Source organism: Stenella coeruleoalba, assembly GCF_951394435.1.
Source record: "Stenella coeruleoalba genome assembly, chromosome: 3".
Taxonomy (NCBI): Eukaryota; Metazoa; Chordata; class Mammalia; order Artiodactyla; family Delphinidae; genus Stenella; species Stenella coeruleoalba.
In genome coordinates, this window is record NC_137148.1 from 122,244,443 (window position 1) to 122,388,621 (window position 144,179).

The window sequence follows — 144,179 nt, forward strand, 5'->3', positions numbered from 1 at the left end:
ATGGCCTATTTCATGCCAAGAGGGCAGAGTTGAGTAGTTGCCAGAGACCTCATGGCCCACAAAACCAAAAATATTTGCTGTCTAGCCCTTTACAGAAAAAGTTTGCCTACACCTGCTCCATATATATATAGCATGCCTGCTTATTTTGGGTTGACCCATCTCTTTTACATGAGGTGTGTGCTCATCAGGTATTTTTCATAGTGTTATGATTATAATGCATTATCCCATATACTGTTCAGCTTTCTAAGAGGAGGGACTCTGTTTTGCTCACCATTGGAATCCTAGCGCCTTACACAGTGCTGGTATATAGCAGGTGCTCAGTATTTGTTGTTAAATAAACATTCTAACACCAGTGCCAAGCCAGTCATTTCAAAACTCCAAAAGGGATTTTTCATCTAGTACAGACTAAACTGTCTATTTCAGTGATTTCAATTTTTTTTTAATTATTTTTAAAAACTTTTTTTCTGACGAAAATCCTCCCTGCACTAAACTCCCACTGAATTTTAGATAGGCAATGAAGAGAGAATTTTTGTAAAAATTGGAATCCTTTTTCTTCCTAAATAAAAAATATATTTAAAATACTGGTAAAATTGAAATGGCCTCAGCTTTTTACAACCGTTGCGCCACGTTTTAAAAATGACGATTATTGGAGTCCAAGGCATGGTTGCCATAGCATTTTGCATAATTTAAGCACAGCAGCAAAAGATACCGGTATGTGTGCCGAGCAAAATGAGTGTACGAGGAAAAAAAGTAAAATTTTGCGTTCTGTACGATATGTCGAACGTGAACGTATTTCACGTTGTGTTGCAGATTTACTACAGCTGAGTCATTTCGGGACACGAGTGTGTGCTTCCAGGAAAAAACGAGACGAAGGAGCCAGTCTGAGGGTCTCGCCGGGTTCCCCCACGCACTTCCAGCAGCAGACAGCGGTATTCCGCGGCGGTCGGCGGCGTGGTCAAAAAAAAAAAAAAAAAGGCGCCGCGGCCCCTTTAAGAGCCACAGCACCTTCTCCAAGATACCATCTTGCACCAGGAGTTCACTTAAGCTCTCTACCTACCTTGCTAAATCCCTCCTCCTCCACTGGGTACGACAGGCGGGCGGGGCGAACGAGCCTTTTCATTGGCTTTGCGCGCACGGCCCCTCTGTCTCCTATTGGTTCCCGCGCCCGCCACTCGACGCTATCTCCCGCCCTTTCGTGCCGTCGTGCTACGTTGAGTGAGGGCTCTTGGGTTAGTTCCTGTTAGGCCCCGGCCGGGGGAGTAGGTTGAAGTCTCCTAAGATGCCCGGTGGGCTGGGGCACTGAGAGCTCTGAGGAAGGCGTCAGGAGGCGGCGAGGGGCGACCCGCGGCAGGCCCGAACAGGAGCGGCGGCGGAGCCCGCCTTCCCTGCACCATGCTCATAGAGGATGTGGATGCCCTCAAGTCCTGGCTGGCCAAGTTATTGGAGCCGATGTGAGTGAGGCAGGCTGGGCCGGGGCTGGCGAACGTGGGCGTTGGGGGCCCGTGGGGGTGTGGGGGGAGGGGAAACGGCGTGGGGGAGGGCGGAGCGGAGGGGCCGCGGTCGGGAGGTCCCGGCGACGTCTTCTCTGTAGTACTATCACCATTGTGAGGGTGGGGGGGAGGGAGAGCCAGGGGCGTAGAGGCGGTGTGGCTGGGGGGGCCGGGGTGGGGAGGAGTGCGGGGAGGACTGCGAGGGTTTTTTAAATGTAAATATTGGGGTGCTCAAAGGGGCTGAAGGAAGTGAGGGAATTTAAAACATTGCTCTTTGAGAACTGAGGGAGAAAGCGGGGCTGTCGAGGGATTTTAAAATTTGAATATCGGGATCTTGAAGGGAGTATCAGGATATCAAGGGCTTTACAAATAATATTATTACGGGACTAAAAGATCTAGAAGCAGAATATCGAGGACCTTTTGAAAACATGAGAAAGGGAGAGTAGGGACATTGAGAGATGTATAGCAAGTACTGAGTTCTAAAGGTTCAAGAGTATTGAATTAAGATAGGGTAGTTGAAAGGGATTTGTGGGCATCGAAATGTTTTAGGAATTATTGGGAACCTGATAAGCCTATTGAGGGATGTTATTATTGAGGAGTTGATAGTGCTAGGAGAGCTGATGATTTTTAAATACCATTAGGGATTGGGAAAATTGAGATTTTTGTAAGTTTGATTGGGGGTTGAAAGGACTACCCTGGTATCTAATTTTATTGGAGGACGAGCTGGGAGGGGTATACCGGCAGCTTCTAGGGATTTTGGGATACAGGTATTGGAGTGATAAAAGGGGGGGGTAGTAGGAAGAATGAGTTTTGTAAGTCCTGAGAGGGCAACTGAAGATATTGGGGTGTAGGATTATCGGTGCGGGGCTTGTTTTTTAAAAAATATTTTGGGTAGTGTTGTGGAAATATTGCTGGGACCCTTGAAAGGAATAGCGGCAGTATCAACTTTCGGTTGGTTTTATAATCATTTTCAAGGGGCAGGGTTGTGAAGTTCTTATTTGGGACACTGGGGCACAGGTAGTCTCAGAAGCATATCTCCATGAGCAAAGAGGGAAAGCTGGAGTGAGAGTTGGAGAGAGGTGCTATCTCACTCTCTCGGGAAGGAAGACATGGGAAGGGATCATTTGCTGCCCCCTTGTCACTTCTTCTTACTTATCCTCCTAGTGGAGGGGAGGGCTTTCTGGCTGAAAGAAAAGGGGTAGATGAAGAGAAGGGTAGGCTTTGATTCATTAGATCAGATCACTTTAGTGGAAAAATTGAGTTTTTGCAGAGGCAGAAAGAAGGGGTAGTTGGGGAGGTGTGGAGGTATGGTGAAGTTGGGGCTGTTGGGAGACAGCTACTTTCCTGTTGGTATGTTTCCTTGTCCTCCTGAGAAACCCTGTTAACTAACTTTTGTTGTTTTGCCGTTTTGGTTTCTTGGGTTGGGATGGTAACACTTAGGAAGACTCATCTGTAGTCCAGTGTGTCAGCCTTGTGAAGGAAGTAGAATGGGAAAGGGAGACAGCATTAGGAGCATTTTGATGTCTGAAATGATATTTATTTGCTTTCTGAGGACGAGGAGTGTGTGAGTAGAGCACAGGTATGAATAAATGTACACTAAGAGCCTCTGAGTTTTACATTAGTGATGGTCTGATTAAAGTGAAAGGGACTTCTGGACACCCTTGAAAGTTTTATAGAAGAATATGGGCCTCTTGAGTGTTCATCATACTTTCCCTACACACAGTAACAAGCTTGGAGCACAAAGATGGAAATGCAGGTGGGAAATCATGAAGTAGATTTAGTGAAATTGACCATATATGGAAGAGGCTAGAAATAGAAAAAGGTCTATTGGAATATTGTTTACCTTTGTGTTTTTAGTTTTCTGGTAGAGATCCTTTTGAAAGTATTAAATGTGTACTTTATGTTTTGGGTAGAAGGTGACAAGTTTTAACATTATAGTTAATTGCTATCTTTTTTTAAAGTTCCCTGAAATGTTTTGGTCTGGGTAATGTTTTTTGGTTTCTTTCTTAATGTCAGAATTTAGTTTGGGTGGGAACTTAAACCTCCTAAGCGTGTTTTCACTAGGGTTTTTTTTGACTATTTACACTGATTTTTTCATAGATATTCTGTAATTTTCATGGGTAAAAATTATCTTTCGAAATGATTATTTCTGTTTAGTTTCCCCATTTGTTTTGAGTTATATGTTCAACTTAAAGTTCACATCATGCATCTTTTCTTTTAATAAAAATTTTGTTACTTTTTTAGGGTTAAAAAAGATCTAAAGTCACTGCTTAGACTTTAATAATACAAATGATTTTCCTAGAACTACAAAATTAAAATACTTATTTTTAACTCATATAAGTAATGATTTTGGATGAAGGTGTTAATAAGAAATAGTAAATGCAAATGCCGAGGTCACGTATATTTTCATTCTTAGTATGTTGTCATGGGAGATTATTTTTCGTTTAGACATCCTAAAATGTAATAAATGATATGCTAAAGTGGGTTGTATTTGTAAATTTACTTTTTGCATATTCCAGATTAAAGAAAATTTTCATAGGAGATTGGCATGTTGCTACAACATAGCATTTCAGAGCAGTTGTTAGGCTTTCATATAATGTAGTTGCAGTGGATATGTTGGAATCATACTGTAGCTGTGTACATCATTTCCTATTGCACTTTCTTATTTAGCTTAATTTGAAGTTAACTCAATTTAGGGAGTTCCCTGGCGGTCCAGTGGTTAGGATTCTGAGCTTTCGCTGTCATGGGCCCAGCTTCAATCCCTGGTCTGGGAACTAAGATCCTGCAAGCCACACGGGTGACAAAAAAAAGAAAAAAAAGTTAACTAAATTTATAAAAGTTTTTGATTTTTAGGGATTTTTAAGCATGGTCCACCTCGTCATAGTGAAACGAAGGCACGTAACAGGATATTACTAAGCCAGTCCAGTTTGTATGTGATTATTCCCTGTAGACAAATAAGAAATCTCATGCTGTTAGAGCTTATCTGTTTCGTTCCACTCCTTTTGTAGGTGTGGGACATATCTATTACTTTACTAGAGGAAAATCAGAAGGAGGAAGGCTAGAAGAAATGACTCCTTAGCTGGCTATGAGAAACCCAGTACCATTTTTGTTGGCAGTGTAGTAAAGGGGAGAGAAACCATCTTAGTCAAGGAGTTTGTCTCTTCCTACCACTGCATGAACAGACTGAACTCACAGATCTTCTTTGGGGTCCTCATCTTTCTTCACTTTCAAAACCTCCTAGGTATCCTAGTTATAGAGACTGTGTAGGGATTATGCTTAAGTAGGACATGTTGGGTTTCTTTATATTAGAAATAATTGCTCATTTTAAGTATTTGGACTCCTTAAAGGTAAGGGTCTAAGTAAACCTTGGGGATAAATCAATCACTAGAGAAATTTCTACAAGTTTAGGAAATGTTCAGGCAAGCAGTTTTCAACAACAAACATGCGTTTCTACCAAAAATGCTGTCTTTAATGAGGAATGTTTTAAGTTATTTATATTACATACGTTAAATACGTACAAATACATCTAATTTACTGCTGCTTGTTAGGCTTATTGTAAAAATTTGTCTTGTGATGGTCATTTTGTAATGTATAGAAATATTGAATCACTATGTTGTGCACCAGGAACTAACATAAGTGTTGTAGGTCAATTTTACTTCAAAAACAAACAGACAAACTCATACAAAAAGAGATCAGATTTGTGGTTACCAGAGGTGGGGGGTGGCAGGAGGGGAATTGAAGATAGTCAAAAGGCACAAACTTCCAGGTATAAGATGTATAAGTACTAGGGAAGTGAAGCATGACTAGTATAATTAATACTGCTGCGTTACATATGAAAGTTGAGAGTAAATCCTGACTTCTCATCTCAAGGAAAAAATGTGTATTTTTTCTTTTATTTTGTGTCTATATGAGATGATGTTCACTAAATTTATTGTGGTAATCATTTCATGTATGTAAATCAAATCATTAATGCTGTACACTTCAGATGTATATAGTTCTGTATGTCAATTATATCTCAATAAAACTGGAAGAAAAAAAAGCTATGAATAACAAAAAATTGTCCTGATAATATGTTTTAAAAAGAGTGATGGGGTTTGTAATATTTTTAGACAGTTGTATCCATCTATTTATCTATCATGTATCTATTTTAGTAGAGCATCATTATGTGACTTAGGGCATTTAGCTTCTAGTTCTATATGTGATTCACTGTTTGACTTTGGAGAGATTGTCTAACCTTCCTGTATTAAACAGTTAATATGAGTATTATGATGCAGGCTATAAAAAGTGCTTTGTGTACCTCAGAATCATTAAATATAAATGAAATTTTATGGTTTTTGAAATGTGAAAATATGTTGAACTCTTTTTGCAAAAATATTTTACTTACTAATGTTAAGCGCTGCTACCTCTTACAAAGTAATCAGTCTAGTGCATGACAGGGTTAGATTCTCCTTACAGGCCCTATAGGTAGGGACAAGCATTGCTAGTGAAAGGACTTGGTGTGCAGTTTCTGTGAGTTCAGGTCTTTGTAAAAAAAATGCACCAGGAGATTGACTGTTTCATTTCTGAGTATGATGGAAAAGGCAGCAATAAGGTTCATTTAGGTCATTTTATGACTCCGTGGTCAGCGGGTGTATACTTGGGTTGAACTCTAAAGTTTACATGCTGCTTATAGGTTTGCAGTCCTTATCAAGTTAACTCTGACTAGTAATCTCTGCAGTTGCTCAGATGGGAAGAAAAATCACCATGTAGCAGCTGTTAGATCACATCTCCCTGATAAATAAACTACAAGGGTAAAATGAGTATTTTGTAAATATGTTCTTAAGATCAAAAAGTAGTGATAATTTTCTGAAATATATGTAGTGGCTTTATAGAAATAGTGTGCCTCTAAAGTCCTGTGGGACTTGTTTAAGGAGGCCGTTCACTATTTCACAGAAAGAGACTTATTTTGACCGGAAGACTTCTTGGCAAGTTATAGTATACTAAGTTAGGAAGGTATTTGTTCTTATGTCCTTTGGTCCGCCTCCTAAATATTTCTGACTTCATTCTCCCTGGCCCAATTGTTGTAGGCTAGAAGCCATATATTGCTTTTATAGCCTTATGTTTCCTACCACTGTCTTGTCTCATCCTCTCACAGTGTTGTTACTTCATTATTAATATCTTTTTTTTAAAGCATTTGATATTTTGTACTATAATTATTTGTTTTCATTTCCATCTCTTAGCCTGTGACTGCAGGGCAAGGTCTGTCTTGCTCAAAGTAATTCCATTACCCAGCAAGATGCTTGGCATTTTGTTAAGACAGTAAATGTTTAAATGAATCAATGTCCTTATATGTATATTTAGGTTGGTCACAATTAGAAAAGTAAGATTTTGTTTTAGTAGTCTAATATTCTGGGTGTGCTTAGCTGGGGGCTACTGCACTAGGAGCCATAGTCCAAGTATCACAATGAGATACAACTGAGAGTCATATATTTTCCCCTCCAGATAAATCTAGGGATATTTTCTTTTACATCATATTCATTTATGAAAGCCCCTAATTAATGAAGGGGAGTATGAAAGCTTTCATTTGAAAAGAAGTAGAAGTACCAATATTTGTGTTTCTTAATATGAGTTAACAGGTTCTTAGAAATTAATAGTTATTTATTCACTTATACTCTGATAAAATCAACTCAGATTTTACTTATTTTTCCAGTACTTTCTTATCAAAGGAATATTCTGAACATAGATCTCAGTGTCAGACTTCCTGTTTTTTTACTTTTTTATAAGTAGAAATAAAAGCATTACGTTACAGAAAATGTAGAAGGGACAGAAGAGGATAAAATTATTTGTATATATTTATTTCTAGTTTCTCTTCTGTGTATGAACTTTCATGGAGCTGTAATTAGACTCAAATGTAAAATTTTTTTCTTTCTTTCTTTCTTTTTTTTTTTTTTTTTGCAGTACGCGGGCCTCTCACTGTTGTGGCCTCTCCCGTTGCGGAGCACAGGCTCCGGATGCGCGGGCTCAGCGGCCATGGCTCACGGGCCCAGCCGCTCCGCGGCACGCGGGATCCCTCCAGACCGGGGCACGAGCCCGCGTCCTCTGCATCGACAGGCGGACTCTCAACCACTGCGCCACCAGGGAAGCCCTAAAATTTTTTTATTTTTGGCTGCATCAGGTCTTTGCTGTGGCACGTGGGCTCTTCTTTGTGGCACGCGGGCTTGTCTCTGGTTGTAGTGCGCGGGCTCCAGGGCACATGGGCTCTCTAGTTGAGGTGCACGAGCTCAGTAGTTGTGGTGAGCGGGCTTAGTTGCCCTGTGGCATGTGGGATCTTAGTTCCCTGACCAGGGGTTGAACTCGCATCCTCTGCATTGGGAGGCGGATTCTTTACCACTGGACCACCAGGGAAGTCCCTCAAATGTAAAATTTTTTATCTTGATTTCTCCAGTTGACGTTAGCATTTTAATATTTGTGTATTGTTTCTATAACCACTTTGGATGCCTAATGTTTCATAAACATTCAACAATAAGAGTGGTTACTTTGACTTTACTTTTTCTGTTAAAAATAATGCTGTTTTTATGTAATACATGTATATGTATTTAGTGTCTCTTAGGTACCCATAAAATTTTCTACGTTTGGCTTTATTTCCTGAGGTTTGTTTCCCATAAGTACAACTACTAGTCAAAAGAGTATGGACATTTTTTAAAAATTAATTAATTAATTTCTTTATTTTTGGCTGCGTTGGGTCTTCGTTGCTGCGCGTGGGCTTTCTCTGGTTGCAGCGAGCGGGCACTTCTCTTGTTGCGGAGCACAGGCTCTAGGCGTGCAGGCTTCAGTAGTTGTGGCACGTGGGCTTAGTTGCTCCGCGGCATGTGGCATCTTCCCAGACCAGAGCTCGAACCCATGTTCCCTGCATTGGCAGGCGGGTTCTTAACCACTGCACCACCAGGGAAGTCCTAAGTATGAACATTTTTAATGGCTTTTGATACACGTTAGGATCAGGTTTTTTTCCTGTGGTCCAGTAGCGTAGTCATTAGTTGTCTCACCTCTGAAACAAAAATCACACTGAGGTAGAACGTAAAACAGCACACATTCAGAAACATGTAGTAGATTTTTCTGAAAATGGACGAGGTTTAGGTAGCCTTGGCTTTTTCCTAAAGTGGTTAGTGGTGTTTCTTGGCTTGGGGCTTCAGGTAAGGGAGAACCTTTACTCTTTGTCCTTGGGATTGGGTATATGTCTAAATCTGTAAAGCTGAGGTGCTAGCTCAGTAGATGTGTCAGAACCTGCAATGGAGATTTAGAAGGAAAAAGACAAATTTGAGGTTTTTACAGATAAGAGATTTTTAGGACAATATTTCTGTTCACTTCCCCTAATAAAAATTAATTCTAGTCAATTTTTATTTTTTAAATTAAAAGATAATTGAAACGTTCTTAGGACATTATTATGCAAGATGTGAATTTTAAGGAATCCTCATTTGTAACTTCCATTAAACTTAGGAAATTTCTTTTGTTGGTTCTTTATTTTAACTGAAAGGTGATTATTGGTTGAGACTTATAACACATTAATTTGTTGTGCAGATAAACATTAGTAAAATGTATATGCTGTGATAGATTTTACTTGCATGGAATTGCAGCTGAGTTTTAGTTCCACAGGTAAGCTGTCTGCCTGCTCTTGAATGGATCACATGATTTGTCTTTACAGATTTACAGATTTAGGTATCTATAAAATGAATAATAATTGATTGATTATGCTGTTAGGGTCTTTTAAAGACTATAGTAGAATAGTAATTTTAGGTGGATATTATTACCTTTTCTAATCTCTTTGTTATAATGGAAGCCCCTTTTTGTCTAGAAACGTGTGTATTTAACATAGCCATGGCTCCAGAATTTTAAAATGTCTTTCTTTCCAAAATGTACTTGTCCCTGTAGTTAAACAGAAATGAATTTCCATAAGTTTTGGTTACAAATGAAGAGCTAAAAGGTTTTAAATACTCTTCTTGGGTAGTGCTTTTTGTGTAAGAGAAGTAGGAAGTGGCCCTGCATTTGATCCTATCAAGGATCTTAACCATGCTCAGATTTTTGTGACACACTTCTGGAAGTCTTGTTGGGCTACTATTAGTATTGGTACCATAGCTGCTACTGTATTGTAATTGTCAGTTTTTAAAGATTATATGGTAAGTGGTGATGAAAGAATAAATAAGAGCAATCATAGAGGTATAGAAAATTACAGCAAAAAACTCCCTAATGTATTTAAGTTTCAACATGACTCATTATTTCAGACTGGCAATTTCCTTCACAGTGCATTTATGGATACATATTAGGAGCTGTTAAATTTAAATGGTCCCATTCCTTTGTCTGTAAACATGCTTTTGTATTTGGTGCAGAATTCTAACTATCAGTTATTAACAGTCAGTTGTTCACTCACATTAAACAAATATTTAGAATCTGTGATCACTCTTTTTTCTTGGTGTCTAGTCTTTTTCTACTTTTTTACCTTCTTGTAACTATTCATCTTGAGGTTTTTTGGCTACGCCCAGGCCTTCTCTAGTTGTGGTGCACGGGCTTCCTTCCCATTGTGGTGGCTTCTCTTGGTGCAGAGCGCGGGCTCTAGAGCGCAGGCTCAGTAGTTGTGGTGCACGGGCTCATTTGCTCCGCGGCATGTGGGATCCTCCCGGACCAGGGCTCGAACCCGTGTCCCGTTCATTGGCAGGTGGACTCTTAATGATTACGCCACCAGGGAAGTCCCCCATCTTGAGTTTTAACACTGTCACATCAAGAAGTATTTCATCAGAAGCAACCTAACTCTGCATTTGTTTTTCAGAGTCTGAATACTAAATATATGTATAAGATATCTGGGTTTGTTTAACTCACCTCATATATCCAGTAATCTGAGTTTTGCCTGTTTCTCACTAGATACTTTATATCCTTACCCAGTGTTAATACCTGTTAGGTCGTGAGACTCCTTGAAGGTCCCTATAACATTGGGGAAAATAACATTGCTTCTTTTCTTCCATTCTTACTTATTTAAAAAAATCCTTTCTCTCTGTGTTTAGAATATCTTCCTTATCCAGGATCTGAACTTTCTAAGTAAAGGTAGAGATGTAATTTCTTTTTCCTCTCCTCCATTTGAATGCTGATTAGAACTATACTGATCAAAGGTCTTACTGTCCTCAGGAGTGAAATGAAGTCTATCTACACATCTCTATTTTAAGGTGTTTATGGAGGTGCCAAGGTTGGCATGGCATGGGCAACATTTTTTTTTTTTTTTTTTGTGGTACACGGGCCTCTCACCGTTGTGGCCTCTCCCGTTGCGGAGCACAGGCTCCGGACGCGCAGGCTCAGTGGCCATGGCTCACTGGCCTAACTGCTCCGCAGCATGTGGGATCTTCCAGGACCGGGGCACGAACCCGTGTCCCCTGCATCGGCAGGTGGACTCTCAACCACTGTGCCACCAGGGAAGCCCGGGTAACATTTTTTGAAAGTGGAAATGCTATATATCCATTTTAGAATTTAGCAGTTGGATTTATTAAGGTAATCTGTTCATAATTCTCCAAAATGTAATAGTTTTTACTTAAAAATTCCAGCTTTCTTTTAATTAACATGTAGCTCATCATCTGTGTACTTATACTCCTAGTGCACTTTGACCTTTGCCCATCTTTTTTTTTTTATAGTTTTGAGTTTTGTAAAATTGACAAAATTGCAATTTGCTCTCTTAGAATTTGGTACATAAATGAGCATGGATATTTAAAGAACCAGCCTTGCCTGAAACAGTGTTAATATTGACAATGAAAAAGTCTGCTATTTTATTGGAATTATTAATTTTAAAAGTATACATTACACTAGAAAGGAAGTAAGGGTGCTGGTGCTTGTTTTTTATTTAGTAATCTCATAAAGTTATTGGAAATGTGATTGATACCCTGAACTGAAACTTTTTAACTTTCTGATTGATGGTAGAGGCCCAAGGATTATAGAATAAGATTAGTTAGATTTGAATAGTGTATTATAGGGATATGATCACTTTGCTTGCATAATGATTTTATTTACTGTCATTCTGAATTTTTTCATTTTACCTTCACAACAGTGCTGTGAAGCCACAAAGGATATGTTACTTAAGTGTACATTTATGGGGAAAATAGAATATAAATATATAAGTGTGTGTATAATTTTTTTTTTTTTTTTTTTTTTTTTGCGGTACGCGGGCCCCTCACTGTTGTGGCCTCTCCCATTGCGGAGCGCAGGCTCAGCGGCCACGGCTTACGGGCCCAGCCGCTCTGCGGCATGTGGGGTCTTCCCGGACTGGGGCACGAACCCGTGTCCCCTGCATCGGCAGGCGGACTCTCAACCACTGCGCCACCAGGGAAGCCCTAAATATTTTTTATAAAATGGAAACTTTCTATTTCATGTAATATATGTAAAATGTTAAGTCTGGCAAATTGCTACTCAAGGATCATGTGCTGCCCTGGCATGGAGATAATTTTGAATGTCAAAGTCAGGTTACTACTACTGACTAGAAAAAAAAGAAAAAGTGATGTAGACAAAGGTTATCTATGCTGCCCTTTCACCACTTCTCTTGTCCTTTCTGTTCTCCCAGATCTTTTCTTTCTTGCTTATAGCTGCTGAAGTGTTTGCCAATAAAATTTAAGGTGACATCCTTCTTGTGTTCTCACTTTTTATCTTAAAAAGATCCTTAAGATACTCACTGAGAAGATTAGTAGTGGAAATTGATTGCCATTTTTAGATGTTGGTGCTTGGGGTTATAGGGAATGGGGAAAGCTGTCGCATCACACTTTCCCTGCTTCTTCCTCATTGATCATGTGGAACCAATAGTTCCTGAGGATACTGATAGTGCTTCTGCAGGCTGGGAGTCAAGCTGCAACTTAAGGGTCCGTTGCCACTCTTTCCCTATTACCACTGAGAGCAAATAAATGTAGATTTGGTCCAAAATTCTGAGTATGATTAGAACATTGAAAATAGGAGACAAATTATTTTATAAGAATAAGCAGAAAAAGAAAAACTTACTTGTACTATATATATGCTCTTTGTTAAAATAGTCGCCTTTGTTTGCAGTCACTTTTTAAAATAAAGTTTTTGGCTTGAAGCTTTCTAAGATAGGGGTGACTTCATTAATGACATCAGTGTTTGAAAAAAATGTTTAAAAATTTTTGTTTTCTCTTTGTTTAACTAGATGTGATGCTGACCCATCAGCCTTAGCCAACTATGTTGTAGCACTGGTCAAGAAGGACAAACCTGAGAAAGAATTGAAAGCCTTTTGTGCCGATCAACTTGACGTATTTTTACAAAAAGGTAATTATTATAGGCCTTCAACCAAGTATTTAAGTAAAGATTTTAAATTTAAAACTTCCTGATAAAATCTTGAAGATAAAGCTTGAAAGGAAGGAAATTGGTCAGGGTCCTTTAAATACTTGAATATACCTATTCATGCTTAATTATTTATTGTGTATTTTGGCAAAACTTTTTTTCCCTTTCCTTCTCTGCTTCTCCTATATTGAGGCAGTGGTAACTCAAGTGCTTTTTAGGTGAATGAATCCCTTGCAGCTTGTGGTAGAGCCTGGTTGATGGTTGAGGGGTAGCAATTTAAGGATAATGAAGTTGCTTCTTCTTACTGTTTATTAGGACAATGAAGGTATCTGTTTTTCTTCTTCCTGGCCGGGGCTTCTTGATATCCAAGAAGAAATGGGCATGATCCTCTTCTCTTTGTGTCTTTAACTTCATCATCTTATCAAAGTCTTGTCCGTAGTCTGCGGAGCTTGCTAGGGGCCTCCCTGCTGCTTCTCTGACCTCATCTCCTACCATTCCCCCTCACTTTTTCTATTCTAGCCACATTGACTACCTTGCTGTTTTTTCAGCATGGCAGACATGTTCCCAGCTCAGGGCTTTTGAACACTGTTTACCCTTGCTTGAAACATGGTTTCTTATGGTTTCTGGTCTCTTCTCAAATGTCATCTTCTCGAGTGGTTTCCCCTGAGCATCCTGTATACAATATAGTATACCCCATACCCCTAATCACTCTCTCTTCTTCCCAGCCTTGCTTTATTTATTTTTTTTTCATGGCACTTGTTACTCCTTGTCATGTTATATGTTTATTTGTCTGTTTATCTATGTGTATCTCTTTCCCCACCTCCCCTTTGTCTTTCCATTTGTTGAGATTGGTGACTCAGAACCTACAGGCTTGGCATGTAGAAGATACTCAGTAAATATTGTTGAATGGACAAACAGGAATGTGGATAATTCATACTTACTAGTTGATCTAGCTGTTGGTGATGAGACGATACCCTTTAACTCAAATATTTACTGAGAAAGAAAAGATAGTAAATATGGCTTCTCAATCTAAAACACAGGATTACATATTTTGGGGGGCATTTTTAAGGCTTTTTATACATAATAAATCTAACACAGGATTCTTCCAGTACCGATGAGTATTTTCTTTTCTAAATGTATTAATTTATATTACTTAGTTTTAATTAAAGATAGTAATGATATATGTCTTTTAAATTACAAAAGTAGTACATGTTTTAAAAAATGCTTTAGAAATACAGAAGCATATGAAGAAGGTCTTCTGAACATGAAGACTTTTGAACGGTCTGATTAATTTGTCTTAAAGTTATGTGTAACAAGAGCTCACAATTTTATAATCATGGAAAATGCTTACTGCACAAATTAATAGCATAAAAAAGTTTATGAAAAGATGCTTTTCTGAAGAAAAATTAATTTGACATTTAGAAATAGCTATTTATGTAAAATGTGTAATAGTTGCAGTGTAAGCAGAGTCTGTGTTGTACTTCTGATATGCTCTTTAGCTGTTCCTGAGGGGTAGGACCAATGAAAGTGATTTAACTTTGGTTTGAATAACATAATATAAATATTTTGACATTTAATTTGTAATAAATTCATCTGTTCCTCCCCATTCAATTAGTCTGAAGAGTTATAAAATAGAGCATCCCTTAAGTAAAACACAAAATGATATTTTCATATCACTTCTCATATCAAAGTTTATTTTTCAACTGAGTTAAAAATATTTTTAATTAAATTTTTGAGTAGGCAGTACATTTAATCTAACAATATAATGATATGCCATGAACAGTCTCTCTCACCTCATCTGCTCCCTTCCCACCTCCAGTGCACAACTTGTCATTTTTATGTCCTTTCAGGGTTTTTTTAATGCAAATATAAATAGATAAAATATTTAATCTTATATCTTTGAGAGTTGATATTATCAGTACGCATTCTTTTTATAGCCACTCTGTTCTGTTCAGTTGTCATATAATTTATTAAATAGTCTCTTATTCATGGACATTTGGGTTGTATCCAATCTTTTACATACTCAAACAAGCAATCTTGCATATAAAACATTCTGTACATGTGCAAGTATGTTCAAAGGGTTTTAAAACCCAGAAGAGGGGTTCTCCCCCATAAGGGTTAGGCTCATTTTTAGTTCCACCAGCAGCGTATGAGGTGTCCCACTTTCCTCAGCTTTGCCAATAGTGTTGTCAAACTTTTGGTGTTTGTTTGTGTAACACATATTATTTCTTCTCCTAGAGACTTCAGGTTTTGTGGATAAACTATTTGAAAGTCTCTATACTAAGAACTACCTTCCACCTTTGGAACCAGTTAAGCCTGAGCCAAAACCACCAGTCCAAGAAAAAGAAGAAGTTAAAGAAGAGGTAATGCAGAGTTTTCTTTTGCCTGTGGGCGCTTCTTAGATCTTATTACCAGTATCATTCTTAGCTGGTAGTTGGCCTCTTTAGAGCTCTCTTGATGGAAGTTTCTGGGTTTTGGGCATAGTGCAGATTCTTTATCAGGGCTTCTTAGTTCCTTGGACTTGAGGAGTTGGAAGAATTTCAGATAGCTTGTTTAGTGTTACAAGAAATATTTTAGTAATATTGAGGAGTTCAGGGAAATCTTTTCCAGTGACTTTTAGAAAAAGAAAACTTGGTTAAAAATAGGCTTGACTACCTCAATGAGAAACACCGCAACGAAGAGTAGCCCCCGCTCACTGCAAGTAGAGAGAGCCTGCGTAGCAACAAAGACCCAACGCAGCCAAAAAAAATAATAAAATTAAAAAAAAAAAATAGGCTTGACTGAAAGTAAAGTATTAATGAAACCTCAAGAGAAATCATTACATCATTTTCATGTGAAGAGAAACCATTTCTTCTTTTTTAACCATATAGTTTTTTTTAGTTAATGGAATTATAAACATCACTTTCAACATAGGAAAGAAAAGGAAAATAAATGTTTTTACAGTGTTGAAGTATAAAAACATGATTTAGATGGTAGTCTAATTGTTTGAACCAAGGAGGAAATTTTACGGAGTTCATTTGTAATTCTTTTTATATATAGATGTCATAGTATTTAGTATTACATGATGAGAATATGGGCTCCAAAATTAGGCTGTATGAATTAAAATAGTAGCTTTAAAATAAGTTATTCTTTGTTTCATTTTCACATCAGCAAAATGATGATCATAGTAGTACTTATCTCATTGAGGATTAAATGAGATTTATACACCACCCCCCACCCCACACCCTAGTCCAGTGCCTGGCACATAAATGTTGGTTATTATATAGAGGTATTTCCCAACTTTTGTTTTTGTTATAACTATTTAATAAACTTTTTATTTGGGAATAATTTTAAACCGAAAAATTAAAAGAATACTACCCAAAACACCTGTTTGTCATCTACCTGGATTCATCTATTGAAGATTTGCCCTGTTTGCTCTCTTTATATATCCTCACCCAGAACTATTTTTTCTGAATCATTTGGGGGTAAGTCAGATACATCATGACCCTTGATCCCCAAATACTCTGTGTATTTCATAAGAATAAGGATATTCTCTTAGATGGCTTTAGTACCGTTATCAGTTTCAGTAAGTTTAACACCTATAAAACACTTCTAAAAAAATATTTATTTATTTATTTGGCTGCACTGGGTCTTAATTGCGGCATGCAGGATCTTCATTGTGACTTGTGGGATCTTTTTGTTGCGGCATGCGAACTCTTAGTTGTGGCATCCAGGATCTAGTTCCCTGACCAGGGATTGAACCCAGGCCCCCTGCATTGGGAGCATGGAGTCTTAGCTACTGGACCACCAGGGAAGTCCCCTAACATCAATAAAACACTTTAATCTACTGTCTTCTTCTACTGTTTTCCAGTTTTGTCAATCGACCCAACAGAGTCTCTTTTTTATAGCATGTTTTTTTTTCTCTCCAGTACAAGATTCATTCTGAAGATCACATGTTGCATTTAGTTGTCATCTCTGATACATTTTTATCCTCATTTTTTTTTTTTTTTTTTTATGGCTACACCATGCAACACGCGGGATCTTAGTTTCCCAGACCAGGGATTGGACCCGTGCCCCCTGCAGTGGAAGCGCAGAGGCTTATCCACTGGACCACCAGGGAAGTCTCTTTGATACAGTTTTAAATGCTAGCTTGATTGAACTGATCCAACATTAAAAGAAAACAAAATGTAGCTATACTTAATTAAGATCACTTGGGCTTCCCTGGTGGTGCAGTGGTTGAGAGTCCGCCTGCCGATGCAGGGGACACGGGTTCGTGACCTGGTCCGGGAGGATCCCACATGCTGCGGAGCGGCTGGGCCCGTGAGCCATGGCCGCTGATCCTGCGCGTCCGGAGCCTGTGCTCTGCAGCGGGAGAGGCCACAACAGCGAGAGGCCCTCATACCGCAAAAAAATTAAAAAAAAAAAAAAGATCACTTGAGATTACTGTCACTTTTTTGTTTTTGGCTCATGCGCTCTAGTTGTCTCGTAAAGTCTTTTTAAAATAGAAGGGGCATGCAGCTAGAGATTATCATACTAAGTGAAGTAAGTCAGAAAGAGAGACAAGTACCGTATGATATCACTTATATGTGGAATCTAAAATATGGCACAAATGAACCTATCTATGAAACAGCAACAGCATCATGGACATGAGAACAGACTGGTGGTTGCAAAGGAGAAGGGGGCTGGGGGGGTGGATTGGGAGGTTGGGGGTAGCAGATGTAAGCTTGTATATATAGAATGGATAAACAACAAGGCCCTACCGTATAGCACAGGGAATTATACTCAATATCCTATTATAAACCATAATGGAAAAGAATATTAAAAAAAGAATATATATATATATGTATAACTGAGTCACTTTGCTATACAGCACTAATTAACACAACATTATGAATCAACTATACATCAATTAAAAAAGAAAAAAAAAAGAAGGGGCTCCCAGTATGTTTCTTCAAGTAATGGAAATAGGAAGAAACTTTACTTCCATACTTGATAGTGTATAATTTTTGGTTTAAGGTATAGGTTAGGGAATTCCTGGCTCCCCAGTGGTTAGGACTCCGTGCTTTCACTGCCGAGGGTGTGGGTTCAATCCCTGGTCAGGGAACTTAAAAAAAGGTATATGTTAAATCTTTTTATAATAAGTTAAAATTTTTGCAGTGTATGTCCTTTTTTACAGTCATTGAAGGTCAGTGGATTGGAAGTGTCTGTTTGAAAGACAGCTCATTTGAATATGAGGAAAATTGCATTATTTTGAGTTTTGAAAGAACAGTTTAAAAAACCCAAATTGTTGCACTATTTCATTTTGTATCTTTGTAGTAAATTCTAATTTTGAAAATTATGAAAAATGGATTTCAGCTTCTGTATATGTATAACTACCCCAAATGATGCTGTCTGGCATTTTCCCCATTTTCTAAGCTTTTATACGTAACTTAATTGTCATTACTAACAAATAATAGCTTGTAGAATAGTGTGTAAATATAATAGTTTACAGTAATTGTTAGATAACATTGAAGGAAGGGGATTTGAGGTAGCACTGTCTTTGGCTAATTATCTCTTTTTCTGGTCTGTGCTCAGTTGATGCAGTTGCTCTGAGCACGGGAGCAAATCTGAGGACTAGCTGTTGTAACTTTCTCCCTTGGTCCCCAGCTACACGGTACCATCAGTTTTACAATAAAACTATTGGTCACACAGGGAACCGGGTGAGAGAAGTTGGATCATTGGCACAACTCATCCTGGGGCTGGAAAAACACTTGGTATATATGTGCCATAATTTATGAAGCACAGTGTGTTCTATCTGCATTTGGAAAATCACTTCTGAATTTGCTGTGGTTATAATTAGCTGTCATCAAACCCTTTACCCTGTCTGTCTGACTTCATGAACATACAAAAGAATAATCATGGAAACAGTGGATCTTTGATATTATAATTCCTTATTCACAGTATATCACAATCATCTGAAACGTTAGAAGGCAGTTTTTCTTAGACCCACTGCATAGATTTATGACTGGAAATATGAGAGCCTCTGGCACAGTTTTTCCCCTGTTTGGTTTTTCTGAAAGTACCTTTATTTCACTTAATTAAAAAAAACAACAACCCTGTTTTAGAGACTTTTCGGTACACATCAAAAGGAGACAGAATAATTTAATGAATTCCCAGTATTCATCACCCCAGCAGCTCATCAATCCAGGGCCAATCCTGCCTCATCCACATACCTGCTTAGTATACTTTTATATCTAAAATGGTCCAGTGGAATGGAGGCTTTCAGACTTGTATAGCCCTGATAGACGAAGATAATAAATAATTAAAAAGTCTTAAATATGTGTGTAATGATCAGACTTCTAAAAGAAGATGTGAGGTAGAAGAATTTAAGTCAGGTGGACAACATAGAAGAAAAACTTTTAAAATTAGCATGTCTGGTCATAATCTCATTCCACAAAGAAATTTACTTTTCATATTCTTAGAATACTAGGCTCAAAGTAGGTAAGAGGTTTTGGAGTATGAAGTCTTTACATATACTTCATATTAGTTCAAGAAAAATATGACAGTTTAGTGCCGTGTAACTCATTTCAGAGTAAAAGTTTTACATAATTGTGGAAAAACATATCCTTACCTCAGGAAGTTCTGGAAATTTTATTTAAAATAGAAAAGAATACAGATTATTTTTGTTTAACTTATATAAAAAGTTTTTATTATGAAAATGCTTGAAAGAAGGCAAAATGTAATGAGTCCCCATGAAGCCCTCATTTCCTCTTCAATAATTATAGATCCGTGGGCAGTCTTTTTCTGTACCTTCAACTACTTTCGATCCTCTTAAATTATTTTTAAACAAATTCCTGACATCGTATTATTTCATCTGTAAATACTTAGCAGGTATCTCTAAAAGGTTATATCTTTAAAGCCCTCAAGTATTCTTTCTTTTTTTAAAAAAAATTTATTTATTTTTATTTTATTTATTTTTGGCTGGGTTGGGTCTTTGTTGCTGCTCACGGGCTTTCTCTAGTTGTGTCGCACGGCAGCTACTCTTCGTAGCAGTGCGCGGGCTTCTCATTGTGGTGGCTTCTCTTGTTGCGGAGCATGGGCTCTAGGCATGCAAGCTTCAGTAGTTGTGGCACACAGGCTCAGTAGTTGTGGCACGTGGGCTCAGTAGTTGTAGCTCTTGGGCTCTAGAGTGCAGGCTCAGTAGTTGTGGTGCACGAGCCCTTAGTTGCTCCGCGGCATGTGGGATCTTCCTGGACCAGGGCTCGAACCCATGTCCCCTACATTGGCAGGCGGATTCTTAACGACTGCTCCACCAGGGAAGCCCAAGTATTCTTATCGTGTATAAAAATAACTGTAACTTCTTAATGTCATCAGATACTTAGTGTTTAAATTTCTATTTGTTCATAAATGTCCATTTTTTCCCCATTTGTTTGAATCAAGATCTAAATCAAGTTCGTTGAACTGCCTTTTTTTTTTTTTTTTAAATTCCCTCTTTCTCATTCTCTCTCCCTTCCCTCTCCCCAGGGTTACTACTACTCTTATTTCTAATACCATGTACTCCTGTTTTTTTCATTTTATGTTACAAGAATCACATAGACTTTTTTTTTTATCTGTACAAATCAAGCATTTTATTTAGTTATATAGCAAGGGAGCGCTCCTTTATTCTCCACTTAAATACCATGCTTGAGATTTAAAATCATGTTTGGTAGTGTACTGCAGGATGCTAAATCAGACTTCACCCATATTGCTTTGGATTTCTTGATATCTTTTTATGTTTTCCATCACCCATTAGAACGATTAGTTTAGCTTCTGTAATCTAAACTTGACACTTCCTGGATGTAGAAGTCGTACAGTCCTTTGTCTAGCTTCCTTGTTAGCTCATTATTTTATGAGATTCATCCATATTGTGCATGCCCTTTGACTTTTTTTAAACAGCTTATTGAGGTGTAATTCACCAACTTTACAAGTCACCTATTTAAAATGTACAAATGTGATGATTTTTATTGTAGTCAGAGTTGTGCAGCCGTCTCCACAATCCATTTTAGAACATTTTCATCCTCCAAAAAAGAAACCCCATACTCATTGTCATCACCTTCCAAGTGCTTCCCTCCCTAGCCCCCACCCCAGGCAACCTCTAATCTATTTTCAGTCTCTATGGATTTGCTTATTCTGGACATTTCATATAAATGGAATTATACAGTATGTAGTCATTTATAACTGGCTTCTTCCACTTAGCATAATGCTTTCAAGGTTCCTCCAGGTTGTAGCACGTATCAGTACTTCTCTTTTTTTTCATGGATGAATAGTACCCCATTTTATGAATATATCATATTTTCTTTATCCAGTCATCAGTTGATGGATATTTGGATTAATAGGCAAATGGTTAATACTTTTTGCCTATCATAAATAACGCTGCGGTGAATATTCTTGCACAGGTTTTTGTTTTGTTTTATGTTTTTATTCCTCTTGGCTCCTTTAACTTTTTAAGAATAGTTTTTCCTATTAGAAAAACTAATTAGAAAGTAGTTTAGAAAATTAGTTTCCGGGACTTCCCTTGTGGCGCAGTGGTTAAGAATCCACGTGCCAATGCAGGGGATACGGGTTCGATCCCTGGTCTGGGAAGATTCCACATGCTGCGGAGCAACTAAGCCCGTGTGCCACAACTACTGAAGCCGGCACGCCTAGAGCCTGTGCTCTGCAACAAGAGAAGCCACCGCAGTGAGAAGCCTGCGCACCATGACGAAGAGTAGCTCCCGCTCGCCACAACTAGAGCTGGGTGCAGCAACGAAGACCCAACGCAGCCAAAAAATTAAAAATTTAAAAAAACAAAACGAAAACTAGTTGCCTAAAATTAGAAAAATTCAGAGTGAATTAATACATGTCCATCAAAAAAACCTTAGAAAATACAGAACAGCGAAAAGAAGGAAAAAGTTCTCCAAGTTGATGTCTTTTAAGTCTCTTTATATCTTTAAATTCCCCTTTCATACTTACCTATATATCTACCTCTCTTCTTCCTTTCTTCACCCTCTTTTTTTCCTTAAATTTTGTTTTGTTGAAGAAACTCAGTCATTTGTCTTACGGAGTTTTGACTCTGGATTTTGCTGGTTGCATCCTCTGTATTTCCTGTAAATTGGTAGAAAGAATGATTTTTAAATATAGTCTAATAATTGTAGAGTGTTTTTGTCAGCACCATATGGTTGCCATACTGTGGCTGCCATTTTATGTTGCCTGAGTTTTACTAAATTGTTATCTTCTGTTCCATTCATTCACTTGCTTATTTGTGTATTTTTAAATGAGCTTATCCATTAGATGGGCATTTGTTTACCTCTTCCAAATGTCTTTATTTCATTTCTCTCTGATAAAGGCCATATATTTGTTTTGAGATTAACTTCTGTTTAAAAACTATAATAGAATCACTAGTTCTCTATTTCTGGTCAATCTTGACTGTTAAGTTTTAAAAGAAGCCTTAACATTTCCAGTAATTCCAATACCATTTTTCCATAATCACATGAAATACTTAGTTTTATAGCAGTGGTTAACTTAACCATTTGTTCCCAAAACCTTTTCTGTGAAATAAATCTGAAGTTCTCCTCAAATGAATTAATGTGTGAATATATTCTGTAATTAGGAAAACACACACCATTTTACTATATGATACTTAGAGATTTGCTATTTTTACTGTTTCGGTTTAAAGAATGAGTTGCTGTTTTCCTCCTATTCTCTACCTTAAGTTAGCATTTAAAAATTAACATATTGCTGTTAAAGTAATTTCAGCATCTTTTTTACTTCTTCCTGTTGACCAGCTTTTGGGGATGTGATTTGACTTCAGTATTTCAGTATATTTGTGCCCTCTCGTGTGCCGGAAAGATTATCAGGTGGATGTGGTTTATAATTTATAGAAGGACTCTTTTTGTTTCTAATGAATATTTTCATGTAGGTATTTCAGGAACCAGCAGAGGAAGAACGAGATGGCAGAAAAAAGAAATACCCTAGTCCCCAGAAGACTCGTTCAGAATCTAGTGAACGAAGGTTTGTGTTTATTTTTAATTAGGAAGACATGTATAACTCACTTTTCAGTTACCGTAGAAGGGCATTAAAGGGATTTTTAACATATGCTCTACTCCTCTCTCTACGCTGATTAAAGAAAGAAAATGTTTTTCCTTCCATTCCCTCTGTTTTTTGTCTTTGTCATACTTTCTCTTCCTTTTATAAACAGTCTTCATTATGTGCTTTCCCCAAGAGCTCAGGGGTGGGAGCAGTCTCCTTAGAGAATATTAATGAAATGTTCCATTTTGTTAGGGGTGCTCAGTATTAAAATCATCTGTAGCATTTTCTTACAAGTAGTGCAGTTTATATGTTGAATCATCAGCCTACCATCAAAAAATTAGTCTTTGTTTAGGAAAACTTTGTTTTGAGCCTTTTGTCTTTTCTAGTTTTAAATATGTTTTTCCTCTTACCCCTCCCCATACTTTGGATTCACCTCTTTTTTTCATTTCTTCCCACCCAGTGTACTTGAAGGGAATGTTTTTTTCTTTTTATATAATGGATTAGAGGAATTATATGGTAGTTTTATGGTTTCTGGAAAAGTATAGAAGCTATGAATTTTGGTGAATCAAGGAGGATATTTCATACTACTGATTTGTTTTCAGACTTGGTTTCTATAGCATACATATGGCTTTCATATCTGTGTATTATAGGACACGTGAGAAAAAAAGAGATGATGGCAAGTGGAGAGACTATGACCGGTACTATGAGCGGACTGAAATGTACCGTGAGAAGTATGACTGGAGAAGAGGCAGGAGTAAGAGCCGGAGTAAGAGCCGAGGCCTGAGTCGAAGTCGGAGTCGAAGCCGGGGGCGCAGCAAAGACCGGGATCCCAATAGGAATGTTGGTGGGTCCATGAGCCTTCCCCAAAAAACTCCGTAGTTGCTTATCTTCCTATATCACAAGGGTGCCAGAGTGTCCCTTAAAAGTAACTGTACCTTTAATATGTTTGAACAATGTAAAATCTGGAATTATCTCAAAAAACTTGATTTTTGTTAAAGACAAGGCTCTAGTCTCAGGTTGGAGTTAAAGGAGTTTGACTAAAAAGAGCTATCCATAAGTGTATCATCGTATGTGAGTAGACTTAAGTCATGTTGTATAATTGAAACAAATGTCCTTTAGTCAACAAAGCTGTTACTGGAGGAAGAGGGTTGCCTGCTCCCCTACCCCCACCCCCGACTGAAAATAATTGATTTGCTTTAAGGTTGATTAGAGTATTTAAAATTAAAAAGAAAGAAATTTAAGTAGATTACTGGGATCCCAACCACTGATCTCCCAGGATAGCAGTTTGGAAGTCAATTCTTTTTTTTTTTTTTTTTTTTGCGGTCCGTGGGCCTCTCACTGTTGTGGCCTCTCCCGTTGTGGAGCACAGACTCCGGACGCACAGCCTCAGCGGCCATGGCTCACGGGCCCAGCCGCTCTGCGGCACGTGGGATCCTCCCGGACTGGGGCACGAACCCACGTCCCCTGCATCGGCAGGCGGACTCTCAACCACTGCAACACCAGGGAGGCCCTGGAAGTCAGTTCTTGGATAGCATTCTTATTAAATATCAGTAGAGAAGCAGGTCTTTCTTCATTTTGTATTGATGCTGATGTTATAAAAGATGATTTTATACAAGTTACTGGTCAAAATATGTCACACTGTTGATGTTCCTGGTTTTAGGATATATTAATAATGAGAGCACTTTGAAATATGGACAGCTCAGTAAGTTTACTTCAGTATTCTCATCTTTCTTTTTCTGTGAGAAAATAAACGTAGTTTAAGAACATAGATGTCTGATCTTATTTGTTTCTTGTTTTTATTTTGTCTCTGAAGCAGAACATAGGGAAAGATCAAAGTTTAAGAGTGAGAGGAATGACTTGGAGAGTTCCTACGTGTCTGTGTCTGCACCACCTCCGAACTCTTCTGAGCAGTATTCCTCTGGGGCACAGTCTATTCCCAGCACTGTTACTGTGATCGCACCTGCGCACCACTCTGAAAACACAACGGAGAGTTGGTCTAATTACTATAATAATCATAGCTCTTCCAATTCTTTTGGTCGAAACCCTCCACCAAAGAGGCGATGCAGAGATTATGATGGTAAAAGTTCTCTTCTATATTGTACCCCAAAGTACTAGTAAAGCAAATGTTGCTAGTAGTGCATACCTTTTCATTACAGTCTGGATTTTATTAAAAGGGGTGAATGAGGAGGAGAATCTCTTTTGGCATATGCTTCTTGTTGGGTGTAATAGTTTGGCTCTTGTTAACAGAATGTTTAAATTTTACCCTTTAGTTTGTTTTTTGTTGTTCTTGTTACTTCAAACACTATAAGTATACCACAAACTTTGGTAGACACTAGGAATTTTAATTTTTTTGTGTGGTGTTTGTCCCTGGGAATTTGTTAATAAGCATGTATAACCTACTTACAATTTTAACTTGCTAACTTTCCATTTGAATGAATGGATCAGGCTGTGTGTGTGCGTGCATTTATTTTAATTTTTTATTATGGAAATATTTAAATATTTACAGAAGTTGACAGAATAATATAATTAACCCTAGTGTATCCATGATCTCGCGTTAACTCATGGGCAATCTTGTTTTTGTGTATACTTCCACCACTTCTCCCTGGCCTGTATTATTTGAAGCAAATAACAGACATCATAACATTTTTTCTCTAAATATAGAATGTATATATTTTTACATTTTATTTATTTTTAAGTAGGGAATAGAATCACATGATTCAAGCATTAAATCACTGTCACCCTGGTCTTCCAGCCACAAAGATCTCCTTCCCAAGGACAGTTGAATGCTGTCAATTTCTCGTGTCTTTCCAAACATAGTCTTTGCATGTGTACATAAACAAAAACATATATTTCCCCCACTTTCTTTTTTACATAAATTCTAGTATACTATATACTATTCATACTTCATTCATACTATGCATAATGTTTTTTTCACTTAGCAGTATTTTCTGGAGTCATCCTGTGTTAATATATAAAGAGCTTCCTCAGTATTTTTTACACTTCTTAGTATTCTGTATATACAAAAATGTGTTTAAACCTGTTTCTTTTTGATGGCACTTTTGAGGTGTTACAAATATTTTGCTGTTACAAACAATGCTGCAGTGAATAACCTGGTACATAATGCTCAGTTGAATACTTTAAAGTTTCAATTCCTAGATGTAGCAAGAATGGTTGCTTTAGAATAATAGCATGAAAGTAGATAGTTGAAAGTAGATCATCTAATTCAAGTTCCTTATCCCTCCCCACCTTCGTTAAATTGTTATTTAAAATATCTGAATTTTTATTACGAAAACTCAATAGCGAATGGGTTAATCTAATAGTGGTTGGTAGCCTGTTTTTGATCCAGTTATTTGCTATCTCAACAAAGTGTAGTCTCACAGTATAGAAAGTAGAGAGTACACCTGCCCCTACCTCAGGGATATGCGATGGTTAACAGAGTAACACTCAGAAGGCTTTAGACTCCCTGGAGAAAAAACACCTCATAAATGAGATTGGTGGGTGTTTCAGGGACTTGTTTGTTTTCTAAACTCTGGGTAGATCATAATAAGATTTATCTTCTTACAGAAAGAGGATTTTGTGTACTTGGTGACCTTTGTCAGTTTGATCATGGAAATGATCCCCTGGTTGTTGATGAAGTTGCTCTGCCAAGCATGATTCCTTTCCCTCCGCCTCCTCCTGGGCTTCCTCCTCCACCACCTCCTGGAATGTTAATGCCTCCGATGCCAGGCCCAGGCCCAGGCCCAGGTCCAGGTCCTGGCCCAGGCCCAGGCCCAGGTCCTGGCCACAGTATGAGACTTCCTGTTCCTCAAGGACATGGCCAGCCTCCGCCTTCTGTTGTGCTTCCCATACCAAGTAAGTATATGTTGAATATTTCTTTAGTGGAGAATTATATTTAGAAGAATCCATACCTTTTACCTAACTTGACACTAGATTTTAAGTTTTTGAAAAATAAATTATTAATAGAATTTGGAATATATTCCCATAATTAAGATGTTTTTCTTTATTTTCTATCCAGTGTTACATTGCATTATTTTTAGTACCTCCAAGTGTGAATTTTATCAATAGTGGTCTAATCTATATTGACCTGGAGTCAGAATCTTGCTAATTGATAGCATCTTAAGAAAGCCAGTGTTTTGAAGAGGTCAGAAAAAAAAGAACATGCCAGTAGTTCAGTGAAATTTCCGTCTTTAAAGAAAATCTCTGCAAGAGTATTGAAATAATCTTTAAAACATTTTATTATGGAAATTTTCTTTTTTTTCTTCCAGTTTTATTGATATATAATTGATGTACAGTACTGTTTAAATTTAAGGTATTCAGCATAATGATTTGACTTGTATACATCATGAAGTGATTATCACAATAAGTTTAGTGACCATCCATCATCTCATATAGGTACAAAATTAAATAGGAAAAAAAATTATTTTTCTTATGGTGAGAACTTTTAGGATTTACTCTGTTAACAACTTTCATATATAACATACAGCAGCATTAATTATATTTATCATGTTGTACATTACATCTCTAGTACTTATTTATCTTATCATTGGAAGTTTGTGTCTTTTGACTGCCTTCGTCCCATTCCTTTTCCCCTCTATGGAAATTTTTGGATATACACAGATGTAGAATAATAATATACCATGTACCATCATCCAACTTAAGTGGTTATCAATATTCAGCTGTTTTTGTCTCATTTATTCCTCCCCCTCCCTACACACAATTTTTTTGCTTATTTTTTCTTTTTGCTGAAGTAAATTTCAGATGTCATAGCATTTCACCAGTATGTACTTCAGTATGAATCTCTTCAATGATAAGGACTTCAAAAAAAAAAATCAATATGCTGTTACCACATCCACCAAAATTAAGAGTAAGAAATGTTTAAAAATGATCATTTAAAAAAACTTAACTGGGGCTTCCCTGGTGGCACAGTGGTTGAGAGTCCGCCTGCCGATGCAGGGGACATGGGTTCGTGCCCCAGTCCAGGAAGATCCCACATGCTGTGGAGCGGCTGGGCCTGTGAGCCATGGCTGCTGAGCCTGCGCGTCCGCAAAAAAAAAAAAAAAAAAAAAAAAAAAAAACACTTACTTAACAGTTGCTGGTTTAGCAGAAACAGAAATAAGACTAAATTTTTTAAATGTAACTGAAAAAATTCTGGGGCAGACAGTTTACATGTGTACAAAGGCATAAGAAAATATCTACCCAAAGACATTTAATGTTTTAAGAGTTAGCAAATTATTTTTAAAAATGGTTGCCATTTAATTTATTTAAGTTGTACTTTTTCAATTTTGGGGTTTTTTAATCTTAATTTTTTTAAATTATTGCAAACTCACGAGAAGTTGCAAAAATAGTTTAACATGATTCCATGTACCCATCACATAGCTTTCCTGCAGTAATATTCTTTATAGAACACGTTTCATTAAAGTTGATAACGATTCGGAGACATTTAATGCATAGATTGGTCAATAGCAATATGGTTATTTTAACAGTGTTTGTTAGTATTTAATATTGTCACATGAATGGTATAATTATGAAGCTCAAGGTGAGATTTTATTTCCCAGATTAAAAGCCATCTTTGATGTATAGGAATTCTCACAATAAAAGATCTTAACCTCATTTTGGGAACATATCTGTTTAAAAGTTAAATCTAAGAATGTCATTTCCCCCCAACATTTTGCTATGAAAAATTTCAAGGAAACAAATAGCATCTAGGTTCTACAATTAACTAAAAATGTGATCTCTCCATGTTTAGTTTTCATGCCATTTCACGGTATGTTGTAACATCAGTACACTTAAACATGTTTATCATTAACTTGAGAGTTCTGTAGAACTCTCTCACCGCAGAAAGTTTGTTCAGGTCCCTTGGTAGCCATTTTCTACTGCCCCTCCAGATGCAACCAGTTCTGCCATTTTTCCACCCTAGATTAGTTTCGTCCGTTACAGAACTAAAATGTCATTTAAATTAATTATGTACCCAGTGCTTAACCCTGCACATATCAAATTCCTTAATTCTGTTCTAAGCCAAAGTAGGTATTTTAAGTGTGAATATCCAAATTAATACTTGGTGTAGTGAGTATTTTTATTAGCTGGGAAACATTAATGCTCTACCTTTCACTTTTGGTTGTCTGTAGGACCACCTATAACACAGTCAAGCTTGATAAACAACCGTGATCAGCCTGGGACAAGTGCAGTGCCCAATCTTGCACCAGTGGGAGCAAGACTACCTCCTCCCTTACCCCAGAACCTCCTTTATACAGTGTCAGAACGTAAGTATACATTTGATTTAAAATTGCTAGGGTATAGAAAAGCCAAGTTTTCTCAGAACAGTCTTACACTTAAAAAAAAATACAATTAATTTCTGTTTTTATGGACTGTGCTATATAAAAATTATATGTGTGTTTAAAGGGCAGTTTAGTGTGTGGTTATGATATATAACTGTATTTTAATTTTGTGTGATAATGGGAGAGAAGGGCAAGGCCTTCTGTATTGGAGAAGTCTACTCTGCTGTAGAGTAGCAACGTTCCTCCACTAAAGGAATTTTATTTTGAAGCTTCTGTTCAAAAATTGTTCCTCTGATTGAATTTCCAAAACATAAGGCTTATCTCCTAAGAGTATACAAAAGGTCCGATAAAATATACCTAATTATTTAACTTGTAATGCTGAAGTGAAGATAGCATCATTTAAACTGTAATATTTAGTGGTTAGGCTGTTTTGTAACATTTATGTTTAACTGTAATAATATGTTTTTCTTGGATCCTAATTCTCTTTTATTTCTTAAGTGTTTTTTTTTTGTTGTTGGTGTTGGTTTTAGTTGACTAAGGCTTAAAAAAATTTTTCTTCAAAAACATAAAAATAAGGTAGTTGGTGGTTTAAAATGTCAGACTGTGAGATTTTCTTTACAGAGCTAGGTAACTTTACAGATAAATTCATCTTTTTTTGTAACTGTTTATCATAAACATTTCTTCATCTCTGTCATGACCTGGAGAGGCAACTTAGAAAAGTAATTAAGCCCAGGTTCAAATTCTGCTTCCATCACTTGTGTCATTGTGACCTTAGGCAAGTTACTTAACCTCTTTGTATCCTAATTTCCTCTTTTGTAGAATAGAAATAATAATAACATTACTCACCTCATTAAGGTTGTTTTGGGGAAGAAATGGATTAATACCTATAAAGCATCTGGAATAGTATCTGGCACCTAGCAAGTTACACGTAAGGAATAGTTATTATAATTTTGTAGTTATCATTGTCTCCATAAATTTCAGCCTCTCTGAAATCAAACCTGTTATCTTCCCTTAAGTCTCTACTACCTCCACAATGCTTGTCTTTCTTTGTTAATGGAAATAACACCCACCTTATCACCTAGAATTGAAACCCTGACATGACTGACTCATTGCTTTGCTTTTTTATATCTAGTTAATCGAAAAATTGTTCCTCTTTTTCTTTGAAGCATCCCTTTCTGTCTCTTCCTGCTGTGGCTTCTGCCCTCATCCACGCTTGAATCACTTCACATTTCGGATTATTGTTACAATCTTCTTGAGTCCATTACGTTTCACCCCCATCTTGCCCCCATGTCACACCACATAATGCTGCTAAGCTAGTCTGCCTAAGAAAACCAGCCATGACAGTTCCTTATGAGAACTCTTCAGTGGCCATTATTTCCTCCTAAACCATAGATGAACCCCTTTCTATGGCTTCTCTTTCTATAATCTATTCCTCACTTCTTGGTAGTCTCTTTTCACTATTCCCCCATGTGTATTTTCTGTGGTCAGGCCAATTATAACCCTGTCTGTGCCCCTGTCATGACTCAACTTTGTTTTCCTGTCTTCATTCTTAGTAATGTACTCCCGCTCCTGTTTTTGTAAGACCCAGATCTTCTAAGTCTATGGGGAACATTACTGCTCTGTTCTGAACTCCTACAGTACCAAAAAGCATTTATTACGTAATGACATATAATTGTACATAGGTCTACTATTTGATTTCTTTTCATTTATGTAAATCAGCTGTGCTTCTTCAGAACGGAAACCACATCTGATAGTTAAGTAATTGTCCATACTGTTTCACTTTTAGTATCTCACCGTCTTCTAATTACTATAGTGTCTTGTTGTAGTGTGTATTTGTTTTACTGCTTCTCTCATTTTTTTTAATTACGGGAAATTTTATAAAAATAAAGAAGGTAGTATAATAAACTGCCACATTCCCATCACCCAGCTTCAACATGTTTCATGTTGATCAGTCTTGTTTCATCTATTCCCCCCTGAATCAGCTCTTAACATTACTTCTTAATGCCTTTTATTTATCTGAGAGTCTTTTGCAGATGACACATTTTCATATTGTTAAATTTAACATTGTGACTCACAATAAAAATTCCATTTTGTTTTTAATTTCTAAAAGATCTGGCGATTACCATTTATTTTAATATTGTTAAATTTAACATTGTGACTCACTCTATAAAAGTTCCCTTTTTTTTTTCCCAGCATGAGATTTTTATTTTCTATTTCAGATAAGTTATGGGGAAATGTATATCAAATTTTGTGCCCTGAAGTACAGCTTTTTTTTTTCTTTTTAAATTTTTATTGGAGTATAGTTGATTTACAGTGTTGTGTTAGTTTAGGTGTACAGCAAAGTGAATCAGTTATACATATACATACATCTACTCTCTTTTTGTTTTTTAGATGTTGGGGGTAGGAGTTTATTAATTAATTTATTTTTGCTGTGTTGGGTCTTCGTTTCTGTGCGAGGGCTTTCTCTAGTTGTGGCAAGCGGGGGCCACTCTTCATGGCGGTGCGCAGGCCTCTCACTATCACGGCCTCTCTTGTCGTGGAGCACAGGCTCCAGACTCGCAGGCTCAGTAGTTGTGGCTCACGGGCCTAGTTGCTCCGTGGCATGTGGGATCTTCCCAGACCAGGGCTCGAACCCGTGTCCCCTGCATTAGCAGGCAGATTCTCAACCACTGTGCCACGAGGGAAGCCCCATCTACTCTCTTTTAGATTCTTTTCCCATATAGGTCATTACAGAGTATTGGGTAGAGTTCCCTGTGCTGTACAGTAGGTCCTTATTAGTCATCTGTTTTATATATAGTACTGTGTATATGTCAATTCCAATCTCCCAATTCATCCCTCCCCACCCCTCACCCCTTTCCCCCCTGGTAACCACAGGTTTGTTTTCTACATCTGTGAGTCTGTTTCTGTTTTGTAAATACGTTCATTTGTACCATTTTTTTAGATTCCACATATAAGTGATATATGATATTTGTCTCTTTCATCTGACTTCATTCAGTATGACAAAAATTCCATTTTGATTTTAATGAAAAAATATCTGGCAGTTACCATTTATTTCAATGACTTAGCCTGATATTAATTCAGCAAATATTTTTTGAGTGCCTACTATGTGCCAGGCATTGTGCTACACCCTAGGGAGCCAAGATGAACAAAATGTCTGACTTCATGTTTGAAGATGATTTTTCTGTTATTTCTTAAAAGCCAGACTATTTTTGGTATATCAGTAAAGTCCTTTTAGAACTGAAGTTTCAAGTTTCTGTTTTTCAGAGGCTGATAACATTTCTAAGAAAATTTGGGGGACCAGTACAGTTAGCAGCTTCTTATTTTGCTGTGTTAAGGACTGCATATGAAGACATCTAATATTTCGATTTTAAAAATACATTTTTATACCAAATAACTCAGAATAAATGACAGTCCTTTTAAATTTGGCTTTATGAAATATCACATTTTTTTCCCATTTTTGTTTCAGACCAGTAAAGGGCAATAGCTTCCTATTGGCATTTGTGAATTAGTGCTTTAGAAGATAGTCTTATATGCTGTGTCATTGTTTATAAAGAGACTTAGTTGGTGGGCAACTGAACATTTTGAAACTTATAGAATATTCAATATTGGGAAGTTTAAAACTCTACTATGCAAACTGCTTTCTTCCTTTCTTAAAAGTTAAAATGTGATTCCAAAATTTAGAGAGAAATTTGAAAACCTAGGAGATGGTTTCTGATAATCTAAACATAAAAAATTTTTTTTGGTGAGTGTAGTTTGTTATTTATAAATTTTTTGTATCTTTCTATTCAGTTGATTTTAAAACATCTTTTTTTTTTAATTACCTTTGAGACAGATAAGTTGAATTCTTCAAATTGTTCAGGTTTACTTTTAAGCTATACTTTATAATTTCAAGAAAATTAGAACTTGCTTCAGTTCAAATGAAGTGAAAAAGCTATATGTCTGTTTGCAATGTAATAGGGAACTTAAGCTATTCTTAAAGTTTTACAAGTTGGGAAAGTTTAAGTTACAGATTTTTTTGGTCATTGAAACTATCATTAAAATTCACAGCATAGAAAATGTGCGTAAGTGAAGAACAGCATATCAAATGGTATTTAGTTGTGAAAATTATGTCAATAGGGACCCAAATAAACATAGAAAAATGAAATCTGGATTTTTGGAGGTAAGAATAGGAGTCTACTGAATGCTAGGTACTGGGAATATACAGATGAATAAGAAATGATTTTTCTCCTAAGAAGCTAAAAATCTATTAGTGGGAAAGAAATATGTTAAAAGTTACAAACCCACAAAAATCAATCACAGTGTATTTTGAATGAACAGAGTGCCTCAGAAATACAGGTAACAAAGGAACTAATTCTGCCCAAAATAAAACCTTCATCTAGTCTGTAATTATCACTCATTTTTTAAGAGGTCAGTTGAATGTTAAAAGAAGAAAAAGAATTACCTCACTGGAAAACTGGGTAGGATACATGGGGCTCCTGGTAATGCTATTTAAAACTTAATGTCAGAAATGGTTATAATTTAGAAAAAGCTCTGAAATTTGGTTTTTTTGGAGTTAAGATGTCCGAAATACTCTGAAAGGGACTTAAATAATGAAACGTAGTTGGAATTGTATGGAAAAACACCTATTAAAATCAACTCTTTCCTTTGAAGTACTTAAACATTTTACCCAAATTTGAAGTCACCAATTCAGTGTACGGTTTTGGGGTTTTGGGTTTTGTGGGTTCCCCCTTCCCCCTGCACAGGACAGGACTATTTTAAAGTATACTCCCTTTTCTGCCTTAAATTTGACCTGTTTATTCTGCTTCTTTGAAGAAGTAGGAGTAGAAATATTTTGTAACTGCTAGGCTCGTTGTACTGGGTATGTGAAAGAGTGATAGTAAAATATAACATCCTAGATTTTATTTATTTATTTATTATTATTTTTTTTTTTTTGCGGTACACGGGCCTCTCACTGTTGTGACCTCTCCCGTTGCGGAGCACAGTCTCCGGACACGCAGGCCCAGCAGCCATGGCTCACAGGCCCAGCCGCTCTGCGGCATGTGGGATCCTCCCGGACCGGGGCACGAACCCATGTCCCCTGCATCGGCAGGCGGACTCTCAACCACTGCGCCACCAGGGAAGCCCAACCAATTTGATTTTTAAAAACTTTTTATTATGGAAAATTTCAAATACAAGAGGAGAGCAAATAGTGTAGTTAATTGTCATTATTCATTTAGTGGCTTCAACATGTATCAACACACGGTTAATCTTGCTTTATCTGTAATTCACTCCTGACTTGATTATTTTAGAACAAGTCCCAAACATAACATTTAATCTGTAAAATCTTCATTATATACCTCTAAAAGATAAGGGATAAACACACATGCACACAATTACTATACTTTAATCACAATCCCAAGATATTTATAACAGGTATTATTGTCAAATATCCAACCAGTGTTCATTATTCCCAGTTGTATCATAGATGTTCCTTTATAGCTGGTTCATTTGAAGCTGGATCCAAATAAGGTTACATATTACATTTAGTTAATATGTTTTTAAGTCTTTATTTGTTTATTTATTTTATTTTTTTAAAGTCTTTAAATCTGTAACAGTTTCTCCAACCTCTTTTTTTTCTCCTTGACATTTATTTGTTGAAGGAACAGATCATTTGTCCTGAAGAATTTTTCCACAATCTGGACTTGGCACATTGCATCCCCTGGTGTTATTTAACACATTCCTCTATCCTCTGTATTTCCTGTAAATTAGAGGTTTAGATCTAGAGACTTAATTAGGGTCATGTTTGCTCCCCCCCCCCTTATTTTGAATGAATATTTTATTGATGGGGTTTTGTACTTCCTACTGCAGTATATCATGATGTACATAATACCAAGTTGTCTCCTTTCTGTGTTACAAATATTGATCACTGTGTACAGGTGTTTTCATCCTGATGCATCCGTTTAAAAAGTTGCACGTGGTTATTTGTGATCCCTGCCTAGATCTCTTGTTTCATTGGGGTTATAAAAGTGTGATACTCTAATTCTATTATTTCTTCTACATTTATTGGCTGGCATTCTACAAAGTGAAACTTGGGAGTTAACCATTTCTTTAACCTGAAATTCACTTTTTACAGGAAAGACAGGATAAATGCTTGTGTCCTTTCATTTATCACTTTTCAGAAAATGAGTTTGTTTCCTAATATCTTCCAGAGGTACCACTGTATTTTTTTTAAGTATCATAAAGAACTCATGGATTTCTAATGTTTGGTATGTTTCACCCCATTATGGCCCTTTTTGATGTTCAAATTGTCTAGTTTTTGACCATGGGGAGCCTCTTCATGTTGGTTCTGCAGATTGCTTTGTTTCGTTTTTGACATGCTAGTGTTTGGTAGCCATCTTGCTTTTGGAGGGACAGGGTATACTAAGGTGTACCAGGCCCATCTTAGAAGTTTTCTAACCAGTCCTAGAATCAGCCTTTTATCTGAGGAACTGTTTCTTTTTGAAATACTATTTAGAGACCTGAATAGATGTTGTTAAAGAAAATCACGGCTCATTTGAATAAACAGCCATCTTTCTGAAGTGTCTGAATGCATGTTCTTTGTCACTCGTTTTAAAAAGACATTGTACAAAGTAGCCTTTTAGTTTCTAATTTACTTTGAGACAGTTATTAATTAAATACACATGGTACATTGAGTGCTGTATCATAAATTTAAACTAGTCATATGGACTGAGATTGTACTTCCCATTTTTCTCTTTAGCTCACTACTGCGTTCTGCAAGGAATTCTCTGCAGTAGGTCATGCTTAAAACTATTTTCAGATCATTGAGGATATGTTAAATTGTTTTTGCAATGTAATGATTGATCCTTTTTTCAGTTTTGAAAGGATTGGTGCTAAGCCCCCAGTTATGTGGTCTGCTTATACAGTATGATGTGTCACCTCCTCTGCTCCGTATATAGGAAGAGAAGGGTAGTAAAGTTTAGCACATCTATTTCTTCTCTGCATTTACTGTGAAATCAAGTGGTGCTTTGTGACTTGTCTTATTAAGGTGTATTAATAGTCTTCTGGATTGTTCACTTTATAAGGACATTTCATCAGGTATAAAAAAATTCTAAATTCACTTTGTTTTGTGTCACATAGTGAATGTCTGTCTGACTTTAGATATAAAATATTGAGTAAATCTTAAAAATAGGTCTCATACGAGGTAGTCAGTGAAAAAGATACTATTAAATAACCAACCAAAGGGGGGTTTTGCTCCTTGATACCTTGTCTTTTTTAATCTTGTTCTACAGAATTTGGCTTCATTGTTTCTGACATTTCTTGCATCCATAAATATAGATTCTAAATGTGCTTTCTTTCCAAAAGTGGTCCTTAATATCTGAGGTAATTTCATGTGTACAGTGGCTAGTCTGTTCACCTGGGATTTTTTCCTTTTTTTCTTTCTCTATGTTTGTTATCCACCTGCTAGTAGGATAACGAATTTTCACTGTCTTGTTTAATTTTTTCTTTTGAATATTTCTTATTCTCTGAGGGTATGCTTGTGGTGGGTTTCTTTTTTTAAGTTCCTTTATTATTTTTCTTTTTTCTGCTCTCAGGGAGTATAGTTTGTGCATACCTGAAATTATATGAGTTTGGGGAGGAGTGTTTTTATTTTTTTTAAATGGGTATGACAGCTTTGATAACCACATGTCTCATTGGATACAAAACTCTACATGAATAATAGCTCAAGGTTCCGTTGTCTAATAACTTGATATGGTTGATTGTTCAGTTTTGGGTAAATCAGCACGTAATTATTCCATTTAAGATTATAAAAAATGGTCGTTTTGCAGTCACACTATCTAATTCTTACTCTTTTTACCTCAATGCATCCTAACCAGTTGCATGTCTATTTCTTGAGTTAGAAAGTATCTTAGTAACATCTTTCTTGAGTACAGTTCCCATTGGTATACTTTCTCTGTTCTTGGCTCAAGTCTCAGGAAGTAGATCATTGCTTACGAGAAGCTTGTGACTCTCAATCCCAGCTGCCCTCCTATTCTTTCCTCTGTAGGACAGCCCATGTACTCTCGTGAACATGGTGCTGCTGCATCTGAGCGACTTCAGTTGGGGACACCGCCTCCTCTGTTGGCAGCTCGTTTGGTGCCACCTCGAAACCTCATGGGATCCTCCATTGGGTACCATACCTCAGTCTCCAGCCCCACCCCTCTGGTCCCAGGTAAGCTTTGCTACAGATGGCCATCCACCTCTGATCTTTTGTACCATAAACTGGCCAACCTAAGAGGTGATCTGGTATCCTGATCTGCTCTCACAGATTCCCATTAAAACTCCTAGGTAGTTTTATTTTCTGTTTCTCTGCTTCTTTGGTTTGTCCCTAGTGGCTCCTAGATGATTAGGTCTCCTGTGTGTCTGTCATCTCTGGTGTCCTTTGTATTTACTTTCCATGCCTCTGTAACTAAGGTCATGCTAGTTCCTTGAACTAGTTTCTAATCCGATAGATAGGAAGAGAGTATCTACTTGAATGGTTTCTAATCAGTTACATGTTATAAGAAAACTAGGTTAATTTTCCTTTAAAAGAAAATGAAAACATCTGGTTTCTTCCTGATCATAGATGAAAATGTCTTTTTCCCATCTGTCCCTTGTTGTATGGAATGGCTGTGTATAATGTGATTTCTTGAAAACTCTTCCCTCCTATTGACATGTACATTTTGAAGATCTATGGAGTGCTTTGAGGGTGTCTCATGAGGTTTTTAACATTTCTCACTTTGCGTTTAGATCTCAGTTCATCATGATTAACTAAAGGACTTTCAAGTTTCTTAGGGTTCTGTGTATTCCCAGGAATTATCAGATCGAGGCTATTTGATTATGTAACTTCTTTAAAACTTTCTGCAGCCTTAGCGTAGATTTTTCTGTCAAGAGTACCAAGTGGTAACTGAAAACTTTTAAATCATAATTTGCTGATCTTATACTCTGAATTATAGAACTAATTGGCTAGTAATAAAGATCTGAATGTACCTTATCTTGTAGCTGAAACCTAATACGAGCAACAAAGGAGGTTTTTCCACTAAGAAAAAAAGATGCAAGGATTTATATTGATAAATCACAACTGTGAGAATCGGCATCTTCACTCCATCTTAACCTTCTTTCATTTTATGTACGATGAAAAGGATATTTTGGAGATAAACACATTCAGAATTTTTTTTAAACACTAACAAAATATTTATTTAGCATAAGAATTTTAAAAATTAAATTTTTAGGGACTTCCCTGGCAGTCCAGTGGTTAAGACTCCGTGCTTCCACTGCAGGGGGCATGAGTTCCATCCCTGGTTGGGGAACTAGGATCCCGCATGCCACGCACAGTGTGGCCAAAAAAATAAATAAATTTTTAGTTGTAGAGAAAACACAGAGAACATGATAAAAGTGGCACTGATGAAGCGGGTGGTAGTAAAATAATGATTACATTTATAAACATAAAATGTATCTTATTTAGCTGTTTGAAATCAAACATTTGAGATATATTTTACATATGAAATTGGCTCTTTTCTCTCCAGTTTAAAATGCACATAACCAGTCACTTCCCTGGTGGTCCAGTGGTTAAGACTCTGTGCTTCCAATGCAGGGGGCGTGGGTTTGATCCCTGGTTGGGGAACCAGGATCCCACATACTGCGCAGCGCGGCCAAAAAAAGAAAAGCAGATAACCAAATTAATAGATTGGTTTTTTCCCCCAATTAAAAGAACACCGAGAAATTAGGTGAGACGTGATAACAGAGGAAACCCAGCCAGTCATTTGTATATGGCGTTCATGTATGTGAAAATTTCTCTTAAAAATGTGCATTTAAGTTTGCATTAGGTGATTAATATAGAGGACAAAAATGGCTAGGTAAACAAATCCAGAAATATATCAGTAATTCAGAATGGATTTACATGTCTGTGTTTTGTGACTGGAACATTTTTGTTTCTTTGACTTCCAAATAGGTTTATCTATATACTATAATTCAAACAGAGAAATATATATGGGTTGATATATTTGTTGAAGAAAATTCATTTTTCTGGTTATTTTATAATAGGAAATGATTTAACTACTGTTATTTGTTTCATGTTTTGTTGTTTTGTTTTCCCTCAGATACCTATGAACCAGATGGTTATAATCCAGAAGCTCCTAGTATTACCAGTTCTGGTAGATCTCAGTATAGGCAGTTTTTTTCAAGAACACAGACACAGCGCCCAAACCTGATTGGCCTAACCTCTGGAGATATGGATGCAAATCCAAGAGGTAAGAATGCATTTAACTTTTTCTCATGCTAAATGTCATTTGGGCATAGTATTTCTGACCTCACTAAGGTCTAAAAATACTTTCAACAGTCTCTCTTTGAAGGGTGCTGTGTAATGATCTCAAATGCTTTTGAATATCTCCAGATTTTACTTTAAAGCCATAAATAAAATAAAAATAAATATATTCTGCTTATATTTATTTTTAAATAAAAATAATACTAGTGTTAATTAATTGCTCTTTTTGTAGGACTTTAGGCTATTTTAGGCACTATGCTAGATGTTAGATATAGAAAAACGACATGATCCCTCACCTTCAAAGAACTAATCATTTAATGGCCTACTTTGTGTTTTAAGAGCTGTGCTTCACACTAGTAACATTGAGAATTTTAAACACTATGATAAAATTATCTTTTGACTATTATTTATGATTAAAACCATATGTTAGGACCTTTATAAAGCATAGCCACAAATCTTAAAAGATTAAATGCAAGCATTGCCTTTAATATGGGTTGATACCATCCTTTCACCTCCGCTCAAAACAAAGTTTGGTTAAAGCGTTTGATGAGATTCCAGTTTCTTACTTCTTATTATAGTTAGATTTCCAGTATTTAATTTCAGTTTGAGTGACTGGCCATGTGCCATCCTGATTTAATTATATGGTGGACAATTTTCCTTTTCTTACCTTCTTTCTTATCCTGATTTTATTAACTCTTCTTTACTGCCATTTATGACATTATTGCTACTACCAGTTAACAGTTTTGTGTCAAGATTAAACTAAATCCTTTTTAATATATTATTATCTCTAATATTCCTTACCAACAACTTAAATGAGGTACTATTTTTATTCTCTTTTTCATATATAGACACTGAGGCGAAGAGGGGTTAAAGAACTTGCCCATTATTAATTCTTTTCTGTTCTATTCTATTCTATACATCAGCGGTCTCCAGCCTTTTTGGCACCAGGGACAGTTTTCGTGGAAGACAATTCTTCCACAGACGGATGGTGCAGCGGGTGGTGGTGGGGATAGTTCAGGCGGTAGGTAACACGAGCGATGGGGAAGCTTGCTAGCCCGCCGCTCACCTCCTGCTGTGTGGACCGCTACTGGTCTTTGGCCTGGGGTTTGGAGACCCCTGCTATACATGACAGAACTAGCATTTGGACCCAGGTTTATCTAATTCCAAAGAATATGCTCTTACTTTCTGTGCTGTAATGCATATATTGTTACCAAATTACCTGAAATTAGTGGGAAGTTCGTATTTTCAGCCCCACAGTGATTATTCTTTGCTGCTGATTTTACTTTTGGTGGAGTCGCTAAAGTTATGGAGAATACTCAGAATATAACGTGCAGTTTTGGGTTGGTATTTGCTTTTTGGTTCAACACACCTCTTTCCACTGACAGGTAACCTGTCGTAAGGTCAGCGTCGTATAGTATTTTAGTCTTAACTGTTGTGAATGGAATGTGTTAATTTATAACATTGGCTTTGAATTTTCCTTTCAATGTTTAGGTTTGAATAATCTTAAACCTACAAAAAAATCAAAAGTGCAATAAACACCTTAATACTTTCACTTAGGTTCACCAGTTGTTAACATTTTGTCAGCTTTGGGCATGAATGCTCACTTGTGTGCACTCTTCTCTCTGTCTTCCTCCCCTTCCTCCCCTCTCCCTTCACATTGTTTTCTTGAATCACTTGAAAGTAAATTTTGGAGATTGTGACACTTTAAGATCCTTTAGTTTACATCTGAGAATAAGACACAGTACTATATACGCGCAATATCGTTGCCACACATAAAAGAAAATCATAATTCCATAGTAGTATCCTATCCATGTGAACTTCTTGTTGAATCCTATAAGGAGACAAATATTTCACTCCATTTGTGGCCTAATAAGTTTGATCACTTGCTGTAATTGTTAGAGCTCTCCATTGTAAAGTTTGTGGAGTGGTACTTTGGCATCAGATAAATATCTTATTCTCCAACACCCTTTCACTGATTTTTTTTTCCTTCCATTTATGATCCTTGCCTGAATCAGTCATTATTACATCAGAGTTGGCTAGGAGTTTTTAAATGCGCATATTGTATTTTTGAAAAAGGAGGCAATTGATAATTTATTTTTGCTGTTAAACATTTCTGAAAAGGAAATGGTAGTAGCCAGGTGCTATTCACAGTCATTTTTAGCTTTTGGACTAAATAATTTTAATCATTTGAAATTCCCCAAATACAACGCATGATCAGTAATGTTAATTTTTGTTTTCTACAGCTGCTAACATTGTCATCCAGACTGAACCACCAGTTCCTGTTTCAATTAATAGCAACATAACCAGAGTGGTTCTTGAACCAGATAGCCGGAAAAGAGCTATGAGTGGTTTGGAAGGGCCACTGGCAAAGAAACCTTGGCTGGGAAAGTAAGATAATTTGCTAATTAGTAACATCTAATTGATGTTTCTGGTTTTTTGTTTGCAGTAGTAAATTTGTAAAATTAAGAGTTGTCATTAATCATTAATTTTCAATCTGTGTGCCTTAAAGCTAAGGTTCCCAAAGGCATCATTAGTATGTCTTAAACATTGAAAAGTTAACAGAATATTGATAATAGATATTAGTAATTTGTACTAATTTCTAGGCCTAACCCAGTATTAGAATTATTGAGACATCAGTCTTCTTTCTTTCTCTCTACCTGTTTGATTCCCATGTAATAAGGATAATGTGAAAATTACCTAGTCATTTCTGAAGAATGTTAAGTGCTTACAAAGGATACTTGAATAAATATAAACTTACATTCTTTGCTGATTATCTCTTGCCTAGGCATAATGTAGGAGAATTAACCAAGATCTGTTAATATTCCTTTCAGGCAAGGGAATAACAATCAGAGTAAACCAGGATTCTTGAGAAAGAATCAGTATACAAACACCAAATTAGAAGTCAAGAAAATCCCTCAGGAATTGAACAACATTACCAAGCTCAATGAACATTTCAGCAAATTTGGAACTATTGTTAATATCCAGGTAGGTGTAGCTATGTTGGTGACAAAATCCATGTATATAATGTATCTTCAAAAATATTCCTATCAGCTTACCTTGCTTAAACAAGCCAGTGATTAATCTGATCATCTCTGCTATGTGTTTTAAATTCCACTGTGTATCTGTATGCCCAACTTTATGACGGAGTTGTTGTGCTGAATTTGTCCTCTGAATTCATTTGGTTCTTTTCTGCAACCTCTTCCTGAAAGACAGTGGGCCAGTTATTGTATTTTTGTTCATACTTGTATCTCTGGACAGATGACTTTTTTACCTGCTTTAGTGTTCTAACTAAGTAGGTAAGATTTTTGGTAACTTCTAAGATTGTAATTTTGTTTACTGACTGCCTTTTATTTTGTGAAATATTAATTGGTTAAGGATGGTTCTAATCTTGAGAATTGTAGGCACTGTAACATATAATCTAACATCAAATAAACTGAAGCTTTTATATTTTGCTGTGTGTTTGTTAGATATTTGAATTTATCAATTTGTGGTTGGGTGTTACGCTGTAATTGAGGGTACTAGAAGGTCTGTTAAAGTTGGGATTTCAGTCAGTTACCCCTGACACGCAGTGTTGCCATCAAACCAAAATATGATTTATGTATCTCTCACTACCTTTTTCCTCTTAAATTTTTCCTAGGTCATTATTCTTTATGGCATTTAGAAAAATTAGGAAGCTTTTAATGTAAATGAGTATGAGTCTGCTTGGGTTGCCATAACAAACACCATAGACTGGGTGGCTTAAACAACAAAAATTTATTTGTGGGGAATCCAAGATCAGAATACTAGCCAATTTGGTTCCTGGTAAGGACTCTCTGGCTTGGAGACGGCCATCTTCTTGCTGTGTGCTCACATGATGGAAGGAGAGGGAAGGGAAGAGACAGAGAGAGCTCTTCCTGTAAGGTCACCAGTCCTGTCTGATTAGGGCCGCACCCCTTTGATCTCATTTAACCTTATTTACCTCCTAAAAACCCTGTCTCCAAATACTGTCACATTGGGGGTCAGGGCTTCACCGTATGAATTTGGGGAGGACATAACTCATTCCATAGCAGTAGGCCATAATTTATATAAGCACTATTCTCTATTTGGGGGAATTTATGTTGTTCTTACTATTTTTTATAAAAACAATGCTATTGTGAACCTCCTTTTGTATAAACCTTTTATTTTTTTATGATGCATTGCTGAATTAAAGGAAATTTTAAAACTTTTTATTTGAACTGCCAAATTGTTCTCCAAAAGGGTTGTGCCAGTTGATGCTCCCTAACACAATGTGTGAACCTCATCAAAACTCTAATATGGATCCATTAAAAATTTTTAGACCAGTTTCATAAGTGAAAAATTGTACTTGCTTTAATTTGCTTTGTTTTTATTCCTAGGTAGACTCTAATTTATATAGACCATTTGCAGCACTTTTGGATTTACCTGCCCACTGTCTTTGCCCATTTTTTATGAAGGCATTTATAATAATGCTTTTCCAAGCCTTTGCCTGTCATATATATGAAAATTACTTTTTCGTTTTGTCACTCATTTTGTTTGTGGCAGGTTTGGACTGACAGTGGTTTAAAATTTTATTTGGTCAAATTCGCTGTTTGTCTTTATGGGTCCTGCCTTTATAGGTGTGCATAAAAAGGCTTTCCAAAGCCTCAGATTATACAGATATTCACCTTTTTTCCCTGGGTTTTTTTGTAAAATCTTTTCTCTCTCTGGAGTTTATTTGGACGTGTAAGATACCAGGGAGGAACCTAACAACTTTTCCCCAAGTGGTTATATAACATCACTAGGATTATTTATTAAATAATCCAATATTCTTTCATATATAATGTTGAAATACACATGTTATCTTTTAAGGGATAGCTAACTTTATTTACATAGGATTCACAATGGATTTCAGCAGGCTGTTTTCTACTTTTGAATTTTTTATCAATAATTTATCAATATTTGCTTAACTACAATCATTAATTTATGTGTGTTGTTGTTGCTGTTGTTTTTTCTTATAGGTTGCCTTTAAGGGAGATCCAGAAGCAGCCCTCATCCAGTATCTTACCAATGAAGAGGCCAGAAAAGCCATTTCCAGCACTGAAGCAGTTCTAAACAACCGGTTCATTCGAGTCCTGTGGCACAGGGAAAATAATGAGCAGCCAGCACTACAGTCGCCAACACAGCTGCTCCTGCAACAGCAGCAAACACTTAGTCACCTGTCACAGCAGCACCATCACCTGCCACAGCACCTTCATCAGCAGCAAGTGCTGGTGGCCCAGTCTCCTCCCTCAACGGTACATGGGGGTATTCAGAAGGTAATCTACTGGTTCACAGGGAATTAAAGGTCCTTTAATCCCATCCTCTAGATCATTGTTTCTCAATTTGTGGTCCTGGGGTCTTCTATATCAGAGCCATTCAGTTTGATTTGTAGACCGGCAGCATCTGATCTCCTAGGAGCTTATTAGACATGCAGTTTCTAAGGCTTCACCTAAACTTACTGAATTAGAATCACTATGGGTGGGGCCCAGTAATCCGTTTTAACAGGCTTTCCAGGTGATTCTTACGTACCTTGAAGGTTGAGAAGTGCTGTGTTGCATCAAAATCACTTATCTGGGTGCACATTCCTGGGTCTTACCTTCTCAGATCTAGAGTCAGTCTCTAGATATTGGACCGTAAATCTGCATATTTAAGAAATACCTTTAGTGATTCTTCTCAACACTAAAGTATGATAGCCATCCATGACCGAACAACTTTGAATCTAGAACAGCTTCTTTGTTTTGTGTTAGAATCAGACACTCTTTTTTTTTTTTTTGGCGGTACGTGGGCCTGTCACTGATGTGGCCTCTCCCGTTGCGGAGCACAGGCTCCGGTGTATATCCACCTCTTCACTTAAAAAAATCAAACCTTACAGATGATTGAAGCACCCTTCCTTCGCATTTCCTTATCTTCCTCCGCATTTCCTTATCTTCCTCTCCAGGGTAATTACTGTCCTAAATTTGTATCATTCCTAGGCATTTAAAAAAACTTCCACCATAAATATGTTTATTTTGTATATGCAGATGATGAACAAACCACAGACATCGGGTGCATATGTTCTTAACAAAGTTCCTGTGAAACATCGTCTTGGACATGCAAGTGGTAACCAGGGTGATGCAGCACACTTGTTGAATCAGTCAGGTGGTGCTGGAGATGATTGCCAGGTATATATTTCTGTGGACCTTTAAATATATTTAGAGTTGTTCAGTGACACAAAGAAATTAACAAATTGATTAGCACCCAGATTTATAATGTCTTATTTCCTCAATCAAGATAATTGTGAGAGCTAACCTAAATGTGGCCGGTAAACTTCCCTAATTTCCATGATTGAGCCAGAAATTTGCTAGTTAAATTTTCTTTTCCTGTTGAAAGCTAAATAGGAATTTGAAATTTTTAGCCATTTATTAATAGATGTCTATTAATCCATTCCTTTTATAATGTTTCTTCTTTAACATAATTAAGAACATCATGAAGGGGATTCAGTCATAGTCAATTCGAAAGTCAGATTTTTATTTTTATTTTTTTTGCGGTACGTGGGCCTCTCACCGTTGCAGCCCCTCCCGTTGCGGAGCACAGGCTCCGGATGCGCAGGCTCAGCGGCCATGGCTCACGGGCCTAGCAGCTCTGCGGCATGTGGGATCTTCCCGGACCGGGGCATGAACCCGTGTCCCCTGCATCGGCAGGCGGACTCTCAACCACTGCGCCACCAGGGAAGCCCCAAAAGTCAGATTTTGAAATATGTTTTTAAGTAGTTTCCTTTCCTTTTGGGAATATATCTATATGATGACTGTCCAGATCGGTGATTTTTTTTTCCAAGAGAGCTAGGAAAACTGAAAAAGAACAGGTGGGGTTAGCCCTCCTAGACATTAAAAAATAATGTGAAGTCAGTATAACTCAAACAATTTGATACTGGCACATGAAGAGACAGACCAGTGGAATAGAATCGAAGACTGAAATTATAGACTCACTCACAAATAGGAATTTATCATATGCTAACACATTATCTCAGTTCAGCGGGGAAAGTATGGACTCTTTGGTAAATGGTATTGGGATAACTGGATAGCCTGATAGAAAAAAAAAATTAGATCCATTTTTAAAATTACATAGTAAACCAGGATAATGTCCACAAGGACCTGAAATTTATATGCTGATGGTAATGCTAAATGGTATAGCCTCCGTGAAAGGAAATTTGGCAGCATCTAGCAAAATTATGTATGCATTTACTCTAAACCAATAATCCTCCTCTAAGAATCTGTGCCAAAAATATACTAGTCAAACTATAGAAAGACATATGAGCAAGGCTAGGGAATGTAGACTCTCTTCAATAGCAAAAGACTGGAAACAATCCAGTGTCCATCAGTAGGGGACTGGTTACTTAAAATGTAGTACATGCATACAATAGCATATGTGTAACTTTGCAAAGGAATGACGAATATCTTTATGTGTACCATGAGGTGATCATCAGGATACATTAAGTAAAAAAAGCAAAATGGGACAAAAAATGTAGAGTTGGCCACTGTTTATTTAAGAAAGTTGGGGCAATGAATACGTATACTTGCTTATGATAGAAAAAAACAAAAAAAGGAACCCATATAATTTAAGTCTTGGTGGTTACGGCAAGGATAGAAGAAACTAGACAACTTTAAAAACCTCCAAAGCATTTCTTAATTCTGTCCACCAGAAAGGTCTAGAAACAGTGACCCAGCCTGATGGTAATGAACCTTGACATGCCCCTTCCCCCAGCTCCAAAAAGAACCAGGGATCCTTGAAGAAATGGCTGTTCCCAGATCTGGGGGTGACAGTGTTCCAGATGTCAAACCAGAAAGTGAGGAATTTGTCAAAGATTACTAGCATCCTATCAAAGAATGAAAAAATGTCATAAAGGCTCTAGAACTGCGCACCAATTTAAAGGAAATTCAGAGGACAGAGGGACGTGTTAAAGGATACCATAGAATCCTGTAGTGAATACTGCAGGATGAATGACCTGGTTTCTTCCAGAAGTGATTTGCAAAGAAAAGAAAGATACAGAGAGGGAAACGGAATTAAAGGAGACTTTAAAGAGATATAACCAATTGCATTATATGGACCTTAGTAGGTCCTAATTTAAATGTGAAAAGAATGTTTAGAAAATTATAATAGAATCTGGAAATGTGACTATTTAACGATATTAAAGAATTGTTATACCTTTTAAGTGTGACAACGGTATTGTAGTTTTACTTAAAAAAGAAAGGAGTCCTTATCTTTTAGAGATACAACTGAATTATTTACAGATAAAATAATGTGTGTGTTATGATGATGTAGTTGGGGGTTTAAATAAAACAAGGTTATTTTATATAAAATAATGTAAATTGATGGTTGTTTCTGCTTGCTGATGGATACGTCAGGTTTTTTATATATAATTTTGTACTTTGGTTTGTTTCAAAAATTCGATACTAGGGCTTCCCTGGTGGTGCAGTGGTTGAGAGTCCGCCTGCCAATGCAGGGGACACGGGTTCGTGCCCCGGTCCAGGAAGATCCCACATGCCGCGGAGCGGCTGGGCCCGTGAGCCATGGCCACTGAGCCTGCGCGTCCAGAGCCTGTGCTCCGCAACGGGAGAGGCCACAGCAGTGAGAGGCCCACGTACCGCAAAAAAAAAAAAAAAAATATTCGATACTAAAAGATAGAAAAACAAAAGCAATCTCAGACTTTGAAGTCACACAGCCCTTACTGACTTGACCTGCCTCTTACTAGCTGTGTTAAATAACTGGCGAGCATTGGTTTCCTTTTCAATAAACTCAGTTGCTATGGGGATTAAAAAATTTCATATTGGTAAAGCATAAAAGAGAAGTGCTTATTCGTACATAATAAGTGCTCAGTAACTTGTAGGTAGTGCCATTTTTATTTTGATAAATAGTAATAACAGCATGAACATCATCTCTGCAGGTTCCTACAGTACTTGAGAGAGTTTCCTGTGTATTTAAAGTAGCTTAAGTTTTAGGACAATTAAGTATTGTATGATTGAGATAAGTTTTGTATTTGTATATATTGCGTGATTGAATTTTCCATGAATTTCTTAGTATTATATCCTGTGTCCCTTATATAATATATTCAAAGTTAATTTAAAAATAAATTATAAATTTATTTATTTATTATAAATTGTTTAAAAATAAATTTCTGAAAAAAAATAAATAAATTTCTGTTCAGAAAGGAATCTAAATACCAAAACAAGCACAGTAAAGATGGTCACCATTTTACTTGCAAAGTTAGATCTGTGAGCTAACTACTTATGGTTGGTTGTAAACTCATAACATTTGATTAAATATAGTATTAAGATTATGACTGCAAAGTACCTTAATTCTTAGGAGGGTTTGCAGTTAGAACATGCATTCTTATTTGGCATTGTGGAAAAGAGCTTAATGACATTACCCTCCCAAAGACCTCCAGGAACACACCTGTAGTTGAACAACTCTTATTCAGTGAGGGAGTATACACAGTGAAACCATGGAACATCTCATTTAGAGGGTGTTAGCAAGGACTTATGTTAGGATTGGCAGTGTTAGGTGATTTGTTGGAGGGTTAAAGGAAACAGGAGTAATTCTATGATCAGATTTCCTAGTAGTTTACCTAGAAGGAGGGAAGACTAGAATTATGCTAAAGCTGTAATTGGTAAAGAAGCTGTAGTCACTCATATTAGCCAGGGTAGAGAGATGTTTAGTCATTTTTATGGTTTGGATAGTATTCATGGTTTGTGTGTGTGTTCAGTCGTGATAATGGAGTGATCTTGTTTTTGCCTTGATCCACCATGGGCACAAGAGTGACCTTGTCTGAGGTTGATGTTCTATGAAAATTGTTTATGTTTAACAAGGGGACACTAAGGCCTAGCTGTGAGTGGCAGTCCAGCTCCTAGATGTCAGGAGTTGTTGTTCTTTTTCCCATAATTAAAAAAAATATAAAGAAAAGAAAGATAAGTGATTGTATTCAGAAACACAACATTATTGCTTAAAATTAGTTTTTGTTTTTATATTTGAATGACAATTGAGTTTATGTATAAAGAACTTGTTTTATAAATGAAGTTTTTAAATGTAAAAAAAATATATGGAGTCTTTTTAAAAAATTATTTTAAGGTATTGCTAAGATTTAATTTAATTATATTTGTGTTTCATAGATATTTTCAACTCCAGGCCATCCAAAAATGATCTACAGCTCCTCAAACTTAAAGACACCTTCAAAACTTTGTTCAGGATCAAAGTCTCACGATGTCCAAGAAGTTCTTAAAAAGAAGCAGGTAACAGCCTCAATTCTTTTCCTTCAAGAGGAAAGGATCTATTGAATTCTTTTTTTTTTTAATACATTTATTTATTTTTTATTTATTTATTTTTGGCTACGTTGGGTCTTCGTTGCTGTGTGTGGGCTTTCTCTAGTTGCGGCGAGCAGGGGCTACTCTTCGTTGCAGTGCGTGGGCTTCTCATCACGGTGGCTTCTCTTGTTGTGGAGCTTGGGCTCTAGGCACACGGTCTTCAGTAGTTGTGGCACGCAGGCATCAGTAGTTGTGGCTCGCGGGCTCTAGAGTGCAGGCTCAGTAATTGTGGCTCACAGGCTCTAGAGCGCAGGCTCAGTAGTTGTGGCGCACGAACTTAGTTGCTTCACAGCATGTGGGATCTTCCTGGACCAGGGCTTGAACCCGTGTCCACTACATCGGCAGGCAGATTTTCAACCACTGTGCCACTAGGGAAGTCCGGGATTTGTTGAATTCTTAAGTGATTATATTAACACCTCTGAACAGTTCATGTTGTTATGAAACTACATTTTAACATTTACTTAGCTGCTGCTTGATGCATTGTACACTTGAAAAAAAGATGAGCAAACAGAAAAAATGTTTTGCAGTTGCCTTTCAGTGGCTACATCAAGCACAAAGAAAGAACTTTTTTCTATGTAAAAGTAAAAGACACTGAGCTGTCGTCTCTCCTCCCACCCCCCCGCAAGGGAGAGAAATAAACACTTTTATTTCATTATTTTCTCTTTTAATTCCTTTCTGGCTTCGTAAGTTAGGTAATATTTCACGTGAAGTGTAACAATTATGTAGTTATTATTCATGTGACTCACTTCTGAGTTTCATTATCATCTTAGATTTAAACTCACAGTTTTTCAAATAAAATAGTTATTTATATATATTATCTCAGTATAATTGGAGATTTAATTAACAGAGGGGTTGGAGGCAACATTTTCCAGGCAAAAATCCATAGATTTTGCTATCATTTCTAATCTATAGCTGCATGTCACTTTTAGACTTTATTTTTAGACTTCAAACTTCAAAAATAAGGATTTCGCTTATTATGTGGGGAAGTGAAAACTTGTTTTTCTTTACATACATATTCAGGTCATTTAAGTGAATAAACCTCATAGATACAGCTAATTAGTGTTCAGTATTTTAAATATTAAAGTACAGTTACAAACATAAACTCTTTTATATTGGAAGTGTTGGGGAAAATAGGTTTAAAGGTTTCATCTCTGGCTTCAGCTATTTTTTGATTAGGAGGAAAATCTGTCTCGTATAAGGGATGACTCAGAAGAAATGAGTTGAGACTGTAGTAGCCATATATATCATGGGCAAACTTAGTTATTCATTACTGATTTTTTCTTTACCTGTTCGTACAGGAAGCAATGAAGCTACAACAAGATATGAGGAAAAAGAGGCAAGAAATGTTAGAAAAACAAATAGAATGCCAAAAGGTAAGATAAATGTTCATTATTTGCATGCTGGAATTGATGTATGGAATGGATTTTACAAAGATATCCCCAATAGAGTTTTAAAGGTTACTTAAACTAAAATTTACTAAGCATAGTTTTACTTTTTGCTGTTTATTTTATAGATGTTAATATCCAAGCTAGAAAAAAACAAAAACATGAAACCAGAAGAGAGAGCAAATATAATGAAGACTTTAAAAGAGCTTGGAGAAAAGATCTCACAATTGAAAGATGAGTTAAAAACATCTTCTGCAGTCTCCACACCATCTAAAGTAAAGACAAAAACAGAGGTACCTATTTGCATTTTTCATTCAGCATAGGGTTATTGAACATCTGTGGTGTGCTTTGCACTTTAAAAGTGCAGTGGAGGCTTCCCTGGTGGCACAATGATTGAGAGTCCGCCTGCCGATGCAGGGGACACGGGTTCGTGCCCCAGTCTGGGAAGATCACACATGCCGCGGAGCAGCTAGGCCCCGTGGCCATGGCTGCTGAGCCTGCGCATCCGGAGCCTGTGCTCCGCAACGGGAGAGGCCACACAGTGAGAGGCCCACGTACCACAAAAAAAAAAAAAAAAAGTGCAGTGGAATCCTTAGGTAGCTAATAGTCTAGTGTGAGACAATTATAAGTATCTTTTTTTTTTTTAATGTTTCTGTAGATGCTGTACACTCCCTCTGAAAGAAGTGATAATACCCAGTTTGAACAAAGATGTTTTTTAACTGAATTTTTTTGTTCTCCATGCTGATGATGTAACTGCTTGGAGTGATGGCAAGGAAAGAGACATTTCCTATTTCAGCAGCTTTTTTTCTAATTTTTTAATAATGTTGTAATGCAGCCATCCCTTTTAATATTCAAAAGATATCATTGCCTTTAGTATGGGTAAAAATATGGCTTTCTATTGAAAAGAATAATCAAAAGTTCTAGATCCATTTAAGTCTAATTTTGTTCATTTCTATTTGTTTCCTTACCGTAGAAGAATACTTGCTTTTACACCATGGTTCCATCATTATTCTACAGCTCTGTAGTGGGATTTTAGATAAATTTGCAGCCCTTTGAAAACTGGGAATAAATTTGTCAGATATATATATATAGAATGCAAATTTTTATGTACAATATTATATTACATTTGAAATTGTGGTTCTCTGTTATTAAAGGAATGTAAAGTGTTTCATTAAGAACACAACATTGTAAATCAACTATACTCCAATAAAAATTTTTTGAAAAAGATTAATTTATGATCTAAAAAAAGAAAAAATGATTGCTTTTTAAAAATATAATAAAATGTTATTTTAATTGAAATTTCCCCCAATAATAAAAAGAGCATTTAATTATGGAAAGAAATTTAAGAGAATATGGGGGAAAGAAAATCTCTCATAGTCACACCAGCTAAAGGCTGATAATTTGTTTCTTACCAAAAAAAAAAAAAAAAAAGAGCGGCAATAGTTATAGGGTTCAGATCTGAAAGCAATTATGTAACTGTTATGTTTGTACTATTAGTGAATTTTTATTGTGTAATTTATTTTGCCCTATTATGTTTCACTTATGATGCTTTATTATGTTCTCAGCTCCCTCATCTCAAATGACTGTTTCCAAGGTCTGATTTTTAGGCCATCTTTTTTTTTTTTTTTTTCTCAGTGATAGTTTATTTATTTCACATAAAAATCCCCCAAAGCTCATGGAAATGATGCCTTCATATCACGACAGTAATCAGAATGAATTGTTTTTGTTTTTAAAAACCACAAAACTAAAAAAAAAGAAACCACAGAACTCGCCGTCGGAAGGATGGGTGTGTGAACTACGACTTGGGGAGGGACTTATGATGCATCCCATGTGTCACAAGAGGAAAACTCAATGTTCCTTTACAAGGAGGGCTCGACATCTGTTGCATTTCAGCCAAAAGCTGCCCGGCAGATACAAGCTTTCGCAAAGCCGATTTCAGAGGGTGTGGGTAGCAGCCCTAGGTGCTGCCGAGGACACAGTGGCCCCGTATGGACGGAGCTGTGCCTCAGAACTTCACACACCTGTGTACAGGTGGCTGACCTGGAGACAGCCACCCCGGGGGTCTCTCTATTCTGGAGGGGCTGTGCCATCTTAATTAAGCATTTGTAATACTGCTTGCTTATTAAGCAGTTATACTGTTTATTGTTACAACTGATAACATACTCTCTACATGTTTTCAGTATTATATCTGTAAAGTTACTTTCCTTAAAACACCCATGTTTATTGCGTGCTCTCACATTTACCCAGAAGAGATGTGTGTCATTCTGTAAGTGTAATATTGTGAACAAGATTTTGTAGGTTGTCTAAAAAATACATTTTTACTCTTAATTTTTCCAAAGGCCCAAAAAGAACTATTAGATACCGAACTGGACCTTCACAAGAGGCTATCCTCAGGAGAAGACACAACAGAGTTACGGAAAAAACTCAGTCAGTTACAGGTTGAGGTGAGATTTAAGAGGAGTTACCCCCACTACATTTAACATCTCGAAAAATAGTTTTCCTAGATTTAGTCTGATGATGTGTTATGTTCTGCTTTTTGTTGTTATTCAGGCTGCACGATTAGGTATTTTACCTGTGGGTCGAGGAAAGACCATGTCCTCTCAGGGTCGAGGAAGAGGCCGAGGCCGTGGAGGAAGAGGAAGGGGTTCACTAAATCACATGGTGGTGGACCACCGCCCTAAAGCACTAACAGTTGGGGGATTCATTGAGGAGGAGAAAGATGACTTACTTCAGCATTTTTCAGTAAGTTTTTAAAATAGTAAATGCCAACTCTAAAAGCATTGTATTTAGCATTTCCTTGATGCCTTCTGTATAAATGTCAAATGTTTTATAGATTAGAAAAATAAGTTGTAAAATCATGGGTATTAGTAAATTCCTATTAATATATTTGAAGGTCAAGAAGCAGCTCATGCTATATTCCATAATACTTCACATAAATGCATTTGTAACAACAAGTTATTCGAAAGCTATATTTGATTTTTGCTTTAGGGTTTATTACATGGTTTACTAGATGTTTATAGTCAATAAGTGAAAATAGTCTGGGATGGAGACAAAATCCAAAGGAAGAATTTGTTAGGAGAAGAGTCATGTTTAGTTATATTCTGTGTACAGTGGTGACCACTTGCTTTTAGACAAATATGCAAATAGATATTTGCCACAAGTGAATGTTTTTGTTATTTTGCACATAAACAGTATATTCTCTTTCTAACCACTCATTAATTCATCTAGTAAATATTTTTTGAGTGTTATTTGTGCTAGAGCATTTTCATACATGATCTCATGTAACCTTAAATAACTGTATAAAGTGCAGGTAGAAACCCATGTGTACAGATCGGAAAACTAAAGCTTAAAAAAGTCACCCAAGATCATACAGTTAATAAGTGGCAGGACCAAGGTAAAAATACACAATTGACTGTTAACATCCAGGATGCCTATTCCTCAAACAACTTTTTTGAGAGAAAACATTTTCAGCCCTATTGAGTGTTAAAGATGGTGAGAGAAATCTTAAAGAGCAAGATTTCACTCCATAGTTTCTTATTAGTTTGATGCTCATTAATCTTGTTTCACCCTGGCTATTAGAGAATGGTGGGTTATTATAAGATGTCCAGATTTGAGAGCCACCTGGGCTGCAGTCTGTTTACTCTTGAGCCAGTTTTTTCACTACCCTGACTGTTATTTTCTTTTTTTGTAAAGTGTGAGATTGTCTTTAAGTGACTTCTTTGAGGAGTAAAGAAGATAATATATGGAGGAGCACTGTACATGGGCAGGGTGTTCTTCTGGAGGCTGGGTGAATGTCGATTTTTGTCTCTCAGGGTTGAGTATATAATATTCGAATTTCCTTGCCAAAACTTGGGCATGGGCATTTAGACCCACTGCCAGCTCTGGTGAGGTGCATTAGATAATAATGTATAATAATATAAAGCAGAATTTTTATAAATTTGGCTCTGTAGAAAGTTTTAGTTACAAAAAGTAGGTAATTTTGTTAGGTAGGAAGCTGCATGCTCTACCCTGAGGGTTATATATAAATCTTTAAGTTTTAATCCAGAAGTCATGCTCAAATGGCTCTCTTTCCTTCTCATAAGTAGAGTCATTCTAGAGTATCTAATAATAACCAACTTTTTTTTTTTTTTTTTTTTTTTGCGGTATGTGGGCCTCTCACTGTTGTGGCGTCTCCCGTTGCGGAGCACAGGCTCCGGACGCGCAGGCTCAGCAGCTATGGCTCATGGGCCCAGCCGCTCCGTGGCATGTGGGATCCTCCCGGACTGGGGCACGAACCCGTATCCCCTGCATCAGCAGGCGGACTCTCAACCACTGTGCCACCAGGGAAGCCCCAATAACCAACTTTTATATACATATATTTGTTAAGTCTGAAATACGGCACTTGGTTTGCGGAAAGGGACATGTCCAGGCATTTGGGGAAGGAGCAAACAAAGCCAAGGCTGGTAAGGCAACTTCAAGAATGAGACACTACCATTGGTTTCGATGGTGTTTTGTAGTTTGTTTTTTGTTTTGATAGGGTACTATCAGACAGTCTTGAATGCTAGAAACACACTTACACTTGTAACAGATACTTGGGCAGTATAGTATGCTTTCTTTGAAAAAAATACAGAAATACGTATGCCTAAGACATTATTGAAAGTAGATTTAGCAAACCTATAGGGTAACTCTTCTTCAAGGTCTTTTATAATCCCACAAAGACTAAAGTAAAATGTATATTTTCAGTATTCTTTTACTGTCCTTAATGATTGTGAAAGGATCATAGATCAACCATATCTGTATGAAAAGGTGATGGATGGGTGTTAGTGAAGCTGTTCTGAAGTGTGAGGACCTAATTCTAGAGTCCTTCAGTTTATTCTTGTATTCATTAATCCAGCAGTCCCCAACCTTTTTAGCACCAGGGGCTGGTTTCATGGAAGACAATTTTTCTGCGGACCGGAGGGGAGGGGGGAAATGGTTTCAGGATGATTCAAGCCCATTACATTTATTGTGCACTTAATTTCTATTATTATTACATTGTAATATATAATGAAATAATTATGCAATTCACCATAATGCAGAATCAGTGGGAGCCCTGAGCTTGTTTTCACATGCCACGCACCAATAGGGTTTTGATGTGAGTCTGCAAGCAGAGACTTATTAGGGTCTCTGTGCAGTCGAACCTCTCTGCTAATGATAATCTGTATTTGCACCCACTCCCCAGTGCTAGCATCGCCACCTCAGCTCCACTGCAGATCATCAGGCATTAGATTTTCACAAGGAGCGTGCAACCTAGATCCCTCACATACGCAGTTCACAGTAGGATTCATGCTCTTATGAGAATCTAATGCTGCTGCTGATCTGACAGGAGGCAGAGCTCAGGTGGCAATGCAAGCAACGGGGAGTGGCTGTAAATACAGATGAAGCCTCACTTGATCACCTGCCACTCACCTCCTGCTGTGTGGCCCGGGGGTCGAGGACCCCTGCATTAATCCACTTTTAAGAATTTATCATACGGAAATTATGCAAACGATTCTGCAAACTGTAAGTGTGCTCAGTGTAGCACTTTCTATAATAGTGAAAATGAGAACTATCTAAACGCTCAACAGTACTTTGCTGCTATTAAAAACATGTTTTTAAAGAATAATGACATAAGAAAATTCTCAGGATTGTCTTTTAGGTTAAGGAAGGGTGGGATAGGAGAGTAGTCATAAACTTGGAGTGGAACTGCTTTAAATTGTTAGTTCTGGGTGGGAGAATTCAAGTTAGTTTTAATTTTTTTTCCCTTCTAGGCTCTTCTCTGTTTTCTGTGCTTTCCAAAGGAACATATCTTATTTTTAAAATCAGACTTTTTAACTTCACATTCATTTTTAAGATGAAACACCAGCATTTTTATACTGTATATGTTAAAACCAAATTTGAGGATATGTGTTAATCTTGGGCTTTACGTCCCAGATACGTACATGAAAAATATGAGTAAATTTAAAAATTGTTGACCTTTGAGCAGCATGGGTTTGAACTGTGCTGGTCCACTTGTACACAGATTTTTTTCAATAATAAGGCTGACAGTAAGTTATTACCAAGATTTTTGACCATATGGAGAGTTAGCACCCCTAATCCCTGTGTGGTTCAGGGGTCAACTATATACACAAATTTAAAATCCAGAGAATGTTTATATACAATGGAAGTTATCTATAACAACATAAAACATGTATAATAATATATAAATATTTTAATAGTATATATCACTAGTCAGACTTTTTCTAGTAAAGAACCAGATAGTAAACACGTTAGGCTTTTGCGGACTTCGTACAGTCTCTGTCACATTTTCTCCTTTTCCTCCTCTCTCTAAACCTGTCCTTCCCTCTTCCTCTTCCTTCTTCTTTTTCCTTTTCTTCTTTTAATAATTTTTTATAAATGTAAAAATAATTCATAGCTCACAGGCCACCAAAAACAAGGTGCTGGGCCATGTTTGGCCTGAAGGTTGTAGTTTGCAGACCCCTGGTATATATTATTTTATTACTTTATATATAAAATATTTAAGTTCAAAAATGGGAAATATGGGACTTCCCTGGTGGCACAGTGGTTGGGACTCCACGCTCCCAATGCAGGGGGCCCGGGTTAGATCCCTGGTCAGGGAACTAGATCCCACATGCATGTCGCAACAAAGAGCTCGCATGCCACAACTAAGGAGCCCACCTGCTGCAACTAAGGAGCTGGCGAGCCTCAACTAAGGAGCATGTCTGCTGCAACTAAGACCCGGTGCAACCAAATAAATAATTTTTTTTTAAAAAGGGAGGGCTTCCCTGGTGGCACAGTGGTTGAGTCCGCCTGCTGATGCAGGGGACACGGGTTCGTGCCCCGGTCCAGGAAGATCCCACATGCCACGGAGCGGCTGGGCCCATGAGCCATGGCCGCTGAGCCTGTGCGTCTAGAGCCTGTGGTCCGCAACGGGAGAGGCCACAACAGTGAGAGACCCACGTACCACAAAAAAAAAAAAAAGTAATAATAATAATAATAAATTAAAAAAGGGAAATAATATCATGTAATATATAAATAGAATTTTGTATATTTTAAAGATAAAATCAGTGAGTCCCAAAAGAACTTTTTTTAAAAAAGAATCCTTATTTATATATCTTTCATTTGACAGAGTTAGGAGGGTATCAAAGACCATGAAGAATTTCCTTTAAGTATTTTAATATTAAAGTTTAGGTAAAAGCTGAAAATTTTAAGTCATAGAGGCTTGCTTAAGGGCACAGATAGGATGAGAGCTTAGGGTGCTTTCCTTCACTCCTGGGTAAAGAGGGGTTCAGCTAATTTCAACAGGGAAAGTTATTTATGCTGAATGTTTGGAATACTTGAACTGTACTTTGGCATTTTTTCAATAGTATGCATCATTTAACTACAAAGATTTTGAGCTATGGTAGTGTGGTTTAGAGTTGTACTCAGTAATAATAGAGTGGAAGTAGATTTTTTTTATTTTCTTCTTCCTGATTATGAAAATAGTAAATGCTTCTCAGGATGCATTTAGTAGCTGCAAGTAACAGATAAATAACTTGGAAAATATGGACGTTTATTTTCTTTTTTTTCAAGAAGTTTAGAGGTAGGGAGGTTTTAGGATTGATTATTTAAGAAACTCAGCTACACAGGTTCTTTTCATATTTCTCCTCTACTATCCTAGTGTGTTGGCTTTCTTCCTTAGGTCTTTTTCTTCATGATGTCAGTCAGGATGGCTAGTTAGGGTGTTTCCTGTTTTTTCACTGTTAATGGACAATGTTATATACATCTTACTGTATTTGGCGTTTTTGAGGGAAGTAATGTTATGTGGACAGTCCTGTGCATTGCAGGACCTTTAGCACCTCTGGCTCTCACCTACTAAATACTAGTAAGTGCTCTTCAGTCAGCGTGACCACCAAAATGCCCTCTAGAGTAACATTATCGTCTCCCACTGAGAACCATTGCCCTAGGTTAGTTCATAGGAGCAAGATGACTGGATCGAAGGCACGCGTATGTGTATTTAAAATTTTGGTACAGCTTGCCAGATAATCCTCCAGGAATGTTGCGCTAATTTAAACTTGTAGTGACATTGGGTGAGAGCACCTGTTTGCCCATATCCTCAACAGCACTTAAGTTTTGTTTTTTCATCTTTGCCAGTCAGGGGATTGATGATCATGACTGGCACAGATTTGGCATCAGTTTCTGATCTGGGAAAATGGCTGTGTAGGTGAATTTCTCTCTGTGTAACTTCTACCTCTAAGGTTCTACATGCTTCTAAGTTACTGCATATAATTTTTTATTGATGATATGTAATTGATTTGCTCATATTCACACATATATTCATGTATGTTAATATTTGATTTATTTTGAGGGGCAACACACATATACATAGTCAAAAAGAAAAGTATGTACAATGAAAAGTAAGATTTCCTGGACTTCTCTGGCGGTCCAGTGGTTAAGACTCCATGCTTCCAATGCAGGGGGCACGGGTTTGATCCCTGGTTGGTAAGCTAAGATCCCGCATGCCGCGTGTTGTGGCCAAAAGAAAAAGAAAAGGAAAGAAAAATAACATTTCCTTCTACCTCCAGTCATACAGTTCCACTCCCCATAGGCAATTACTGTTAATTGTGCATATGATGTTGCTTTGTTTTTAATGGATGCATGGTGATTTATTGTATAGATGTACTGTACTAGATTTAATTAGTCCTGTATTGATGGACATCTAACTTTTCTCCACTATTTCATTATTTCAAGCCGTGGTATAGATATGCGTGTGAGAGAATATATATGTGTATATAGAAAAATTAGATATTTTGATAGGTATATGAGGCAAGTCCTAAATTTTTTTAAGTATTTTTAATTAAAAAAATTAATACAAGCAAAGGGTCAAAATTCGGTTAATAAAAAGTAAAAATCTCACCTCTTAATCTTGGCCTACTCTTACAAGGTAGTTATTATTCTTGGATATATTTATAGAAAAAATTACGAATATAAGAATACATATATTAAGTCTCTCATCAAAAAAATTTTACCGGGGCTTCCCTGGTGGCGCAGTGGTTGAGAATCTGCCTGCCAATGCAGGGGACACGGGTTCGAGCCCTGGTCTGGGAAGATCCCACATGCTGCGGAGCACCTGGGCCCGTGAGCCACAACTACTGAGGCTGCGCGTCTGGAGCCTGTGCCCCGCAACAAGAGAGGCCACGACAGTGAAAGGCCCACGCACTGCGATGAAGAGTGGCCCCCGCTTGCTGCAACTAGAGAAAGCCCTCGCACAGAAATGAAGACCCAACACAGCCGAAGATAAATAAATAAATTAATTAATTAAAAAAATTACCAAAATGGGATCATTTATAAATACAGAGGTGCATTCTAAACATTGCTTTTTTAACATAAATATCTTGGCTAATTGGTATTTTCTTGAAATTATGAAGATAATACTCAACTTAAAATGTTTATTGAAACTATACCAATAAGAAATGTATAGTTAAGTGATTTATCAGAAGGTACCATATTACCTGCCCCTCAGGTCAAGAAACAGAACATTCCCAGCACCCCAAAAGTCTCCTTCTGCCCCCTTCCAGTCACTATCTTCTCTCCTCCTCAGAAAAAGTCTAGCCTCACTTTATTATAATCACCTCCTTGCTTTCTTTATACAGTTGATTCTCATTATTCGTGGATACTGCATTGCACATTCACCTACCCACTAAAATTTATTACAGCCTCAAAATCAATACCTGAAGTGCTTGTGTGGTCATTTTCAGACATGTGCTGTGAAAAATTTGAGTTGACCAGTGCACAAGTTCCCAACGGAGGTCAAATGAGGTGATGTTCTGCCTTCTTGTCTCAGCTCTCATCCTGTAAACAAGTCTTTTTTGCAGTCTATTTAGTGCCCTATTTCTCTCATTTTTTTGTGCTTTTCATTGGTGATTTCACTGTTTAAAATGGCTTCCAAGTATAGTTCTGAAGTGCTGTGTAAGTGTTCAGTAAGGTAGTGATGTGCCTTATGGTAAAGATGTGTGTTAGAGATAAGCCTTGTTCAGGCATGAGTTGTCATGCTTTGGGCCATGAGTTCAATGTTAATGAATCAACAGTATATATTAAGTAATGTCCTTAAACATAAAACAAGGTTACATATTGATCATTGGCAAAAATGTTTTGACCAGAGGCTCATAGGAACCTAACCCTCTATTTCCCCTAGGAACAATGGTTCAGTGTTTGCTAATTCAGTGCTTGGGTGAACTTTATGTGACTACTGCAAATAACGAGAATCAACTGTATTTTTATCACCTTAATGTGTATTCCTAAATGTTATAGTATTATTTTGCGTATTTAAGAAAATTTATATATATGGAACCACATAGTATATATTCTGTTGTGTCTACTTTTTTTTCTTAACATTATATTTGTGAGATTCATTTGTGTTATTACATGTAACAGTAGTTTGCTATTTTTATTGCTGTATAGTTTTCAGTTGTATATATATATATACCACAATTTATTTTTCCATTCTCCTATTGATAGGTATTTGGGTTATTTCCATTTCATTTTTATGAACAGTGTTGCTGTGAACATTGTTTTAAATGTCTTTTCATATATACATGTACATTTCTGTTGCATATACATGGACTTGTTGAGTGAACTGCATCAGTTTTATTAGTTTAGATTCCCACTTGTGGTGTGTGAGAGTTCCTGACTTGGTATTATTAGAATACATCTTTATTCTATTTATTAATCTTATTTGTTACAAGTTAGGTAGTGGGAGTTTTATATTCTTAGTTCCTGACTGCATACAAATTAAATTTCTCCTTCTTCCTTCAGTAATATATATGCAGTACATCTAATGCCTTAAAATTTCTTTTGGAAGATAGAACTGCTACCCTCTTTGGAAAGCAACCCAGTTAATATAGGTTAAAAATTTTTATATTGCTTTTTCTTGCTAATAAAAGTAATATAACTTTACTTAAAAATTCAAATAACAAAGTTTAAGGACTAATGTGTAACATGGTGACCGTAGTTGACAACACTATTATATAACTGAAATTTGCTAGGAGACTAGAACTTAAATGTTCTAAAAACCCCCCTCTCCCCCCCCCCAAAAGGGTAATAAATACGTGAGGTATGCATGTGTTAATTAACTCAATGGGGTATCCTTTCACAGTGTATCAAATCATCACATTGCACACTTCAAATATCTTACAGTTTTATTTGTCAGTTACACTTCAGTAAAGCTGGAAAGAATTTAAATAATATAGAAATGAACCAAATACTGAAGAAATCTCTATAATTGGGCTGTATGTTAAAGGATAGAGTAAGGGCAAGGGATGTCTGTTACACAAATTACCTGTTTTTTTCTTTCCCCAAGGTTTATTGAGATATAATTGACATACAACATTGTATTATTTTAAGATGTGGAACATAATGATTCAGTATACATATGCATTGTGATTACTAACATAAGTTTAGTTAAATCCATCACCACACATAGTTAAAATTTTTTTTTCCTTGTGATGAGAACTTTTAATGTCCACTCACTTAGTAACTACCTGATTTTGAAAAGATGGTAAATGTATATTTGGGTTAGGGCCATTTTGATGTGTCATTTTAGTTTGTCCCATGAATCAAAATGTTTGGTGTCAGGTTATAAACATTTAACACCTACAAGGGATAATAGGAGTTTTTCCTTAAATCACAGGCTGTGGTATCAGCAGAGACAGTAATTGACTGGTATGCATCTGGCCTAATGTACATTCTTGCCATGCAATGATCTGAGTGTTCTATGGAAATATTTTGTAAATGCTTCATGAAGTTTATCAATATTTTTCCTAGAAAATATAGGGTGAAACCCCAAATTTAAAAGAGCCCCTTCTATTACATATTTTAGGACTGAACCAAGAATTGGGGATAATCTACAACCCAGATCTGTTGATAGGAAAGCTGTAGGAATGATTAAGCTTTCACTTTCATGAAACTTTGGGTCTCTGTTCTTTTGTCTCGATTGCTTTGTCCTTAAAATTAAACTTTTGGTTTCTCTTACTGAAATTTGCTGGGGAGGAAAAAATGTTTAGACAGTAATAACAAGAAATACATTTGAAACTGCGTAGTTTTACCCTGAGATAGGATAATAGGTGTTTAACATTTGTGGGATGCGTAGATGAGCTGCAGAGTATTTGTCATTGTTATATAGCATTTCAGGAAAAGAAGTGGGAATAGTTTTAACAGATATAGATGGGGATATAAGAGATGTCATGAGATGAATAGATAATTTTTAAATTACTTATATTTGTAAGGTTTTACTCTAAATATGTAGATTATCAAAGCCAATAATCATATTAAGACAGTATTTGTTGTCCTCATCATGACTTTTCTATGTAGAATGACTATATAATTTATATCCAAACCAAGACAGATCTTAAAATTTATGTGACATCAACATTAATCATGGACTATCCTGGGAAAACCAGACATGTGGTCTTCTAATTAAAAAGAACTTCACTTTTTCTAGCTCTCATTGGAGATTATTTGTAGATCCATTTTAACAGATTTTTTTTCCCCTCAAGTCATTAAACTTTTAATAGCACACAATTTGAAGAAATCATTAGTAAGTGTGAGTACAAACTTTTGTGTTCTTCTAAAATCTATTTTAGCCTGCAAACCAAGGGTCAAAATTCAAAGACCGTCGGCTACAAATATCATGGCACAAGGCCAAGGTGCCTTCTGTATCCACTGAGACTGAGGAAGAGGAAGTCAAGGAGGAGGTAAATTTAACGATTGAAAATAAGAGTTGAATTAGATTGTTTTCCAGTTATATGCTTTTCTTAACATTAAGTAATAAAAATTTAAAAATAAATATTGAGTTTTTTCATGCATGTAATTAATTAAGACTAGTCTAGAAGTTTATTAAAGAATCAGATTAGGTGCAGAAATAAAAAAGCTCTTTTGGGGGTTATTTTCTGGTGTAGGAGAGACTGTACTTTTTTAAAATTTGCATTTATTTTGGCTTTATTGGGGCTCTGGACGTTTTTATTTTGGTAAATGAAGACATGGATTAAGTGAACAAATTAAATTTTATCTGATTGTTCTAGTTTTAACTTATTCAAGTTCCATAAGTAATAGATTTGAGTTTTCTTTCTACATATAGTTGGTTAAAATGAGAGAGTGTAAAGAAGATGGCCATAAGAGGGAAGAATAGCAAAACCAAGGACTTAAATAATACAAGTACTAACCAGCTTCTTAAAACATGAGAATTAATATTGCTTTTTTACTACAGTATTTCTAATTAGTTTGTTAAAATGGACACTTAGGCAGCATTGCAAGTTATTCCTCATTCATTGTAATTTTGTTTTTAAAAGATAGCATTTATGCCTGATCAAGAGTCTTCCCGACCAAGTGGGTAATTTTACATAACAAAAGCAGAAACATTTCCCTTCTTTAAAAAAGAAAGAAAAGAAAAATCTTGGTATTTCGGGAATGTTTGTAGATACTTTTACTTTGTGTAAGATTTTAGATTTTTATGTAAGATTTGGAATGTCAGTGTCATAGGCAAGGTATTATATTCGTCCTTCACAATCGGATATTAGAGGAAACGTTTAGACGTTCAAATGGTTATTTACTTTTCTCACTTTTAAGATAATAGAATAAAATTAATTTTATCAAAAACATGTTTCATAGATATCCCCCTCCCCCCACTAAATGTTCATATGTTATTTGTTTTTCTGATGATATTAGAATGGAAATCTTCTATTAAACTAGCAGAATTAGCAGGGGAGAAGAGTATATATATATATATATATATATATATATATATATAAAAATAAATGTTTTGGGGTTTTTTTGCCCCCAAAGATACTTTGCATCACTTGTAAATCCAGCCTGGGCTTTGTACACTAGTCTGTTTGTCCTTTGGCCTAAAAAGCACTTTACTTACCTTTCTTGTGCCACTGAGCAGATTTTACCCTCTCTTTTCTTCAGGAAACAGAAACATCAGATTTGTTTTTGCATGATGACGACGATGAGGATGAAGATGAATATGAATCTCGTTCATGGCGAAGATGAAATCTGATGCGAGCTGTATACTTTTTAGGAATATTGTTTAGAAGAACAACTTTTTAAAATTATTTAAAGAAGTCAATGAGCCAAAAAAATTTTTTTTATTTTTATTTTCAACACAGTAGGTTTAAGGACAGCAAGTTTGCTATTTAAATACATCTCATAACTGTTCATGATATTAAAGCACCAAAGGCCTAGTGACTTTTACACAGTTGTGAAGATCCACAGGAATGACTTGGATAATCTCTAGAGCCTTATTTTTCCACACCACCTGTTTTTGTTGCTATTGGTGTTGGATTATGATGTAAATGACAGGGTGTTCAGAAATTTTATTTTGGATTATAATCTGCTGATAAAGTTTCATTAAATGTAAAAATCGCCTGGAATCTTTTATCTCTTAGCTATTATGGATGGGTCATCAGATAGTAGGAGATATTTGTAATTAAAATACCCTTTTGCTTTCAAGAGTTGTCTTGGAAGAAAAGTAAATTTAATTATTTTATTGAGGAGGAGCCCAATTTGTATTCAGTCTGAATTCGGGGGGATTTAATGTGCAGCAGTAAGTAATATTTTAGTGTAAATTGTAACTGTTCTTCAATGCTATAAGGCAATGGTAGCTAGCTCTGTGGGATTTCCATTCTGTCATCATATTAACTCTCCTGGACTTCTGCCACTGATTTTTAGTTTGCTTTGAAATTACTGAGCACTGGTTCAGTTGGTCCTTTTTTTTTCCTTTCTTTTTTTTAACATTCTCAGAATATAAAAGGCTTTCACCTGTTGCCCCTTTCTCGTCCCCATTTTCTTTCTCCTGCCTTTTTATTAATAGCCTGACTTACCCATTATTGAGATAAGTGATTCTTTTGGGCCACCAAAAGTCAGTCCCCAATAAAAAGTTTAAACCAGCACCTTGATAAACAAGTGATATTTTGATGAGAATAATGGAAGGATTTGTGGGGAGAGAGAGTCACCAGCTTTTTTTTTTTTTTTTAAAGCTTCACTTTAGTTAATAGTTATGCAGAAGGGTTTGAAAGTGTGTGAAATTCTTTCCCTAAATTTAAACCATGATGGTGAGGTGACTGGGGATAGGTTGGGGGTGGGATGGGGTAGGGGGATGGGTATGCTAGTAATAAATGGGAGTCATAACTTGACTTTGATCAGATGACCTTATATTTTCATAATTTTGTAGCTTGTTGCTATCCATGAACATATGCATCCTTCAGTAGACGGTTTCCTTCACTGTGTGCATTTTTACTGTACACTGTATAGAGTATCTGTTAAGTAAAATATATCTGTAAATTTATGTCCTTGTGTTCTGAATGTTAGATGGAAAAGCAGAGGAGCAACACTACACTGTATTGACCCCTGGGGAAATAAAATGATTAATGTACATAGGATGTTACTTTTTCAAGGATATACACAGCTATGTTTTTATAGTACGTGTGGTGTGAAAATTTGAAACCTCCTGTTGGCTTCAGAAGGTTCTTGGTGATCACTATGTCAAGGATTTTGTTTCCTGAGGTGAAGACTGTTTCTCAAAATAGAAACTATTCACTAAGAAACTTAAAACCATCAGGACTCTAGATTTACTTGGCTACAAGAAGTTAAATCCCATGTTCTGACTATCTTTCCTCTTCTACATGTTTTCCTGGAATGATGTGTCAAACCAGGATCATTTTTAAGTTTTCATGTAATTTTCCCTTCATAATAATAAGGACTTCCTCTTTCTAGGTTATAGTTATATTTCTGAAAACACAAAGCTAAAATAAGCTTATAAAAGAAGGAAAACATTACAGTGGGGTAGAGTAAGCAATCTTGCTTCTTCCTCCTCCGTCATCTCTAACGAAATTTTCCTGATGTCTGTGGCTCAGTTGGTATATATTTTGAAAGATTCATTGTGGTGAATATTTTGAGTCCTGACAGTTTAAACGTGATAGAGGGAACAAAGGATTTATATATTTTTTGTACAAAGTTTTTTCTTAAACTGTATAATTTTGTAAATAATTTGTTTGGTTTTTTTGTGTACTAAAACTACCAGCGTATAGATTTCAATAAGAATTGTTGTATTTTTGTATTTGGAAACTGAAAATTACAGTAAATTAATGGAGCTGTAAGGAAATTTTCAGTAGACTGACAATTCAGCAGAGTGAGATTCCTTTTCATATGATTTTTTAACCTAAAATTGACATCTTATTACACTCTCAGTACAGAGAGAGTTGAGGATTTGTTTGACCTTTTTAGTTCTTGGGGGAGAGGGGGGTGAAAGAGAAGGATGTTAAAGTGAAGAATAGCTAGACACTTTTTCGAGTAAGTTTTGAGGCCCTTTATATAAAACTTAGTTTTCAATACACCTAAAATACTTCATAAACGTCTTTTCCTAAGACTTCTAAAACATGTTTGACTCTCAAAAATGTATTCAAAATATGTGTTAATATAATATTAGAAAATTTAAGTTAAGGTTAGCATAAACTAGTTAAATGTATATATTTTTTCCTTTAGGACTGAGATCCCCAAGCATTAGAATTTCTCTTAAAAGCAAGTAACTATGACTTGTTTTCTTGGCATCTTCACTTACAGAAATAACATATACCATCTGAGGCAAATTCTGTTCTTTTTAATGTGTATGACATCTTTCTAAGTAGCCGTTGAGCAATAACAACCACCAGCCTGGCTCGGTCATCTTGGTTTACTAGTGGATTGCTGCCCAGGCTTAAGAGGTAACCCCAGGGAATGCAGAATTTCCCTCAATTTCTTCATGCTGTAACATTGAGAAAACATCGTCAGTAGCTAAGGTGATAAATTGGAAAACGTCTTGTTAGGGTGAAAAAAAGAGGTCCATGCTGATGGATCATTATTTCAAAAAAAAAGAAAAAAAAATCATGTGAAAAGGAATAGTGGTTCCTCTTGATGTATAGTATGCCTGTATTATAGTTTTTACAAAATTGTGAACTTGTGTAATAGTATAATAGGAGATATTGTTGAATTTCTAACTGTTTATACATTTAAATTCATATATGTAATGTTTGTTTTATCGATTACAATCTGAATTTCTAAGAAGCATGTTGACTTTTGCAATAAAGATGCAATATGGAATGGTTCACAATTGAAAAAAAAAGATAAAAGTGTTGCAAATTTAAAAGAATTTGGAAAATTTATGAACCATTCCAAAAATTATAACAATCACCAAAAGAGCTGTAATTCTGGCTTGTTCTGGAAAGAAAGAAAACGTATGTGTATGCTTGCTTGAGTGTGAGAATGAATGAGTGATAGATATGTGTGTGTGTGTTATGTTGGGTTCATGTACATGAGAGAATGCCACTCAATATGAATTTGGGTACCGAAGTCACTGGCTATTAAATATTCAGTAGAATCACTCCTTTGACAGAGTGGTCTTGAAAATGAAAGAGAAGGGCATTAAAGTGTTAACTTATAAGTAACCTTTAACAGCCATATTTCTTTGTTCATGGATGGATCTTGGTATCCCAGATAAAAAGCACAAACAATTTTATAAAAGCAATTATTTTAATATTATCTTGAGGATATTCAAGATGCCTGCAAACAATAGGAAGGACATTTTCCTTAAGCACAATAGAGAGAAGGGAAAGAACACCTTGAAGAGATGACCTAGGGCTTCCCTGGTGGCGCAGTGCTTGAGAGTCCGCCTGCTGATGTAGGGGACATGGGTTCCTGCCCCGGTCTGGGAGGATCCCACATGCCGCGGAGCGGCTAGGCCCCATGAGCCACGGCTGCTGAGCCTGTGCATCCGTAGTCTGTGTTCCGCAACGGGAAAGGCCACAACAGTGAGAGGCCCGCGTACCGCAAAAAAAAAAAAGATGACCTAAAGATATGACAGTTCTAATTGTGATGGATATTTGTGAGGAATAACAAGAGAAGGAAGTGATCTTTACCCAAAAGGACTATGTGGTGATGGGAAAAGGATGTATATATCACTTGGGCTCCTATTTTCTTGTTTTAAAAACTGCTTTTCATACAAAATTCCCCTCCGAATGTTTATGCATTGTCCAAGAAGAGTCGTTCTTTAAATCTCAGCTTATACAGGAAAATAATAAAGAATGGGAGTAAATTTCATTTTCATTATTTTCAAATAAACAAGTTTTATTCATATTTTGTGAATTAAGTAAATGGCAAATAAGCTGTGTGACCATTTGTTTTGAATAGATGATAATTTATCCAATAGATGTTTATCATAAACATGAGTCTAGGGCTTTTGGTGGGGGAGCCAGCATAATTTTGAACGTAATTACATTTGTTTAATAGTAACAAATAGTACTAAAATGAGCTCTCATTAATTATTGGTTTTATGTGATTTTTTTTTTACTGCTTTTGATGTAAGTTATTCTATAGCCAAGGATAAATTTTGAATCACAAGCCCCAGTTTACTGTCTAGGCTGGATCTAATTATGTTCCAGTAAACATAAGACATGAGTGAGTATGTCAACCAGCAGGACCATTTTAGATTAGAGAGTCAGGGTTGCTTTAAACAAGTGGACCAACATTTTGCAAGTCAAACCTGCCCCATTTGGCATCATTTTTAGTCTCAAAGATCTACTTGAGGGGCCAACCAAGACTGACCCAAAAGAAGGCTATACACTGCTAATCCAGGTATTACGAATCACCTTCATTTATGCTAAATCCATTTATTGCCAAGTGATCTCCTTTCTACAGGATCATCTACCATTTGGCCTCTTACCTGGTTCTGCAATCGACCTTAGGCTAACTAAACCATCCCAAGCATTCTGAGATAGGCGACTTGATACAGGTGAAATTAAGGTCAGAACAGTGTTTGATAATTGTTTGCAGGATATTTGTGGTTTGAGTCTACTCTTATCTTAGACTTCTGCAAACAGATTTTTTTGGTTGTGGTGGTTAGGAAGCGTGATAAACACTTTTTCTTTGTATTTATGTTATATTTTTCCTTTTATGAAAGGTGAGCAAGGGAAGAAGGCCCTAATCTAATAGCCTATTAGTTTGTTTTCATTGAAAGTCTGTATTTCCTACATCACTGCAGTTTTCTAACCACTTTATAGAGTTCTTTTTTCTTATTAGGCCGCACTGCGCGGCACGTGGGATCTTAGTTCCCCGACCAGGGATGGAACCCATGCCCCCTGCATTGGGAGTGTGGAGTCTTAACCACTGGACTGCCACGGAAGTTCCCATAGAGTTCTATTACTTTGATAGAGTGATCCACTAGTTCTTAAAACATTTGAGTTGGGGTAATGGTTAGTGCTTGATTGTGCAGAATTTTTGTTCTTTACTCAAATCTTTGTTGGGGAGTAGGGTTATAGAAATAAGCCTTTTAGTTGCCTAGCCATGTTTCTGTTGAACGAGTCTTCAACACTGCTTTGTAAGCACTTCATAAAAGTGAATGTCTTTTTAACAGTTTTCTAAAGTCCTTGTGATTCTATCTCTTCTTAGTTTGCCCCCAGACAGCTTCTTTTGTGAGAAACTGATATATTTCTCTCAATTTGAAATGAAATTAGATAATAAGGGCTAACGTAGACCTTGCCAAATAAATGCGGTTTTTGAGGATGATTTGGCTTCAAGATTGAGGCTGCTCACATGTTTACTTTGAGTTCTTAGACCAAAGGCTGCCGATTTATCTGTGTAAGCGTCTGATCCTGTGTAAACTATCTAGTGCTAGTTCCTGAACCAACCTCCAACAAAGGGTTATTTACCGTAGAATTCAAGATTTTAACATTTAAAGCCTGTAGGGGGCTCCAGAAGGCAAAATTTAGTGGGCCTTAGAGCAGTGACTGAATCTTTTTTTCACAGCAACTCAACAGTGAAAAACACATTTTGCACTGGGACCCAGTATATACGTACACACAAACCAAACAAAAGTTTACCAGACAATGCTTACCCTTACAACCCAGTATGCACCTGATATTTTATTCTTGTCAGGGCCCACTACTTGGCTTTCAAAATTGCAGTTTGGAAAACACTAACCTATTGAGTTTCAGGGTGAATTGCATTTTTAAATCCCTCTTCCTGTGACATTGTCAATACTATTTTGAGTATAAAATGATAAAATTTTATCTTCTGTGCTTTGCTTGGAAAAGTAGTCTGGGGTCTGAAGTTGACCTTTAGTCTAAAAGGTGAAAATAATGTATACATCAATCTCTTTATTGATTACTTGATGCTCTTGAGCATGAAGTTATTTTATAGTTTTTAATTTTTAAAATAGACAACTGTGAGTGACTTTTTAAACTTGCCTGTAGTTTTATATTTTTGTCATTTTTTGCCCTGGGAAGGGAGTGTAATGCTAGAATATTGGTGCTACTTTTTATGAAATCTAAGGCACTTTGCAGGAATTATTTAAAAAAAAAAAAAAACCTGCCCACGAAGTCCATACAGCTACAAATATTTAGTGTCTGTGAATCAAGAAAAGATTATTTGGCTTTGAATTTAATTTTGCATTTAGAGTTCACCTTAGCTATCAACGATTCAAAACAAACCAGGTTTGATATCTCTGAGAAAATTGTACATATTCCAAAATTGTTCCATTGAATTCACCCTTTTAAAACATATTCTCCCATAGGTTCATAAGAAATAGGAGATATTGATAAACTCATATAAAAAATAATTAGTCCTTGCCACTTTTTTTAATCTTGGGCAAGTGTGTCATTTGTGTATTTACATGTCTGAGCTTTTCTAGTTTCTAAAATGTAAAGAGAAAGATTGAGAACATGTCAGTGTGAAGGTTGGAATATTTTCAGAAATCCATAGAAGAAAACTATTGTCTGCAAAATAAATCAACACTGGTCATGGAAATATGTTATTTGTACATTTCAGTATTTCTATCCTCTTGTCCATGTACATTCCTTTTCGGATTCCTTAAGCAATAAAACTTGACTTTCCTCTAATACCATGGTGACAAGTAAATATATTTAATTAAATTAGTTGATAGTTTTAAGCTATTCACTTTTGTGAATTCAGTTCAGTACAAGTATTGAATGGAGACTGTGAACCAGATAATGGCTCAGTAGTTTGCCTGCATTCTGCTTGCAGCCTTTTGAAGAAGGTGCTCCCTGTTCGGCTTTGAAAACTGAGTTTAGAAGAGATTAAATGGCTTCCCAGAGGTCACACAGTCTGTAGTGGTGGCACCAGGATTTGAACATGGGTCTGACTCCTGTGCTCATGTGCTTAACCTCTGTGCCCTGCTGCTTCTAATAAAATGGGATATTGCAAGTATGTAGAATGTCACTGGTCTTTTTTACTAGTGTCTGTCAAACACTGCCATTCTGGCTCCATCTATCTCATCTGCCCTGGATTGGAACCGGGCTCCCTTGGGGAGTGATACTTTAGGTAGCATATTGGAAACCACAGAACATAGCATTTATAGATGCTAATTTGTGGAGAAGCATTTTAAAGTAATAATTTTCTGTGACCTCCATAATGTACAGCCAGCCAATTTGATACCTTTGACAATAATTTGGCTGTATCATAACCTATGTTTATTTTATGTTCAATTTTATCTTAAATATTTTTCCTGTGGCAAACAGAATTATGATAATATTGCAGTATTTCTACCTTGCTTCTTTGTGTTTTTCAATATTTCTGGTGCCTTCTTTCTTTTAACCTTGGCGTTAAAAAAATCACGTTGTACATAAATAAGTTTACATGCTTTAATTTAATGATGTTTTCATATAGTATACTGAATTTTCTAGGCAGAAAGTGCTGAGAAAAGCAGTGTTTGTTCACAGTTATATTTATGCCGTAGATTTTTTTTTTAAGAGTATATTCTCAGTGAATAAAACTGATGTTCATGTCATTGTTCTGTTGTTTATAGAGTTACTTGATTTTTTTACATGTTCAGATTTCTTATTTTAGTAATGTCATTCTGAATCCTTGTGGATTTCTAATTTTAGCTATTTTGGCAACTATGAGAGATGTTTATTGACTACTAATGATATGGTAATAATTGTCATCTGCAAAAAGGAAAAGATGTTAGCACCCTTGGGAGAAAGGGGGCTTTTTATTCTTTGACAGCCCATGAGAAAAGTAGGCATGTTCTAATAGATTCAACAGAAAAAGTTTTTTATTCTTGACAAATTTAGCAGCCATTGGGAATATTTCCAGTATGGGAACTGTATCAGGGAAATTGCTGAGACAAAAGAGAATGATTATAACATTCTGCTGGTAACAGTACAAGTTTTTAGAAAGGTGTTTCCCCCCAAATTTTGGATTATGTCATTAAAAAAAAAATCTCACTGTCGTCAAATGCTAAAAAAGCATACATGCTCTTTTTAAAGCATTATCAACATATTTTGCTTTGAAATATCAAAGATGGGGAAGAATTTTATACATAGAACTTAATTGCTTAGAACTTTTTTTTTTAATCTTTTGAAAAATTTCTACCAAAAACTTTAAGGCACTTCTCTCCCTGTGATTTATTTAAATCTTAATAAATTATACATTTCTGCACTTTAGCCATTCATGTGAAAATTATTTGGAGTCATTGCAATAGAATGGTGCTGTGTGGTCTCCTGAGGCCCCAAGTATGTCAAAGAAGTTTCATCCACTCTTAGTTTTACATTTTTCAGTGACTATTATTGATAAAGTAGATAAAGCTGGACAGAAGTCTGTAAAGATTGAAGTAAATGATTCAGATCTGTGTAGAAGTGAAGACTTAATTTATGTAAGGACTCTATATGTTTATGACTAGCTTTTGTGCTTAGCTCCTAGTGGTTTTGGAAAGCTGTCTATGAGTTGTGGGCACCTATTCATTTCTCAGAAATGGCTGTATCTAGGAAAACAAAAACAAAAAACAAAGAACCCAACTGGTATGATCAAACATGTTCAGAAAACTTTGAACATTGTCTGTAAAAACAGTTCACAGTGTATTTTGTCTCCTGTTTTACAAACCAGGAGGATTGCCTTTTTATTCATTTTGAGGTTTCCAGGATCATCACTGGCTGTAGCTTGATGCTTCATAGACAGGGTGGAAGAACTGGTTACAGTAGAGAGTTTCACTTGTTTTTCTTTCTTTGTGGCCTACGTGAATCAGAATCCAAAGAAAATTTGCACACTTAAAATAGGAGAAAAGTACAACGACTTTTGATAGTGTTCAACATTTTTGTAGGGCAATCCTTGACCGTTTTTGCCCAGAAACATAATGGGTTTTTTTTTTGTGTATGCCATAAATAAAAAATTAAGAAAACATGAGACAAGGAAAAATAGCCTGCATGCAGAAGCCCTTTATTAACCGTTGAAAAAATGACTTGAAGAACCAGGAGAGGTCATAAGGAAAAACCTATTTCTGCCTTTTATTTAGGGAATTTTTGTTTCATTTCGCCACAGTCAAATTTTAATGGTGCTAAGAAGAAATAATTGTAAACTTGGAAAGGGAATTGTGAAGGCTATTTTTATTCCCTGATGTGCTCCTATAAATTGTTGTTTTTCAGTTTAAATCTTGGTTTCTTTAAGCATGGTACCATTTTTGTGTTGTACGTTTAATGTCACTGTTCCCAGTCAGAGAGGCATGGCAAGCAGAACTCCAAGGACCCACAGGTCTGATGGAGGTAACTCCTCTCCCACAACTGAGGTGTTCCTCAGCCTTTCAGGGGTCAAGAGAGCCCTAGCCTTGGTGTCAAAATACTATTGGCTATGATTTCAGTGCTCATCATGTGACTCACTGTGCTGTATGGTTTCAAGCATTCTTATTTACTCTACAGGGTATACTATGATTTTTCCCTTTCTGTCCAAGGGAAATCTGAGGCACAGGCAGGTCACCGTCTCAAAGCAAAGCCAAGATTTGAAGCCGCAATACATCTGACTTCAAAGCATGGCTTGTAACCACTGCTTGGTACTGTGCTCTCGTCCCAATAGCTGTGTGAGCTGAGGTTAATTACTTAGTCCTTTGAATGCTCAGTTTACTCATAAAATGGGCCTTATAATAACAGAGCCCATTTAATGGTCGCAGGATGGCAATAAGCATTAAATGAGATAGTATCTCTGAATGGAGCTGTTTTCAACTACAAGTGAATTTCTTACATTGGTTATTAAATCTTGTGGAATCACCTAAATAAATGTGCTTAGCAAATGTTGGAAAAAAGAGAAGGGAATACTTCATACCTGAGATTGCATCTTTATATTTCTTTAATATATCACATTAATCAAGTAGATAAAGACAACCAGACTCTAGGTACTGACATTTCCTAATCCTTAGCAATTGTTAGTGAACATTACACGTAGCCACAAGGTGGGTCAACTACCTCGTGGTAGACGGTCAGCATGTTCTGACCGTCTTACAAGCCTCTAACTGCAGATGGGTGAAGGGGCTCCATTTCCTGTCTAGAATCCCCTTACCAGTCTTCCACAGAAGAACAAAAGTATTATATATACTTATGTGATGTACCACAGAAAAGCCTAAGTATTCCCCCAAAGTCTCAAGCCCTTTGATCTGGGAATTTACTTAACAGAGCCAATACTTCAGAATCACCCTCTACTGGTTGTTCTGTTTTTTGCCATATGATCTGCTCCCGCTGGATAAGTGTGCATCTCTTAGTGTGAATCTCTTTATGCAAAATGAGATTTTTTTCCTTGTTTTAACAATTCTGTTAAAATTGTTAAATTGTGGTCAGTGAATTATGCTTTAGGGTGTGGCAAAGGGAAAACATTTTAAATAGAAAAATTAATGAAACTATTTTTCATAAAGAATATATTTGGAGGACAGTGGAATTAGCTCTTGAATAGACATATCACTAGTACAAATTATGTGAAATAAACGCATCGTTCATGGGTTTGGTGTTTCTGCGTAAAAGGCCGAAAATATTTAAAAGCAAGCTGTCATTTTCTCCAGCTCTTTGTAAAATTATCATCCAAGTGTGTGAAAAGAATCACGTTAAAACTCTTAAACATTTCTTTTTTAGTGGGTTCTACTGTTATTATTTAAGCAAACGTATTGATTTATTGAACATTCAGGAAGATAAAGTTTTGGGAGTTTTTTGGCCACGCCGCTCGGCAGGAGGGAATCCTAGTTCCCCCACCAGGGATCGAGCCTGCACCCCCTGCACTGAAAGTGTGGAGTCCCAACCACTGGACCTCCAGGGGAGTCTAAGATAAAAATGTTTTAAACACTCAGACTGAAAATATACATGTTTTAGGATGGCACCTTCCCTCTCTCGCTTCCCCTCCTCACTTCGGACTTTACTCCACTATTAAAGTGACCAGAGGGAGACTTTCTCCTTTGCGACTCTTTCCACATCTCTATTTTACACTGCCTCAGGACATCATCTCCCTATTCGTAAACCTGCAGGATTTTGTCTTCTTTTTTTTTTTTTAACCTATTCCCTGTAACAAAGGATTCCCCTTCAGGAAGAAAGGAGGTCATAGCAACAGGCTTCTCTCAGGGATCTCCAGGGGCACCATGCTTAATTCACTGCCATGATGGTACCATGCTTGAAGAAACCAAGATTCTTTCTTATTGTTGGAATGACTAACCCAATGTGAATACCCAGAAGCCATGGGCGGAGTTGCACTTCAAATTTAAAATTAAAGCAGGGGGATAGCAGGTGTGAACTTTTTGGTACTGGCTCTATCTGGACTAGATCTGGAACATTAGGTGAAGGGACCTTTTCCACGGGTAATGAATATTATCTGTGGAATCCATTCTAATACTACACTGTAACCCCAAAGGGTAAGCACAGCAGAAGAAAAATGAGCCACTCTTATAACCCACACACAGAGCTTTTTTCAAACCTAAGAATTATGAAATCATTCAAACCTTTACAATGTTATAGTACTTTTCACCCTGGAATAACAGGTTATGAGAGAGGCTGGGGCGTTTATTGAAGAAAAGATCATTTACTGTTGTCACTCTATGCATTGGTGCTTATACTAAAAAGTAACTTACAGAATTTTTGAAGAACTTAGCACCAACTGCATTGTGTCAGGAACAAATGAGTGTCATCTGCCCATTTGTTTAAGGGGTATATTAACTTACACGATAAACACAGAGGGAAGATTCTTTCCCCTCATATGAGTTGATTTTGCGTAAACTTATCAGTTCAGATTTTTATAAGAATTATCTCCTTCTTTCAAGCAATAAGAGCCTGGCAACACTGGGAAGAAGAGAAATTCTGGAATAGCTCTTTAATTTTCTTCCTTTCTCCCACTAGCTGGTTTAACTGTTATTGCAATACACTCTGCAGGTATTTTAGTAATGGGTGTAATTCTGGACGTTGCTTTTTAAAGGTGATAGTATCTGTCCTAAAGTAAAAATACCTGAGCAGAAGCTTGTGCAGATCACTGAAATGGAAGCGTGGTCTGGAAATTGTAATTTTGAATACCTTCATAGGCAAATTAGAAAATTTTGCTTTAATGTGGTACAAAACATGAGTATTACCAAGTTTGGGTAATTAGCAAATATTTATCTCTTCCACCTTTTTTCATTTTTATGGTTTATAGAGTGTGATTCTCCTTCCGATTAATTCCATTCTGCACTGTGAGAGTTTATGTGTTTTTACAGATCACATGGCAAATAAGCACGTCCTTCGGGTTAGAAATGTGTAGAGAGAGAAATGGAAATGTGACCAGCGTGGGTAGAAAGACCTAAATATACTGTTGCCGTATATCTGAGTGGCTCTTTGGATTCAGTTGGTCTGAGTACAGAAAGCAGTGCCAGTTACATGGCCCGACAGGTCGTGTTGTTTAATAAAACATAGAAGTGACACAGAAAGCTCTGGCAGCATGTGGGTTTGATTTTGTTAGTACAGCTAAGGGCGTGGACGCTTTGCCCAGCTCCTGCATGTTTTCCCCACGTTGGACAAATGAGCTAATGTGCTACTTCCAGAGAGCTTGGTTTTAGGTAATAGGCTCTCCTCTCTTTGTGGTATTTCTTTCTTTCTTTTTTTTTTTTTAAAATTTATTTATTTATTTATTTTTGGCTGCATTGGGTCTTCATTGCTGTGCGCGGGCTTTCTCTAGTTGTGGCGAGCGGGGGCTACTCTTCATTGCGTTGCGCTGGCTTCTCATTGCAGTGGCTTCCCTTGTTGCGGAGCACAGGCTCTAGGCGTGAGGGCTTCAATAGTTGTGGTGCATGGGCTCAGTAGTTGTGGCTCAGGGGCTCTAGAGCTCAGGCTCAGTAGTTGTGGCACACGGGCTTAGTTGCTCTGTGGCATGTGGGATCTTCCCGGACCAGGGCTCGAACCTGTGTCCCCTGCATTGGCAGGCGGTTTCTTAACCACCGCGCCACCAGGGAAGTCCATCTTTGTGGTATTTCTATTTTAATTCCACAACCTGGTGACTGGTCCAGGGTTCATTGATGCTAAAGGAGTAGGTGCAGGGGATGGTGGAAAGCAGCAGAAGGATGGATACTAAAGGAATCTGTTATCCTTGTCTTGTTTAATGTCTATTTCCTCTACTATTTGTATGGGTTCTTGGCCCTGCCATCTCAGCTGAGTAGGCACAGAGGGGAAAACGGACAGAGGTGTTAAAGAGAGGTTGATTGTGGCGGCAGGGCGGATTCTTGCCAGTGAGAGAGATTTTTGTGTGAAAGGGGAGACAGTCATTCTGGCCCACACGAGAACATGATGCTGGTCTGCTGCAGCGAGGGCAGGGTCTGCCCTGCCCCACCTGGTGGGTGACGCATAATTACCTGAGCAGCACGCTCTGCTCTTGTGCATGTATTGTGCGAGCTACTGAAAATAGCACCCCGCCCCTTATTTTTTCTGGTAAGTAAAGCAGTATTTCAACCACATTCACTAAAGGCCCATCAGTGGCACTCACTCATTCGAGACACCCGCAGAGATTAGACAGGATGCCGGTTTATGCCCCAGCCATATAACTCCTCTTCTCTCCATGCGAGAAAACATTAGAGAGCGCGAGTGAGGGAGAGTGACTTCATTATAGGGGATAACCTCAAATCCATCCTAATTTATGACAGCGGATCTTTCATAAATGTGGACACTCTAAATCACAGCAAATGATGCGAGACATGCAAATGTGCTCTGACACAAGGTGTTGAGAATCCCTGCCTTGGAGTAGAAGCTCCAACATCTGATTGCACGCCAGAAGGTTCTGGGGAACTTTAAAAAATACAGGTTACTGGGCTGCAGCTATGAAGATTCTATTTCTGTAATCCTAGAGAGGGGCTTGAGTATACACAAACACACACACACACACACACACACACACTCAATATAAGTATATTTTTAAATTTAAATTAAAACTTTTTTAACTTCCCCAAGTGATTGTGGCAGGCAGCATGAGAAGTACTTCCTAGGATCACTCCATCTATTGATGAGGTATATTTCAACAGGCAGGACATCCCAAAGAGGGGTCATTGCCTGTGACCCTTTGGATCCAAGGTCTGAGTGCTGCAAGGGCCTTTGAAAAGATCTCATCCGTAGTCTCCAGCGTGGGTCGGGAGAGGGGCACTGGAAAAAGGACAGGGTTAGCAAACCAGTCTCCTACCAGCTCCCCATGTTGACACAACCATTTTGCACACCTTCTGTGGAACATGAGGGGAACTGTGTTCTGCTCAAAGGATGATGAGAAACATCATCATGACTGAGACTATGAGTTAGCAGGCAAGGTGGAGCTGTCACTATCCATCCATCACAAAAGCTGTGGCCGGACAGAATGTGAATTCCGTGTAGAAGACCCAGTCCTGTCATTCCGTAAACTGGGTTGTCCTGAGAATTCATTTTATAACCTTTTGACTTGGGTCCTCTTATTATTCCATTTTGCCAATGAGGAAATTGAGGTACTGAGAGGCCAGCTTGTCCAAGTTACAAAGCTATTAAGTGGAAGAGCCAGATGGTCCAGCTCTCAGAAATGTCCCCACTTTAACAGCAACTCCCATACTGCGGCTCACAGAACTGCAGGGGCTGCCTTAACACAAAGTTTGCAACTCAGAAAAGGAGCCAATAGATTTTGTATGAAGGCAAAAATGGAGGTTTGAATCAATTCAGAATTGGATATGATGATTTAGAAATTTACAGCCTTACTAGTTATATAACCTCCATGAAAGAGGCTGCTTTTAGAATATTTACTGGAAATTGGGCAGTTTTCTAAATGCTGTTTTCAAGAGGGACAGGCTCATTCTTTTCGTTCTCCAGAATTAGCTTTAGCCCCCTACATTCATCTCGTATTATTATTGCTTAATATAATCCTTAAATATTGGAAAATGTGAACAGAACTTGCGCTAGTAATTTTATTGTGCCTTGCAGTTTAAACAAACATTGTCTCGGGGGCAGTGATGTATCCCCTGTTTTTGTTTCCTGTCATCACTATATATTTATGTATTTTTTCTATTTGTGCCTCTTTTATACTCATTCTATTCTTCAAGATTGTCTTTATGAAGATACATCTGTTTAGCTTTGGTGATTAGCAGAAACATTAGCAGACCTACTGTTTCAGAGCATAAATAATTAATGGCTGTTCCTCATTAATTTCTTCTGAAACCGACTCTTGTTAGACTACCGTTAGATATATTTCTTGAATTAAGAGAAGATCTAAGGAAAAGGGACTCACTGTCTATTTTGAAAACAGATCATTTACTTTTGATGGAAAATTATGACATTTGAGTTCATAGATGAATAAAAAGAAACCTCTTTTAATGAGATACGACATATGTCTTTTGTTTGCTAAGGGCCTTCCATCACAAGTTGTCTGTTCTGTGACCTGTTTCCCTCATTTCCACACAAACCTGCCTTTTTTTTTTAATTTAATGCAAGTAGTAACTATTTATTGTATTGAAATATTTATAAAATATTACAACACACCTGCCTTTTCATCAAACAAATCTAAAACCCAAAGGTCCCCTCTGTCTCTGCATTGATCCCTTTCTTCCCTTTGCTGTGAAATGGCCCCGTGTCATTACCAGCTGGGAGCTTCCTCTCGGTTGATAAGCAGACAGAACCCTTGCCCCAGTTTAGTCTTTAGTTCCCTCCCTTGCTATTTATTAATGCACACGCACTTTAAATAATCTGTTCAAATTAATGGGCAGACAATAAAAATATAGGTTCTGAGGGAAATAGCCCAGTAAAATACTTCCCTAAGCTCTTTAGCCTAATTAATAGTTACATTTCCTTCTATAAAAAAAATCAAATGCACATCAGGGTTTGTGTGGTTCTGACACCCAGAATAGGCAAAGCTTCCCCCCGCCCAAATATCAACAAAGAACCCTCTTGGGCTTCCCAAGAATCTTCAGAAATTATTCAGCCTAGCTCTAAACTGGGCTACACTTCACCCAACCAAAGGCAAATTGTGGTTGATTTAAGAACACAACAAAAAAGCTAGTAGGATAAGTTTACAATACAGAAGTAAGTGCCTCCAATGTAGTGATAAAGTATATCTCCTTTATGGCTTTGCTAAAATTCTAAGTAATGGCAACCACTGCAAGCAAGGAAAGCTGTGTTTCTTAGATGTTTTCCTAGCCATGGTGGCCTCTGAAGATTGATTCCAAAGTAACAGTGCTAGGCACTGAAACCAAGCAGGACCCTATGGTCCTTTGCCCCCCATGTCCTCCACCTGCCTTTTGTCTGTGGAAAAATTTTAGCAAAAGAATAAGTTTAATCAGAGAAGTGAGAAAATGCAGAAACAGGAAAACTGTCAAAGGAGACCAAATAATAATAGTTTTGTCATTAAGCATAGTCAAGGCCCTTTAGTTCCTTCTCAAGGGCTATTAGATAATATTCTGAGCCACATCCTGTGAGCTGTCTTGTAGATGCTGAAAACCCCACCAGGTGGAAAAAGTTAACTACATGATGACCAGGCTGTAGCCATGACATAAGCTGCCACAGTTCCGGGAATTGGCCTCAAACCGACCCTGGAACTGAAGATTAACTGTACCTAAACAATCGAGATGACGCTGGTCAGACCACCGATGACCAATTTCAAGATGACTGTCAGAGCTGACTGTACTTGTTTCTGCATGTAGCCCCCTCCCTCTGTCTATAAAAGCTCTTGCCCACTGATTGTCAGTGGGGGGAAGTCAGCCTCTGGACAGGCGACCGCCCTCCCCCTGCAGTTGCCAGTATCCAAAATAAAGCAAACTTTCCATTCCACCAGCCTTTGCCTCTTTATTGGTTTTTAAGCGGCGAGCAGCCGGACCCCACTTTCTGTTACAGCACTAAAGAGAAATGTTGGTGTCAACCTGAAAGACCAGCACTATTAGTAGACTGATTAAATAAATTATAGTTTGGCAATACAGCTGAATAGAGCCATCCATTATAACTAATGTTGTCGTAATGAAAATAGCTAACTTTTTGAGCACATTAAGCATAGTGCTAAGTGTTAAATAATAGTTTTAAAGGACGTTTTAAAAATGTTTCATTGAATTTTACAATAATCCTTAAGGTGCATATTATTATCCCCACTTTACAGATGAGAAACTAAAGCACAGAGAGATTAAATAATACGCCCAGGGTCACACAGTGAAGAAATGGCAGAACTCGGCTATGAATCCAGGTAAGATGAAATAAAACTGTCCAAATGGATTGTTAAGGGAGAAAAAGACACCATGGAACTGATTATCTAGTTAGTTCCCAGTTTAATTGACAAAAGAAGACAGTTTTTATTTTCTTCTTTTACTAGAGATCATATATCACTTTTGCATTTTTGTAATCGGAGAAAAATTACTTTGACATTTGAGATAAAATATGTCGGGTTATATTTGACATAAAGTGTGTTGGCTATTTATAGGACTACACCACAATGTCTATTGAGCGTCTACTTAATGACATTGAGACGGCATTCCTTTTTTTGAGCCTGCTGTCTAAATTCAGAAAAGACTAGGCAGCTCATTGAAAAAACTCTGGAGAAAAGCATAAAGCCCTAGTTTTCTGTGAAATTTGTTTCCACTATAATTTAGAATGGGTTCATAAAGAAAAAACTAGGCGATAACTCTCAGCTGTCTAACCAACTGCAACATAGCTGGCAGGCTGTGGCTGAGAGCCCTCGTGGCAAGAGTTGGGTGAAGGCGCACGACAGGGGAAGTGCACACCAGCACACTCACAACTCCAACGCGATATTGGTTTCTTTAATCAATGGTGCCTTAAAGTTGTATTGAAGTGAATATACATTATTGGCATCGCTTACCATGTTTACGATCCACTCCACATCAAAGTGCCGTAGAAAGCAGAGTTAGTACCAGTTCATATCCAATTGCTCATCAAACTTTAACTTGTATTTGCTTTCCCCTGATTGATACGTCTTTTATAACTGAAAGGCTCCATCTCTTTATAACATATGCTATCATTCAAGGCGCTTGTTTTAATCACTCTGTAAACCAACATGAAATTGTCTAATAATTCACCCAGATTTTGTCACAAGTGCCTGAAGTTACAGCTGTCTTTTAGAAGAAGCAGTGGTCCTCCTCAGAACATTTGGAAGTATTGAAACAGTGGGTCAGATCCTTGGCTAGGAAGCAATCTTGTCCAACTGATTGATGAATAAAATACTGATTTTTTTCAGAGGCGTGAAGTTTATTTCCTTTTCTCACCCAGTGGTTTGGAGTTTGGTAGCACAGCCGCAGAATAGAATGAATAGCTGCAGGGCTGTTGGAGCAGGTTTGCGGGGGAAGGTTGCAGTTGAGAGGTGTCACCTGTCAGCTTGGTCCTGCAATAGCAATTTTCAGTAGCTACTCATCCACAGCCAGTGCTGATTTGGGTTGGACATAAGGTAAAAACAAACAAACAAAACCAGTTATCTTTCATGTTACCTTCTATTAGGCCCTTCTACAGATAGTGAATAAAGAACCATGCAGGAGGCTTCTTTTTGTCTGGCTGTCAACAGCTTGAGGGTTCTCCAGGGCACCGGAGGGGATTGCCTGCACACAGAGTGACCTACAACACCCTGGCCCTTCCCCTTCCCCTTCCCCCAGAGCCCAGGCAAGCCTTCTTAGTGTCTAAGTCACTGCCACGTTTTAAAGGTTCCTGCTCTATCAGAAAATAAAAGAAGTAACCAACATGAAAATATGAAATCGGCATATTTAAAATCTGGGTGAGAGTCTCTTGAGGAGGGAACAGACAAACAGAGCGTCCAGACCAAGGCGATGGTACCCCGCCCTCTCTCAACTATGGAAAAATACAGGATGGTGGTGAGAACACGGATCCTGGGGTCAGACAGGCCTGCTTTCAAATACTGGCTCCGTACCTGCCTACATGTCAGATGTTGGCCATGCCACCAAATTTCCGGGCTATCAACACAGGATAAAAATGACACCCCCCAACCCCGTAGTATTGTTATGAGGACTAAGTGAGATCAGCCTCTCAAAGCACATGGCACAGCGCCCGGCACAGCATCCACGTTCAGTAAACACAACTAGGTATTAGCACAGAACTGTGAGTTGCTGGGCTCAAGCCTACAGAGGCAGGAAAGTGGGTGGTGAGTGGGCAGCTGCACTCTGCTACCAGGACAGCCACGTGTTACTGCCAGAAGTATTATATGTCCAGGAGAACCTGAACTACAGCACCGACTTTAGTTTTTTAAATCATGAAATATTTCTGACTTCCTATAAAGTTGAGAAAAGAATCCAGCAAACACCAGAGGTACCCATCACTCAGCTTAAGAAATAAAACATTATGAACAACAACATGCTCTACAGCTATTGAAATGAATGAACTGGAGGGATGTGGGTAAATCTCAGAGACAGAACTCTGATCCGTAAGAGCAGGTGGCGGTGGGCTGCATACCGTATGATGCCACTTATACCTAGTTTGTAAACTGGCACAACGATGCTGCGGATGAGCAGTTGAGTGAAGCAGACAGAGGTAGTAAAACTGTCAGGATGCGCAGGGGAATGAGAAGGGTTGCCGGCTGAGGAAAGCTTTGAAGGATGGGAGCCCTTTCATTCTCAGGTGTCCTGGCTTTGTTCTCAGCAGGGCCGAGGCCAGGAGCTCCCCTCCTTGCTGTCTTACACAGATGTTAGCCCCTGTGGAGGCAGCACTCTAGGCAAACAATGTTAAATACACCGAAAGCAAAATTCTTCCTTTGAATGTACTCGGCTCCCATGAAAATCCAGGGGCGCTTTCTCTGCAGGCTTCCTGCACACCGTGGCATGACATATCCAATCTGAATTCTGAAGGTTGGGTGTGACATAAAAGCAGCCAACCAACGGCATAAATGTATATGAAATGAAATCAATAAAAAGTGTATTTTTTTCGGCTCTTGAAGATAGTCCTGCGAGGGTACATCACAGGAGCAGGGACAATGCTAGGGAGATGCAAACAGGAAGGAGGAAGGGAGGGAGGCCCTGGGGATAGAGGCGGGAGAGCTGAGGGGAGGGGGTGGGTTAATGTTAATATTCACTGTGTGAATCAAGGTTTAGGGAGAGCTGTTCTTCCTTTTCCCTCATCACCTAAAAAAAAAAAAAAAAAAAAAAATCAATTATCAATGCTTATACCATGAAATAGGGATATCTGGCTTGTTCATTCCACTTTCACCTAAGAGGTCATCATAATAAAGAATTATTTCCGAGATCAGATTGATAATCGCAAAAGGTTGATATCAGATTATGAGTTTATGGTGGATTAAAAACTGAAATCAGGCAGAGAGAGAGAAATGCATTTATTCATACATTTATTTCTGCTATAACAGTAGTGGAATTTTTATAACTCATAAAAATAAAATGCCAGGGTACAGCCACTGTGGAAAGCAGTATGGAGGTTCCTCAGCAAACTAAAAGTAGAATTACCATACGACCCAGCAATCCCACTCCTGGGCATATACCCAGACAAAACTCTAATCCAAAAAGATACATGCAACCCAATGTTTATAGCAGCACTATTCACAAATAGCCAAGACATGGAAACAACCTAAAAATCCATCGACAGATGAATGGATAAAGAAGACGTGGTACCTATATACAATGGAATAGTACTCAGCCATAAAAAGGAATGAAATAATGGCATTTGCGGCAACATAGATGCAACTAGAGATTATTGTACTTAGTGAAGTAAGTCAGAAAGAGAAAGACAAATACCATATGATATCACTTATAAGTGGAATCTAAAATATGACACAAATGACCCTATCTACGGAACAGAAGCCGACTCACGGACATAGAGAGCAGACTGATGGTTGCCAAGGGGGAGGGGGTTGGGGGAGGGATGGAGTGGGAGGCTGGGATTAGCAGATGTAAGCTATTAAATATGGGATGGATAAAAAACAAGATCCTGCTATATAGCACAGAGAACTATATTCAGTATCCTATGATAAACCATAATGGAAAAGAATATTTTTAAAAAAGGATGTGTGTGTGTGTATATATATATATATATCTATATATATCTGAATCACTTTGCTGTACAGTGGAAATTAACACAACACTGTAAATCAACTGTACTTCAACAACAACAAAAATATGCCAAGCATTGCAACAAGGCCTTTGCATCAGTTATTTCATGTATCCTTCATAATAAATGTATGAGGTAGCATCGGAGAGCTTATGTGGAACTGGATGTACACTGGAGAGCCAGGATTGAGCTTGGGCATCAGACTCCCAAATCTGCCCTATATCACCATGCGATATACCTACTCCCATTGAAAAGTAGGCTGTGAATAAGTGTTCTTTGTTTACTAACAAAGTAATCCTCAAACTGTACTTAAACTTTACCACAGTGCTGTATTGCTGGTAGGGCTTTGGAAATTATCTACCGCGACCCTCTCTATCATAAACCTCGTATTCTAAGTGATGATGTGGTCTGGTGGTTGAAACCTTAGCCTGGGAACTGGGGACCTGTTTTCTGATCCCCTTATTATTCTAAAATTACCCTGCTGCATAAGACACCCCTTTCCCCTTTCGTAAGTGTTCTCTCCTCCCCCAGGCCTGGGCTTCTGCATCATGTTTTATATGACATGACCTTGTCCTCCTGTGGCCGCAGGTGATTAAACCATAGGGGGACACCTGACCTAGGGGAAGGCAGTCACTGGAGGGCAGAATCAGCCAGACTCTCTTCTGGGAATTTGGACAAAGACAGAGACGGTTGAGGAATAATACTGTCTCCTTTCTAGATCTCGGTGTTGTCATTTAGAAATACCTGGAGTCATCAGCTTTATTGTTCCACCCTAAAGACCAGCGTTTTTGATTCTCAGCCTAGAGCAGTTTGTATGTTATATCATCCCATCTTTGCTTCTTTTATCCTCTTCTCCCTTTCAGAGCTTTTTACGTGGTGGGGTCACAAAACTTTGCTGCTCCATCATCATTGCTTTGGGTTACGTTTTCCAGGATTTCTGTTCATTTTGCATTAGTTGTACATCAGAATGTTTTTCTTCTTATAGCAGATGGTGCTGGTAGACTCATCTTAATTTCAAAAGTGTGCTATTTTCAGAGCACTATATATGTATTATGTGTATATACGTATATGTATATATATACAGTATGTATTCATTTTATTTCCCGGGAATAATAGATATTTTCTGACCTTTTCCCACCAGACTCCAGGCACATATGTGCCATTACCCAGTATCATCTTGTGACTTTGCAAAGACTCAAAGGGCTGGGTGTGAAAGTGGTCCATGGAAAGGGGGTTTTGTATCTCTTTGGGTTCCTTGGTTGTGAGCAATAGAAACTAAATCTGGTTAATGGAAAGAAAAATGGAACTACTAGAAATATAGAGTAGCATACAGAATTGAAGAAAAGCCTGAAAATCTCGAGGAATGGCAGAAACCAGGCAGTTCTGAAGCAACAGGAAGGAAGGGACCCAACTTTCGGGTGTTGCAATTGTGGTGAGTGAGCTCCTACAGCCCTTCTCAGTCCACTCAGGACACTGTTCATGGAGAAAACACGGGGCCCGGCTGACCTTGAGTTCTATACCAAACCATCACCCAGAAGAGGGCAAGGCTCTTGACTGACAGTCCCACCAAGATTACCTCCGCTCAGGAAGGGCTAGCTGCCCAAAGCAAAGTTGAAGTGTAGAACAGCAGAAGGGAGAATGGAAGATGGTCACGTTAAAAATAGTTGTTCATTCTATTCTTTCCACATTTCATTGGCACGCTTCGCAAGCAGTGTACGAGAGGAGCTGCCATATATGGGCTTGTTACCATCATAGTCGTGGATCCACCACACTTAGCTTTATGTTACTTGGCACTATAGGCTTGTACTTGGTATTCATGGGCCATGAGAGCCTCCAGACTTACATGAGTGTGGTGCTGGGGGCTGGGTTGGTGACTGCTAGTATAACATGAAGAGATAATCGGCTCTGTGACTGAGACTAAATTCTATATCTTCTGCAGAGAAGGAGACTGATCTATAAGAATATCTGGAGACAGAGTTTTCTAAGTGGTGATACGAAAGTCAATAACTATTCCTAATCAGGGCCCCGAATATGTCTACTTCCAAGTCAGGAAATGCCTTCTCCCTTTGATTTACTTACATCTTTCCAATGAAAACAAATATTCCATATTACTCAGTTTTGGATCATGTCCATATACATAATATGAAAGCTTCCCGGTTTATTCGCTGTTTAGGTTCACAAAGATCATCGCCCTCTAAAATAGTCATCATTTACTTTAAAGTAATTTTTAGCACTCAAGTAATGTATGTGCGTTGCACAAAAATCAGAAAATAGAGATTGGCCAAAAGGAAGAACATGATAATCCACATACAACCACTTGTTAACTGTGCGCCTCTAGAGTTTTTTCTCTGTGTTTAATGTATTTACGTATATAGGTGCTCAAAGATTTTAAACGTGGAATCATGTTGATCGTGTTGCTTTCATTACCTTTTTCATTCAACAATAAGTTGCTATCTTTCCATAATTATAAAAAGTATTTCTTTTACATTGTTTTCATACTTCTAACAGGCTTCCTATTTTAATATCACTTTGCTGACTGGTTCACTGTGGCACAAAGAAAAGACTATTTGCCACATCCCTTATTTTTCATCGGTGCCTTCATTTTGATTTGCTCTCTTTACATGACCATGAAACCTAGATTTTTCTAAAGTGACATAACAGAATCTCTGACACAATAGTGGTTTTTTAAAATAATTAATTGCCCTGGCAACAAAGTTTCCTTTCTGGATGCCCAGACATGTTAAAAGTAAACACTCGGATGTCTTCTTTCTGAGGAAGAGGCTAGCATTGCTGTCTCTATTTTACCACTAAAAAAAAGGAGAGCGACAGTTTTGAGGCCCTGGGAGAAGTCATTGGCAGAGCCCAAAAGAGGACATGAAGTTCTAATGGCCCAGTCCTCTAATCTAACCACAAAGCCACACTGCTTCCCTTTCCGCTGCTTCAGGGCTGGGCTGGAAGAAGAAAGCGCCGCCTCCCACTGAGGGCTGAGTGGTGATTTGCCATTCACCGTCCAGGTCTCTCGGTTGGTCGAGAGAGGCACAGACACCCCAGCTGTCAATTGCGGGTGGAAGCTTGTTATCATGTACTGGACCCATTGATCTGTTTTGACAATGACTCCTGAATTATACGGCCCCTAAATGTTTGCTGCCAGAGAGATCTATACTGTGGATGCGATGATGAGTACTTACTGGAAACTATTGTCTGATAGATGAGTTTTGCTGTTTTGTCTCAATGAAATATTCCTGTGCACTTGGAGATCTCTCTCCTCCCAACTCTTTCCCTTGATTCTAGTATAATGTGTTGTGCTAGAAAATAGTGAACTACAATAAGGTTCAAACATCTTAACGTTTAAAGTAAAGCCATATTGGTTGTGTGAGTGCAGAGTGACAGAAGCTTTTCAGAAGATGATTTGTCAATTCATTTAAAAAAATGCTTAAAAATTGTGTGTACCCAGTTACCTGGTAATTGTGCTTTGAGTAACGTATTCAGAGCGAATAAGAGCGGAAGACTGCAAAGAATGAATTACAAGAGTCTTTTCTGTAGTGTCATTTACGGGATGAAAAAAAAATGAAGCCATTTCAAAACTGAACAATAGGAGATGGGTTAAATGAATTATGATTTGGCTGTATAATGGTATTCTATGCTGTCGTTAAAAATAAGTTGTATTAGTGTTTATAATGACAAGGAAAGTTGTTTGTGATATATTGGTTAAGTTTAAAGAAACAGGCTATGAAACAATTTGAGTTTGATACTTGTTTTGTAAAAATGATACAGGCATGCACTCTCCCCCAGACACACACAAATGCACATCGCACAGAGCTGTGGTCCTGCCTGTCTGTCTTGCTGCCTCTCCTACTATTCTCTGGCAACCCCAGGCGCAGTGCCCTAGAAGTCTTCCTTCTCCCTCTAGCTACACATCCTTCAGATATTGGCTTAAACATCACTTCCCAAAGATAGGGGTCAGATCCCTATTCTACATCTTCAGAGTCACCATAGATGGAAAGGACATTTTTTGCATAGCATGGTGAGGGTCATTACTGCTGCTGATCAAATGCAAGGTATTCAGAAGTCTGGAAACAAGAAAATATAATTCTCTCACAAATTGTAATATTAATAAACTGTTCATTATGATTCTCCTATGTTTTCAGACTTTGCAGACACTTTGTACTTCTGCTTCCCCGCCATCTAGGGACAAAATTGGACCAGGCATCCCTTGCCTCCATGGAGTTAAGTGTAGCCATATGACTTGCTTTGACCCATGAAATGGGAGAAGAAACATGTATCAGTTCCCTGTAAAAGCCTTTAAGAAACAGTCCAGTTTGCTCTAATCTCTCTTCCCTGCCATGGACTTGGAATTGTCCAATTGTAAAAACTTAGTCAGCCTTTATTGCTGAGTGAGGGTGACCTGGGCAGAGACCATCTCCCGTTTCCACTGGAGTATGATGGACACATAATGTGAGAGAGAAACAATTCTTTATTTGAGATGACTGAGATGTGGGGGTTGTTTTGTTTTTGCTTTTTTTTTGCGGTACGCGGGCCTCTCACTGTTGCGGCCTCTCGCGTTGCAGAGCACAGGCTCCGGACGCACAGGCTCAGCGGCCATGGCTCATGGGCCCAGCCACTCCGCGGCATGTGGGATCTTCCCGGACTGGGGCACGAACCCGTGTCCCCTGCATCGTCAGGCAGACTCTCAACCACTGTGCCACCAGGGAAGCCCTGGGGGTTGTTTTTTATTGCAGCATAACCCAGCTTATCCTGACTAGTACATGCACTTATCACAGGTGTAGTTTTACATTTGCTAGTGTAATTTTTAGTCTCACCTATGGCGCCTGTCTCTTACGTACAGACACTGTACTAGAACATGGAACCTCAGCAATGAACAAGGTAAACAAAGTCCCCTGCTCTCGTAGAGTTTCATTCTGATGGGAGAGACAGATCATGAGAAAATAAAGCAGAGATCTGCAAGAAAACAAGTCATGTGTACAATATGGGAGCAGAGGGCTCCAGACAGAGGGATGAGTGAGTTCAGAGCAGCGTCCTGAAGTTCCTGAGGCTGGGGTGTGGGAAGCAGGGTAGAGAGTGGGAAGTGGTGGAGATGAAGATTGTAGAGGCAGTGGGGGAGGGGGGAAGATCATATAGGATTTTGTAGCCCTGGATAAGTCTTGGGATTTTATTCTGAGTGTGATGGGAAGCTATTGGAAGGTTTTGAGCAAAGATATGATATGATAAAACTCTTTTTAAAAGGATCACTGGTTATTGTTTGGAGAATCAGAGAGACAGGGAGATAAGGACAGAAGTCAGGAGGTCAGTTAGAAGGCAACAGGGGTCGCTGGTCTAGACACGAGTGATGACCTTGGAAGTAGTTTGGAAAGTGGGAGAGGTAGGGATTGGTCAATGGATTGGATGTGGGGTGTGCAAGAGAGGAATCAAACAACATTCCTAGAAATTGTCCTGAGCAACTAGGCAAATGGTGGTACTATTTGTGGGATAGGCAACATCGAGGGAGGAGAGAGCTTGGAGGGGGTGGTAGAAATGAACTGTTGTATGAACGAAAACAAGTGTCCAGAAGATAAAAAAGAGCAGGATGTTATTTATTAACTGCTATAATAAGCACACAATAAGAAAAAATAGTTTTTAGAGGTAAGTTGTATTTTTCCAGTTATAATTTGGGGATTGTGGGAGTCCAGCAAAGTTCTCTGATAGCCCTCACCAATCCTCTAATGTTTTAAAATTTGTACTTTCCTTCCTCATTCAGCAGTACCCACTCCCTTTGAAATCCCCCCAGGTCAGTGATCACTATGACATGAGAAGGATGAAATTGAAGGGAGAAAATATAATTTAAAGAAATAATATTTTTCAGGGTAAAAATTAATTTTTAACTGTGAAACTGCATAAGCCTAGCACATGCTTGAGCCCGCCAGTTGTGTATGAAGTTACTTCTGCCTGTTCTAACTGCTTTCTGCATCACTGGAGGCAGTATCCTCAGGAGGGGAGCCTCTGAAGTCACTCAACCCTGGGTTCAAGTCCAGGTTTTGACATTTCTTCTCTCCATCACCATAGTTATTTAACAATCTGTGCCTGTTTTCACACTGGCAAATGGGGAGACAAATAGTACAAGCTGCCTAGGCTTGCCGTGGGGATCAAATTCAATAGTGCCCTAAATGCTGAGTACGATGCCTGCCCTTTGTAAATGCTGGTAAATCCTGGCTACTCTTACTGTTGTTAGTTTGGGGAGGGACTAGGGATAGAATAGCCTCGTCGTATGGGGACTAGCTTATGTTTTAGTACTGGTTGTAATGAGTACTCACAACTAACCCTGGGAGGTAGGTGCTGATAGTACCCCTACTTCACAAATGAGGAAACTGAAACTTAGCCCAGGTCACACAGCGCTCCTGTCCCTCTGCCTGTAGGGCTGGTGCTCTTAAGCCATTATTGCACACCGTCTTCCAGTGGAGCTGATACATGCTGTGTCTGTTGCATGTATCCTCTGGGTCCCCATTTAGGAGAGTGCGTTCCTTGTTACCCATCTGCCATTCTGATTGTAGCAAACACATGCTGATGGAGCCCTTCCCAACCGCACAAGATCGTTGCCAGAGCCTGACTCACTGTCTTAACTGCACCTCACCTTTCCAACACCAGCCACTACCGTGGACTAAGCAGGGGCAGGTCCCTGGGGACAGACTCTGTTACTGCCAGGGGTGTTTCGTCCAAACATTTTGTTTTCCAAGTCTGTGAATTTAAAGACTTTTTGGAGCTTATTATCATACCACAAATTTTTTTTTGTTTTTTTTTTCTTAAATAAATTTATTTATTTATTTATTTTTAGCCACGTTGGGTCTTCATTGCTGCGCGCAGGCTTCCTCTAGTTGTGGCGAGCGGGGGCTACTCTTCATTGCGGTGCACGGGCTTCTCATTGTGGTGGCTTCTCTTGTTGTGGAGCACAGGCTCTAGGTGCGCGGGCTTCAGTAGTTGTGGCTCATGTCCTCTAGAGCGCAGGCTCAGTAGTTGTGGCGCACGGGCTTAGTTGCTCTGTGGCATGTGGGATCCTCCCGGACCAGGGCTCGAACCCATGTCCCCTGCCTTGGCAGGCGGATTCTTAACCACTGCGCCACCAGGGAAGTCCCACCGCAAGTTCTTAATGGGAATTGATTACATCAATTCTCTCTCATCCATTTCTGTTTTATGGAACAGACTCCAGGCACTAGTTCTATTGCTATCACGCGTGGTTACCACTTAACGACACAGAGAGAGCTAAGTCATGCTCACAGGTTCACAGACACAGTCTGAAATGCCCTGGGTAAAGTGTATAACAATGATGCTTTAATCCACAAAGAGTAGAACTGATCCATCGAGAAGGGGCTGTGATGTGTGACTGTGGACTGTGCACAAACCCTTCCCCAGCCTCAGGGCCCGTTCAGTGACTGAAATGGCCCTTTGCAAAGTGTTGCTCAAGTGGCCTGATAAACCTTCTCCCACGCACATCCCTGCCTTCCAGAAGCCTTGGGGGAAACCATGCAATTAGAACAAGGCAAACATCACACCAGAAGTCATGGGAGGACACAATAAAATGTAGAGCAAAGCTGTAACTTATTCACATAATTAGAAGAGAAACACAGACCTCCTTGTTCCAATTACAGTGATTTTGGAGAAAGCCTTCAAACCTCCGATGAGAAATAAAAGCTTTTGCTTCATTTCAGAACCAACCATGTAATACATTCCATTTGCCTTAAAAAATGTATATTGGGAGAAGAGATCATTATAATAGGTTTAAACTTGTTATATGTCTTTAAAAAGTGTATGTGATATTTTAAATGTGCATGTTTACACATTTAAAATATATAAGATACTGTATAGCACAGGGAACTATATTCAGTATCCTGTGATAAACCATAATGGAAAGGAATAGGAAAAAGAATGTATACATGTGTAACTGAATCACTTTGCTGTACAGCAGAAATTAACACAACACTGTAAATCAACTATACTTCAATAAAATAAATTTTTTAAAATAATCAAATACATAGGAACTTCCCTTCGCTGCCCCCAAAACTTCCCAAATGAAGGTGGCACATAATTATGATTATTTGCATGTGAACATGTGGATTCTTAGACAGTCCACTTGCCCGTTGCAGTATAATAGAAAGGGACACTGTCCAGGACACCATGATTATATAAGGGCTGGGACTGAAATTCATACTGGGGTTCTTAATAACATTTAACTAGCTGAACATAACATTGATGTTTGCAGTCTGGATGCTGTTAAACATTGCAAAGAATAAAGAAAGATCTAATTTTCTTGCTTTAGAGGGGTGTCATCATGTGCTAGTCTCTCTGGGATGCTTAATTAGTGATAACATTGGGAAATTGGTTTGTCTGTCATTTAAAGATCAGCTGGGTGAGACTTTCTTCAGCAACTCTAAAATAGTACTTCACTTATATCTACAAATGTGTGTGTTTAATAAGGACTTTCAGTATCTGATACACAACAGGGACAAGTGATTGCAAGTAACAAAATATTTACAAAATATTTAAAACTATTTTTCTTACTACATATGTGATACATTATAATCATTCTAAGAAATTCAGAGAATACAGATGAATAAATAAATCACGAAATATCCTTACAACGGAATACTACACAGTCAGGAAAAAGCTAAGACAGAGCTTTATGTACTGATGTGGAAAGATGAACATGATAACCACTGCCACCACCACAACAATGGTAACAGCTATTAATGTTAATGAAGACCTACATGTTTCAGACCCTGAGCACGTCGCGCATATTGATCTATTTTTCCCCTTAAAACAACCCTATGAATAGATACCAAATACTATATTCTGAATGCAGATGAGTTACTCTCTGTAACTTTCCTACCCAAGGGTAGGACTTTCTGGCTCCTAAGCTTGAGCTGAATTCAGGACTGAACAACTGAGTGCCATCTGACTGTACTGTCCACCAGTAAGTCCCTGTAACCACTTGGTGGGCAAAATAGACACAATTTAAGATGTGAAATTTCAACAAGGTATTTCGAAATCAGTGAATATAAGGGAACTGTCAGTTCAACAAACTTCACCCAGTGTTGCATGGCAGAGTAGTTCCTCTTGGTGGTCTAGACGGCCCAAGCACTTGCACTATATATAGATTTTAGCTAGTTCTTAAGAGCATATGATGGGAACTTCTTAAAATTAATGTTATTTACCTGCTAGGATGTAAATGCTAAAAGGATGTGGTCTACATTATGGACAAGGGCTCTGTAAAACATGATATTAGAAAATGGAAATTTTACGAGTTCTGGGAACAGAAACAGGTGATGTGAGTGAAATGGGAGAAAATTCTTATTTTTGCTGCTTTGCTAGAACTTAATCCAAAGTACTTTATTTAAAAAAAATCATGAATAATAGAACTACAACATTCCTGGTTTAATTGTGCTCACTTTGGCTCCCTCGAGTTGCCTGTTTCTGAGAAATAACCCTTCTACTTAAAACAGTGGTCCTTTACACGGGTGTTCATGGGGTTAGAATCACAGAACTCCTAGCTATTGAGGCACTCAGGGCTGTCCATCCATCTCCTAGCCTGGGCCATGAATTCCTCTTCGTTGGGGGGTTATGTCATCTGGCTTGGAGACTTCCACAGTGGGTGGCAGTAGAGTGTAGTGGGCAAGACCTCAACAGACTTTGCTTTCAAATGGTCTTCACTAGCTCTGTGACCTTGGGTGTTGCTTAGCCTAAGATTTTGTTCAATTCATTTCTAAAATGAGAATACCTCATGGGACAGTTGGAAGGATTAAATGAAGAAATCTCAGTAAAGTTGGTGATTAAAGTCCTGACAAAGCATCAGTAGCTATCTTTATCCTCATCATTATCGTCACCAGCATCGCAGGGAGGAGTAACCATGAGAGAGCTGTCATGATGTGGGGCTTCAGACTCCTGCCGTTGAAGAGAGTGATAAGGCCCTAGGGCTACGTTTGACCATAAACCACGCCTTTATCTTGAAATAGGGACCAGTCTCCATGAGCCTGGTCCTTGTGAGAACTCTTCCCTCGTTGTAAAGGAATTCTTATGGTACTCTTCTCCTATTTTGAATGTTACTTGACATGAAAAAAGACCTACCTCGGGGCTTCCCTGGTGGCGCAGTGGTTGAGAGTCCGCCTGCTGATGCAGGGGACACGGGTTCATGCCCCGGTCCGGGAAGATCCCACATGCTGCGGAGCGGCTAGGCCCGTGAGCCATGGCCGCTGAGCCTGCGCGCCCGGAGCCTGTGCTCCGCAACGGGAGAGGCCACAGCAGTGAGAGGCCCACGTACCGCAAAAAAACAAAAAAACCAAAAAAAAACCCCAAAAGACCTACCTCGTGCAAGTGCTTTCTGTAGTACGGGCAGAACAGAAAACCAAAATTAAATCTATCAAAAAGAGAAACAAGCTGATTGCTTCTGCCCACTTCCCTCCCACCCTCCCCAATTAAAGCCTAATTCTTCAAGTACAATATTAACCTACAACATAGTTGTAAGTACATAGTGATAAATACTTTCTCATATTTTATTTCATTCAATTCTTACTGGCAGACTTGAGAGGAAGATAGAGCAGAGTATACATTATCATCCCTGTTCTATAGATTATGGAAACTGAGAGAGGGAAAGCAACTAACTTGCTTAAGATACACAGTTAATGATAGAAGTAAAATCAGAATCTCTACCTATAGGCCCATTGTCTTTTCATTGCACCAGAGAACGCGAACATGTGCAGCCACTTTCTCACTCTTCAATTGTAACAGGCATCACTAATCAACCACCAGATTCTCTCCCACCATCTGAACGTCTGCTCAGAGCCATTCTCATCACAGTGTTCCAGACAGCCATCACCAGGTGAGTGTAAGTGACACAGGAATATAACAAACTTATTTGCCATTCCTGGACAAGAGTACCTAGCCTTCATCACTGATCTCATCAGCTAATTCACTTGGTGTATCAAAGCTGGAGGGAGGATCTTTCCTTAGAAATCTTATGCCAGGTCCTGTTTCCAGTGGGTATGTGGTCAACATTTATTGTGAGCTCCTCCAGGCCAGAATCCTGGGCATTTTCATTTCCCATAACCTGGAACGGAACCTGACACAGATGGATGTTGAACCATGCTTTGATGGATGGATGGAGGGGTTTAGCAATTGAATAGGCCCATAGAAACAGGTCCAGGGCTGGGAAAGAGCCTCTACTGCTGATGGTTTTATAGACTTTCACTTCGGATGATGGCTTGACGCCTTTGTGTCTCCCTAGGATTGGGCTGTCAATCTAGGAAGCACTGTCCACCTTCCAAACACTATTTTCTCCATTTATCAGAGGATATTATTAGACATTGTGCTGCTGAGGTAGCAAATTAGTCAGGGCTTTTAGTTCTGCGTCTGTGATAAGGATTTGGGGGAAATGTGTTCTGCCAGCGGAGGGCAGGTCCATGGTGTCTCTATTACTCTGGCCTGATGACAGCTGCTAGCACTCTGCTGAATGATCAATAACTGGCTGCCAGTCCAATTACTCCTCACTGGCTATTTTAAGGACTGCTACAGAGATCCACCGTGGACTCATGAGGAAACATTGTGATCAAGGAAGTCCATTGCTTCTCCTCTCTACAAGCTTTGACCTCAGTCACAGAGCCCGGGGATGCACGCAAGTCCAGGAGACCCTTCTGAGGGGTACCACTGAAAGCCATTTATGATGGGGCTGAGGGTCAGCCATTCCCATGCACTTAGACATCGATCAGGGTGCTGTCCCACTGGCGCCTCGACTTCAGCATTGTTGGTGAGAATTTGAGGTTCCAGTTATTTCCGCCTTCCCTGGATTGCTTTCCATTTTAGTTGCCTCTTTCTCAAATAAAGATAAAAGGAATTTGCAAGAGGTCCAGACAGTCACCAAAGAGTCTTAGTTTATAAGAACAGTTGCTTTTACAAGGACAGGTTTTTTAAAAATAGCATTTCTTTCCTTTACTTACTTTGTGTTTTATATACAGAATCTCTGGGAAGAACTTACAGGACTGGGCCAAGTTTTTGACCTAATGACAATTTTTATGAGCTTGGAGTTTATTTACCCTACAATATGTGCTAGAATTGGTATCACATATGTATTTCCATTTCCAGTACTCTTTTGGAGAACAGATGTTACAATCTCTTTTGTGGTAATGATGACTAATAAAAAATACTTAGTGTAGACTTCAGTTAACTTTATTTTTTTAAGTGAACTAGTTCAAAAATATGAAAAAGCATAGAGAATAAAATTAACCTATGTAACTATCCCCAGCTTAGAAATAAAATATTATAAATACAGTTCAGTCTCCCCAGTGATATTCTTTACTCCAACCTTCACCCCTACTCCCAAGGGAGTCACTACACTGATTCTGGCGTTTTTCATTCCCATGCATGCCTTTATGCTATATGTTTGTATCAGTAGACAATAATATTTTGCATGCTTTAAAGTATTATATAAATGGCAACAAGCCAAATGTTTCTTTCTGGGAATGGATGTACTGAACTCATCAACATATATATGAGGTTTTTTTCCCCATTGGTACATGGAGTTAAAGTTAATTTTTGACATCAAGCAATGGATTTTTCCAGGACCGATTTGAGAGTCCAAGAGGGGAGACTTCTCTAATCCCTAGACCGGGTTAGCTCTCCCTGTTACGGGATTTCATCACACTCTGCTTTTCTCTGTAATGTTTAATTACACTGCTTTTAATTAGTTTTGTTTAATGATTAAATATAAGTCATTATGGATTGATGTCATGTCTGTTTTCCCTGCTGGAAGGTAAGCTCCCTGAGGTCAGGGACCATATATCTCTTGCTCATGGCTGTATTCATCACACTTAGTTCAGTGCCTGGCACAGAACAGGTGGATGAATGGAGTGGGCTTTCCTACCTCCAGTATAAAACTCAGCTTCCTTAGAATTACATATGGTGTATTTAGTGATCTGGTTCCCACTTCTGTTTCTGAGCCTAATTCCTGCCCTCCTGTGACCTGGGCCCTACTCCTTTGTCCCGCTAAAAAGTTTGCAGCTCCTGGGACTTCCCTGGTGGTGCAGTGGTTGGGAGTCCGCCTGACAGTGCAGGGGACTTGGATTCGAGCCCCGGTCCTTGCCACGGAGCAACTAAGCCCGTGCGCCACAACTACTGAGCCTGTGCTCTAGAGCCTGAGAGCCACAACTACTGAGCCTGCAAACCACAACTACTGAAGCCCGTGTGCCACAACTACTGAGCCTGTGAGCCTAGAGCTCGTGCTCTGCAACAAGAGAAGTCACCGCAATGAGAAGCCTGTGCACCCCAATGAAGACCCAACACAGCCAAAAATATAAATAAAATAAATAAATAAATAAAGTTTGCAGTTCCTGAACTCCCTTGGGACTCTTGATTTTGCACACGCTGTCCCTTCAGACTGGAACATCTACCCGCCTTTGTTTGCCTGTCAAACTCCTTCTCCTCCTTCAAGACTCACCTGAAATGACACCACCTCCAGGCAGCCATCTGCAACAATTTCAAGCATAATGCAGTACTCCTTCTCTGTGCTCTCACAGCATCATCAAAATTCCCTCATACTTTATTCATTAATTTATTGAAAAATATTTACTGTGCTCCTATGAGCCAGGCCTCTCTCTGTGTTCTAGAGATGCAGAGATGAACAAGATATTGTCCCTGTCATTTACAAATAAGTCAACAAGATCTATGAAGGCCTTAAATGGGGTCATGGGACATGGTCCTTGGCAGTCTTCTTTAGGGAGGGTAATGGAGGAAGGCCTGGCTGAGGAGCTGACATTTGAGCTGAGACCTAAGAAGATGCGAACAAGTCAGTCCCGTGTAGGGCTGTGGCAGTATTTTCCAGAATGCGTGTCCTCATGCCCACTCCCCAACCCTGAGGACAGGAATTGCTTATAATTTATCTGCTTCCCCAATGCCAGCAAATGACCATGAAAAGTATTTCATGAGGAATTCCCTGGCAGTCCAGTGGTTGGGACTCTGCACTCTCACTTCCAAGGGCCCAGTTCCATCCCTGGTCGGGGAACTAAGATCCCCAAGGCATATGGGATGGTGGGTGACAGCACAACCAAAAAGAAAAAAAAAGTATTTCATGAATGAATGAATGATGGAATGAAAGGGCCAAATTATGCTGGTTCGGAATGAACCTCAGTTATCAAACTCACAACAGCTTCACCTCGCATGAAATATTCACATCAACCCAAATCAGGCCCTTCTCAGGTGCTAACAGCTGTGGGAAGAGAGGAATTCCATTGAACCCTGCGACCAGGTGATACTCAAGTGTAGAGGGAAAGTGGCTTGGCTTGCAGAGTCTGTATGCACGAGTAGAGTTTCCCCGTGAGGAGCCTGCTCCGTTGTCACTGCTTGTCATTAATATTTCCACAGCATCAAAGTGAGAGAGTGGCATGGACATATATACACTACCAAATGTAAAATAGCTAGCTAGTGGGAAGCAGCCGCATAGCACAGGGAGATGAGCTCTGTGCTTTGTGACCACCTAGAGGGGTGGGATAGGGAGGGTGGGAGGGAGACACAAGAGGGAGGAGATATGGGGATATATGCATATGTATAGCTGATTCACTTTGTTATAAAGCAGAAACTAACACACCATTGTAAAGCAATTGTACTCCAATAAAGATGTAAAAAAAAATAAATACAGATAATTATTCCCTGTGGAGTGGTTAGCACGAGCCATGCATGGTCTCACTCAATCCTCACTTTGTTCCCATTATTATCTCTGAGAAAATGGAGGCTCACTGAGGCCTTACATCTGGTAAAGGTGAAGCCTGGGCTCACCAGAGTTGGTCTCACTCGGAAGCCTGAGCTCTTAGTCCTGCAACCAGGGCCCACTGCAAGGGCGTGTAACCTGCACAGCTGTACAGGCCTTATGCTTGGAAGGGCCCCGTGTTTGGTTTAATTGTCCCTGTTGCCATCTTGAAATTCTTCATAATTTTTGAACAAGGGGATTTACATTTTTATTTTGCAATGGGCCCGGCAAATTATGTAACTGGTCCTGCCTATACCACATGAGGTCCTGGAACATTGGATATAGTGAGCATCCTGATTTTGTGATAACCTTGTGTCAACCCCTGTATGAGCTGAAGGTGGAATCACAAGCTCCTTTCCTCACGATCTGTATGTTCAAATCTGATTTTTTTTTTTTTTTTTTTTTTTTCTGGCTGCGCCATGCAGCTTCCCTGACTAGGGACTGAATCCGGGCCCTCGGCAGTGAGAGCTTGGAGTCCTAACCACTGGGATGCCAGGGTATTGCCCCATGAGTCTTTTTTTTTTTTTTTTGGATTATAAAAGTTATACAGACAAATGCTGGAAGTAGCAGTCAAGGGGATTATAGTTTTATCTACAGTGGAACATATTTTTATAAGGAGAAAGTTAATTATGTTGCATGTATAAATCTTTGTGTCCTCTATACAAACTTTTGTATCCTGTTTATAAATTGTCCTGTCCTTACAATGATTTTTAGACTCAGTCTCAGATGGATTCCTGAAGAGAAAAATCCAAGAATTCGTAGCACCCAGGGGATTTTTTGTTATGCTTGCAGTGTGCTTTTGCTCAATTATATGCTAGATAAGCATCTTTGACTTTTAACTAAAATATTAACAGTATGTGTTGTAAAATATTCTTACTCTTCCTGGTAAATATTGCTCTCATTTGGAAAAGGTGATTTAGCTTATGTCTTTTTTTTAAAAATTTTTATTGAAATAGAGTTGACTTACGGTGTTGTATTAGTTTCAGTTGTACAGCAAAATGATTCAGTTATACATATATATATTCTTCTTTTAATATTCTCTTCCATTATAGGCTATTACAAGATATTGAGTATAGTTCCCTGTGCTATACAGTAGGTCCTTGATGGTTATCTATTTTATATATAGTAGTGTGTCTACTTTAATCTCAAACTCCTAGTTTATCCCTCCCCCGCCTTTCCCCTTTGGTAACCACAAGTTTGTTTTTTATGGCTGTGAGTCTATTTATATTTTCTCAGTCATAAAAAAGAATGAAATCATGCCATTTGCAGCAACATGGATGGCCCTAGAGATTATCATCCTAAGTGATGTTGGCCAGACAGGGAAAGCCAACTATCATATCATACAGCTTATAGGTGGAATCTAAAAAAATGATACAAATGAACTTATTTAGCTTCTGTCTTGTACATTCCTTCTGATGTCTCTAAACCCAGCCCATCGGCCCTCAACCCCCTTCCCGTTGCCCAAGCTGAAACTAGCCCCAGTGGGGTTTACCACTTGATCTCTTGTGCTGGTGATCCCTGGGCCCTCTCTTGCCATGAAAAGACTCATATTGGGGAGGGTGCAGTGTTGTGGGCTGGTCAGGTAACTTCTGTTACTTAGCAACTTTCTCCTGCTTTGTTAAGTCGGGCTGTTCAATCTCCTTAATGAATAAGAGCATCAAGCCAGGTAATTGATGCCTGGACGTTTAGCTCATGAATAATTGACTGTCTGGGTAATCCTAGATACATTTCCTCCATCAGATTGTACAATGGAACAGCCATGTCATAGCCAGTGTTGAGTTTTTATTGTTTTTTTGTCCTGATCAGTTTTATGATGTCAATAATCTGCTTTCTTGACCCAAAGGCTCAGGTGAACAATGGAAGCAGTGACCCTCCCAGGGCTGGGACATGCTTCCTCTTCCCTGTACGAGAGCTCAGCATTTCCCCTGGAGTTTGGGCTTAGAAAAGTTTCAGCTCTTCTTGTTTATCTTTTCGGGTATCTTTTCCCACATACATCGGGAAGGCAGTGTGCTCTAAAGGGGAGGAGGGAACTGGGAATTGGATTTCCTGGGCAATGCCAATCACTTACTCTGCACCTCTAGGCCAACCTTAGCTTGTCTGACTTATTTATTCATTTATGCATTCATTCAGCACACGCTTTGAGCACCTCCTATGTGCCAGGCACCGGGGAGTCCATAAAAAACAAGGGTGACTTCGTCTGCTTTCATGGAGCTTACATTCTATTGAAAGCACGTGAGTGATAAGCATGTAAACAAGTAAAGGAACAAGTTATTTTCAGATAGCGGAAGCGCTAGGTTGAAAAACACCAATGGAGTAATGGAATAGAAAGTGACCAGTGGGGGGATGGGATAGATGGAAATCATTTTGATTGGGTGGCCAGCGAAGGTCAGGGATGTCCTCTCTGAGGCGGTGACATTTGAGTTAAGAACTGAATGACAAGGAGGAACTAGCCAAGTAAAGAAATGGGGGAAGAAACTTCTAGTTAGAGGAACATGAAGGCAGAGGTTTAGTGATGGGGATGGGTTTAGCATGTTTGAGGGACGTAAAGAGGGCCATGGGGCTAGAACAGAATGATGTGGGGCAGAGAATGAGGTGAGGTTGATGCCCACCCCTCCTTTGATACCCTTCAAGAGCACAAAAACTGTGTGGCCTCCCCTTAGACATGAGGGCCTGAATGAGGGATGTGGATGGAGCTAACTCTTTCCAAGTACATGCCTCATCAACAGTGCAGGCAGTGCCGTTCTTCGTCTATAGTGAGCAGGTGCCGACAAAACTCGGCTCAGGTTAATTTGTTTATTCCACCCATACTTACTGAGCTTTAGGCAGTGTCTGTGACACTAGGTATGTAGAAGGGACTAAAGCCACACTCCTGCCCTCATCAAACATATTCTATCTGAAAAATAGGCAATAAAAATCATAAAACAGGAAGATACACATATCTTACATGAAGTATATAAGGTAATGAGTGTTATGGAGATGAATAAAGCAGGGAGGGGCAGAGGAAATGAGGGAGGAGGGCGAGAGAGTTGAAATGTTAAAAGGAGCAGTCAGGGAAGGCTTCGCTGGGAAGAGGACAGTTGAGCTGCCACGTGAAGGGAGTGTGAAAGTGAGCCCTGTGACCGTCCAGGGAGGAGAATTCCAGGCAGAGGGAGCAGCAAAAGTACCCCCCTTTTTTTCTGGAAAACCTCTCTGCCAGCAGCCTGCCTCTAGACTGGGTCATGTCCCCTTTTATAAGACTTTTATCACAATATGTATCACTCTCCTGCTTCAAACCTCCCACTGCACTTGGAATAAAGCATACATTTCTTACCAGCTTACAAGGTCCTGTTTAACCCCTTCACCTCTCCAAACTCCTCTCCCTCATTTCATTGGCTCCAGCCACAGCAGCCTTCTGCCTGGTCTCTGAACACGCAGACTCGTTCCCAGCTCACTGCTCTCTCTGCCTAGAAACTCTCCCCAGAGCTTGTCCTGTGGTTGCTTCCTTCTTCTCATTAAGGTCTTAGCAACTCAGAAAAGGCTTCCCCGACTCCCCAAATCCTCTGCCCGTTCCCTGTCACATGGCCACTTCCCACTCATAGCCTTTATCAGGGGCTCAACTATCCGGAAGACCTACCACTTATTCACAAAGGAAGTAGTCATTTCCTACTGCACGGAATCTGGCCCGTTATGTGTAATACGCTCTTTGGAGAATAAGGAGGTTATAAATGTGAGATGAAATGTAACAGAGTACCCACCTACCATATCGTGAGGCTTACAGCCCTTCAGAATATGACATTCACTTCCAGATCCTTCTACTTACCACCAGGCCTGATTTTGAATTTTAAAAGGCTCCACTGCAAATGCATGCAAAAGTCTCTACCCTGCTCAGGAAGTAGGATGTAAGAGCAGAAGAAATGGATGCACTGCCCTTTTCACAGGAAAAAAAAAAAAAACGTCTGAAAAAACACTAGAAAAGAGCTTCCAGGTTCCCTGTATTTCTAACCTACTAGAACTTGGATGTTGAACCCACTCATAAGGCCAGAACTTCATTGTCTTAATTGTTGTGTTAAAAAAATTGTTTGAGAAATGTAATAAGTTATGGATAAATATACATGGGAAGAAGGGGAAGGGGGTAGTATTTGCTTATAGTGTTTTGTATTGTTTGCAAAGTGATTAATTTTAGCAAAGAGAAAGCAGCTATCTGTAAAACCCTTCTGGACGAATGTATTAAAATATGTCAATGGTAAGGTCAAATTATGTCAAAAGCTGAAATAATCTTTGATCTCAGTTCACCCAAATGGGTTAGACCAGACAGAAGACATGGGTCTTGGAAGATGAGGTCTCCACCACCATCACCACCACCACTACCACCATTAGCACCACCATCACTCCCCTTCTAAGTCCCATAAGTGAATCCACTAGGTGAAAATAATCTCAATGGCCAGGATGGCAACTCTTTCAGTAATGCTGTGCTTAGGGCCACAGGACAAGCAAAAAAACATAGACACATATTTATCCTCCAGCTGAAATTTAATGGTGGAGTAAATAGGTGACTGTGTGTGAGTTTCTTTTAAACCCACTCTGGGGAGGGGGGTACGTTATCAGAGCGTGGGAAATTAAAGAGCTTTCAAAAGGGAGCTGGACAGTTTCTCTTCAGTAAGGAATGCCCATCCTTGGTCTCTCAAGGAAAAGAAAGGAGGGTGTTTAGTTGGGGAAGGTTCTGTCTGCCCCACCTCCAGACAGAAAGCTGCTCAACATGGCTCTACTGGAAGGAACCCAAATGAAGGAAGAGGGCCACGGGGGCTGTTCTTTATTCCCCAGCCTGTCCACCCTCAGCCCGCTGGGTAAGCTCACCCTCTCCCCGTTTCCAAAGGTTCAACCCTGAGTGAGTCATCACTGTTATTTCCAGTTTGGTGGATTTCTTTTCTTTTCAAATTCAGGGGACCCATCAATTATTTAGGGCCCCAGGATGATCTCAGGTGGTGACACCTCTGTAGGTTTGTATGGCCTTTCTGAAGGGAAACCATCTGGCCTTCCTTAGCTTGTTCATCCCTGGGCTTCTCTCCCGGCTTGTAAGGTGTGGCAGCCACAGAGAGAGCCAAAACCATCAATATTTCACGGCCTTAATTAAAGTAAGCCGAGAGCCTCGGGCCTCTCACAACTGGCTTCCTTTTCCAAAACAAGTGCCTGGCGTCTTGAGCAGGGGGGCACACACAGGGAAATGCGAGTCTGACTAAAGTTGGGCTGGGGGAGTGAGGGAGCACAAGATTTCATTTACCGGGACCTTCGGGAGTTATAAGGCCGCCAGAGAGGTGCAGTATATTCTCTGGCGCTGGCGGCAGGGCGGGAAAGAGAGAAGGGGGGCTGCCTTTGTGCTTTCTTTGGACAACACTTGGAAGGGAGTAGACACTGGGCAGCCGGGAACTGTGGTCAGGCTTCGACTTCGGGCTGCATCCGCTAGTCTAATGTGAAATAGCTCCTGGGTCCCAGCGAAGGCTTCACAAAACGCGGGGCGCGGCGGGGGGCGGTAGCTTTGGTGCAGGTCTCTTTGCTGCTGCCGCCCCGCCCCTTCCCTCGTGGTCCCCAAGTGCCGAGGAGGCCCACGCCGCCCTCCAGCGGGGCGGGCAGGAGAACTGAGAGCCCTGCGATTTATACGTCTATTAATTACCTCCAGCATGGAAGAACTGCCTATAAATACAGTGGCACTTTAGATAAAACTTTCATGCAGCTATTTAGATCCTTTAAAATATAAATGATTTCCTCTAAATTTTTTATCATAAATCAGGGCATGGAGCTAGGCGACAAGACGCCGATTTCCCCCCTGATGGGAGCAAAGCCTTCACCTGTCTTCCCTCTTTCTTTTTCTTTTCTGCCTTTCTTCTTCTTCTTCTTCTTCTTTTTTTTTTTTAATTTACAGAGGCTTGTTAATGACTCTGCTTCTCTTTGCTGCATCCAGGGCTTAAAGGAAAGTGAACAAGTGGCAGAAGTTTCACCCACTTTCCTGGAGGCTGTCTAGTGTGTGCAGGAAAGCTTGTGGCCTCTGGGCAGCACACCTGAGTTCAAATCCTATCCCTGCCACTTATTCCTGTGTGACCTCAAGGAACACACCTAACTTCTCTGACTGAGCCTCAGGGCTCCCCTCTGTGAAACAGATGTAATAATAGTACCTACATCATAGAGAGGGTGGCTGTGAGGATTAAGTGACATAAAGCACAGAGCCAGGCTGGCAGCGTTAGAGCTCAAGAAACAATGAGCTGTGCACTGATAGACAAGTTACTTCACCTCTCTGAACCGGTTTCCTTATCTAGAAAGAAAAGGTGGAGGGATAATGCTCACTTCTGGGAGTATTAGGAGGACTGAATAAGACAACAGCAGACTCTAAGCTTCTTGAAGCAGGGACCATGTAGCCCTTGTTTATCATTTTATCCCCAGACCTAGCATGTGCCGGGCACAGACTAGGTGCTCAGCAAGCATCTGATGGATACACAAAGCAACAGAAGTCCCTGCTTTACTGCAGAACCATCAGAATGTCGTATCCGTTTATGGCGATGGATTTGGTCTCTACCTTTTCCCCAAGATCTACACTTAAAACCTTGAGGTATCCACACAGGTCCTGAAGGGGCCTGTGGAGCCCGTCTCCCTAATCCTGTTATAGTGATAAGGAAACTGAGGCCTGGACACCACGAGTGACTTGTTCAGGATCACATAGCAGGTTAGTTATACGTCCACATTAGAATCCACACTTCCTGTGCTCTGTCCACCACCCCTTGCTGCCTCTTCACAGCCAAGCTGGCTGGGTAAGAGAAATGGCCTAATCCTTTGGCCATGGAAGAGATAACAACAAGCTAGGCCACAGGGGGATTGGCTTTATGACTTTGAACTCTGAGACACCTATGAACTGGAGAAGAGGGAGGCAAAACCAGTCCTCACGTGCCAGAACCATGTGTTTATGGAGTCCAGCTTCTTGAGGGCGAGCACAGAGCTGGCCACACTGCTCACAACACGTATGATAACGTCTAGAGCTCGAAGATGAAGACACAGGGGACCTACATAGGGTGTGGAGGGAGGAATATGCAAAAGCTGTGGGAAGTTATTAGGAAGAGTCTCCTGGGCCGTGACACCTGAAACTCAAACGATTCCCCACGAAGTCCAGGGCTAAACCCAGAAAACTTGGGGTCTCTCGCCTCCACTCTGGACCACCGCACCCAGTTCCTGCACAACCACTGGAAGTAGACCTCGAATCCTATCACTGTCCTGTTTAAATGCTCTGGTGGCTCCCCACTTTCCTTGGAGCAAAACCCAACCTCTCTGCAAAATCCAGCTCCTACCTTTTGACTCTGCCGTTCCCCACATTCGCAGTTTTCCCCCCACACTCCCCCCACTCTAGCCTTCCTGCTCGTCCCTGAACACCCCAAGCTGATCCCACCTCAGGACCTTCACACTGTGCTGTTCCCCTTTATCTTCCATTTTCTCCTTCCGGTCTTGGCTCAAAGGTTACTCCTCCCCTTTCTGTCCATGCATTTTCTGTTCCATCACCCTGGTTTATTTTCTCTGTAGCAGTTATCACTACTGGAGGCTTTCTTTTTTATTGTTCATCTTCTGCTGAAGCAGCAGCTCCAGGAGGGTAGGGGTGGCAGGTGAAAGTCGGGGACTGTTTCACTTGCAGCTGAATTCCTACCTCTTAACATAGTGGCGGCCACACAGTAGGCACTCAGTAAATGTCTTCAGTGAAAGAATGCGTGGTGGAGAAGGGCTCTTGGCGATCCCTGGCCTCGGTCCTCTCATGTTTCAGATAAGGAAACAGGCCGTGAGGAATCAGGGACCTGCATGGAGCCCTACTGCCTGAGAGCCAGCGCTTGGTCCGCGGCGGGGACCCCAAGGGAAGGGGAGGACTCCTGGCGCGTGCCGGGCCCTCACGGATGCTCGGCCCCGGGCTCCTGAGTCCCACTGGGCGTCTCGGATCGTCCAAGGCCGCGCAGACAATACGAGGCAAGCGGCCGACAGGCGAGTCCGCAGCAGCTGCGCAGGCGGCGGGTACATGTGAGAAGTTTGTGAAAGGAGACGAGAGAAAGGGAGAGGAAGGCGAGGCGGGCGGCTGCGAACACCTGGCCAGGCAGCAGCCCCGCCAGCTGCCTCCCCGCGATGGCATCTTGAGCTCGGGCTGTCCTATCGGGGTCGTCTCCCATTCCACCCCTTTTCTCTCTCCCCAACACTGGAAGGTGGAGGTTGGCCAGGGATGGATGTGGGAGGAGGGGTAGCTGCTGGCTTCTCCCTGTGGCCTCAGCCGGAAGCACGCCTGGAGCAGGGCCAGACTCAGCCTCTGGAAGCGTGGCCTTCTGAGAAAGGAGTAAAAACTGGCTCATCCTGCTGCCTCAGGCCCTGGGCTTGGGTGGTGGGGAAACTGGTTGGTGCCAGTCCAGGATGTTAGTCAACTTTCTGCATGGGCTTGGGAGTCAGAGACCTGGGTTCCAGTCCCCACTCTACCACACTTACTGCCTTCAGGCAGCTCAGTGTCTCTGTGCCTCAGTTTTCTTATCTGTGAACCAGAGATAATGATATCAACCTCACAGGCTTGATGTGGGGATTCAGCGCACAATACTTCTAAAGCACACAAGGAACCATCCCACCAATGGCTCCTCTTGTTGTCACTATCATCACAGGCCAGAGTCCTGGGGAGGATATTATTCATGCATTCATTCATTCAACACAAATTATTAAGTTCCTGCACATATACCTATATATACAGGAACTTAATATATCTATATCTGTAGACGGCCACAGATAAGACTCATCCTCAAAGAAGTCCCGGGGTCCTTCGAGAAACAGAGACCATGAAACATCATGTTCTTCCCAAGACATAATAGAGGAAGATGCGAAAGAGTCAAAGAAGGAAAACTCTTTGGGTCCTGGTGAAACTTACATCATTAAATCAGGGCTTTAACATCATCACCATCATCATCATCATCATCATATAACAAGTGTGCAGAGCAAGTTTTTTGAGTTGATGGTCCCAGGTCATCTGCACACAAATCAAGGGTGTCTATTTAAAAAGCGCCTTAGGCCTTGTGGCCAAATCTCTGTGTGTGGCCCTAGGATGCTGTATTTTAAGAGGTTGCAGATGATTCCTACTCACAGTAAAGCTGAAAGCCACTCCTCAGGGAAGATGCCTCTCCCCACCCCGCTCTTCCTAGCATTCCTATAGGGCTACAGTCCTTCTGGAGAACATGGTGCTTTGTGTCCTGACTTAGGCTTACGTGTAGCCATTCTATTGTCCCCACTAGACTATGAGCCCCTGAAGCAGTGTGCTCTATACCTGCAGAACCTATACAAGGCCCAGCTGTCAGTAGGTATTCGGAAATGGTTGTAGCATGAAGAAAATGCCCCATTTAGGGTCACTTGCGTAAATGCGCATGTGGTCCTTCCCTGGACGCTCAGACAGATTTTGTTTGGCCCATATGTGATGTGTGTGTGTGTGTGTGTGTGTGTGTGTGTGTGTTAACCAATGCATGGGGTGGGGACATGTGCATGGGGTGGGGACTAATGCATGGGGTGGGGACATGTGCTCTCCAGTTTACCACAGTCCCAATCCTCCCTTGTATACACCCAGCTAATTAATTTTACCAGACTTGCCCCTGACAGCATTTAAGTTTGCAAATCCCGTACAGTATAGTGGATGTTAGCAACTGCATTCTGGGGCTCTCCTTCCAGTTACTTTCTGAATGGCCTTTTCCTTCATTCTTCTCCAGTCTGTTATCTCCAGGGCCTTCTCAGTAAGAGTGGTCCCTAAGGACGGCAGTCAGCTTCCTGCTGGCTGCTCAGAGCTGCTAGTAGACCCTCTTGAAGGGAAGGGCGGGAAAAACCCAGGGAACACAGGTTGTCTGATGCAAGCATGGTTTTTGATTTGTGATCCGAATGCCTTAGGATGCTGGAGTGAGGGCTGGTGAGCCAAAGGTCTGCACTGGAGGCCTAAGGGGGCTAGTTGGTTGTGCTCTGTCTCTGACCCCTGTCTGACCTCGACCCTGGCTAGTATCTCCCAGGCCCCTGAAGGGACAAAGCGGGGAAGAACGGACGTAGACGGGCCTTTCCCTTCATTTCTGGGGGTTCAGCTTCACAGACAACTAGGGTCTCAGGGCACCGCGAAGCCAGGAGAGTTACAGATTCTTCTCCCTAGAGGATCCAGTATACCCAGCTTTTGTCCCCATTTTCTCTTTTGGCTTCTAGTATTGGGCAGAAAACAAGAATGAGTGGTCCTAAACGCTGGTGAGTGATACAATAATGCTGCAGTTAGCTTCTGGAGAGTTGAGGATTCCTGGAGAGAAGCTCCTGACCTGCTCAAAATGTATCTCATTTAAATTAACCAGAATGGTAGTCTTTTGCTACAGCTGGAAGCATTTAGCGATCATCTGGTCCAGCCCTCTCTTATGGGTAAACTGAGGCTCGGCCAGCATCACACTGACACAGTGTTTGAATGCTGTCCCAAGCCCAGGCCTCCTGAGGCTCACAGTCCTGGCTGTGTATTCTGTATTTCAAGAATCCCACCAGCCTTGCTCTGTGTCTTGTGCATGAATCTACATCCCCTCCACTGCAGTGCAAGTTCACTGTCAATTTCCTGCAGTGGATTTTAGACTGGTGATTCCATGAGGGTAGGGATGGTGTCTGATTCACATCTGTGTCTCAACCTTCACCACGGACTCTGGTGCAAAGCAGGTGAACAGAGGAGAGCAAGGAGCCAGTTTGTACCTGCAGACAAACCGTTCTCTAGAGAGAGGACCCAGGTCACTCCTGTTCCCAAAGGAGGGAGGAAGAAGAGAGGAACAAACATTATTCCATGATTTCAGTGTGCCAGGCACCGTGTCAAGTGCTTATCTCAGTGCATTCCTCACAACAATCAGTGGAGGTGAAACTACAATGTCCATTTAACAGATGAGGAAACTGCAGTACACAGACACTGAGTTGGCTCCTGGCCTCTAGCAAGCAAGATCCCAGGGCAGAGCCTGAGGCCCCAAGCATCAGGTTGTGAGGAAGTTGACTCAGTGCTCTCCTTTCTACTCCAGCTGTCAACATCTTCACCAGAACCCAAGAAGGCATAGCAATGCAATTCCCATTTTAGAGCTCAGGAAACCGAGGCTCAGAAAGGGTTAGTGAAAGGGCCACACGTGGCTTCCCGCACCGGGGTTAATCCTCTCCGCTGGTTAGAGGACAGGACCCAGGCAAGGGGGTTGACTCCGATGCGGAGAAGACCTGAGGGTGGGGAGGCCAGACCCGGTTGGGCTTCCTCTTAGGCCAGGGGGTGGCCCCTTTCACCCCGCCCCACCCCCATTAACCTTCGTGGAATCCTGACTCACAGCCCCAGGCGTGGGGTCCTAGCTTACAGGCTGCCAGGATCACTGAAACCCGAAGGCCGTTCCGCGGTGGAGGCGACGAGGTGGGCTCAGCTGGGCGCGCAGGGCTTTTCTCCCAAGCCCGAGGGCGGCGCGGCCGCGGTCCCAGGATTCCCCATGCATTATTCACGATGTTTACTAGCGCGGGGAAAGGAGAGGAGAGAAGAGGGAAGGAGAGGGGAGCAGAGGGGAGGCGAGGGCGGGGCAGTACTAACCTCAGGGCACGCAAGTCCGAAACTTCAGGAGGAAAAACAAAGTAGCTAAGTGGTTAAGAGCCTGGGAAGTCAGACGTGGCGCCTGGCACACAGTAGGCCACCAGTAAATACGTGTGTAACGGATAACGACAACGGAACGAGTGAGTGAATGGCTTTGCTCCCAACCAGTTATGTTGTCTTGGGCTTAACCCATCTGACCCTCGTTTTCTTCGTCTATAAAATGGCATAACAGTAACTATTCCACAGGGTATTGAGGGCACCCTGAGCTAACTCTAAATTGCCTAACGCACAGTAGGAGCTCTAAAATGAACGCTGCTGTTGTGGGTAATGGCGCTTGTAAGCATCAGCGGCCCAGCAGAAGTCCTCTGATCGACTCCCAAGGCCGGTGGGCAGTCCTAAAAACTAACCTGCAAGATTCCTTAGACTGGCGGCTTGGGGAATGGGGGAGGCGGGGGGCAAATTGTCTTTCTCAAGCGAAGGCAAGAAAGACAAGTGCAGAGAGGAAACTTCAGACCTCCTGCACTGGGCAGGCAGTTACTTTCCCCACCTCCACCCTGGGAGGTGGAGGTCACCTGGGGCTCATTCTGGTAGTTTCTCATCCTCCCCGGAGCCCGTCTGGGCGCTTGGAGGCGCCCCTTCGCTGCGCGTCTGGGCCGGACTCTGGTGGACCGCACCGGCGTGGGACCAGGAGCACCCTGGAAATGGGCAGTTTGGCGGCAGCTGGGCAAAGTGTGTGTATGGGGGGGGGGAGAGGGAGGGTCAGCTTCCCGGGCCACGGCTGCCCTTATATCTGGGTTATGAGAGTTGGGACAGGATGGAGAGGTTTGGGACTTTGGGGGAAAGAAGGTCCGAGAAGAAGAAGAAAGAATCCGGAAGGTCTGCGGGCTGGAGCCGGGCAGGGCGGGGCGGACGGGGAGAGGCCCGGCCCGGCCAGGGTATAAATGCTGTGTCTGGGGCGGCGGGGGCCCGCGCGGAGAGCTGCTGCCTGGCCTCGCCTCCCGGGCCGCCCCCGCGAGTCTCGGGCACGTGAGCACGCCTGCGCGCGCGCCCGGGCCCTTCCTGGCAGGCTGCTTGTAAGATGAGTGAAGGAGCAGGTGGGGGAGAGGGGAGGCAGCGAGCGAGAGGGCGAGGGGAGCGCGGGCGCTGAGCGGCGCTCACTTGGAGTGCGGCGAGCGAGAGAGCGAGAAGAGCCTGATCCATGTCCCTCGCTGCCTCCCTGCCCGGCGTGCGAAGATGATGGCCATGAACGCCAAGCAGCCTTTCGGCATGCACCCGGTGCTTCAAGAACCCAAATTCTCCAGCCTCCACTCCGGCTCTGAGGCCATGCGCCGAGTCTGTCTCCCAGCCCCGCAGGTACGTAGTGGAGCATAATTACCGCTCTAAGGCACATTTTTTGACAGGCACTTGGTTCATGTTTTTTTCATGTCGCCCAGAACAATCGCCGCTGTCTGAACCCCTCTCCTTGTCTCCCCCGTGCTCTCTCCCGGCGCGCTCTCTCTCTCATTCATGTCTCTGATCCACACGTCTGTTTCAGCAGAGCCTCTGTCTCCGTATTAATTTTTATGACCTGGGCTTTGAGGAGAGGCATCTCGGTTGCTTGAAAATGTGTTTTAATCCTGAGTTGACAGTATTCCCCACTGACCGTGCTGTGCGCCTTCTCGCTTGCAGCTGCAGGGTAATATATTTGGAAGCTTTGATGAGAGCCTGCTGGCACGCGCCGAAGCTCTGGCGGCGGTGGATATCGTCTCCCATGGCAAGAACCATCCGTTCAAGCCAGACGCCACCTACCATACCATGAGCAGCGTGCCCTGCACGTCCACTTCGTCCACCGTGCCCATCTCCCACCCGGCCACCCTCACCTCGCATCCGCACCACGCAGTGCACCAGGGCCTCGAGGGCGACCTGCTAGAGCACATCTCGCCCACGCTGAGCGTCAGCGGCTTGGGAGCCCCCGAGCACTCGGTGATGCCGGCACAGATCCACCCGCATCACCTGGGTGCCATGGGCCACCTGCATCAGGCCATGGGCATGAGCCACCCACATGCTGTGGCGCCTCATAGCACCATGCCCGCATGCCTCAGCGACGTGGAGTCGGACCCGCGAGAGCTCGAGGCCTTCGCGGAGCGCTTCAAGCAGCGGCGCATCAAGCTGGGGGTGACCCAGGCGGACGTGGGTGCGGCTCTAGCCAACCTCAAGATCCCCGGCGTCGGCTCGCTCAGCCAGAGCACCATCTGCAGGTTTGAGTCTCTCACTCTTTCGCACAACAACATGATCGCCCTCAAGCCGGTGCTCCAGGCCTGGCTGGAGGAAGCCGAGGCCGCCTACCGAGAGAAAAACAGCAAGCCGGAGCTCTTCAACGGCAGTGAGAGGAAGCGCAAACGCACGTCTATCGCGGCACCGGAGAAGCGCTCGCTGGAGGCCTACTTCGCTATCCAGCCGCGGCCCTCATCCGAAAAGATCGCGGCCATCGCCGAGAAACTGGACCTTAAAAAGAACGTGGTGAGGGTCTGGTTCTGTAACCAAAGACAGAAACAGAAACGAATGAAGTACTCGGCTGTCCACTGACTGCTGCGGGGCGGAGCGTCCGGGGCCGGGAGAGCTGAGTGTATGTCCCCCTGGAGTTGGGGGGCACGGTTATGGGGGCTCCGAGACGTTTCCTGGTAGGTCAGGCTCTCTCCCCCGAAGTCACAGACTTTCCCCTTTATCCCACCTCGTTGCCTCCCGGCCTTCTCTTTCCATTCTTTTCTTTCTATTCCCACCAGAAAAGTTTGGGCGCTAAGAAAAAAATTCCTGAAAGGCAGGCCTGGAGGGGCTTGTGCTGTCCGTGGTGCTGAAAATCGCCCTCGCGCACAAGACCGCGCGACCTCATGGCGGGAGCCCAAATGCAGGGGATGGTCAATTGGCCCGAACGCACGACTCTGGGGTGAAGACACCACTTTACTAAGCGCGACTAGACAAGGGGTGAAGGGATGGGAAGGAAGCGATAAGGAATAACACAGAGTCTAAGTGGGGCACAAACATGTACTGGAGATTTATTTAGAGTATAAAATACATGTATGTTTCCAAAGGATAGCCTTATACTCCGTTCGTCACCTAAATTTTATCCATTTCATCCTTTGGTTTGTTGTAAGTTGTCTAAGGTAGCATAGATTAGGTTCAGGGAAAATGTTCGGGGAGTAGCGGGCTCTGAGTTGTTCTCCACCATAAGGTGGGCTCCAGAAAAGGTGGGCCCAATTCAGCGACTGAAAATGCTGGGGTGGGATGGGGGGGATCCTATAGCTGGTTTGCAAGCAGCAGCCGGCCCCTGCTGTGGCTCGTCCGCCATGATCTGCTGGGTAATGACAGTAGTTTGAGGGGTAATGCCCGCCTGCAGGAAAGCAGGGCATTGGTAGCAGTCGGACTGAGGACTCTCTGACCCCAGCTCGCTGTTCCAGCCAGACTCCCAGAGCAGCTGCGTAGAGGCAGCTGCTCGAACGAAAGTAACTGTAACTTTTCCGAATCATATGCAAGTCCTTCTAACATGTCTCACCTCATTGTGCTTTTATTATTATTGTTAGCACCGTTTTTTACTGTTATTTATTTAACTCTACTTCTTTCCATCCCCCAACCTCTCGGTGGAGGTTCACTCATAGCTTTGAACGGAAAGAGGGGCGAAACCCCGGCCTGGATCTTTCTCACCCCAAGTCCCTCTGGCCCCGTCACATGTTTTCTTTCGTTGCTTCATGTAATTTGCGTGTTGCTGTGTGACCTTTGGTTTCGTTGTCCAAATAGACACAAATAAAATATTGTTTCCTTCTCTCTTTACCCCTTGAATTAACTTCTAAAATAAATGCTTTATTTTTCAACCCGAATTGCAGTGTTTTTTCTTTCTCGGAGATTAAGGACTACTAGTCTTGGAAAGGATTTAAAAGTGAGAACCCAAAAGGGCCGGGCTGTCATTTCCAGGAGGCCAGTCTCCTGCAATCTTCCCTCCTTGCTCCTCTTTCGGGGCTGCCTCATCTTCTCACCCAGATCCTCCCTGGACCTCAGGGTTTCCAGTCCCTTCCTCCACGCTTCCCACGTGCTAATCTTTCAGCTTCTATTTGCTCAACTTGACTCAGACAGAAAACTTTTAGGCCTGACTGATGGGAGTAGGCGCCCCCAATGCCTCCACTCATTGGCTGAATGATCCTGAAGTGAGTGTAACTTCTCTGAGTCTCCATCGGTTGTCTGCAGCATGAAGATGCGAATACTTACAAGGCTATTGTCAGGACTAAGTAAGATTATTTATTTAAGGTGTCTGGTAGTGCTTGGTTCTTCTCGGGAAACATGATTATTTTAAAAGTTTCAAACAGCTACATGGGAGGTGAGGAGAGATGCAAAAAAGGGAGGAAAGTGTTCTTTGCTGGGACAGAGTCGTTTGGGCTTCCTCGAGGTCAATTCAGAAATTCATTTGGAATTGTCACCCAGGAGATTATTCCACGGTCTATCGAGGCTTCTGTGTGTGTGTGGGGGGGGGATGGCGGGTGGATAATGAGATAATTGCGGCAAAGATCCTGGCCTGGTGCCTATACACAGTAGGTGCTCAACAGATGCCGGTTTCCTTCTCTCTCTTCCACATACTCTAAAAGGGGGAGGAAATCTTATCTGTGAGACGCAGAAACACCTTCATGATTTAAAAATTAATGTTCCAAGTCCTGGAGTCGTCTGTACATTTCCCCACTGTGTCTGCAAAGAACTCTGCGTCATCACCTCTGGACTGAAATTCGAAGCAGAGCGGGTCTCCCCTCCGCGCGATACGCCCCCCTATTGCAAAAGCAAACCTGGGGATCATCCCCAGCCCCTGGGTCTCACCCTGTCGCCCCCGCCTTGCGCACCAGCCCCAGCGATTCCTCCACCTCCCTCTCCATCGGGTGTCCTTTAATAATAAATGCCCTTATGCCATTACATTATATTGTGGGTTTTGAAAATTTAAAATACGGCTGATGCAATATTAATTGCCTATAGTGGTATAAAACACAGGGCCAGAGCCCAGCCGGGCTGCAGATGAGGTGGCCGTGAGCGTCCCGCGCGCCGAAGCGAAGTGCTCCAGACAGACGCGCCTTTGCGGGCTGGGAGGTTTCCTGCAGGTAAGGGCCTTCGGCTTTTTTGGCCCGGGGAAGAACCCGATATCCGCCTCCATCTCCTTTTCGGAAAGTTCCCCGCTGTTATATATTTGCTTATTCATTTGTTTGTTTTATTAATAACCTCAAAAGTTTGGGAGACTTTTTTTGGAGAGGGCGAGATGAGTCGCCTGAATGCAAGGTCTGCGTCAGTAGTGGCCCGGCAGGGTTGTGAGTTGGAGCCGCGCGTTTCGGCGTCAACCGCTTCAGATGCCCGGGACCGTCCGCGCGCACGAGTACTTTGACCAGTTTCTACCTGCCGGCGGGATCTGTGGCCGGGTCCACGAAGCGCCCCATCCTCTCCCGCCCCCTGAGCGCGCCGGGCAGGCGCCGCTGCCTCTCTCCTTGGGCTCTCTCAGGAAGCGTCGGGAGCTGTGGTTTCTCTGAAACTGTTCAGTCGCCTCTGCCACTCGTCCGGTGGAGGCACAAACTTCTCAAGGGGTGTGTGTATGTGTGTTTGTGTGGCGGGGGTCGCGATCTGGGTACCAGACGGTCTGGGATTCACGCAGGCCTGATTTGCATCCTGGCGGGTCATTTCCTAATCGTGTGACCTTGGGCAAGTCACATTACCTCTCTAAGCCTCTGCTGATGGCTGTACAAGCGCACAAAAATTACCCTGAAGAGTACTTGAAAAGCACTCTGGAGCAGATTTTCTTTTACCAAGTCTCATCAGCTTTCAGCATTCACTGCCTAAGGCCCAGCTGGGGGTTTCTTTAGACTGTGCCAAGGGAACGTGAGGCCAATGTTCAGGGCTGCTTTTATGGAAAGCTGCACTTGGCCTCTCATGATGGGACTTTGAGAGTCATCTGTGGACCAGAGAAAGGCTTCTAGGCCCCTGCCTGGCTGGAACCAGGGCCTGACCTGGAATGAGGCAGGCATACACAAGCCAGCACGGCTGAAGCCTTGAGAGGCAGAATGTGGAGGAAGGAACCCTGGGCTCCTGGGTCCAGGCTGTGTGATCTCTGGCCAGGAGCTTCCTCTGTCTGTGTGTCTCTGGTAGTGTGAGTTTTGTCTGTTTCATGCTTAATGCCAGCTCAGGGTCTGGCTCAGAGTGGCAGACAATACGTATCTGTTGAATGAATGAATGAGGTTTTGTTTTGTAAAATGGAAGGACCCCTCTAGCCCAATCCTCTCTGGATTTTGGGGACTATAGGGAAAGACAGAGGCCGTCAAGAATAAACAAGTCAGGAGCAGGGCCAGGGCCAAGGGTCTGCATATCAAGCTTCCATTTAAAGACAGCAAGTTTCCTTCCTATTTAAATTAGAAGAGGCCTTGCCTCACTCTGTGGTGATCATGTGTAGAGATGGGGTACTCTTTGACATGGGCCCTTAGAAACTTGAAGAGGAATCTCAAGGATCAGGATGTGGCCTGCTGAGTGTGCCTGACCTTCTGTTGGCCCTACTATGAGCTTGGGTTGTTTTACTTTCCTGCTGAGATGTAAACTGCTCCAGCTCTGGAGTGGACAGGCCTAGGGTGGAATACCTACTCCATCTCTTAGCTGACTAAGTGACTTTACCACTCTGAGCCTCGGTGCCTTCATCTGTGAAACTGGGAAAAAAAATGACTGTCTTTCAGGATTGCTTTGATGAGTAAATGAAATCACAGAAGCCCAGGGCCTGACACACAGTAGGCATTAATGGATATTCTCTTTAAAATATTACTTATACTCAGAAAAATGAGAGATTATGTTGCAGTGGCAAATTTCAGGATTTGGAGTCAGGTGGGATCAACATTTTCCCTCTGTAAACCATCATCTGTTCATGTACAAAATGAGAGTAGTGAGAGATGCCTCTGTCAGAGGCAAGCTAGAAAGCATAAAAGAAACTTCTTTGCATTCTGTTCATCCCAGTGACGGAAGGAACGAGGAATTCGCTTCCCAGGAGCCCATGGAGCGATTATGTAGTTCCTACTAAGAGACTTGACCCTCTCGCAGTTCTCTGGACTCAAGCCTTCCTCCTCTGTAGAAGCCTGGCAAACATCCACCGTCAGTGACAGTTCGAGACTCAGCGCGGCGCTTCCCCCGGAAGGGCGGGGCTCCAGAGGGCAGAGGAGGCGCTGAGGATGAGGCCCCTGGCTCGTTCTCCCCGCCCTGCACCCACCATTGGCCCCCGGGGTTAGAATGCGTCAGCCAAGACGCAGAGCGAAGAGCGTCTCTTTTCACTGAAGGAGAGACTGAGGCCCAGAGAAGGGCGGGCACGCTCTTTCTACCTTAAATTGTTCTTTTACCCTGTCACGCTATCAAACTACGCCGTTGAATTTCCTTCTTAGTCCTTATTACTCCTTGATAGCACCCTGTTTGTTTATTGAGCAGTAAAAGCGCTTGGAGCGAGCAAGAACAATGTCGGCCTAGTTCCCCGGTCTCCTTGAATCGAGTGTAGGACAGCACACAGAGTGAGCGCTCCACAAATATTTGTTGGATAAATGAGTAATAATGATATCTGACACGTATTGAGGGCTTCCTGTATGTCAGGTTTTGTTCCAAGCACTTTATATGCATTAGCTTATTAATCCTTAACACCGTTGAGTATGTACTTTTTTTTTTTTTTTTTTTTTTTTTGCGGTACGCGGGCCTTTCACTGTTGCAACCTCTCGCGTTGCGGAGCACGGGCTGCGGACGCGCAGGCTCAGCGGCCATGGCTCACGGGCCCAGCCGCTCCGCGGCGTATGGGATCCCCCCGGACTGGGGCATGAGCCCGCGTCCCCTGCATCGGCAGGCGGACTCTCAACCACTGCGCCACCAGGGAAGCCCGAGTAGGTACCATTTTTAAGCCCAGTTTACAGATGAGAACTCGGAGGCACAGCGTGTTTATGTAACTTGCCCAGGGCAAGTCGTGAACTTGTTTAGTTCAACTGTTTAGCTGTTTGGTGGAGAGACCTGGCAGAAACCTGCTGATTCGCCTCACCCGTCCCCAAGTGAGACTCGACCCTGGCGAGGGGCAGGGGAGGGGGGCCGCCAAGGGTGGGGGCGAAGCAGGCGTGTCGGATTTGGCTGGAGACGCCAGGGGCGCAGAGGAGGTGGCGGAAGCCGACGAGGCCCGCTCTCCTCGCCGGGTTCTGGGGGGCTCCATCTCTGCAGGTCTCCCCCTCGCGGTTCTGCGCCTCTCACGTCTCTGTTCCTTTCTGTGTCTGTTTACTTATCTCCCACACACCCGCTCTCAGCTTCCCTCGGACTTCTAAGGCGCGAAAGTCTGGCCCCAAAGTGCAGGAGCGAGGCAGGCCGCGTCCCCGGGGCGAGCACAGAGCCCTTTTCCCTTCTTTCTTCTCTTCCGCTGAGCGGCGGGATCCCCCGCGGTAACCCGCCCGGCGGGCAAGACGGAGCCAGCGAGGACCCCGGCGGACAAATTAGTCTCTCCTTTGATCGCTCTTTTCTGATCAGGTCAGGTTTCCCTCCGCCCCGCGACGGCGCTTCCGCACCGACCTGGCTCCCTGGGCTCCCCCAAGGGGTCAGGGTTCGCCCGGCTCCGCCCCGCGCCTCCAGAGGAGACTTCTGCCGCGTTCCGGGCCTGGAGCACCCTGGACTTTGGGTGGCGCGTTTCGGAGAGAGGAGTGGGCGCCGGTCCCAGGCTGTTCGCGGGAGTCCTCCCCTCCTCCCCCCATCCCCCCACCCCCGGCCTTGCCTCCGGTCCTCAGCGCGCGGAGTACCTATCTCCGTAAAACGTCAGTTCTCTGCTCCGTCCCTCAACCCAGTCCGGCCCAGTCCGGCACGGGAGGCAAACTGGTACCGAAATTGCATTCTCTCTCTTTTGAGTTTTTCAGTTTTAGAATTTCACACCCACAAAAATCCTGGTGTTCATCCTGGGAAAATCCGAATTTCATTGGAGTTCTTTATACATAGTTAGGATTTAATATTGATTTTACTTTGAATTACATAGGGAGGAGGAACCACCATAATTTCAAGAGCTCTCTGCCCGAATCCCACTCCTAAGGCCAATATCTCTTTCCTCTATTGACAAACCCCCTACCCCCCATCAGCCCAGCTCCAAGACCCAACATCCCCGCCGTGACAGTGCCCCCCAATGCCTGGGGCTTTGCTAAGCAGCTCACCTCTTGACAGATACAGTTAATGTCCAGCCGTCATAAATCAAGACCATAAAAAGCTTACTTTCATATGCACTCAATTTCTACAAAACCTAAACTAATTGCATAAATTCCTTTAGGCCACTCAGAGTTGCTCTCTGGGTTGGGATCTGATCAATTAGTCATTAGGCACTCCATTAGCTGGGGTTTAAGCTGCCTCATATAAATGTCTGCTGTCAATTTGCTTGTAATTGAATGAATAAAAAAGGGTACAGTTATTAGCACAGAGGATCAGAATGAGGAGAGGTCAATTTTATTCAAATATTCTTAAAATGTCTTAATCTAATAATATTAATAATAACAATAAGAAGAAGGCATTTGGACACCAGCCACACCATGTTAAGGAAAGGTCTGGCCTGAGACACAGCCACCTGAGTGGTATCTCAGCTCTGCCACCTTGGGAAACTAGTCTCTCCCACCCCAGTGGCCTGAGTTTCTTTACATATAAAACGAGTTGGTTGAGGTGATTTTCTTTCTTTTCTAATTAGTTTTACATTTTGTCAAAGTAATTTATGCACATGGTTAAAAAATTGAATACAGAAGGGCAAAATGACCAACGCTCTCCTTAGCCACTTTTAGCTGTTTCTTTTGGAAGTTAATTATATCTAAATAATATATATTTAGCACTATTTAAAATTCAAGGTTTATGTATGCTAACACGTATATATGGAATCTAAAAAAAAAAAAGTTTCAGAAGAACCTAGGGGCAGGACAGGAACAAAGACACAGACGTAGAGAATGGACTTGAGGACACAGGGAAGGGTAAGGGTAAGCTGGGATGAAGTGAGAGAGTGGCATGGACATATATGCACTACCAAATGTAAAACAGATAGCTAGTGGGAAGCAGCCACATAGCACAGGGAGATCAGCTCGGTGCTTTGTGACCACCTAGAGGGGTGGGATAGGAGGGGTGGGAGGGAGACGCAAGAGGGAGGAGATATGGGGATATATGTATATGTATAGCTGATTCACTTTGTTATACCGCAGAAACTAACACACCATTGTAAAGCAATTATACTCCAGTAAAGATATTTTAAAAATTCAAGATTTATTTGAATATTAAGAATTTTAAGAAATGTTAAGATTTTGATTAAATAATACATGATTCAAATTCAAAAGAATTAGAAGATTTACAGTGAAAAGTCTTTCTCTCACCCTTGACCCAACTTACCCAGTTCCCTTTGTTGAAGGCAAGTAACATGAATTTCTTGTGTCTACTTCAGAGATGGTTTACTGGCTGCCATTTCTTGATTTGTCTTTCTTAGTCATTGCGCATTAACTTCTTGCTATGATATCAGAGAACTAGAGATATAATAATCTTGAATAATCTCCCCACACCAAGTATGCTAAGAACTTTTGTATAAAATCAATAATTAAAAAGTATGAACTGCATGGGCAGTTGAAAATTCTGATTCTTGTGTGTGTGTGTGTGTGTGACCAAAAATTAATTTGGAGATGTGGACACCACAAATATATAAAAACTGCCTACTCACAGAGATAAATAGTGTTTATAGGTTGATTTGAGTTCTAGCCTTCCAAATAGAATTTAAAGCAGCCTATCTGGGGAAGACGTAGATGAAATGATTTAATAATCCACCTAAGGTTAGGGATTGAGCATCGGACTACAGAAACTCCAGCTGAGCTCCCACACGTGAGGAAGCCAAGTGCTTTGGGAAATAGATTCTACCTCTGACAGAGGTTCAAAGTGGTGATCCTGACTGGCTGCTTGGAGAGGTACAGGGAACCATTGTTCCCGGAGCAGGATGGATTTGTATTGAGCCCTGCATATTCTCTCAGTGAATTCCTCTTGTTAGTAAAAAGCTTGTACTGGAAGAGAGTTAACTGGGAGAATTGGAATCATCTCTGGTCAGCCTACAGAGCACAGGCCACATGGTTCTTGGAAGGTACACAAAAAGTTCTGAATTCCAGGCCTTACTCTGTTCTTCGTGACCTTGGTAACTCTATTCATTTCTCAGTTTCCCCAACTCTAACTTGAGGAAATTGACCAGGTAGTAGTTCAGTTTTGGTGAGGGTTTTTGGACTCCCTTGAGAATCTGAGGAAAACTTTTTTTTCTAACCCAGAAAAATGCACATCTGTGCACTCACAAGTTTTGCTAACTTGTTGGAGTTCAGTCATGGATTCCCTGGGTTCAACCCAGGAGTTTTTGGTCCAAGGTTAATACCCCTTGGACTAGGTGATCTAAAGTCCTTTCTTTATGTCACTATCTGAATTTACAGTCAAATACCTGTAAACACTGAAACCAGTTTAGGAAACTGGGAAGAACTTTACTGAAGGCAAAAATAAAGTGTTAATTAGACTATAAGCCAATTGTTGATAAAGACTCCAAATGGCTTTGGCAAAATTATTTTTCAGATCAATAGTCAGTCTCCCAGGAGGTAATGCGGTGGAGTGAAAAAAGCACTACATTAGGGGTCAAAATCTAGGTGTTTTTTTTACCAGTCTTCCAACACCTAGAATTGAGATTTTTGAGCTGGAGTCTTCCCTGCTCTGGCTCCCTCTTTTCTTATCAGTAAAATGAGAGGGTTGGACCACATGACTACTGAAGCTGTCAGCTGTAACTTCATGTGAGCTTATACGTAAAGACATTGGCATGTCTTACATTTGGTATTTGTTTTGGTTTATTTTATTTTTCTATTTTGTTTTCAAAAGGATAGTTGTGCAAAGTGGTGCTGGAAGAAAGGTTAGTCCCTAGTTCCTGGGTTCCTAAGCGCTGAGGCTTCTGAAACCACGTGGCAGAAACACAACACCTGATGGAAAAATAAAAACAACAACGGTTTGTAAGTTTAAAATTTAAAGGCAGGGTGGGAGCAGGAGGCAGGATGAAATTAAAACATTTTGTTAGACTAAATCGTTCTGGCCCAGCCAAGCCAGGTCATCAGCAGGCCTGGGGAGACTCAGCTCCGTGGGGAGCAGAGGGCAGTTGTGGGCTGGGCAGGGCACCCAAGCCTGTCCCAGCTCTGGCTGGAATCCACAGATAAGAGAATGCTGACCAGTGCTCCTGTTGTCTGCTCTCAGATCTTCAGTTTTTCTACCTTCTGACTTGGGTTAGTGTTTGCAGCTGTGAGCTCACTCAGCCCTTGAGGGTCTGCGTTACTGGTCACATTGCTCAAGTGAAATGATAAGAATGTCATGTCAACTTCAACTCTTCCATTTCCAACTTACCAGAATTTCTCCTGTCTATTTTATAGTTTCCCCCCTCCCCCATTTTACTGAGATATAATTGGCCTATAACATTGTATAAGTTTAAGGTGTACAACATAATGATTTGATATTTATATATATTGCAAAATGATTCCCATAGTAAGATTAGTTAACAGCTATTACATTACATAGTTCCAATATTTTTACCTTGTGGTAAGAGCTTTTAACATCTACTGTCTTGGCAACTTTCAAATATACAGTACAGTATTGTTAACTATAGTCATCATGTTGTACATTACAGCCCAGGACTTATTTATCTTATAACTGCAAGTTTGAATCTTTTGACCACCTTCCCCTAATTCATCTGTTCTGTAGCTTTGACGTCTTGAGTTTTTCACTCACAGCTCTTTACTGTTGCTTTTGGTTGTGTGTAGTATGACTCTATGCTTCTACTAATGCTATTAGGTCATCGAGGGGAAGGTTTGTATTTCTTGACTGTCACAGTAGGGGTTTTTCCATCACAAAAAAGAGTTTTGATAATATTTACTCAAGTGCTTTATATTGTCACTGTCAGAAGCATGGAATCCTAGAATGTGAGCCAAGATGAATTCTTAAGAGATTCACTGGCTGGAGAATATGATGTTGTCATTCTAGGGACACAGGAATCTATATTTTTCACCATGTCTCCGCATGTCTCTGCTTATTTGCCCAGATTTAGGAAGATGTTTCTTATACTTTTTTTTTTCCTCACCGAAGCGCCCTCGCACTGGCGTTTGGGTATGTAGCCTGAAACACAAAATTTCTTTCAATTCTGATTTCATTAAATGTGGTGTAAACTTCGCATTCCATCCACAACATGTCTGTGACTGTTTCGCCCTGCCCACCATTGCTATGGTAACTTACTTACCATGGAGTAAATTGTTGCAACACCCAGAACTTTTGGCTACAGCCATACTCTGCACACTGATACGTAGCCTAGTTTGAAAGTAAATTCTAATGCAACCTTTTTATTGTAGGGCAAAAAATGAGACCTAAAAGAAATTTAGTAAATGTATGGTATAAAATATATTTAGTATATAACAGTAAAAAAAGCAACATCTCTAAAAAAAAAATGGTTCTGAAGAACCTAGGGGCAAGACAGGAATAAAGATGCAGACATAGAGAATGGACTTGAGCACACAGGGAGGGGGAAGTGTAAGCTGGGACGAAGTGAGAGAGTGGCATGGATATATGTAAAATAGACAGCTAGTGGGAAGCAGCTGCAGAGCACAAGGAGATCAGCTCGGTGCTTTGCCAGCACCTAGAGGGGTGGGATAAGGAGGGTGGGAGGGAGATGCAAGAAGGAGGGGATTTGGTGATATACGTATGCATATAGCTGCTTCACTTCGTTATGCAGCAGAAACTAACACACCGTTGTAAAGCAATTATACTCCAATACAATAAAGATGTTAAATAATAAAAAGCAACCTCTCTACTGATCACTTCAGAATAATAGGTATTTAACCAATATTTGACATTAAGTCTATGAATGAGCGATTATTACTTATTTTCCTCCTGACCACACCCCTTCCCCGCAAAGGTGAAGGAAGGCAAGGATGAAATTTTAAGATATGGAATATTCCTATACTCAAGGTGCTGCCCCTTCTAAAATGTTTTACACGCCTAGTTTAATCCATATTTTATAGATTTCCAAGGCCATACAACTAATAAGTGATAGAATTTAGGAGTTAAGCCCAGAATTGTCTGCCTCTAGAACTGACCTCTCTGCACTGTTCCATGCTTGCTCTTGTAGAAGATGATGGACTTAAGCTTTTAAGGTAAAATCTGTAGGACTCTTATGTGAAAGAAGTCTTACTCTTGTTCTACAGGGCCACAAGGGGTACACTAAATAGAAAATGAAAGTCACAGAGAGGAAAAATTTCAGTTTCATAGAGAAAAGAAGACTTTGGTAGTCACCGTGGTCCAAGGAGTGGGCTCTACTGTGAGTCCTTGGGTTGGAGGATCCGAACAGAGATTTTAGTGAGTGACACTGGGGGTGGATTTCAGTATCAGACGTGTGGCTGAATGAGGTGACATCTCATTCCAACCTGAGAGCCAGTGCTGCTCTACATGGTCGTCCATGTCACCTCCAGTGAAAAATATAAAGGAACTATCTCATAAAAGAACGTACAACTCCCTTAAAGGAGCATGGGAAGTAAATATTACTTAAAAATATTTGTTCTTTGCATTTGCCTTTTGGAATGCCAAGATATATACTTCAAACTAACAAAAATAAAAATGTTAGGCTCTGGTCCTTTATCGACTTGGTGTATTAGAAGAACCTAACCACATTTGGCTGCCTGAGTGTGGGCAGAGGAAGTCACTAGAGACTTCAGGGGAGAATGGGAGTGTCACTGAGGAGCTGTTATTTTAAAATGGTTTTGTAGAGTACGGACCAGACTGGGGGCCCTGCCTGCCTTTTGCCTACCGGCATGGCTTTGTGTCCTCTCCCATCTTTTCCCCCTTAAAAAAAAAAAAGCTTCTTTTCTTTTGTTCCTTCAGTTCTTTCTCTCCCTGTCTCCCTTTCCCTGATCACAGTGTCAACGTGCTTGCAAGGACTGGTTACTGTTTAACTTTTTCATCTGGACCCTTGAAGGCTCCAGAGGCAACAGACTATGTAGAACGCTCTGAGCCAGGGCTCAGTTACCAAAAGGCAGTCTAAACATGCACTTTGGGTACTTGCATAGGAAAGACACCCCAAAATAACAAAGGATGTTTTGGAAGACTTCAGTATTTGGTATTTTAAAAAGCATCCTGGGAATTCCCCAGCAGTCCAATGGTTAGGACTCCAAGCTTCCACTGCTGGCGGTGGGGGAGGGGTGCGGGTTCAACCTGTGGTCAGGGAACTAAGATCCCACAAGCCACGTGGCCCAAAAAAAATAAATAAATAATTAAAATTTAAAAAAACAGAAAATCATCCTTGTTGTCGAGTTCAAAAGGGTGCTGGACTTCCTCCCATGTGTTTTATGAGATAGTGTTTTAAATTTCATACAGTAGAATGGGTAACATAAAGCATTCAGGGTTTCAGGCTTCTAAATATCTTCATTTGACCCAACATAAAATAAATACAATTATAAAAATGATTATGAACACTGTGCTATGTCTAGCTCAAGTTGACCAAAGAATTGAAGAAAAATGGGGTCTCTTCTGGTTTCCGTGGAGATGTTTGGTTTCGTCAGAAATAGCTGAGGTCTAATACAGAACAGACTGGTGGTTGCCAAGGGGGAGGGGGGCTGGGGGAGGGATGGAGTGGGAGTTTGGGGTTAGCAGTTGTAAGCTATTATATGTAGGATGGATAAACAAAAGGCCCTACTGTAGAGCACAGAGAACTATGTTCAATATCCTATGATAAACCATAATGGAAAAGAATATAAAAAAAGAGAATGTATATATATATGTATAACTGAATCACTTTGCTATACAACAGTATTTAACACAACATTGTAAATCAACTATACTTCAATAAAAAAAATAAACAGCTGAGGTCTAGAAATATAATGAGTTAGTTCAACAAATATTTATGTTATTACTCTGTGACAGGCCTTGCTCAAGATGCTGGGGATTCAGCCAAAAACTCGGGACTCGGACCTCTCCCCCGTGGAGCTTACACTCAAATTGGGGTCTAGGATATCTCATTCCTGGGATTCAGGGCCAATATCTTTGTTAGGTGTTGACCAAGTTAACCTGACCTTTACCTGTCTGCAGTGTTTGAGAACCAGTCCTAAAGTTTCTGAACGTCTCTGTTAGCGTACTATGTAACCTGTTAATACTGTTCTCCTCTCCCCCCACCCCTGCCCTCCTCTTCAGGGAGAAAAGTCATGGAGCTGAAAAGAAGAGACAGAAAATAACCTCCAAAGCCTGGTGATTTTGCATCACAGCAGTTGGTAACAAGTTGTGGAACCTGACTATGATTTTTTTGGAAAAAATGACAAGTGGAAGTAATAGTCAAGTGGAGAGGAACGTGTGTGTTCCTGGCAACCACACCAGATCATGACACTGATGGCGCCCCTCCCTGTGTCTCCCGTGGGCCACCAGTTGCATGAATCCAGCTTTTACATAGCCCTCCTCTTTGTACACGCCGTGTTGAGATGGATGCCTCTTCTCCAGAACAAACTAACTGCTGACCTGTATGCAGCTGGACTCTTCAGAGTTTAAACCCAGTTTAAACGGTTTCCTAAGGTGAGGAGAGTGTAAGAAGAGCTGCTTCTTTTCTGAAGGATGAGAGGTTTGATGCCAATAGGGTCAAAGGTTGTGTTCTAGGATTGAGATTAGTTAGGAACTAGGTGATGCTTATGTTTTTCCCAAGAGTCAGAGCAAGATTTCTTTTCTTTTTAATTTCTTTTTAAAATAAAAGTTATATGTGTCCGTAGTTTCAAGATTCAAATAGTTCAGCAAGACTTGGTTTGATAAAGAGCTGTCTTACAGCTTTCAATGCTTCCAGCTGGTTCTTTTGCTATCTACATCACTATCTTTATTTTATTTTTATAAATTTATTTATTTATTTATTTATGGCTGCGTTGGGTCTTCATTGCTGTACGCGGGTTTTCTTTAGCTGGTTGAGCGGAGGCTACTCTTCGTTGCGGTGCACAGGCTTCTCATTGCGGTGGCTTCTCTTGTCGCAGAGCATGGGCTCTAGGCGCACAGGCTTCAGTAGTTGTGGTTTGCGGGCTCAGTAGTTGTGGCACGCAGGCTCAGTAATTGTGGCGCACGGGCTTAGTTCCTCTGCGGCATGTGGGATCTTCCCGAACCAGGACTCAAACCCCTGTCCCCTACATTGGCAGGCAGATTCTTAACCACTGTGCCACCAGGGAAGTCCCTGCTGAGCAATTTTCAATCTTGACATTCACAATTTTTATTACAGGAAGTTTTCTTGCATTATTTGTTTGAAGTTTTCTGGGTTTTTTTCTTTATATTTTCGTATTTCTGAATGCCTATTGTTTTTATATTGGGCCACCTGTAGTGATTTCTTGATTTATTTATCATTTCTCTACTGTTTTTCTCTTTGTTCTTTTGTGTGATGTTTTCTTACATTTTATATTTCAAACCTTCTACTGAGTTTTAAATTTCTCCTATCATTAAAAAATAAATCTAGGGCTTCCCTGGTGGCGCAGCGGTTGAGAGTCTGCCTGCTGATGCAGGGGACACGGGTTCATGCCCCGGTCCAGGAAGATCCCACATGCTGTGGAGCGGCTGGGCCCGTGAGCCATGGCTGCTGAGCCTGCGCGTCCGGAGCCTGTGCTCCACAACAGGAGAGGCCACAACAGTGAGAGGCCTGCGTACTGCAAAAAAATAATAATAATAAAAATAAATAAGTAAATAAATCTAATAGATCTTTTGTTCTTTAAATTGAGGAAAAAATCTTTTTCTTGTTTCATGGATGCTATCTTTTTAGTTATAGCTCTGAGTGCTATTCAGTTATGTCTCTAATATTGATAATAGTTTCTCTTTAATTTCTTCTTCCCTCAGAGTCTATTTCCTCCAAAGTGCTTTTATTTTCAAAAAACTTAAAGCACTGTTCTGTCTCTGTGCCTTGTATTAGGTACTGTTTATTTAATTGAGTAAAACGTTGATTGGAAGCTCTGCACATCTCAGCTGGCCTTGTTTACTTTGGTTTTCTGTCTAGAGTGACCTGGCTGGGCTGTTTCCTTGGGATCTTGGAGTTGTCTCATGGCAGGGGTTTTTTTGTTTTTGTTTTCTGTTTTGGACTGGCTGATTCTCTCAATTTCCTGTTTGGAGGGTATATGTCTGGTAGCTGATGTCCAAGGTGCTGAGTGAGGGAAAGGAATGGGGTTTTCAACATTTAGAATGTAAAATTTCACGTAATTCCTCTGTTTTCAATATGGTTTCCCACCCTTAACTGTGGTTGGTGTCTCAAATACAATGACTTTTAAAAAACATTTTTTCTTGTGAATGAGTTACCAATATTCTGCCAGGTTTGGGTGAGGCAGTTGCCTACTTGTGCCAAGTGGGTGAGGTAATCTGAGGGTCTGATTGCTTCTTAAACAAACTCTCAACCGAGCCACCCATTGCAGCTTCGTCTTAACTCCAGAGATGTGTGCTACTATCCCTTCCAAAGTCTTTTAGGGAATCTGCTCCGCATTTCAGTTTGCTTATCAGCTCTCCCCAGTGCTGACTTAGGATTCAGCTTTTTTGAGTCTCTCAAATCAATTACCTCTTATCTATTTGCTTTCCAGTGTCCTTTTATTTATTTATTATTTTGCAATTGTCTCCTTTCTCATTCTCTTCATCACTGTAAGTGGTGTATGCTTTAAATGTCCTTTACTCATCATTTTAGGTTAGGTTTTAGGAGAGAATGGAGCTGATGCCTGTGTCCAATCTCCTACTTTAACTGGAAATCTCCAGAACTGAGATTCTGAACTAAGGTCTCAGGACTCCTGGAAGAGTCAGAGATGGGTTTTATTTGTACCCCCTGAAACTGTATGAAAATTATGTGTATATTTCCACCCTCACTAAGTCTATAGCTTTTATGAAATTCTCAAAGTGATCTGTGACCTCAAAATCTAAGTATCATTTCTCTAGAGGCCAAGACTAGGTTACATTGGGAAGAAGATGGCGTAGGTTTGAAGATACTCAAATTCGGGAGAATATTAGACCAGCCCAAAACTTTTCAATGCTGCTAATAGATGAAGTTTCCAACAGGGACTGGGCATTCCTTGAAAACTAATTCATTCCTATTCGTCACACCATATAGTCCTAGGTCCAAAGAACCAGTGCACTATCCCTGGGGACAGAGCACCTACATGTTGAAATCATAGGTGGAAAGTAACTGATGAAACCTTTGAAATGATCCTTTCAGATGAACAGATTCAAATGCCAGAATGTCATGGAGATGAGAACAATGAGCCACACACAAGGTGGCAGAGAGTGGTGCAGACTGTGGTGAACTGAAGGGCAGGGGCCTGACCTAAAGGGGGTAGAAGTTACTCAGCACCAGCCGGTGACTGCCCTGTGGGGAAATGAGCCCAATGTGAGGTGAACGAATCGGATTGGCCAAGAGAGGCTGTAATGCTTCTAAAATGTGATATCTACTTATCTCTCCTTCCTTAAAGTAAAGGTAAAAAAAAAAAAAAAAAAATCAGGTAGGTCAAACTGAACACGTGTGCAGGCCAGATTTAGCTCACAGACCACCAGTTTGTGAAATCTGATCTACTCCAATCTTCTTTTGCATATTGGGATCCTGTTGCCCAGAATGAGGAAGCTCCCTTGTCAGTGTTATCCAAGAGAAGGTTCTAGACTGGTCCTTGGATCCCTGAGGGGAGCCCTGGGTCCTTCAATATAGACCAAAGGGTGGAAATTGGTGGCGCTGGAGAGTGTGTGTGAAAGAGAGGTAGAGTGTTGGGGGAAAGAGGGGAGGACTCTGGTGAGGAGATAAGATGAAGAGAGAGTGTTGGTTTTGACCATTATAGTTATACTTCTCAGAGTTTGCTGGAAGAGTTATACAAAGTTGGGAGTGGGTGGGAATTGTGAACAAGGCAACAATGACTGAGTAGTTTTAAAAGATTCTAGAAAGGTTCAATGCTGTCCAATAAAACTTTCTGCAATTATGGAAGTGTTCTGTATCTGCGCTGTCCAATATGGTAGCCACTAGCCACATGTGGTTATTGAGTACTTGAAATGTGGCTAATTCAACTGAAGGACTGAATTTTAAAATTTAATTTAATTTAAATTTAGAAGCTACCTGTGGCTACTGAACTGGGCATTGCAGAACAGACCAATATATCCTGAAGTGTGTTATGTCTTCCTTTGCAAGTGACATGTGGTTAATTAAGACAGAAAAACATGTCTGTATTTGTAGCTACACCCACCCTCTAGACAGACAGACAGACAGACAGACACACACACACACACACACACACACACACACACACACACACCAAACCATGATTTCATGGATACTGTTGCCTGGCTGAGACCAAGTTTAAAAAAGGAGTAAGTTAAAGAAAAATGTTAGTAAACATTTTTAGTAAATGTATTTAATAAATAGTATATGGGTGGTATATACATAAGGCAAATATCATAAAGGTCATACAAATGACTGAAATTTGGGAAACAATGAACTATATGGATTTTTATCAAGCTGTGGTCTCACATACCACTGATAATTCATAAAGTATTGTTTCACTATAAAAAGTATCGTGTCAGAAAGTAAAGTAAGTTTGGGAAATTTTCAAACAGGTTTGTTGTTGTTTCTGTTTGTTTTAACTGCAGAACTCTTTGGAGTCTTTTATAAGTTGAGATGAATGTGAATCTCTAGGACAGGAAGCTAGAATAGAGCATTTCTCAAACATATTTGACCAAGGAATGACCCCTCTCCCCCCTTTTTTTTTTCTTAATGGTCATCATTGTTTTGAGGGAGGCTAGTTTTCCTTAGAACCCAGTCTGGGAAACAATGTAGCAACATAGTATATACTTTAGCCTTTTGGCCATACAGTCTTTGTTGCGACTACTTAACTCTGCCATTGTAATGCAGACGCAGCCCAGATAAAGCATAAACAGATGGCTGTGTTTCTGTAACACTGTATTTATAAAAATAGGCAGTGGGCTGGATTTGGCCTGCAGGCCATTGTTTGCTGACCCTTGGTCTAAGATTTCTTCCAGGGTCTCCTGGATCTTTTCTGGGTCTTTTCTAATACAGATCTTTCCCGATATTAAGGTGATTCTTAGATCTTAGATCTTCTAGAGGCTTCCTGAATGCTTTTGCCTGCTACCCTTTGAGTCATATATACATCCTTAGGTGATCTTTGAGAGATATCTTGGTCTTGGAAAATGCTGAGATGTTTTCGTTTTTAAAGAACTCTGTGGCCACAGAGCATCCCCCCAGCAAACCCTGTGCCTCTGGTTTTAAAAAGCCCCTTCAAACAGAAGATAGCTTGTTCTCCTAGAAGAGAATTGGGACAGAATCTTATCAAACAAAACTTTGGGTTGAATGAGAAATTCTATGTAGCTGTCGACTGAAAAAAAAGAAAAAGCACAACATGAGAGTTGTGAGTTAAGTTTTATTTGGGGCAAAATGAGGACCAAAGCCTGGCGGGCAGCATTTCAGATTGCTCTGAGAAACTGCTCCAAAAAGGTAGGGGGGAGCAGGTCAGTATACATGTGATTTTGGTGAAGGGGGAGTACATGCAATCAAGCACGTATTTTTTGTAGAGGTTTCTGCTAGTCTTGTGAAGGTTTCTGCTAGTCACGAGGAGCGGACGTCACCATGCAGGATTGTAGTGTTTTCTAGGTACAAGAAGATGCAAGAATTGGGCTCATAAAATCTTCTCCTGAAAATATCTAACTGTCTGAAGACCCATTCTGCCAGTTTTTTTTCCAGAGCACAGAGTGCCTCATTCCTGATCTCCACCCTGAACTCCTTTCAGGGGGTGTTGATGGTCAGCAGCTGCAGTGGCTCATACTTTGATCCTTACAGAGGTAGATAGCAAGCGCCAATTTGTAGGTGGCATAGCCCAGGCAGCCAGTCTTTTTGGAGAATTGAAGGATCATGCCAAGTTTCACAAAAGACCATTCCTAACCCCTGAGAGACCCAGCTTGGAGCAGAGCCACTGAAACTTCTGTGCCTCTGTACCCTACAGAAACCTGTCCTGAGCCCAGTGTGGAGGCCGGGTGGCTCGCTCTGGGGCAGCTGGTTTTTCCATCTTCAGGGCCCCGGAAAGTGGAGGAAGACATTCTTTGGGAGGTTGATGACTCAGTCAGAAGCACCTGTTAAAAAAGGTGGCCCCAGATCTTGGCCACTGCCAAACTGTACGGTAGCTGGAAAAGGGAAGAGGGTGCAGTAGAGAGAACAGTACCTCAGGAGACACCTTGCCAGTTTCTAGTTGAACCAACCATTAACCTGAATTTGACCTCATGGCAACTTGAGAGTGGAGAGAGTGGAAAGAGCATGGGCTTTGCAGTCTGAAAGACGTGGGTGTGAATGCCAGCCATGCCACTTACTAGTTATGTGACCGTGGGCAGGTCCCATGGCTTAGCCTTTCTGTTCTTATCTGGAAACCAAGAATGATGGTAATAGTAACTAACGTTCATTGAGTCTCCACTATGTGCCGTGCAGTCACTCAACTGGACTCTGGGCAGACAGGTGAGATGCCTGCTCTCAATGAGCCTATATTTTAATTAGAGCATAGGAAGAGGTAGGCAGTACACAGATAACATAGAGACTTGCAAATTGTGATACACTCATGATGGAAAGTAACTGCAGGGCTGCAAGTACCCCCTTTAGCTGAGGTAAAAAGGGATGGGCTTCCTGTATAAGTGACATTTAAGCTGAGGTTGATTTTATTTATTGCGTCCTTACCATGAACCGGTCACCTACCTTTAAATGAAGGACCTCATTGGAGGTAAGCACCAGTGTTATCCTCACTTTATAACTGAGAAAACTCTGGCACAGAGAGGTTAAGTATCTTACCCAAGGGCACACAGCCTAGGAAAGGGCCAAGTAGGGACTTTAACTAGGACTTTCTGACACCAAGTCCCCTACTCCTTTTTTCATTCTACTTATGTTACAAGGTGTGCTGAAGCGCGAATAAGAATATATGTGAAGTGCTCAAGCTGCTTATTCAATAACAGCCCTGCCCTTAATCCCACTCCTCCACGTCTAATCTTTTGGGATGTCTTTCCTGGGGTCTTGAGGTTAAGCGACTAGAGAGCAGGCCCCCAGGCCTTGATCCTGGAGGATTTCTACAATGAAATAAATCTAAATGAGGTTCTGCAGCTGGGACTCCACCCCTTTCTAGACCACAGCCCAGCAAATGGGCAAGGGAAGTAGAGATCCGTTCAGGGCAGGAAGACATTAATCCTTACCTAGACTTCCAGGTGAGCTCAACAGAGTGTATTGTTGCAGGAACAGAAGCCGTTGCCCCAAGGACTAGGTCCCTTAAGGCGGGTTTCGGAACCCTGCCCTGTCCCCCACCTCCTTTTCCCATTCTGGCATGCTCCTTAATATCCGGCTTTGCATCTCCTGAGAACTGGAGCCTCGGAGATGAAAGCCAAGAAAACGCGACGAGCCATCGGCGGCACTCACTCAATTGATTTTTACACAAAATTTGCCTTCATGAACGAAGGATGGAAAAATGATCCCATAAATAATGGATAACAAAAACAAATGCAGGGAGGAAATCAATAGTCACACACTTGATACCGCAGGGAGATGGGAGAGGAAAATATGGAGCCCGCTCCAGCTAAACAACACCCCAGGGAACCCCTTCCAGCTGGGGAGGGAGAGGCACATGTTGCCCTAGCAGGCCTCAGGGGACAGTGAGCTGGGAGAGTTTGTCTGAGCTTCTCTCAGTGTGTCAGAGTCGATCTCAGGACAAAGGAACTATCTGCCCCTCAAGGATCACCCTGATTTGCCGCCCACAGACCAGGGTACCTGCCCTGGTTCTTTTCCTGAGCCGTCCACAGCCTCAGGAGCTCCATCTTTCAGAGATGCCGAAAGGCTTCCATGCTCTCTCTGAGCTTTTCCCCTTTTTCTATTCACAGCAAGTTGCCTCCAGATCTGGTTACCTGCTCTGGTGCTATGGAAGCCCCCTGAGTGGTGTGGGGTTAGGGATTTGAATCCTGGTTCTACCATTTCCTCTACCTGTGTGACTGACTCTTGGTAAGTCATGTAACCTCTCTGAACTTTCGGTTCTTCATCTGTAAAATGGGGCTAGTAAAATCTTTTATGCTGGTAGGAAGGATTAAATGACTCGATGTGTATAAAGTGCCTGGCATATAGTAAATGCTCAAAATAGGGCAGGTACAATCACCCTCGCCTGATCCCCCGAATCTGTGCCCTTCCTCCATGCTCACCTCCACTGACTCCAGGGCTTCACTGCCTCACAATTGCATGGGTCAGTAGCCTCGTAATTAGTCTCCCTGCCTCTGGCCTCTTTCTTTTTTTTTTTTTGCTGTACACGGGCCTCTCACTGTTGTGGCCTCTCCTGTTGCGGAGCACAGGCTCCGGACGCACAGGCTCACGGGCCCAGCCTCTCCGCGGCATGTGGGATCTTCCCGGACCGGGGCACGAACCCGTGTCCCCTGCATTGGCAGACGGACTCTCAACCACTGCGCCACCAGGGAAGCCCCTGGCCTCTTTCCTCTTGGGTTGTGGCTTCTCACAATCTTCATCCTCCTGAAAAATACGTCTGATCATATCATAACTTTTTTTTTTTTTAGTTTTAATCATACTCAATTTGTTTGACTAGGTGTTCCATTCACATGGTCCCAAATTGAAAAGGTGCCAAATGCTATACAGTTAAAATCCCTTCTACTTCTCTTCCCATCCACCCAGCACTATTATCAATCTCTTGTGTGTCCTTCCAGAGAAATTTTACTAATTATAAGCATATGTATTTTCTTATTTATGTATGTGTGTATTATACATATTTATGTATATGTGTTTTCATGTATTCTTTTTTTCTCAAGGTGGTAACAAACTATGCGTACTGTTCTATGCTTTTCTTATTATACTTAATATATCTTGGAGCTTATTCCCTGTCAATACATAAGGAGTTTATTCTCTCTCTCTCTCTCTCTTTCTTTCACAGCTTCCCATTTTATTCCATTCTAGGGACGTATCATAATTTATTCAACCAATCCCCGTTCATGGAGTTGAAGTTTTTTTCCAGTCTTTTGCTTTCACAAGCAATGCTGTGATAGGTAACCTTGTACCTATGCGACTTCACAACTTATCTCTAGGATAGATTACTAGATGTGTCATTCTTGGGTCAAAGGGGATACGCATTTGTACTTTTGATAGATATTGCCAATTTGTTCTCCGTAAAGCATATGCCTTGAACGTACCCAACAGCAACGTGAGAAAGTGCCTCTGTCTCCCACTCTGGCTGGCATTCCCAGGATGTCTTCACCGTGCCACACAAGTCCCTTTACCCATCTTTCAGCCTCCACTCCACGTGCTCAGGCTCTGCATGGATTCTCCGCTCCAAACATTCAGAAATATCCCTGTTTCCCCGTTGTGTCATACGCTTTCCTGCTGCCATGACTCTCACATGCTGTTCCCTCTCCCGGGCAAAATTCCATCCATCCTTCAAGTCCTTACTCCAAGGCCGCCTCCTGTGGGATGCTTCCCTGTCTTCCCTGGCCCGAGTCAGCCAGTAGCTACTTTCTCTGTTCTCCCACATGACATGCCATGTTTGTTGATGTACTTATTCTCCAGGTCTTACTCATCTGTGTAACCTCAGTAAGAACTGTAAGCGCTGAGTTAATATTTACTGGAGGGACATGCAAGGTACTACACTAAACTGTACTGGGGATACAGCAAGAAAAAAAGGCAGGATCCCTGCTCTTGAGGAACTCGCAGAGCTTATTAGAACTCTTTGATCTTAGATAAGTGGATAGCTGTTCATTTTAATCATTTTTATAGCTGTCACAGAATTCATGTGAACCTTGCAGTGAACTCTACACAGAGGTTAGGGAATGTATATGTGCCCTAGAGTTAAAGGAGTATGCACTTAAGCAAGCCCATCCTCATCTTAAATAGGTTTTCTTTTCTTTTTCCTTCCACCCTCCTTCCCTCCCTCCCTCCTTCTCTCTTTCTTTTCTTCCTTCCCTTCTTCCTCCCTCCCTCCCTCCCTTCCTTCCTTATTTCTTTCCTTCCCTTCTTTCTCTCTCACTCTCGCTCTTTCTGAAACAGGTAAGGGGGAAATGGCTTTGCCCAAGTATGTAGGAACCTTTGAAATGTCAGGTGCATGCCAAAATACATTGTGCTGCTTTTCTGCTTCTAGTGTATGTATTTCACTGTAAGACCAAATCCGAGAGCTCTCAGGAAGGAGTGATAGCAAATACAGTTTATACTTCAAGAAACCACAGTAAGGTAAAGGAAACGTTATAGGAAGGAGAAAACATTGACATGAGACAGAAGCCAATCCTGAGAAGTGAAGCTTGAGCCCTGCCAGCCCCAATCACTTCACTGAACTGGAAGAGAATTCTGAGCTTCTCATTCTCTTGGCGACCCGATTTGAAACCCCAAACCTAGCAGAGGAGCTTGATCCTTAAATGTGGATTATTACTTTACAAATTATGAAGAAGAGCAATATCTCTCTATTTACTGAATGTCATAACAAAAGAGATAGGAGGGAAACCAAGACATTGTCTACCCAAAGAGCCCAGCATTTGGACAGTGTAAAGTCACTAAATAATTCAGCATCTATTTGAAAGTATAGTGTTTTGTAATTTCGACAGAACCGTCTTAGTCTGGCTGTCTGTAGCACAGAATTTTAAAAAGATGCTTGCCTTCATGAAGATCTATTTCTAGGAGAAACGGGAGTTGGGTAGAAATGCTGGGCAGGAGAAAGAGGGCTGTCTAATTAGAGAACCTCGTGTTTACTCGGATGTTAAACTTTCATGAGCCTGCCGAGGGTCTAACCATTTTCTAGTAATATGTTTCTTTCTCTGTGCCCACACACGTGCTCTAACTATACAGATCTGTGCCCTGTATGCCCATGGAAAGGGAGACCATTGTGTCTGAGGTGATCATAACATATTGACAGAAAGAAGAATGGAGAAGACAAATGTAGCCCCATGAGCTGTTGCAGTAAGGTTGATCGTGTCTGGTTTGTCTTGTTCAGAATAGTTGGAGACTCCAGCCCAGCAGCACGTGGGAGAGGCTGCACCCTGACAGGACTGAGGTGGGAGGAGGCGAGGAGGAAGAGGGCTGATTCCAAAGGATGCCATCACTCATGATTTGTTTGTTTGTTTCTGACCTTACTACAGGGAGGATTTCATGCCGTTTACCATGGTGCACAAAATTAAAACAAAGCATGCTTAGTATGACTGGGAGGCAGAATAGCATGATAAACAAGAGAGTGCTTGGGTTGGTGTCTAGACTCTGCTACTCCCTGGCTACATGACCACGGGAGAGTGACTTCAGCTCTGTGGGTCTCAGTGTCCTGATCTTTTTTTTTTTTTTGCGGTACGCGGGCCTCTCACTGTTGTGGCCTCTCCCGTTGCGGAGCACAGGCTCCGGACGCGCAGGCTCACGGGCCTAGCCGCTCTGCGGCATGTGGGATCTTCCCAGACCGGGGCATGAACCCGTGTCCTCTGCATCGGCAGGCGGACTCTCAACCACTGCACCACCAGGGAAGCCCTCGGTGTCCTGATCTTTAAGATGCAGGTCAATCGTTGTGCTTACCTCCCAGGGTTGTTGTGAGGATTATACCAGAAAATAATGTAAAGTAGCAGAACAATGCTTGGCATGTGGTAAGTGCTTACTGTGTGTCAGCTACTATTATTCCTTTGCCATTAGTTCCTCTGAACCCCAAGAATCAGGGTAGGCAAGTAGCTAGTTATAGAGAACAGAGCTCTGTGCTTTATGTGGCTATTGAGTGAGAGCCTCTGCAAGTGCTTATTGGCAAGACAGACTCCTATGGATGAGTTATGTAAGTGGCATCCCAGAGGTCCTGGCGTGGATACAAACCAATTAAGTTAAGCACTTACCGCAGTCACAAGTGCAACTCATGGGTTTAAAAGTGGGTAGAGAGGATACGTGAACTTGGCTTTGCAGAACTTGGCTTTGTCAAATCTACTAGAAATACAGCCCGTGAATGCTTCACTCTTGTTCTTCTAAATTCTGGAATACTTTTTGTCGAATGAAGTGTAGAATTCTGGCTCTATTTTTTCCTAAGCTGTGCAATCTTGGAGATCTATTTATATCTATTATATTTATACTCTCTTAAGACTCAATTTCATTATCCATAAAAAAGGTTCAGTGTAGGAATCAGAAATCACCCTAAGAATTTTGAAACACAGAGATTTATTACTGGGAATGCAGTACTTACAAAATTGTTGGAAGGGCAGAAGGCGTGGGCTGTAGGTTGGACATGTAGGGATGACTCTCAGAATATTATGGGAGCTATGACCTTTGTCACAATCTTGACAGTGAGTAATTGGCAGCTCACTGGAACAACTGAGGTCCAGAACATATCATCTTGCTGCTCTCCAGGAATCAGGAAAGCCTCCAGTGCCAATGCGATGTCCAATGTGGACACTAGATCACTGAAACCAACTGCCACTACCACTACAACTGCCTACGGAAGCTGGAGATGAGACCTTAGTGTCTCCATACTTTTTCTTGCCAGCTGAAAACAGCATAATAGCAGGAAATTGCCCTTCACTTTATTTCTGCCTTCTAAATCTTGCCTGAGCATATCTACTTCATGAAATCTATCTCACATCTAGAGTCCTACAAGGGAGCCTGGAAATGAATTATTAGCTTTCTAGCCTCTCCAAAACAGGAAGCTACCTTAAAGAAGATGGAGGTTGAGACTTCCCTGGTGGTCCAGTGGTTAAGACTCCACGCTTCCAATGCAGGGGGTGAGGGTCTGGCCCCTGGTTGGGGAACTAGGATCCCACATGCCGCATTGTGTGGCCAAAAGAAAAAAGAAGAAGAAGATGGAAATTGATGCCAAGTAACAACTGAACCATATCCAGACCAGAAAATAATAATAGTAACTATGTCACAGAGTTATTGTGAGGATTAAATAAGATAATGAAATAGTTTGAACACTAGCAAAAAGTAGACGATCATGGGGGCTTCCCTGGTGGCGCAGTGGTTGAGAGTCCGCCTGCCGATGCAGGGGACACGAGTTCGTGCCCCGGTCCGGGAAGATCCCACATGCTGCGGAGTGGCTGGGCCCATGAGCCATGGCCGCTGAGCCTGCGCGTCCGGAGCCTGTGCTCCGCAACGGGAGAGGCCACAACAGCGAGAGGCCCGTGTACCGCAAAAAAAAAAAGTAGACAATCAATAAATTAATTATTTCTAGCACTACTCCTTCGGTGGGTTACAATGCTTCATCTTCTAAAGATAACCAAAGGGAATGATTCTTTCTTCAGATGTCGGGCTGAACTTCCTGCAAGGATAGGAGAATTCTCTACGAGCTTAGTGTCCTCAGGGTAACCAATGGTTCCCTCCCTACCTGAGGTCAGAGCACAGGTGCCTATAATAGCCCTCCTTGTCTATATGTCAGTGCTTCAGGGAAACTTTCCAGGCCATTCCTCCAGTTTTCCATTCAGCCCCTTCACACCCCCACTCCCCCTTCTGGACTCTAAGTTCCCATCCTGTTGCTTCAGGCCAAATTCCTAATTCTCTGCTTGCCCCTGTCATGGCGAGACCTGAGTAGAATGAATTATTTGCTTCATCTTTGTTTTATCCCCAGTCAGTACTGTTCCTATTTCATACCTAGCCCAGGCCTTTGAAGCCTGTACTAAGCGTGGCGCCTAAGACCCCACTAGTCATCAAGGAAACTATACATAATTAGGTAAAAGATGGAAGAAAGTACTGAGAATTCCAAGACAAAGCTCTAGCAAAATAGGTTGGTCTATGGCAAACACAGAGAAAATTTATCTTTAATGTCTTCCAAACCCTGTTTTGTTGTTCGGTATTTTCCACTTACATATTGAACTTGAGAGTTGCCTTTTTACTTGGTATCATAATAGATATTCTCAACCAGCGTTACTTGTTCTACATCTCAATTTTTTCAGGGTTTTATAAAGTGGCCAGTTGGCTCAGGGATTCTCAAGACTGCTTGTGCCTGACTGTAGCTCAGGTGAATCTGAATCTCAAGGGGGACAGCTGAGGTCTGGGCAGCAGTATATTTTAAACCTCTCCAAAGATAATAATTATAATGTGCAGCCAGAGTTGAGAACCACAGGGCTCGCTAACCTGACAATCTAACTGGGGTTGACATGACAACGGGTGCAAATGTCTTAATATACTGGCCCAACTAGGGCAGTTCTGGTTCTCTTTCACAAGGACTGTCTTCAGGCAATGCCGTAGTCAAAAAGTAAGTTCATGATGGCATCTCCAGGCCCACTGGCAGGAGAAAGTGCTAGGTGAAGCTCTGGGGTCAGGACAATATTTTAATATCCCTCAGGTTATACCGTTGAAGCAGGTGACTTTTACACCTATTCACAAAACTAGTTCTGACAGTTAACATTTAACTCTTGATAAAAAATTTTTTATTCTATAAAATGAAATTGTACTTTTAATTCTCTATTCTTCTGTGTAACCCCAGGCAATTACCATTTTGTGTAATCTCTGACCCCTGATTTCTTCATTTATTCAATAGGGATAATAATAGGAAGAGAGTTGTACTGTGATAGTTATATGTGATTGACAACATATATAAAATATCTGGCATATTAGAGATGAAAAATAAATTTGATCTACTATTACTATTATTGAATTATTAGTGTTTATAAAACTAGGCATAATGTTTATAAAACTAGGTGATGTCAGCAGGTAAATTGGACATTTTCTGGATAAAGAAGATGTGACACATATATACAATGGAATATTACTCAGCCATAAAAAGAAATGAAATTGAGTTATTTGTAGTGAGGTGGATGGACCTAGAGTCTGTCATACAGAGTGAAGTAAGTCAGAAAGAGAAAAACAAATAACCGTATGCTAACATGTATACATGGAATCTAAAAAAAAATGGTTCTCATGAACCTAGGGGCAGGACAGGAATAAAGATGAAGACATAGAGAATGGACTTGAGGACACGGGGAGGGGGAAGGGTAAACTGGGACGAAGTGAGAGAGTAACACTGACATATATACACTACCAAATGTAAAATAGATAGCTAGTGGGAAGCAGCCGCATAGCACAGGGAGATGAGCTCGGGGCTTTGTGACCACCTAGAGGGGTGGGATAGGGAGGGTGGGTAGGAGGGAGATGCAAGAGAGAGAGGATATGGGGATATATGTATACATAGAGCTGATTCACTTTCTTATACAGCAGAAATTAACACAACATTGTAAAGCAATTATACTCCAATAAAGATGTAAAAAAAACTTATTTGATATAAAAAATTGGACATTCTCAGTTCTGTGATCAGTGGAAGAAATAGAAATGTGTCCTCTCTGGGAACCGGTGGAGTACTACTTAACATGGAATAACCCTCATGGAAATTTCCAATAAGGATGGCAAGTTTAGGGTTACCTGCTTGGTTTGTTTATCCAAGTTGAACTGCTCCTGCTTGTGAGCTGCAGAACCAATGAAATAGGTAACATGTTCTGAGTTGTTTGCTCCACCACTTTTCACATGAAA

General features: G+C 40.5%; 2 protein-coding genes across 6 annotated transcripts; both read left to right on the top strand.

The window, feature by feature from the left end:
* The first annotated feature begins 668 nt into the window (after positions 1-668).
* Positions 669-66,153, top strand: RBM27 (RNA binding motif protein 27). 5 transcript variants are annotated; one of them, XM_079917150.1, is made up of 21 exons: positions 669-1,451; positions 12,652-12,770; positions 15,024-15,148; positions 22,681-22,772; positions 23,441-23,634; positions 24,604-24,867; positions 26,355-26,642; positions 28,916-29,050; positions 37,089-37,253; positions 39,160-39,309; positions 41,567-41,711; positions 42,155-42,308; positions 44,318-44,614; positions 45,359-45,499; positions 49,481-49,600; positions 50,971-51,045; positions 51,186-51,350; positions 53,397-53,501; positions 53,608-53,799; positions 63,675-63,785; positions 64,999-66,153. In XM_079917150.1, exons 1-21 carry the CDS (start codon positions 1,393-1,395, stop codon positions 65,080-65,082), a joined length of 3,180 nt encoding a protein of 1,059 aa, XP_079773276.1. In that variant the 5' UTR covers positions 669-1,392; the 3' UTR covers positions 65,083-66,153. The 5 variants fall into 5 exon arrangements, with proteins under 5 accessions (XP_079773276.1, XP_079773278.1, XP_079773277.1 ...); XM_079917152.1 differs by having other exon boundaries at positions 44,318-44,593; XM_079917151.1 differs by having other exon boundaries at positions 24,607-24,867.
* Positions 66,154-113,920: 47,767 nt separating this feature from the next.
* On the top strand, positions 113,921-115,252 carry POU4F3 (POU class 4 homeobox 3; the record flags this gene model as incomplete). Its single annotated transcript, XM_079917160.1, has 2 exons — positions 113,921-114,040; positions 114,356-115,252. The coding sequence occupies 2 exons, from the start codon at positions 113,921-113,923 to the stop codon at positions 115,250-115,252; spliced, it is 1,017 nt and encodes a 338-aa protein (XP_079773286.1).
* Positions 115,253-144,179: the final 28,927 nt, after the last annotated feature.

What these genes read in the sequence shown, in the direction of transcription:
- RBM27 (XM_079917150.1), top strand. Translation starts at nt 1,393, where the DNA reads ATGCTCATAGAGGATGTGGATGCCCTCAAGTCCTGGCTGGCCAAGTTA. An exon ending in TGTTGTGCTTCCCATACCAA is followed by an intron (nt 26,643 to 28,915) that starts GTAAGTATATGT and finishes GGTTGTCTGTAG; the next exon opens with GACCACCTATAACACAGTCA. An exon ending in AAGAGGAAGTCAAGGAGGAG is followed by an intron (nt 63,786 to 64,998) that starts GTAAATTTAACG and finishes TCTTTTCTTCAG; the next exon opens with GAAACAGAAACATCAGATTT.